The 110,613-nt window shown below is 33.9% G+C and overlaps 5 protein-coding genes across 8 annotated transcripts; all 5 read left to right on the top strand.

Moving 5' to 3' along the window:
- Positions 1–9,105: 9,105 nt before the first annotated feature.
- Positions 9,106–62,204, top strand: LOC128163120 (uncharacterized). Of its 4 annotated transcripts, none has more exons than XM_052826626.1 (15): positions 9,106–9,208; positions 26,696–26,773; positions 39,084–39,276; positions 39,683–39,888; positions 40,825–40,893; positions 42,038–42,124; positions 42,989–43,181; positions 43,378–43,580; positions 46,655–46,723; positions 48,879–48,951; positions 56,357–56,421; positions 56,615–58,437; positions 58,686–58,783; positions 58,956–59,216; positions 59,643–62,204. In XM_052826626.1, exons 2-12 carry the CDS (start codon positions 26,719–26,721, stop codon positions 56,698–56,700), a joined length of 1,299 nt encoding a protein of 432 aa, XP_052682586.1. In that variant the 5' UTR covers positions 9,106–9,208; positions 26,696–26,718; the 3' UTR covers positions 56,701–58,437; positions 58,686–58,783; positions 58,956–59,216; positions 59,643–62,204. The 4 variants fall into 4 exon arrangements, with proteins under 4 accessions (XP_052682586.1, XP_052682584.1, XP_052682588.1 ...); XM_052826624.1 differs by having other exon boundaries at positions 56,342–56,421; XM_052826625.1 differs by lacking the exon at positions 9,106–9,208 and adding an exon at positions 18,081–18,096 and having other exon boundaries at positions 56,342–56,421.
- Positions 62,205–81,310: 19,106 nt separating this feature from the next.
- Positions 81,311–86,748, top strand: LOC128163451 (cation-dependent mannose-6-phosphate receptor-like). The gene is made up of 7 exons (XM_052827057.1): positions 81,311–81,633; positions 81,979–82,066; positions 82,356–82,483; positions 84,876–84,960; positions 85,616–85,782; positions 86,024–86,150; positions 86,525–86,748. The coding sequence occupies exons 1-7, from the start codon at positions 81,470–81,472 to the stop codon at positions 86,579–86,581; spliced, it is 816 nt and encodes a 271-aa protein (XP_052683017.1). The 5' UTR covers positions 81,311–81,469; the 3' UTR covers positions 86,582–86,748.
- Positions 86,749–87,847: 1,099 nt separating this feature from the next.
- Positions 87,848–107,872, top strand: LOC128163128 (excitatory amino acid transporter 3-like). The gene is made up of 8 exons (XM_052826637.1): positions 87,848–88,720; positions 102,161–102,203; positions 103,625–103,787; positions 104,857–105,037; positions 105,793–106,026; positions 106,412–106,606; positions 106,709–106,843; positions 107,025–107,872. Exons 1-8 carry the CDS (start codon positions 88,263–88,265, stop codon positions 107,203–107,205), a joined length of 1,590 nt encoding a protein of 529 aa, XP_052682597.1. The 5' UTR covers positions 87,848–88,262; the 3' UTR covers positions 107,206–107,872.
- LOC128163129 (histone-lysine N-methyltransferase SETMAR-like) lies at positions 93,929–96,856 on the top strand. The gene is made up of 2 exons (XM_052826638.1): positions 93,929–94,875; positions 95,090–96,856. Exons 1-2 carry the CDS (start codon positions 94,594–94,596, stop codon positions 95,468–95,470), a joined length of 663 nt encoding a protein of 220 aa, XP_052682598.1. The 5' UTR covers positions 93,929–94,593; the 3' UTR covers positions 95,471–96,856.
- LOC128163130 (uncharacterized) lies at positions 96,864–99,596 on the top strand. Its single transcript, XM_052826639.1, has 3 exons — positions 96,864–97,422; positions 98,303–98,450; positions 98,752–99,596. Exons 1-3 carry the CDS (start codon positions 97,143–97,145, stop codon positions 98,900–98,902), a joined length of 579 nt encoding a protein of 192 aa, XP_052682599.1. The 5' UTR covers positions 96,864–97,142; the 3' UTR covers positions 98,903–99,596.
- Positions 107,873–110,613: the final 2,741 nt, after the last annotated feature.

The following is a 110,613-nucleotide window of genomic DNA, read 5'->3' as shown; positions in this document are numbered from 1 at the left end:
AAACTTATTAAGAGGTTCGTGTTTGCTCTGCTCTCGTTTTGTATTTTTCCTTTGGACTTTTGATTTTGAACATTGTTTGTTATCACCACATACCATGATTTAAACAATAAAATGCCTTTTTTGGTGATTTGTGCGGGATATGAAAGTAGAGACATTGTAGAAAAAAATATACGTAAATTTTACTGCAAGCATTACATTGTTGATTATTACATTTTCTTGCAAGATACTACTATATAGCATCCGACCTTTATAGCTCAGATTAAGCATCAAATCCGGTCGAGTGAATCACAAAATGCATCTTTCATTGACGTTTGGTGAAGATAAAACCATTAACACTTAGATCTAGCCATCAGAATACACTTGCACTTAAAACTTAAACGTGCTCTTAATCTTTAACTTCCTCCAGCATTCGATACCTAAGGCTCAGATTCGGCATTCAAGCCGTTAGGCGTATACATGTAAGTTCAGTGTACATTCACTGAAAAACCGAGCTGTGAGCAGACTAATATATAAGATCTAATTTCTTCATAATTTTCAACCCGTTTCCAACAGTTCTCAACGACTTGGTCTTTAAAAATGACTATAAATGTAAAAGTATGTGAAGCTGAAGGTTTGTGTTTATACCGATTGAAAGATATTGAATAGAGCTATTTAAGAGAATCATTATGAAGGAAATTGTGCAAAATGTTATCGCGTTCAATGTGCTACAATACAAATTACATATCGAAAAACCCTCTTATACATCAGTGTTTAACTGAGAGTAATTGAAAGTAATTTGATAATACATGTCACGCCTTTTGTTGAAAATAATTACTATCACATGTAATAAAAAATCAAGCAAATACACATTTCTTTCATTTGCTTAAAAAACACCCAATAATTACTACGAACTACCATTACCAATGCTCAGGCATTGTCACGAAACTTTCCTGAAATATGACCAAAGTGTGTACTTAAAGCTGACATGAATTCATAAAAGCATTTGGTCGCCATATTAGTTTCGATCGCTCCTCTACTGCCACTGGGGTATATATACCGGTCGAGAAAGTTACGGTCCGTTGCTTTCCGATCGAGACATTCACGTTGCACGGACTTCTAAATGCATGAACTACACATTGTAGTAAAATGTAGTAATAAAGAATAAAGAAATGTAGTACTAAAGAATAAAGAAAACAACAATCAATGAAATACAAAAAATATTTATTATTTGAAAGGATGTCCAAGGTATCCGTATTATTTTGCACATACAGTGCTGCCTTACTTCGCATGCACATCGAACACGTGTGTCGTTAATACAGAGTGCATAACGTCTGCATCCTCTTGAAAACCCAGGCGACACTACATCCAACGTAGTAGCTAAATGATAGTAAATCCAAGAAAGTAACAACTTTTCCATCCGTTCCTACAAAAACGTCACGTTTCTAAAATCCATGCAATAATTGACATTGCTCGATCTGCCACAATGTGTGGTTTGCGCATGTGCGATACATACACAGGAAAACGGTCTACAATTATCGAGGAATTTTGGAAGTGTCTGCGCCTGGATTTCAGTCTGTCTTGTTTCGTCGTTTATTGAATATATCTTGCCAGTGCAGTGGTTGTGATATTATTTTTGTTCAAAACGCGTTATTACAAGTCTTTTCGTCCAAGGTAACGTGTTCGGGTGTATGGAATTCCTGAATGCGGTGAAGCATGAATAGTGCTTTCGGCCTTATATAGGGGGTGTGTAGCGATGAGCAGAACAATAGAAATCGACAACTAATATGGCGGTAGTCGGAGATAAAAGGGAAATAATGCGTATTTATGAATTCATGTCAGCTTTAAGATATGACTTAGGAAAAAAGTTACAAACATCCTAAGACCAACTTAGGACACATCTTAAGATAACCTACTAAAATCATATTTAGTTTTCACATCTAAACAACAAAAGTGCATTCTTTGAGAATAAATTAACATTTGATACTTTTGTCATTCAAGTAATTCATAAGCACGCGGTTTTAATAGAATTAACGCTACAAACACAACTAACCTGTAATCTTCAATATATAGAATAAATGTACAGATTAAATAAGAATTAGTACTGGTTGTAATCTATCTCGAAAAAACCATAAATACATATTAATCAATATTGCGAACTTTAATAAGGGGGATGTGAACAAGAACAGGACAATGCCTTTTTAATCACCCAGAACAGCCGTCGAACTGCGCAGGTAAAAACTTATTTTTAAAATTTAAAAATCTGAAAAACTATGAAGGGGGTTCATTGGTGTCCTCTCTACAACCATTTGTTAAGAAAAATGTCTAAGCTTGATTATTTAACTTATAACTTTCTCTCAAAGTAAGGCACCCTATTCTTAAATGGATCTAAAAATCCACAAGACATTATTGTGTCCATGGAGGTACATTGCATGTGTATTCTTTTTCAATTTACGACAATAACTTTTTTGGATCCCTATCCCTACTTTGTAAAAGAATATACTTTATTTTATACTCAGAGAACTAAAACAATCCCCATAAAACAAACATGAGACAGGTAAAGAGATGTATATCAAATTCAAAACGGGTTGTTTTGAATTGACATTTATTATTTTTATTATCAAAATATAACGCCAATGTGTTTCCATAGACACAGGAGTTTTATGTATAGACTGGATTTTTCTTGTTCAAAAAATAGATCTCATGCCGACTGATTAAAATAGCGTACCCTAATTTGAGGCAAAGTTACAACTTAAATGAGCAATATTCCAACTTTTTCTCAACTTATTGTTGAAGAGAGAACCCCAAATAACCTCCTTTATATTTTTGCATTTTTTTTAATCTTCAAAATAAGACTGTAGCTGCGCAGTGCGACAGCTGTTCTGAGTGATTAAAACGGTATTGTCTTATTCTTGTGTGCAAAATCTGTTAGTACAGATTAAAAAAAAAACTGCAAAAATTTAAAGCAGATAATCTGTAAATACTGTCACATGTTAAATAATGCTATCCATATAAGGTAGTGTACCCGACCTGTTAAAGGCACTACTTCGTTGTCCTACCGATTCTAAAAATAGTTAGAGGGATACACCAATAGTCCTTAGATAGCTTCGTGAACATGCCTGCAGGTCCCTGGTACGTGCATATAGGGATTATTCTATACTGTACATGTAATGCACGTATTTACAAAAACACAAAACAAACAATTTTGATAATGCTTTTAGTTTACAAGTAACTAAATAATATCACACGTATTCATCAGCTCGTTAAACTTTTTAACATTGAATATTGAAACCCGACAAATTTTCTATTTTTTGCAAAGTATACAATTTGAAAGGTTCATTTAATGGAAATAATCATCAATTATATTACAATCCTACATTGTACATTGTCTTAGATGTTGGTCAATATAAATTCATCTACATGGACCTATTTCAATTGGAAATTTGGGCATTTATAGGTACTTAGTTTTGTATATGCGGGTATTTTCAATTGAGTTCTTAGACAAAATAAGCAAAACAGAAATTATTTTAAAACTTATTCTTGTCATCTTTTCACAGTTCAAAGAAGATCTTGCCTGTATCAACAGATTAATCTATTACTCGGTTGCGATAAAATGTTAAATTTGATATAAGATTAAAGTGACAAAGCTTTTACAAACGAACAGAAAATGCACGTTTAAATAACTACAGGATAAAAATTTGGAATCTGTGACAACGTACTTTATCTGATCGCAATGAGTTCTAACTGAGCACTCAGATGTAATAAATGCGAAGGGTTTACATACCCTTGTGCTTATTTGGAAGATAGGAAAAATCGAATGGCCTATGCTTTTTTACAAATCGTGTTCAGCTTTAAAAATTTGACCCCTAACTCTAATAGCACCAACTCGAACAGCATCATTATATTCACAGGAGGATATATTACATGATTAATACATACAAAACGCATGTCGTATATGGAAAGCGATCGTGACAAGGTGTAAAAGTCGAAAGCTTATGTATATAAATAAAAATAATAAACATTTTTTACAAATGAGCTTGTTAATTTATGTATTTAAATCAGCTATAAACAGGGATACGTATTGTTTTAAAGTACGCTAGTATACGTCCAACCATAATCGAAAATTAAACATTTTTCATATTCAGAAAACCATACTTTTTTCGTATGATCTTGCCAGAACTCAAACAGAAGAAAAACTGCGATGCTTCTCTCGCTAGTAACCTTGATAAAAAAAAAAGAAAGTTGATTTTTCCGTGAAAACACTATCTATCTTTCGAGACCATAAAATATATTTGATCATTAATTGAAAATGTTTTGAAATTTAATGAAACATATCACTCTGTGAACATCTTATTCGATTATGTATACGACATAGAACTTGGGAATTCTTTCAAAGATGACCTTGACAACTGATATCTCTATACACTATCACATAAATTTATTAACATTTAAACACCAACACAATAGTTTTGACGAAACTTTCATTTAAAAGGAAAATGATTACAGAAAAAAATGCTTTGATTTTTCATACACAGTGATTTATATATGATGCAAAAAGTTTCACGATGAAGATCGAATGAGTTCACGATTTGTTTTACGATCGGACTCTAATAGATAGATTCACGTTCCATTGACCATATAGTCGTCAGTTTTATTTTTCAAGTTCTAGGGACACAATGATAAAACTTGCAAAAATCTCATATAAAAGGAATCGATATAATTTCTTTGCAATGGCATTAATGTGTCACCTTACGCCGAATGTGTTGCTATTAATTGTGAGTCTCTAACAACGTCTCAGCAAGAACAGCCAAATACACTGATCAAATTTGAAATGTTGGTTTCCATTCATGATGAGCAAAATTAAACCATTTAGATAAATATGCTAAACACTCCAGAGCATATGACTATCTACAGAAATTTTAACATGCTTAAACTCTCATTCTGAAAAAGAAGAGGTATACATTTATGTCTACTTTCATGAACATACCGTTAATTTTAAAATCACTCCATGATGAGTCTATTAAAAGGATGACAAGAGAGGAACTTCAAAACAATGTGTCATCCTTAAAGAGGAAGAGTTACAAACATACAATGTAAACTCTCAATCGCAAATGACCAGGCCTCAGGACCATAAAACATGTTAAAATTGCAATCATTCATAACAATTTAATATATCATTAACAACGCTTAAAATTTGTAGCGTTTGATATAATATAGAGACACGGTTTTTTAAAGCATTTCATTTTTTTGTGCTTTCAGTCACAAGACAATAAGACAGTATACAACTTTTTGACTTTAGTTTAAGACTGTTTGATGACTCTGGTGCCTGGAGAACAGCCAGATAATTCTGTACATGTAGCTAGTTGCAACCTTGGCCTAAGAGAAGTTAAAGAGATTGGTAAATTCTCTTGTCTTTTTGATACTCACTTAAAGCTTAAATGTGCAACAACATCACGAACTATTTAAGCCACACCTTTTTGATGATGATCTGCTGAGGATAAAAACTATAAGCTATTGAGAGTGGAAAGTCACCAGATTCAACTTATCTCTTAAGCACTACAACGGAAAGTGTCCCTGAGACACCTTGCAACAGGTGATACATATTGTAGGGTCAAACCTATATGGTCAAACATTGTTGCTGAAGTGTGTTACAAAAAGCGCTTAGTTTACACTTGACCCATAAAACATGGAAAGCTTTTGAGACTTGGTACGATTTAGGCGTACAGTTGAAACAGAAATTGGTCATTTGCATTCTTCAAAAAGTTTTGGTCGTGGATACAAAATACGAAAATATTAGGAATCTACAAGAACTTGGCAATTAGTATTGAATTTCCAATACCATTCCTTGCTTTGGATGGTACAGATTACTAGTTTATCTGAATAGGGATTAATGGAAAAGAACAGGACATATGCTCAGATATTTGAATACTCAGAGCATTTAAACTCCTGGAAGAGAGAGTCATATGACTTTACTCACCCTCTCTTTTGATCGCAGACTCCGATAACCACTTATAAGGCTATACTATCTTTATTCTGAGAGAAGACGTTTTGCACCCATGAATGTCTCATACAGCCAAACAGCAGAAGCATATTTATCACAGTGCAATAGGTGGTCGATAGGGACTTTAACCATAATGCCATCCTTGGGGCATGGAGAGATCAAGTGCACTTGCCATATGAGAAACATCCTAAAGCACCTCACAACTCGGCTGCATTAGATGAAAAGAGTTAAAGGAAACTCTATAAAGCTTTAAGACTCCATATTGAATTAGCGTTCGAGGCAAACGTTTCTCTTCATAAGTTATTTGAGTCAGGCCTTCTACAATTGGACAGCGTTACTAACCATGACACATCGCAATGAAACGCAACTCGGTATTTATCCTGATCAAGATTCATTCGATTACACGATTTGATATATTTCATTTGGTAACGATGTAATACTATTTGATGCAATGAAATTCAACTATAGCAGGCCGTTTTAGAGTCCCAATAAAGTTAATGCAAATGGATGACTTATTCGACTTATCCTGATGCAAGTATAATTATAAGAATTTTATTCAAATTACAATGCACAGATTATTGTTAAAAAAAGAAAACGTGCATAAAAAATAAAAAGGGTAACGCTATGTGATTTTCTAATTGAATTGTAATTGTTACCATTTAAAAGAAAATTTGTCAATGTTTGAACTCAATGTGGAAATGAAGAAGCACTGCAGAAACTTTAGAAAAATGAAAATGGGATGTGGATTTTTTTTTAAAAGTAGATTTGAATACACATGTACTTTTGACTCTATACCTGTTTATTCAAACGCCGAGAAGGGTCAGTGAAAGATAGTCATGCGATATCCTCGAGAATAAGGGGGGATCAGAGCAATATTTGAATATGACAACTTTGATCGTTGTAAAACTCAATTTTGCATATCACAAATTATAAAAACAGAAACATATGTGGCAATGGTGCAAAAAGTAAGTTTATTGACATATTTCCAGCATAGTTGCCGAACACAGATATTTTTCAAGTTACCTTTCATACCACTTTTGTCGCAATAATTGTATAATAATCGTGATAATTTCCAGCATAGTTGCCGAACACAGATATTTTTCAAGTTACCTTTCATACCACTTTTGTCGCAATAATTGTATAATAATCGTGATAATTTCCAGCATAGTTGCCGAACACAGATATTTTTCAAGTTACCTTTCATACCACTTTTGTCGCAATAATTGTATAATAATCGTGATAATTTCCAGCATAGTTGCCGAACACAGATATTTTTCAAGTTACCTTTCATACCACTTTTGTCGCAATAATTGTATAATAATCGTGATAATTTCCAGCATAGTTGCCGAACACAGATATTTTTCAAGTTACCTTTCATACCACTTTTGTCGCAATAATTGTATAATAATCGTGATAATTTCCAGCATAGTTGCCGAACACAGATATTTTTCAAGTTACCTTTCATACCACTTTTGTCGCAATAATTGTATAATAATCGTGATAATTTCCAGCATAGTTGCCGAACACAGATATTTTTCAAGTTACCTTTCATACCACTTTTGTCGCAATAATTGTATAATAATCGTGATAATTTCCAGCATAGTTGCCGAACACAGATATTTTTCAAGTTACCTTTCATACCACTTTTGTCGCAATAATTGTATTGAGCTTTTTTCTAAAAGAGCTACTTCACCCTTCATATATCAGGTATCAAGCAGTGTATGAGCCCTTTAGTGAAGTTGTAAGCTGTCTCAACTCATATTCGTTCGTGTAATTATAGACATTTAGCAGACAATATGAATACATGGTTAGGGTAAGCGAGGACGCCTCTATGAAATTGTATAATTCATGACCCTTGCGTAAGGGATTTTAGAGTGGCTTTATTTATAATGTGGCTGCAATGAAAATCTTTTACAATTTGTGTCAAGTTTACACATAACTTTTAAAAAAGTAAAACACTAAAGGAATATATATATATATATATATATATATATATATATATATATATATATATATATATATATATAGACTCGTGTCTATTAATCATTTGTAGTTTAAAATGTTCGTCTTTGATATGAATGAAAAACCATTATTGATTTTTTGAATAATCACATTGTCCTTATAAATATTTTACAGATTTGGATGTAATGTTCATCTTTTCCTTTTAAATATAGAATAATTATTTTTTTTTTCATATAGCATAACAATATTTAATTTTGACATTTGGTTTAAAAAAATTGCCCTTTAAATGATGGACCACCTGTTATCAAGAGCTTTGCAACGTTATTTTATAATGTTAATAATAATTAATCCTAATGGCTTACAATGTACAACCCCTAATATGTTTTATAATGTAATTCATTACAAATTAGTAATGAAATTGATGATAATGATTTTATTGTAATATTTCTATATTGAATGGTCATTTGGGTGCACTGGGATCGCTACTTAGGTATATCGACGCTCCCATGCAGTAGGTTTAATATGTTATCGGGATCGGGGGTGAATCAATCGTACATACCACACAGGTGTGGTGCAAAACACAGTTTTCTATATAACGCTACTGGTACGTTATCAGATGATCAAGGGACAAGATAACAGACCCCAATAAAAAGTTGTAAAAACTTGTTACATATATATCATTTGTTACATTTATCAATAAATAATAGTGTATCAGACAATTGAAAAAATGGGGTAAATGTGGGCGATTATACCCCAAATTGCCCAACATCAATGCATTTATAGCTCCCATTATTAGCAAATTGCAGAAAAATCGACCAAATATGCCATTTCAAGTTCTTTACATTTAACAGATCAAGTCTTAAGGTCTTGTTTTAGGTAATTTATTGGTATATTCGCCAGTGTTTAGAGGGATGCATTTCCTGCTACTCAAGTCATGAAATTATGTACATGTAAATCCGGATATTTATACAATTACCTCGTCTATATCAGTGACCACAATATTAAATCAAAAACATTTCTGCATATTTTTTTCAAGTATTCTAAAGATAAGACTATAGTATATGCAGTAAAAATTAAAAAAAAAAAAAGAAATTAATTTTATGTATACTGCATTAAAAAACCGGGAAAATTCCATCCCATCATGCTTCCTTTTCTTTTTTTCTACAGGGAAACCCCCCTGGATTTTTTACAAAACTGTAAAGCTACCACTAACAAGGATCTTATATTAGACTCCTCTCCTCCTAGTTTGTTTGGTGACGGTCAAAAGAGGTTCGTATACAGTAAACATTGTTAAGTTTTGCTGAATCACGTCTAACGACATCGGGCGTCGTCGGAAAAGTCTACAATCTGTAATTGTTTTTTTTCGAGTTGGCTACACTTAGTCACCCGTTCCGGTTGATACATTTTTTTGTCAAAAATAGTTCTTTGACTCGTGTTTTTATACAATAAATATAGTTTCTTTGTTTTCTTAAAGTTTTTAATTATTTCAGATGATTTTCTGATAATCGAGTTTGATAGTACGATTTTTTTTGCCGTTTGCTATGTTCATGCTAAACACGTCCTAGCCATCTTGGATTGTCTTTGAGCAGGACGGAAACATGTGACCGGAATTGAACGTACTTTCATTTTGAAAATAAATTTGTAAACAAATCAAGTTGAAGGTCACATTAAATTTGGTTTTATTATCTGCTTAAGTGACTTACTCGTATAATTCATACGAATGTGTCTTTTTATGTGCGTGATTTTTATTGGCTAGAGGTATTTGTGAGACCTAATTTTCAATTACATAAAGCGTAGAGAATGTCGATGAAATTTAAGACTCGATATTTATGCTTGATATCAGTTATTGGGTTTTCATGTCATACATGTTATAGAATAAATTATAGTGCACAATGGTATTCTGCAATGGCTGTCATTATCTATGATGCCAGTGCACAGGAATAGCGCACATTGAAGAGTAAAAAGAGAGCTGCCAAAATAAATGAAGTTACAAGATACTGACGTTTTCACCGACAAAAACCTAGTTTTCACCGAAGAAAACCTAGATGATGAAATTCATTAGTGGGTACATCTGAAAAAATTGTCATTGACAGAGTTGTCAACCTAACTGTGCGTGCATTAAAGGGATATTGTAATTGTGTACCATCAGCCCCATTATCCGTTTCAATTAATGAGCGTCTGAGTAAGCTGGAAACTATCAGTTTTAGCTTGGACAGTAATTGCAGGCAATTGAAGAGGATATGAAATCCTTTAAAGATTCTTTCCTTTCCTTCCCTGAACAGTTTTAGAAGTAAAGCAGGGTGCATCTACACCGGACCTAACAAGTTGTTGAAGAAAGCTATTCTCTCAAATAAAGTGGGCAGCTGAATAGCCGGAAGAAGTATTCCCATAGTCATCATCAGTACACTGATTGCCTGCCTGTAACTCTGGAAAACATGTGTCAATCCATCGGTTTTAGATGCCAGTTCGCAATATATTTTATGCTAATTTATATCCCTTTGTACTATTTACTGGACTGCTGCATACCACAAACAAGAAGTTTGAATGAATGATGGTTCACAGAAATTCCATGATATTCCATTGCACATGCCATAAAAACCTGCATGTGTTTTCAGCTCTAACAGCGGCTATTATTGGAAACACTACTGTATGGCTGATGAATCCCCTAGCTACAGAACAGATCGCCAGGAAGAAGAAAACGGTACGAATATAGATCTAGTTTGATCTCTTCATAAGATGGAGATGCTCCTCAGCCTGACAATACCCGACTAAGTACACATGTGAAACTAAGTCATGAAGGATGTGTGGGCCGGTCGAGAAGCAGAAGGGCAATCTAAATTATTGAACTTGTGCCCAATCCAAATTGTATTTTTGTAGAACAAAAATATGTTAAAATCAGAAGCTGAAGCCCAAACGCACTCGAGATGCTTATTTTCAAAAGATTGATTCGCTAAACCTTATACTTTAATCTGCAAGTTTGAAAAATGCAGAAAAAGCATGCTATAAATATGGAGCATGGATATGGATATAGTTATTAATTAACAAGGCATTAAAATCTGTCAAAACTATTTTTGAAAATGATAGGGTACTCTTTGGTGGATAATATAGTGCTTACCATCACATATTAGTAACATTTCAAGAAGACGCACCCAAGGCAACTGCAGTGGAATCTTCAGATAAATTCCAGACCTATAACTACAAGACAGTCTTACTAAGGCAATTGAATCGATCTCTAAATAATAAGTTTGCTAACTAGATATTATTGAACTGACAGCGGACCTGACAACTAGTCCATATATTAAAGAGATGAACCCAATAAGAGTTTCAGTTGTTACACAAACTGAAATCAGAAGACAGGAATCTTTGCACCCAGCCAACCAGACAGCGATCGTATATATGGTGAACAGAAAACAATGTATGCGCCTCAATATCAGTATCACGAAGCCCATTCTCAGAGTAGGGCATTGTTTCTCACACCTGCGCATCTGCAGAAGAAAGGCACAGCACAGAATGATGATTTAAAAACAAAATGAACAGGTCAACTGGCCTAAATTTGGTCCGTGAAAAGAAAGGTCAATTTTAGAGCTAGGATAAGAAAGTAAAAAGGAAAGAGCCAAGCTGTACCTGGCAAGTTTATTTTAATTTCTTTGAAAGCAATTATAGACACAACAGCAATATCTACACTTGTTATCATAAAAAAGGTTTAGGATTAGAGTGGACGCCATAACAAAGAGGAGCTTATAGGTACAGGAGGGCATAATATACAAGGGTTCATTGCTTCATTGTAGGCAAACATAACGAATTGGCCCTCTTCCTTTTCCATAGGACTGCTGCAATGTTGCCATGAGTTATTTCTTCATAAAAGGAATAGTGTATATTGTTTGACTATAGAAAACGCACATTTAACCACAATCTTAAGTTACCGCTTAAACAGTACGTAGTGTCTTGTTAATTTATTCTATTCCACTATGAGGCCCCAAGAATCATAGTTCATAAAAGGACTATGATTCCTGGGGCCTCATAGTGGAATTGAATACATTAACAAGACACTACGTACTGTAAAAGCGGTAATTTAAGACTGTGGTTAAGTGTGCGTTTTCTATAGTCAAGCAATATGCGTGGATATTACTATTAAATAAGCGAATTCGCAATATCAACATTAAAGTTCAATTTTTTTTTATCAAACACGCGTAGAGTATTTATGTGATTTTTTAACCTAACCAGTAACTCATGTTAATTCCTCCACGCATAAATCGCCACCTCTATAAGAAATGGCAGTCTTTTATCTATAGAACTAAGCAAAGAAAAGGAATCGCATGTTTACCATATCTCCAGAGTCACTTTGCCATCCAGTCAGGTTATTTCTCCAAATAACATTTTAAAGTTACCAGTTATATTGGAACAACGTCTTCTTGGAGATTACATAGTACAGCCTATACAAGTAAATAGTAAACTCTTAGGCTAAAACATGTAAGAAAAGAGGATTCAATCCTTTAAGCACATCATAAATGACTGAAAAAGATGTATACAGTTGGCCAGGTTGAGCAAAATCCGTGAGTGATTAGACCCATCGTTAAATGAAGCTCAGGAGTTTATGTAAATTCAGCTAGTGATTTCACATTGCCAGGATATCTCTTCGATTTTTTCAAAAGGGCGACAAACGATCTTGCCAAAAAAGCAATAGAAACAAAAATGTTGCGTTTAAATATCCAGCATATATTTGCTCAATGTTTCATATCTTAGAATTGCAGCATTAAAATATCACATTGACCCATAGGATGCACAGTAAAGCACAAAATGCGCAATATGGACTTCAACATCAGGAGGGGGAACAAAGCTTGAAGCTGGCATCATATAGCCATCGGGTTCAGGTAGGATGTCAGTATCAATCCTTGCAAAGAAAAAGGATGGAAGTGTTTGGTGATGGATTGATGATCCTGACTAAAGAAGTATAACCGTTGGAGATTCCTTCCCATTGTGTACCAAAGAAATTATCTCGACACAGATAAGAGACACAATTTTCCCAACTAAAGATATAGGCCCTGGCTATTGAGTTGAAATCTATGAAGAGTATCGGAAAACAGACAGATTGTATTACTCGATATGGTCTCTTCGAACATATCGAAATTAAAATTAGACAGTGTATCAATATAACGCCCTTGTCACTTTCCAGGAAGCGATGTAGTGTGTACTTAGGGACCAGGCAAAATTTATCACTATAATAGAACTGGTACAAAAAAAATATTCCTTAAAAAAATGACTTGTCCCATCGCTTTCACATTGAAAAAATATGTGTTCCTTGCCTGTAGGCTTAAAAAACTACTGCCCCATGGATATGCATCTTCATATTCATGAGACTGTAGCAACAAAAGTTACAAAAAGTACAATGTAAACAATTATTTTTATACACTATTAGAACAGTGAATGTACAAGAAAGGGAATAACTCCCTGTTAAATGCATATAGAATGGCCACCACTTGAGTAAACTGGCATAAAAAGTAGGAATTTCCTATCCTGATGACAATTAATAGGCTTAAGTTAATTACTGAGGTAAGAATAAATACTTTGAAATTTTTTTAATCAATTTAATCATCAAAATAGATTGCATCAATTTTGCTGTCTGATTTTATGAATTGACATTAAGCAACCTGACAAATATAACCCAATTTTTTGGAAAAGTATATTCTCTTTCAAATGTAGTTTACAATATGTAGACAAATGCAGTTACAATAATATACAAAATCTCTAAGCATCCAAGTTTATGCCACCTCCTGTCTAAAAGTGATATTTTAGAAGTATTTACATACATATAGTTGGTAAATAACCCCCCCCCTTTCCAATTCTCTTCATTAACACTAGATGTAGGATATATAAATGGTCATTTGACCTTCAAATAACATTTGCTATGATTACTAATTTTGAAATGACCAAGATCCAACATCTTTTTATTGTATGCTAGTATATGCATCAAAAATTAGAAACACATGTAAATTTCTTATGGAATTCTCATCAATTTCCACTCACTACTACCCGGGTGTGTTTAAAATTCATTGTTTATGTTTAATATGGTTTACTGATGCATTTTGAATGATTGGCCAAAATATTGAATGTTAAAGGCAAGTTACAAGCGAGACACAGAGGTAAAATTTGATAGATATGTAAACAAAGCTCGAGTCTTATAGTTGTTTACAAAAATGTAATATGGAGAATAACCATTTTTTTAAAATGACACGTAAAAACAATTAAAACTAATTTAATATCTATACTACTATATTAAAATAATAGACTCGAATTTTTGGTCTTTAATACCGAGAAATCGGGAGAATACTGTCTTTTGTTTTATATATTTTAAACATCATTGGTACTTGAAGATTACCAATTTGTTTTTATTTTTCCTCAGTTGAGCTTCGCTAATTAATAATCAACGAATATTCCTCAAAAATCCCGGAAATCAACTGGATTTTTTTGATTTTACAATCTTGCGCTTGCGCAATACATTCACGCTAACGGGATCTTTAGTTTATGTTTCCACTTATTTATTAAAATTAGAACTTCCATCCGCTCCCTGGTTGATATGTCGCGTGGACATATCGAAAACCGGGGAGCGGATGGAAGTTCTAATTTTAATTAGATTGTGTTTCCACAATATCACATCTGCATGAATAAACTTTGGACTTTTGCTATATATTCTGATCATATATTAAATAAATGCTTTCTTATGAGAGAAAGTATAAAATAACTAATATACATTTCAACTAAGTCCTTACTTTTGTCTTCGTGATGATAAAAAATATTTGATTACATGCAAACAGTTACATTATATCTGTTAGGAGAGTGAAGATAGAAAATGTTTTATTGTAAAAATTAATAATGTCTTACGAACCCAGTTTTACAAAGAAAATACGTGTACGTTGGTGAAAAGGTGTTGAATTCTTCCATTCTATGGATAACAATTTTTAATTGAAAGGTATTTGCAGTCTCAAAAAGTTTTGTTGTGATGAATTTAACTGTATTTTCAAAGCAACTTCATTAACTTTCTCCAAAATCGTTCCGGAGCGATTCTGCAGTTTTCTGCTACATTACGAGTATAAGGGAGGCATTCTAACTGTGGTGAGGGCCTTTCCTGAGACACAGTTAGATTATTAAAACTAAAGAAAGTGTAGTGAAATTAATAGCATTATTGTAGGCTCATAGCTTTGTTATGTAAATGTCAATAATAAGGTGTGTCGATGTACATATTTTGTAAATGTCCGATATGCAATGTCAACCCGTGCACGCACGGGTCAAAGTCTAGTATTCATAAATATTATAATCCCCAAATAATATACATTTGATTGAAACTTACACCAGTACTATACAGATGTAAAAAATGACAATATTCGAGCTTTGTTTACAAAACAAAGAATTATCATCTCTGGATCTTGCCTTTAACTTGATATTTGGCTTTTAAATTTTGACATAGCATTAAAAACTTCTATATTTATCATTAGAAACATTGAAAATGGAAAAATAAATGTTAAAAGTTTTAAGTCAAATCGTGTCTTTCCCTTTTAAGAGAATACTGGTAGATAAAATATTCACTAAATATGATTGTTATCTTCTTTTTTCATGGAAACAACAAACCACATGAAGGACAGCATGTCTATTTGTGATTTAAAAAATGCTAAAAATCATCCAATTTACCAAAAAAGAGTAATTCTTTCAGGCACGTAGCATCGAGGGGGGGGGGGGGGGGGCAGGTGGAGGGGCTTGTTTTCGCAGCAACTGATTTTTTAAAATTTACGTATAAAAATTGAATTATCAAGGAGTTCCCCCCCCCCCCCCCCCCACGTTTTTGGGAACAGAAGTTAGGAGTGAAATTGAAGTTTAAGACTTCATCTCCCCCCCCCCCCCCCCACGGATTAGGATTTTGAAGAATTTAGAAAAGTCAACCCCACCCTCCCAGAAAAGAGCATCCCCTTCCCACTTTCAAAAACTATGTTACGTGCCTGTCTTAGCATTGGCGATAAATATTTCAGATATGTGTGAGGAAATTGCCACAAGATTCAAAATATTAGGTAAAATATTTCAAACTAATGCTTTCTATGAAAATCTGAAGGTAGGGGGAGGGTATACATGTAAGGGTTTTTCTAAGTGAATAAGTTTTTTACCATGATAATATCATGTAGATATATGAAGTACTGTATAAGTTTTTTTTTTATTAAAGGAGGTTGAACAATAATTGATATCATAAAGATGAAGTAAATATGTTTTACTGAAAGAGAGCCCTATGAATCTATGTTAAATATAGAAAAGTGCAGATGGTGAATTCACTTAAATGGCCATATTTTTCTTAAAACTCAATGGAATTAACAATATTCTCTCAGAATCGCATAAGCTTTCTAATTTAAGACAAGACATTGTTTCAGAGAATGTTAGTGTGAGTTAAAGGTAAGATATAGGTAACAAGTGACAATTTCGGATAACAAGGGGAGTAACTCCCTCATGAATAAGTTTTTATCAAGATTTTTTGTCTATAAAAATGAAATATGTTTAAAATAAAAAAAAATTATTAGTTGAGAACTGCAGCTCATTTTAAAAAAGTGTTTGTCCCATGGGTACTTAATGCTAAAAAAGTTTTGTCCCATGCTTTACTTTATGAAAAAAGTCAGTGTCCCATGCCTGTTTGTACCGGTCCCATCATAGTGATAAATTTTGCCTGGTCCCTTAGAAGGGTAATTTGAAATAAAGTGCTAGTTTATATAGATGATGTCATTGTTAATGGCGGGGGGGGGGGGGGGTTCGCAGATAGACAAACTATTTTTAGAACTACACTGCATTGGTTTTGAGATCACTCTCTTCGGCTGATACCACAAATTTGTGAGTCTATTGGGCAGGGATAAACATTTTTGGAAAAGATGTTAGCTCAGCAGGGAATTTATAGCGCCATCTCAAAAGAGAGACAGTTAGGACTGGCATTGGCTTAAAATCGTCCTAGCATTTTTAAGCTTCGTAAATTATTACAGCAAACGCCTTGTGAATTTTGCCTGATGGAGCTCATGTCCGTATAACCTTCTCAAATGAAGGGGGCATCAGAGTGAAAGGAGGTGCATAACAGAGCTGTCTTGCGTGCGAAGACCACTTTAGTTACATCTCCTTGTTTATTATATCCTCGTCCTGAAGGTTTATTTGTGTGAGGCACTGATGCTTCAGACGACGACCCCCTACCAAATCCAGATATTTTCAGTTCTAGGATAAACTCTGATGAGGAGCCGAATGAGCAAGAAACGAAGAATCGACACATTCCCAAAGCATATATGCTCAGGTTTGGTAAACTCACACAAATACTCCCTGCTTATTGGACCTAATGATTGAGCTTGCTGAATTTTTTTTTATCTGTTGGACGAGGTTGATGTCAGCATCAGGAAACCTTGTGATGCCAGTGTGGAAAAACCTGCACCTGCTCAAGTTTATGAACACTAACCGTTCCCTTGTTCAAGCAATACTGTTTATTACAACTTGTTTATCAATTCATTTCATTGTGTGATTTAAGTGTGCATTTTTTTCTCAATTACAAGCTAGGTTTATAACATTAATTCATACATTTAATTTTCTTTCCAAGAGGTAGAGGAGTATAGTACAAGTATCATAGGTATAGCAGGGTCAGGATTGTACTAATTATAACAGTGTATACTTTTATACCTCACAGACATGACTAAGACTCCTCTTCTCTTAATTTGTTCCGTGTTGTCAATAGACAATTATGTACTCATAAGTTTTGTTTCATTTGACTATATTCACCCGTCTCACAATAATACATTGACAAAATAATTTAAAAGTAATGAAGCAAATATTCGATTACAAAAGAAAGTATATGTTTTTATAAGAATACATATTTTTATTCATTTTGTAGAATATGCATCACCTGGATATTTCACATTTATTTATCATAGTCATTCAAAATTTAATATCCTCTATCACATTCCATCATTAAACTATTTGCAGACATTTGCATCTAGTGATCTTCGTGATATTTTACCTTTTTATATAAAAAAAAATTAATAGTTCATTTTTGATAAAAATGCATTAATGATTTTCATTTATAGAAATCTGGTCTATAATTTTAAGTCGGACTCGAAGTCCTTTCTTTCACTTCCGGTAGCAGTAATTTGCAACTGGTAAGATTTGATCACTGAGATCATATTTGACTTTTGATTGGTAATTTCTTCTCATCATAACCTGATTCATGCTTCAAGTGATTCATTGTGTCCTTATTGTCAGTCATGATATTTTATTTCACCCACTGTTAAGACTTTGTTTGAAATCCTCCGATTCCTATGACAAAGTCTCTACCACAATCTTTTATTTACAATTATCGTATTACAGTTTTCGTTTTACAAGTTTCGATTTAATTTCATGGTAAAGAATTTGTATGAACTGCGGATTATAATGAAAATCCACTACGTGCTTTTAAATGTATTGGTGTTGCGATAGTGAAGTTTAAAACATCGGTCTACATTCCTGAACTTTCATGCTCGTATAGTACACGGGAGGTTTGTTTAACAACATCGCAGCAGTTAGATTGAAATCTAGAAATATAATACTGAGATATAGCAATTAAAACCTACAACATTATCGTAAACAATGGCTCTTATATACGTTTGTGGTATATTTTTATTTTTTATGATATATAAGTATTATTCGTTTTTATCTGTATAGTGAATTTGTCATTGTTAAGTATGATCGAAGGAGTATTTATAGCAGCCAATCAGACAATGATCAGTGTACATGTATATTCACCTCTCTATATATGTTCTATACTTTTGCTTTGTTGTTGATTATACTGTTGCGTTTTACTTAACAACTTATATAGATGTTCATTGCTGTAAAGGATTTTAAAACGTTTTATTATATATAACTATTTTGTATATCATCTGATAGCTCTTTTGGCATTTTTTTGCACATTGGACTTATTATAAAAAACCCAAAACAAATGAACTGGTTACTTATACTAGAGAAGATAGAACTTTGCTGTAGCTGTTGTTCAAGCAAAAGTTGAATGCACAACCAAAGACAAGTATTTAATGTCCTTTTAGGATCAGCAAGTGCCTGTTGCATTTTCGTGTTAAATAAATGGGAATATTTTGCGGGACAAGTCTTTGATACTTATAATCAATAAGGTAATTAGTTGCTGAAAATTCTATAAATAAAAGCAATATTGAATCGGTATTTGAATATAATGAGGTAATGTAATACGGTCAAGCCGGATCAAAACTATAATCATAAATCCTCTTGTGTTTTTGTGGGATTGGCTGGAATTCTTCTGTATTGAAAGTTGAAGAATAAATGAATTTAGAAATAAACAACTTTTTTTTTTATCTTTTATTAAAATCATTCTTCATCACAAAACATACATATTTTGATACTCGTATCGTATAAATATATCTTCTGTGTAATAAGCATAGTTTTACATGCATGAAAAAACAACTATTGTTATACATATTAAATCTATTGTACAATAATTATAATAATTAGTATTCATCATAAACATACATCGTATTACTGTATCACATATCATATATCAAAAATATGGTACATATGTACTTCATATACTGTTTTGAAAATATAGAAAGTTTCCAACATTTTTATAAAAATCGTTTTTATTTCTACCAATACTGGTGATAATTACATTCTGGAGAAAAAGAGTATTTTTAAGCTTGTGCCTTAGGTCTTGCTCACACATTCTTTCTTTCTGAATTCTACATTTCATTTTATATTTATATATTGTAAAACTAATGAAAGACAAAAAGTTATTCAAAAAAGAAGTTTTCTCGCTAATTTCATTGTAAAAACCTAGTACAACAATTTTCCATGTGACATCAAATTTTAAGTACATGCTTATTCTCTCCCAGAAATGTTTGACAATTTTGCAATCATACAAAAGGTGTTTTATATCCTCGTTAACATTGCACACTTCACACAATGGAGAGACAGTTTTGTTCCATTTACTGACACATACATTATTGTTCAATATACCATGAAGGAGTTTGTAATTAAATTCTGAGATTCTTTTTTCATATATTTCTTTGATTTTTGCAATATACACATTTTCCCATAGACATAATGTGTCGTTAAAAACTTTTCTCCATCTAATTTCGTATATTGGTTTTTGAAACTTTTTATCAATAAACAATGAATAGTAAAAATTACTTTTAACATTGTTAACTGAATTATCGGTATTGTTTCGAAATAAAAAAGATACACAATGCTTGATTTTGACGTATTTTGAATAGCTGCAGTCAAATGTTTCTTTATAAGCTTTAAATGCTTTTCTAAGCATGATATATTCACATAAGATATTGTTTTTTCTAACCAGTTTTTGTGTAAAGTACATCATATCATAAAACTCTCCATTTTCATCAAAAATATCTTTAACATACAAAATTCCACTTTTTATCCAATTTTCAAAACATAGTGGTTTATTTTCATACTGGAAAAGGTTATTGTTCCATATAAATTGACTCAGGAATTCGTCTCTATTTAGCGTATTCACATTTTTTTGTTTTTTACATCTGTTAAAAGCTGAAAATACATTTCCGTAAAAAAACAGGAAGTTTCAGCATTTTGAAAAATGATGATTCCAAAAAGTTGTATTCTGTTGTTTTTAAAATATCAGAGATAGTAAGTTTATATTGTCTCATAACTGCACTAAGTGCTCTATGTATTACACTGTTTTCATTTAATATTCTACTTATCCATGATGCTTTAGCAGCATGAAATTTGCTTTCAATATCAATAACACCTATTCCACCTTGTTCAATTTTGCCAATTAGAGTATTTCTTTTAATTCGGTCTCGCTTTTTCCAAATAAAGTTATATATAAGTTTAGAAGCAGCTTTAAAAAAGTCACTTTTAGGGTTTTCTAAAATATTGGCATTATATAATATTTTTGATATTGCTAGGGTATTGACTACAGTGCATTTACCAAATATGGTTAAATTTCGTCTTTTCCAGACACTTAGTATTTTTTCTAGTTTTTCTAGTTTACTTATCCAGTTTTTTTCATAGCATACAGTTTTATCATGTCCCAGGTAAATACCGAGCGATTTTATACAGGTCTTTGTTATTTTTATTCCATTATTCCATGTATATGAGAATCGTTGGAATACATATCTATAAATGAACCAGTTAACAGACACTCTGTTTTTTCTAAGTTAAGTTTAGGTCCAGCAACCTTACTAAATTCGGTAATTGTTTCTATTGCTTTTCTCAAAGAGTTTGTATCTTTTAGCATGTTGGTACAGTCGTCCGCATGTTGAACGGTTTTAAAACTTAAATCATTGCAAGTATCATTTTTATTCAGAGTTAAACCCTTTATATCGTTATCATTTTTAATTTTAATTGCTAATATTTCAATTACAAATATAAATAAGAGAGCGGATACAGGACACCCCTGTCGAAATAAACAACTTAATATTCAAAAAGATGGTCTTATTGAGGCAATAAGATATCTTAATGGTAAATTAAATATTACAGATAGATATTGTAGGGCTTACAGAAAACCTGTCAGAATTCGATAAGTAAACTTATTTCATATATTAAAACTTAAGGGAATCCCGGAAAGATTTCCAGACGGTGCACAAAGTCAAAAGCATTTGAATAGTGACCATAACCCAATGCACCCCTTGCACAGCAAACAAGACAGCAGTGTGAAATATGGTGAAACAGTAATCACTGTGTGCGCTTCACTATCAGTAGCGCGAACCCAATCTCAGAGTAGTGCAACGTCGCTTTCACCTGGAAGACGGGCAAGTGCTTAGAATGATGAGTGAAACATCAAAGGGCCAACTAGGTCGACTGTTTTTCTACATGAAAAGTAAAGCAAAGTTGGAAAAGATAGTCAAAAGAAAAAAACCTGTGGTAAATACCAAGTATATTTTAATTGCTTGAATTGAAGGCCTTTATGTCGCAGCATTATTGCTAACACTAGTAACCTGAAAATATATTGAAGACCATTCAGAAGACTGAAGTTGCGAATAATGAAAGTGTATATATTGTAGGAGGATATACTTGACTTGACTTAAACTCTGTTAGCAAACATTACAGATCGGCTCACTTTTTTGTGGGACTGCTTCGCTGTTGCCACGGATGATCACAACAGAATAAGGCTTGACTTCCTAAGACGGTTTACATGGAATTGTAGACCTTAACAACAAGACACTATTTCTAAATGGCAGTCATGTATTTTAGCAAATATAAGGAATCGCATGTAAGCCAGATCTTCAGAGTTTTTTGCCTTCCACTCGAGCTGTTCCTCCAGATATACCATTTCAAAGAATACTATTATATTAGTACAAAGTCTTTTTGAAGATAGCATCGAACAGCCGAGACAAACAAGAAGTGAAAGCAAAAAGGTTCAAACAGATAAGGAAGGGGAAGCAATTCTTTTTGCAATACGCCAATGACTTAAATGCTTGCATGCAGTTACCAGATATTGCACTATCCGAGAGTGAAAGAAACTGGCCTCGACCTAAAACCCAGAATGAAGTATTTTACATTTTAAGCTTCCTTAATAATACTAGCGATCATTTAGGGTATTTTTAACTCGTGTTTGTTAGACCTTGCTCACACGAAAAAGGCTTTCCAGAGGGAGAAAATGCATCAAGAAGCTTTATTGCGTGCGAAGAGCGCTTTAGTTACAGTTCCTTACATATCTCCGTCTTGAAGGTTAACTGTTGTTGGACACTGATGCCCCAAACTACGCCACAGGTACATTATTTTACAAATTCAGGATGGGAAAAGAAATTATAATCAGCTATACAAGTCATTTTTATGAAACCTCAGAGAAAATACTGGACAACAAGAAAAGGGCATATAGCTGTAATGAAATTATGTCATCTTCTTAGACACTATCTCTCAGACGATTCATGATACTAAATAACCATAACAGCCTTGTGTGGCTCATGAGGTTAAGGTTGTTTTTGAATGTCATAATTGCGCATTGGTTGGAAGAACTAAAACAATTAATATGAAAGTATTGCACCGCTCAGCTAACAATCAAAGCAACGCTGACGCCATGAGTAGACTTTCAGTTGATAAACTAGCACGTGACAGATATGTTGCTGGTGCTACCACATAAAGCCTTTCCTGTGGTTGATACTGTTACTGCATTAGAGTCCATAACAAGTGGAGACCATTTATTTAGAATGTTGATGATGTTTAACCCCTATCACCTTTATCCCCAACAGACAAATATCCTACAAAAACATAGGAGATGCCTACAATACCTTTGCAACCAAACTGCAAGATAGTAACAATTTTTCAGTATCCTCGGTTGATGGTATTCTACTTCAGGCATTGCTCGCATGCAGCGGAATGATCTAGACATTGGCATAGACATAAGCCACATGTAGCTTGAGAACAAAGAAGAGCGAAAATATCATTGCTTAACTTGAAAAGCATTGCAGCTAGGGCACTCTGGTTGTTTAGGGAACAACTTGGCATTCATTGATGTTCTGTATTATGAATTGAAAGATAAGTTTGACAGAAGACTTTGCCTCGTTGTGCCTACATGTCTTAAGAAAACAGTTTAAGAGCTTTGTCAGGATTCCAAGTCAGCAGGTCATTTACCAGAGAGTTATGCAGGCTTTCTTCTGACATAATTTGTCACAAGAATTCACAGATCTAGAGTATATAATGTATGCAGTACCTGTGACAAAAATGCCGTATATAAAGCCAGAAGCTTTCCTTAAATCTTATGCTGGTTTTCCCATGGAAATGGTCAATTTAGTAATTTTGTCTCGTTCAGTATATTTACAAGAGACAACTACAGGTACATGTCTATCTTATCAATAGTCGATTAATTTAATAAATAGATCATGAGTGCAGCTTGATCAGATCAGACAGCTTTATCATAAGTTGTAACACATTTTATATTTGTTTATGGCACTCCGTTCGACTGTACACAGACAGACTGGATTGGTGAGGGGGTTTAGAGTCTGAACATTTTTATAACGATTAGGCCTTTTATGACAATTCTGGTGTGATTTCTAACCAGAGTATATCATATAGATCAGATTGACCCCTTATTCTTTCAACTATAGAATGTACTCTTATGGTAAGTTTGGTGAGAGCAAGTTTATTCCGGACTACAATGAGAAAATGACACCATTCCAGAACAGATATAATGAAAAGTAGTCAGCAAACAAGAGGAGCCTATGCTAAATAGACAGCATCTGAAAATAGAATGGAAGAAGCTGCACCTGTTCGCCTTTATGAACATTCATTGTTTATTTTTACTATGTAATTCACCTGGTCTATATATTCATATTTTTTTTCTGCAGCCACATTAACTTCTGACAGGGCCAGCTATTTTTACGTCTTTGAGAAAGACTGATTCTGATAAGACCATCAGGAATATAAATCAATGAAGTTGATTTTAACATTAGCTTTCACAATGGCCGGTCTGGTCAGAAGTTGATGTGGCTGCAGAATAAAAGTTCAGTTTGGAGAGTATTTAAGGAATTTTATCGGAATTTAAGGATTGCGTTTGATGTGAGATTTTAAAAGATTAGTGCAAATGTTTCTCGACTTGTTGCAATACTGCTGTTGTCATAGGCAAAATCCCATCGTGAGCCCTGGACCGGTAAATGTCCGAGTAAAAATAAACTGGCGACTTTGAGAGAATCATGACATATATCTGCGCTATTTTAAGACCCACCAATTTGAAATTCGGCATGAGTGTATCTCAGACATTACGATTCTGAAAAATACATGCATATTGCGAGTGTTTCAAAAATTAATTGATTTATTAGGCTTTTGAAGCGAGCTGGTAGTTTTTTTATCTAGGTCAGAGTTCGCCCCCTTTCTTTATTTATAGTTACATTGAAATTAATGTTAAAACGGGCTTGGCCCCTGTAAAAAAATGGATTAATTTGATGTGATTATATTTTTGATGGAAAGAATTTTCAGGAACGGAGTGCACTGGAACGCGGGTAGACTAATAAACGTCAAGGCGAAAAGTGTAGGGCGAGTTAACCATTGGGCAGATACTTTATATCTGTTAACTTTGGTTTAGATAATGCAGATAGACATGCATACTCTAGCGTTTTTTAATTTCATTCTTTTTATACCATAACAGCTTGGTAGTAAACCCAAAACATTAATTTGTAAACAACAAATGTACGTCGATATCAATTGATGATAATAAATGAAACGGGGAAGTTGAATAGTTGGGAGGGGGGGGGGGGGCACTCCCCAATATTTTTTTCAAAGCAGTCTTTTATTTGAAATTTACCGGTATGTAGTTTTTTTCAGTTTTAAAGAAGGTTGTTAAAAAAGCAACCAACAAAAATTTTAGACACAGAACACATAAAAATAACCAAAACGAAATATATGGTTTAACATATTAAACCATATTCCTGTGTAAACTGGAAATTCCCGCCCTTGCACGGGATACCATCTAGTTATTATAAAAAAACATTCTAGCCGCAACGAATTCTGTGAATGTTCAAAAGAACATGCTTTCTGTTTATGTTAAAATGTCTTTTAATAAACAAAAGATGCTGATTTTTCCTTTCTGTTGTTTTTTCCTTCTCCCTTAAACACCGAAGTTTTGCTACGTCGTTACGTATTAGCTTTAAGTTTAAATACTCTAATTTCTTATAAACAGAAAACAACTTAATTTCGCCGACAAACAAATTTGTGTAATAAAAAATTCATTTAGTGACCATTTTAAAAGTCTACTGTACCCCTGAAAGTAACTAATAGTTACTGGGTCGAGGGATAATGTACTTGCATCTTATCGTCCTCATACTTATACATTGTAAATAGGTATAGATTTACTTTCTCCCGTGTGTCTGTATCAACAAATTGTTCAAATAGATTTTGTAACGCACAGTCCAATACCGACTATTTCAATATTAAGGTAGCTCCATACTCGTAAAATTCTCTGAGGAAAGTTGAAAAACCGAATTGATTACGACTTAATAGACTTAAATGTCATCAATTGTTAGAAAAAAATACATGTCATCACGCTTTTTGAGATGCCAGATAAACATAAACTAAAGCATATTTAAGCATCAGAAAACTGTAATTTTTTTTGGTTAAAAGTAAAATCTTGTAGGCAGAAATTTGTTTTTCTTGTTTAATTTTAATGTCAACTTTATCAGAAAGCTAAAATTACAAAAATATTTTAAAATTAATCGTTGGAATAAGAAAAACTGTAGCATTTAGACATACAACTGAGAGAAAAGTCAGAAAAAGAGTTATTTCCCCTTTGCATAGATAAAATATATAAAAATTTGGAAATTTAGTATAAAATTAAGTGCAAAAATATCTTGAACCTACCAATAATTCTAATTACATCCATGTGATTATATTCACATAAAATAAATAAAACACTATTGCACAACTTTTAAAGAATTCAAAGTTTTACAAAAAAGTGTGACATCACAGAACAATGGATCTACTTTAAATTGAAAATAATGAGTTGATGAAATACGGTCTAGGAGGATCTATAATAATATGCCTCGAGTTTTATTGTACTTGATTACCCCGGCCGTATCTAAACTCAGAGAATGATGCTTTAATTCTTACATAACATCAATTTATGTATCCCGATTGGAGGGTGAATTTCAAGGTTACATATTTTCATCATGTAAGAAATGGACGAAAGTATATGTTAAAAGGGATTAACATATGAATTTGATGAAAATAATTACTCTTAAGAATGAAATTGGGTTTGACAATATAAAATATACAATACTATATTTATAGGTTGATAATAGAAAAGCTCAACCATGGATTGGCAGAAAACATTAGCTAAATTTAATAAAGAAAAAGAATTTGGAGACGGTAAGCAAACTTTGATACCTTTCATGGTGAACGTTGCATTTACACTCTTCCATTGATGATTTATCTGATGTTTTAGCTTCCAAATCATGTGACAGCAAGCAGCAAAGCATGGAAATTTTAAGCTTTCAAAACAAATTTATATTTGGATTTTCATTTATATTTATTTCTTAACAGAATATCTGCTATGATATCTTACTAGCTTGATCTCTGTGGACTAAATAATTGTGTCAATGTCAGTCATAAACAAATGGGGATATTTTCATTGCCTTTCTTAATCAAATTATCACATAATATTTCTACCGTCACTTATAGATTAAGTTCAAAATTCAAACCCTTTAATTAAAAAAAATATTAGGTTGATCAGAAAAAGACGGCATTTGCTTTGATATGAAAAACTGAACATTTTTCAAGTTATTCGGTACAAATAATATTTAAGCATTGTAATAAAGAAGAAACAATATTTTCTACCCATATATTTAGATAACTTAACTTTTTCTTACAGCAATTAAAAAAAGTAAATTAACTCAGTCATTGTACCATAGCTTGGCGTGTTTTCTATTGTTAAAAGTGTGGGTTATCTGTACATACCCAATATTTTTAAAACTTCGCCCACAATGTTAGGAAAAAACAACAACTACCAAACTAAATATTTTTAACCAATCTTCCATCCGTACTAACTGTACTGAAATGAATATAAACAAAACTACATTATAATAAATGGACATTGATATTTGAATACAGTCTTTATTGCAAAATAAAAGTGCAGGAAAAATTCAACTTCAGCTTCTGCTCATGCTCCTTTGCCTCACTTTTAATCTTTTTGTTTGGCGTTTCCTCAAGCTCATCCCCCAACGCCGATGGGATTCCAGCTTCTAAAGCACCTGACACTTCGTTTAGCATTTCCGAGGAGGGTCTTTTGTACTTTCGTATACTCTCTACTGATCTATGTCCAGCCCTTCTCATTATTTCTTGCTCCGGAATTCCGCTTGCTACAGGGATGTAGCGCATGTACGCTTACCTGAATGGTTTGTGAAGAAACCGGGAATGTTAGCTTCTAAGCATATGCTTTTTAAAAAAACACTTCGTTTAGCATTTCCGAGGAGGGTCTTTTGTACTTTCGTATTCTCTCTACTGATCTATGTCCAGCCCTTCTCATTATTTCTTGCTCCGGAATTCCCGCTTGCTACATGGATGTAGCGCATGTACGCGTACCTGAATGGTTTGTGAAGAAACCGGGAATGTTAGCTTCTAAGCATATGCTTTTTAGAAAGCTATATAGTTTGTTTACTACGATTGGTTGGGAACTGAATCGTACACTCCCATTCTCTCCGTTTTCTAGTGGTCGAGAATAAAAACGCTGTGAACATTTTTCTTTGACGCAAAGGATGTAAACATTATAAATCTCATGTAGAGATTCTTTTGCAACGTGGTGTTTGAATTCTTTGGGTTTTAATATCGCTGATTTAAGCATTTACCTTTGTTAAAAACCACAGCTGCAAATCAGGTGGCTAAATAATACAATATGATATCGGACTGTAAATATCAACAAGTGGTCACATAAAGCCTTGTTTGCTTCCTGTTATCTTATTTCTATAATTGCCATATTGTGAACAAACTATGTAGTACTACCTAAATCAGAAAAAAATATCCATTTATTTCCTTATAATATTATTAATAAATTCCCCGATTGATTCAATATAAAACATTTCTGACTGACCACGTGTTAATATTTACTACAAAAAGTAGCAGACCATCATTCAATGTCATTGGTCAGTGCTATTTGATATGCAGAATAGTATTCATTGCATTGGAATCTAACAGCCAATCGATGCGCAGTATTGTAATCGAGGTACAAAGTATGAGCACTCACGGCCAGGCAAACTACACGCTGTTGGTGGAATGAAAGTTTGACAGACCATGTGGAGCTATACATTTGAATACACAATGATTGGTTAATGGCAGTGTATATGCAAAAGAAGTGTAGTAAATATTCCAATTAAAGCATCATTGAATCAGATAATTTCCTCTGTGTTTGGTTATTAGATAAAACGTTACGATGATCCCGAGTCACGTGACGGAAAGCGATTTTTTAGAGGCTATAAAAGGCCGGCGCGCCATTGAACGGAGTTCAGTTGGCGGATTGCTGCAGAAGCGAAAGGAGCTCTACGGGTAAGAATTATAGGTCTCATTTGCGGTGTCTCAAATTAATGCAGACGGACCATTTGAGATTTATATATTCTTCGGTACTGTACTAGTAGTTAATACAAAGCCAAGAGAGTGATTTAAGGCACTAGGTTTCAGACTGCGGTCTGGGAGGCTTTGGTTCAGCACACTTGCTGGAACGTAGAGTTTCAGACAAATAAAGGTTTCAAGCACAGAGGGTTAAAAGGAAAATTTATTATATCATTCAATCATATTTGTGATCAAAGTGAAGTGATTTTCATTTAATTATAATAATCAAACTAAACGTAAAGTAACGTTAAGAAAAATTAATATCATTCGTGGTTAGAACCCACAAAACACCTTACAAATTTTGGTGGCAGCGGTGGGATGATCTAAACATTAGATTTATAATTTTTTTTTCCATAAACATATTGCTTGTAGTTTGAAACATTAAGTTTAGATCTAATTACATGTATGGATGATATTGATAAAGAAATAAGTTTCCTCCAAGAAAAAATAAAGGAACTTTCAGACGAAAGTATACGTTTGAAAGAAAAAGAGAATCACAGAGAATCAACACCACTTACAGCCAGAGATTCTGGCATTGGTGCTTCGGCACAATCAAAGGGTGCAAAAAGTAGTATTGAGTTTGGCGGAGCTCGTCCGAAAGTAAAGTTTGAAGCTCACCCTGAGGATGATGTCGAATACTATAGTCCCAGAGATGTGAGACCTGTACTGGATAATGAAGAGTTCTTCGAAACACCGCACCGCGTTCAGACAAACATCACAACACGGAAGTATAAGGCTGATAGAGCTCGAACGCCAAATGATCCAGTAGAAAAGGATAATTCTAGCAAGCTAAAGCCTGCAACATATGACGGATCAACTTCGTGGTTGGACTATAGGTCACATTTCAATGCATGCGCTTGTCTGAATCACTGGTCTGAAGCAGAGAAAGGAATGTATTTGGCCGTTTCTTTGAGAGGTCAAGCCCAGGGGGTGCTTGGGAATCTTCCCGAATACTTGCAGATGAACTTCAAAGAGCTGAGTAAATCCCTGGAAGAACGCTTTTCTCCTGTCAATCAAACCGAACTGTATAGGGCACAACTTAGAGAAAGACGGCAGAAAGCAACTGAGTCTATACCTCAGCTTGGACAAGACATTAGGCGTTTAACACGCTTAGCATATCCTACGGCTCCAGGGGATGTGTGTGAAACGCTAGCCAAAGAATATTTTATTGATGCATTACCAAGTTTTGACATGCGTCTCAGGATTAAGCAATCCAGACCTGTAAACTTAAACGATGCAATTAGGCATGCGGTGGAGCTACACGCGTTTGTGGGGTCGGAGTGCAAGAGACATGAAGACAGTGGATTATGCCGCGGAGCAGTAAGTGAAAGTTCAATGCCTGATTCAAAAACAGAGAGTTTGGAAGATGCTGTAAAATCGATAAAGGAAGTGCTGCAGTCTCTGCAGGAAGATATAAATAAGATGAAACAGCAACAGAAGGCACAGACAAATTATGGACCACGAAGAAACCAAGAAAGGAATGTTTCGTCACGAAATACATTGAAGTGCTACAAGTGTGGTAATATTGGACACTTTAAAAAAGATTGTAGAGTTAGGCCTAAGCAAGATAAAAAGAAACAAGACGATGAGAAAATGAATAAGAACACAATCGAGCGTTCTGGACAAGTTAAAATGTTTTCTAACGATGAGACTCCACGAGAGGTTCAGAATAAGGGTTGTGTTGGAGTTCAAAGGAAACCAAGCGAAGCTGGCATGTACATACGTGGAACTGTTCATAATGAGCCTGTCATGATACTAGTAGATACTGGTGCTACTGTGACACTCATCTCAAAGAAGAGTTATGATTCTATTAACAGACACAATAGTTTAGAGCTTATTGAAACAAGGCAGGAAATTCTATCCGCTTCAGGTACCCCTCTTCATGTCTATGGTAAGGCATTGGTACAGTTCAAGTTTGGAGAGAAGGTGATTTTTCAGAATGTGATTGTTGCAGACATGAAGGTAGAGGCTGTCCTGGGCTTAGATTGCTTGACGGCTAACAAAGGCGTTATTAGTCTAAGTGATAAAAGTCTAATACTGGGAGGTGAAACACATGCGCTAGAATTCGAAGGCAGAATAGGCTGTTTTAGAATCGTAGCTTCAGACACCATCTCCTTGCCATCAAGATCCGAGATTATTGCGACAGGAAAAGTAATAGTGCCAGACGGTGATCGAATGGATTTTGATGTTGGCATTGTGGAGCCGTCTGAAACATTTCTGAATTCAGATAGAGGTATGGTTGGCCGTATTTTAGTGAAAGGTGGTCAGACCATTCCAATTAGATTGTTGAATCCTTCAGATAAAGATATGATGATTCGAACAGGAACAACAATTGGGCAACTGTCATCAATAGCTGATGTGATTGACGGAGAACTTGGAACCTTGGAAAATACAGCTATGTTGCCGGAACATTTGCAAGTTCTGTTCAAGAAAACCTGTTCCAATTTGAGCAAACAGAAATCGAAAATTGTGAAGTCACTTTTAGGTAGGCATGCAAATTTATTTACCAAGTCTGACGACGATCTTGGACGAACTGGCTTAGCTAAGCATACAATTGACACGGGTGAAAACAAACCAATAAGGGAAGTTCCGAGGAGACTTCCTGAGCATATGAATGCTGAAGTAGAGAAACATGTTAAAGATATGCTAAAGCATGGAGTTATAGAACCGTCCAATAGCCCCTGGTCGTCTAGAGTTGTGTTAGTTAAGAAAAAGGATGGCTCGACGCGATTCTGTGTGGACTACAGGCGTTTAAATGCTATCACAGAAAAGGACGCCTATCCATTGCCACGTATAGACGAGACTTTAGACCAGCTTGCGGGTTGTAAATGGTTCTCAACTCTTGACTTACATTCAGGGTACTGGCAAATTGAAATGGAACAAAATGATAAAGCTAAAACGGCATTTGTAACTCGGAATGGGTTGTATCATTTCAACGTAATGCCATTTGGGCTCTGCAATGCCCCAGCAACGTTTGAAAGGTTAATGGAAACCACGTTGGCGGGACTGCAATGGGATATCTGTCTCATTTACTTGGACGATATAATTGTGTATGCAAAGACATTTGAGGAGATGAACAACAATCTGGCGAAGGTATTTGAAAAGTTGGCTGCTGCAGGGCTAAAGCTGAAGGCCAAAAAGTGCACATTATTTGCACAAACAGTTGAATATCTAGGACATGTTGTTTCGGAACATGGGATCTCTACCGATCCTAAGAAAACCGAAGCAATACGCAAGTGGCCTAAACCCCGCAACATCACAGAGCTCAGGTCCTTTTTAGGGTTCTGTAGTTACTACAGAAAATTTGTTCACAGCTTTGCTGCCATTGCCAAACCACTTCATGCTTTAACTCAGAAAGGCAATAAATTCACATGGCCAGAGGAGTGCCAAAGTGCATTTGAAGTTTTGCGCGATAAACTTGTTAAAGCTCCGATGTTAGCGCATCCAGATTTTACGAAACCTTTTATTCTAGACACGGACGCTAGTGACATGGCAATGGGTGCTGTACTGTCTCAAGTACAGGATGGAGATGAGCGAGTCATCTCTTATGCAAGTCGGTGTTTAACTAAGGCCGAGCGCAAGTATTGTGTAACACGAAAAGAGTTACTAGCTATAGTGCATTTTGTGAAATATTTTAGGCACTATCTGTACGGCAAACCTTTCTTGGTAAGAACCGACCACAGTTCTTTAAGGTGGTTAATGAACAAGAAAGATGCAGAGGGTCAGCTGGCACGATGGATAGAGACACTTTCGACCTACGAGATACAAATCCAACACAGGCCAGGAAGATTACATAAAAACGCAGATGCCCTAAGTAGGATTCCGTGTAGACAATGCGGAAACGACTACTGTTCTAGCAAATCTGAGGAAACCAGAGCGCAGGTACGAGCATTGTTCGAACAGAAAGAGACTGAAGACACAAGCAAAATGTCAATTTTGGAAATGCAAGAACATGATAAAGACATAACACTTGTAAAGTCATGGCTAGAAAGTGAAAGAAGACCCGTTTTTGACGACGTTCGAAGTAAAGGTTATTTTCTTCGATCATTGTGGTGTCAGTGGCATAGACTTACTATAACAGACGAAATACTTTGTAGAAAGTGGACTGTGTTAGAGACAAAAGAAGATATACTGCAGCAAGTGATACCACTATCTGGAAGAAGAAGCATTTTGAGATATTGCCATGATGAGAGAACATCGGGACATTTGGGCGTACATAAAACATTAGCAAGGGTTCGACAAAGATATTATTGGCCTGGTCTACAGCAGGATGTGAGACAGTATGTAACAGGCTGCGATACTTGCACCAAACGTAAAAACCCAAATAAAAAGAAAATTGCACCCATGCAACTAGTACCATCAGGCTTGCCAATGGACCGCATTGCAGCTGATATTCTGGGAGAATTACCTATCACTGCCAAGGGCAATAGATACATCTTAGTAGTTTCAGACTACTTCACGAAATGGACGGAAGCGTTCGCAATGCCAAACATGGAAGCCAAAACAGTGGCAAAAATAATGGTAGAAGAAGTATTTGTTAGGCTAGGAACGCCTAGAATAATACATTCAGATCAGGGGAGGCAGTTTGAAAGCGAATTGTTTAGGGAAGTATGTCGACTGTTTCATATCCAGAAAACACGAACCACCGCCTACCATCCTCAGTCGGATGGTATGGTTGAAAGGTTCAACCGGACATTGACTTCTATGCTCAGTGCATTTGTACAGGAAAATCAGACAGACTGGGATGAACACATTCCTTATGTCATGATGGCCTACCGGTCTGCAGAACATAAGTCTACTCAATTCACACCGAATATGCTTATGTTAGGAAGGGAAACTACATTACCTTTAGACTTGCAGTATGAGATGCCTGAACACATGAAAGAAGAAACTCCGAATGAGTGGGTCTGGATCTTACGGGAGAGACTTGAGCGTGCACACAATGTCGTCCGTCAGCATATAGAAGATGCCATGAATCGGCAAAAGAAATATCATGACATGAAAATGTCGTGGGAAAAGTTCAAGAAAGGAGATAAAGTATTTGTGTACTTTCCTCAGAGAAAAGTTGGTTGCTCTCCAAAACTCACCTCGTTTTGGCGAGGACCATTTGAGGTGCTTGAACAGTGGTCGGATGTACTTTATGCGGTAGCTTGTGGCAGAAAAGGAGACAAACAAATTATTCACTGTGATAGGATGCGAAAGAAAAGAGAGCAAGTTCTGAATTTTGAGTGTGATACGCCCGAGGCAAGAGATGAATCTATCTTAAAAGCTGAAGAGACAGACACGTTCGAACTGGGTGAAACAAACGAGTTAGATACTGTTCAAGAGTTAGTAAAAGGGACTGAGCAAAAGCGAATTCGTCGACCGCCTAAATGGTTGGAAGACTATGAGTTATAAAACTTGTTTTGTTTATTGTTTGAAAAAAAAAAATGATTTGCAGTCTAGCTAGACAAAACAAATAACATGTTTCTATTTATATATTTTCAGAAAATGCCAAACACTAAAATTACCAAAGCAAAGTCGAGGGACAAGTGTCCATTGTGTGAACAAGGAGTTCAGGACAATAAGTGGCGGGAGCACTTGCTGATGTGTAATGGAGGGAAGTTTCCATGCAAGATATGTGGTAAACTTTTTAAGAAGAGTTCCTACCTTCAGCGTCATGAGAAGAAGTTCCACCCAGCGGAGGTTCTGGAGAAGAAGACCGAGGATGATAAAGAGTGGTTAGAGCAAGACCCAGGAGAACTAATTGGGGAAGTATCCAATGAAAGCGATTCAAGCTCCAGTAGTATTGATTCTAGTGAAGAGGAAGACGTGGTTGAAGAAAGTAAGGTGGATGAGCCTGGGAAAGATAATGAGCGTCAGGTACCACAAGAGATCAAGAAGGTAGAAGAGAAGGGTGGTGAAGAAAATACATGTAGCAGTTCCTTAGAGAAAGGAAGGATAATAAGGAAGCCGACAATACCGGTTCCGGTATTTGCTCCTCAGAGAAGGGTACCTCTGAACTTACCCGATAAGAACGTTTCCCTTAAACGATTCCACTTCTCCTCAAAATGCTCAACCAGCACACAAACAGAAGATGTTTGCCATGCTGCTCAAACCAGAATCAAAAAGAGAAAACTTCACAAGACCACCTTTAGCTATGTTAAAGATGACAAGAACGTGGAAGAGATCATAGAGGAAGAAGAGTTTGAATATGAAAATTAACTAATCATCTTAGTTGCCAGTGTAAGATAACACTCGGTTAAAACACATGTTTGTAAATTATAAGAGTAAACTTAACTTTTGGAAAATATGTATGTAGTTTGTATAAAGCACGTCAGTTCAATCAAAATGCGGGACGCATAAGTTTCGGAGGCGTGGGTATTGTAGTAAATATTCCAATTAAAGCATCATTGAATCAGATAATTTCCTCTGTGTTTGGTTATTAGATAAAACGTTACGATGATCCCGAGTCACGTGACGGAAAGCGATTTTTTAGAGGCTATAAAAGGCCGGCGCGCCATTGAACGGAGTTCAGTTGGCGGATTGCTGCAGAAGCGAAAGGAGCTCTACGGGTAAGAATTATAGGTCTCATTTGCGGTGTCTCAAATTAATGCAGACGGACCATTTGAGATTTATATATTCTTCGGTACTGTACTAGTAGTTAATACAAAGCCAAGAGAGTGATTTAAGGCACTAGGTTTCAGACTGCGGTCTGGGAGGCTTTGGTTCAGCACACTTGCTGGAACGTAGAGTTTCAGACAAATAAAGGTTTCAAGCACAGAGGGTTAAAAGGAAAATTTATTATATCATTCAATCATATTTGTGATCAAAGTGAAGTGATTTTCATTTAATTATAATAATCAAACTAAACGTAAAGTAACGTTAAGAAAAATTAATATCATTCGTGGTTAGAACCCACAAAACACATTACAGAAGTATACATTTCATGAAAGCAAATAAAAAGTAATATAATCAAACTAACTGTAATAAGACTTCCATACCACGCTTGAATACCTAAATGAAGAACACGTGCTTGCTTCCTACAGAAATTAGAGAGCATGCTTTTCGCACATAAGTGGGCCTACCTTTCTAAGATTCCTTTGACTGGGTATATTAAACATTTCAAAATAAAACCAAATTAACAAAGATATTTTGGGTAAATATATAGCCAATCGGGTTAATTAAAACGCATTTTACAAAACAGGGCCTGTTTTGCTCAATTAATACCACAAGTACAAATTTGCCTAATTGCGTTAATAAGAGAGAGAGAGAGAGAGAGAGAGAGAGAGAGAGAGAGAGAGAAAACTATTACCAATTATATGTCTTGTTGGCCCTCCCGCAAAAGTTCATAAACTTTTCCTCCTGGTCAGTCCCAGCTCGAACTAATCCACCGAGAGTTGCCTGTTTTCTTCCACCACACGCTGTCCAAATAACATACAATTATAGAAGAACACGGTGTTAACTATAGCCTTTGCTGTCTGGATGCGTAGGAGACCCAACTCCCACAACTTGTTTTCCGTTTCAATGCTAATTGGCTCTGCCTATTTTACATTAGCTGCAGAACTGTAGCTCTCCGGGAAAAAAAGTATCAGTAGTAAATTGCATGAAGAATTTAATGGTACTAATTGTTTTCACAGAATTTGCGTATACATAAGATAAATCAGTCGAAAACTAGCGCACGTTTTTCTGCGCAATAAATATACAATTTTTTCAATGGGTGGCCCTGTAGCTCTCCGGTTTTCCCGGAGAGCTACAGTTCTGCAGCTAGTTTTACATGTGATCCAACACCATCGGTCGTCAGTTGTGCCATTTAGGCACTCAATTGTTTACAAAATTCGTAGAAGCCGTAGTTTTTCTTGTCCAAAAAATTGCGAAAGTTTCCATTTTCACGCATGAAACGGAGTAGGCCAACAGTAATCATGTATAAAGAACGAGGGGGTAGGGTGTTCCATCCTTCCATCCATGCTTTAATTACAAATTTACCCAGTAATGAGTTGATGTTTTTGGCACTAAAAAGTGCGAGTTTAGGAATGGCTGTTCCTCTGGTCGCCATTCTCGCTTTTCTCCACTCCATAAACAGGGAAAAGGCCCATTTGGTGTTTTTTCTCGTATTCTTGCTCTCTGTAGAGGTAATAAGATTTGATACGTCAGGGTCCTTTACGAAAGCAAACCTGGCTGTTTCCTCTTGTTCGCATTGGAAGTTGTCCTCTAGCGAGTCCATCATGATGTCTACTGTGAGCGATTCCCCCAGATCAAAATGGCCAATATCAAACACAGACAAATGACTAAGAATGAATTTCAAATAAATACACGCACTCAATCTCGCTATTGGCTTGGGACAAGGTAAATTCGTCAATGGTTTTGTCCCAAAGACTTTCAGTTTCCATATTCTCACTCATGTGTCCGAATAAATTAAGAAACACGTGTACTGTGGTTTCATTAATATTCAAGGGTATCAATTTTCGTGGATATAGTAAAAATCACAGTTTCAAGGATACGTGGCCAATGACCCTATCAATACAAAATATTAATAGAAATTGCACTTCAATGAACATTTAATTTCGTGGAGCAACTTAACAACGAAATCCACGAAAATTGGTATTCAACGAATATTGATGAAACCACAGTAAGTAGAAAAACGGATATCATATATAAAGTTCTTTATTATAAAAAAAATCACGTGATAATAACACGTTGGAATGATAAACTTGTTTTGTGGACAGGGTGAATAGCGTCAGCCAATCGGATAAATCGTGTGTCATTTATTGTTTCGTGCCACATATTTCCAGAAATATTTTTGTTCGCTTATGTTTCATTGATTGTCGTAAATATAGAAATATATTGTATTGTATATTAAACGTTTTTACAACCAAATAAAAAGAAGAAATTTTATTATAGAAATAATTACAAGTAACTCTCTGGAAAGAGGCATTGCACAGATACATGTATGAGTTCTTAACTAATAAAATGCATTTATGTAGATTTTTTGAAGCAAATACCGGTACTCGAAGTCAGAAAATGATTAAATGTGAAATAAAAAATATAGCAACGAATCGCCCAAATATTTATATGATTTTTTGAATAATTGTTTAAGAAAAAATACCGTTTATCTTTTAATGTGGATAGAAAGTCGTTCAATGGTAATACATGAAGTGCACAGTGCATTGTAAAGACACCAATATTGGTACCAATCTGCATAAAGGCTAGTGTGCACTAAATACATGTGACTACACTCAGCTCATGGTTTACAATATATAATGCTGTTAGTAAACAATGGTACAAGTAACTTACCTTATATAATATTGTTGATTATGTTCAGATACACAATGGGCGTGGTCATAACGACACTCAGGAGCTACGCTTCTTCGTGTCATTATGACCACACCCATCAGATATCTGCACATAACCAACAATATTATATGGGGTAACTACTACTTATTCAGTGCTGTTCAGTTAAAATCATTTATAAAAATTCTTTCAACGTCTTGTATTGTTAGAGATAGGAATATGTTAACTTTATATATTTTGGTATATTGACAAAATGTTGTAATATTATTGGTGTTCTTTTTACCTCTAAGTGGCTGACTTTTTTTGGATCTATAATTTTTTTTCTATTTTAGGACATTTATCTTTTATTACCAAAATATCTAACTTGAAAAACATTCTTAAAGATTTTCGCCAAAAGTAATCTATCTAAACTGCATTTTTCTCTATTATAATTACACAATTACCATCGTTTGTAAACAAAAAGAATCATCTATGCTACTCTAAAACCGTCATCAATTGATACCTAATTAATTCTTGAATGTTTCTTGACCAATCAGAGACTCCTTTGCATACCAAATATACTCATTCACTTTGATTGTAGCACTCCTAACAATTAATAAAGACATAGTTAAGCGATATTCCGCTTATTTATCTAATTTACGGATTGTATAGAAAAGTATTTCGTTGCTGTACAGTATACTTAAAGTAAAATAACCTCTATGATTTTAGAATAATTTGTCTGTTTTGATTATTCCCTTCAGCTGACGCGATGGAGAAAGGGATTTCAACGAGTTTGGATGACAGTAGTATAATCAAGTTTCTTTTACAGACATTAAAGGTGATGGAAACTGCTTTTACCGTTGTCTGGCAGAAATCCTTTATGGAAGTCAAGAGAGGCATAAGCGGATACGGCAAGAAATAATTCAGTACATGTCAGATGACGAGTGGATGACCAAAGAAGAAAAAATTAATAGATATAGAAAATTTATGACTAAAAATGACTGTTATGATGACTATTTAACGTAAGTATGCCATAAGGAGTAACAATAACATTTTTGAAACCAGTCTGATTTGAATATGATACTTTATGGATCAAAGGAAATTCCTTTTTTTAAACGAATACTGTAATTTGATCTGTAATATCTATTTTATGCTACATATTCAATTTAGTCTGTCATAATTTTGACGATAGAGCTTTTTATTATGGAGTTATATAAAACAACTATCGTACCTGGTTTAATATTCAGGTTAATCAAATCTTATTATTCAAATGGCGTCCGTATTAATTCTCGTCTTTTTAGACCTTAAAAAGATAAAATAGGATGTCACTCTTATCAGAAAAAAATACTTCATTTGACTTTTTTTTATATACTTTTTTAAAAATAAGGCAATAATTGTATTCAAAAATCTTTGGCATATTTTTTTCAGACTTCATAGTAACATTGGAAAATGGGCGGAAGACGTTATAATACAGGCAAGTGCAGATAAATACTGCCTGCATATTTTTGTATCATTCTACACAAATCACAATGAAGTCATACGTACAGTAGCCAAACCTGTACAAGCAGAAAGGGAAAATTACAAGAGAATTTTTTTGAAATTGGAAAATGGCCATTACACTATAATTTCAAAAGGTAAGAAGTACTTTTTTGTATATATAAATTGTATTTTTCTGTCAATGCTTCTTTGCATTAAAATCTTAAAAGTTTAGGTAACCTGAGTAACTCAGTTGATCTATTGTCATTGGTCTTCGTTTGTTGTCGTCCATCTTCCGATACCTCTATCAAAATTGTGTGTATTGTCTCTGGGATAGTTTATGCCCTTAAGTTAGGCCAATATTGCCAAATAGTAAAACTGTATATATTAAAAATAATTGGTTTGTGCTTCTACAGCAATGAGAGTTAAACTAAACGCATGACTATAATTCACATGGAACCCTGTACCAAAAAATGTGATATTCGTGATTCGAGGATCAAACGTTTATGGCCAATTAATTTAAGAATTATTGTTTGCACACATCAAATTAAATAAAAGTCAAAGGAGTCTCTGATTAGGATTAAGACTCCTAAAATAAGAGCTTAAAAGCTCAATATGTTAAAGTGGAGGCTGCTATAATTGTATAACAATTTTGACATTTGCTATATAGTAAGGGGAAAAGAATGTTTGGGCTTGATAAGTATTTGAAATAAGAATGTTAAACAAACATTCTCAAGCTTGTTTTGTTTATGATCGATGCGTAGTATTTAGATTCAATAAATCCGATCGATCGAGGAACGGAACCAGCTGTTTCCTTTTCTAAATATATCCAAGCTCTGGATATTTTGTGTTACCATACAGAAAATCATTCCATTTACTTTGAATACTCATGTCTTTGAAGAAAGATAAATATATTGTTGATATATCATTTGATACTGTAATGACTAAAAATGGGCCAAATCAAATTTGATATAATCTGAAATAAGACGCATGTCAGGCACATAAAACAAATTACCTATAATTTAGAAATAAGAGTTCATTATTATCTGGACATATAAAAACTTTGTTTGAAAATCATGTTTATCTCCTTACAGATCTAAAGGTATCGCCTGAAGAACCTTGGTTTGATTTATTAGGTCCGCCAGCAGATGGACCAGAACAATGTAAGTGCAAGAACGGGAAGCATACCAAACACTTGTACAAGAAACTATATAATTATAGAATAACAATGTTATATAGTTTAACAACTCGACTTACAAGACATAGTGTGCCTTACCTTGATCCATCCTTAGAAGGGACATGGGCAATGCCTGCAGTATAATCCATGAATGTTCTTGATATTAAAGTATTTTAAGTTGAAATCAATATCGTGTATTACAGTGTGGAATCTGACCAACTGACCAAGGCAAACCTATTCAGATATACACACATCAATCTCTTTCTCATTACCTCCAAAAACAGACTCAAGATATTCCCTGAAATCTTACATCCCTTCTCTCTTTCTTTCTCTGTTTCTCTCTATCTCTTTCTCTGTTTCTCTCTCTTTAAATGGCGAAACATCAGGTACTTTATTGATCTTTTCAAGATATGAGGTAAATCGATTACAACTATTCGATTATGAATACCACATGTCCCAATTCTAAGGGAAACTATTCCCGTTTAAAGACATTATCTTAATTGTCTTCTGCTTATAATATTGTTGAATTTTCAATATTGTTGTAAATTAAAAATACAATTTATCAACATATCTACAGTCATTTCATGCATATCTTTTACAGTTTAATGCTATGCTATGGTATGCGATTTTAATGATATGCTATGAGATTTGTATGCTATGCTATGAGATTTGTATCCTATGCTATGAGAAATTGAAATGAAGTGCTTAATGATATGGTATGCTATGCTATGCTATGGTATGCTATGAGATTTGAACAAAAACGCCTCCATACACAGAAGAGTTCCACAGATTTCGAAGTGAAATAATAAGAAGCCAAAGTTTACCACAAATCTATCATGTAAACATTTATTTTTTCAAATAAAAACATTTGAAACCGAGTTAAAATAATGTTGTATGCTATGCTATGGTATGCTATGGTATGATATGACGAATGTGATTCTATGAGATTGTATGCTATGGTATGAGATTCCAATGCTATGCTATGAGATTTCAATGCTATGCTATGAGATTTCAATGCTATGCTATGCTATGGTGTATGTTGTAAAAGATATGCTTGAACTGACTGTAACCAGCACATATATTAATAAAAGGACTATTTAATATATTAATAAAAGGACTATTTATTGTAGATGAATATAGCAGTTTGGCCTTGGATTATAACAAGTGTTTTACCAAACAAGGAAAATTTGAACAAATTTATAATTTGAAATATATTGGTAAGTGTTTTAAAATAAAATCAGGAGGAACTAAAAAGAACAATTTGATAAAGCATATTGATTTTAAACTTATATTTACTTATGTCATTTAATCTTTTTTTTTCAAATTTTATTGTCATTTAATCTTAGATACGTTTCTAAACTGCTTGTATTTCATTACTATCTGATAATAAGAAAAAAGAAAAATTCCTAGAGTAAATACTTATCTTTATGAAATGTTGTATTATACAACCATTCTCTCTGATCTATCGTGAAAAAACGTATTGTAGTCTTTCTGCTTGAATTTATTGGTTTTTTTGCGTTATTTGGTTTTAACTCTATTGGTAGTTTTGTATACATCTATAATATTTTACTAAGGGTTATTTTTAACCTGAATAAGGGACCAATCGTCCGGACAGTTTGATATTTTCTATTATCATGTCGTTTGTAATTTTGTTGCTTTCGATGTAAAACATTTCAACTATATTTTTTTTCTGAAACGAAACCTATGAATATTGAGTGTTGTTTGTATTATAGTTCGATCCATTTATGTTTTCAATCTTTTGAATTTATATTACAACGTGACTTTAATCTAAAACCAACAAATTCTTTAATTTACCAAGATTTTTGTTCAAGAGATAGCAGTAATTGAGTTTGGATTAAAATAAGATATGTTAAAATGGCTTTTAAGTTTTATTTGAAAATCATAAAAGCATTAATCTAACAATGTTTTGTAATATCATTGTTTTACTCATTAAAATACTTAATGGTCAAATATACCTTTAATCTAAATAAAAAAAAATATACACTTGTTTTTATATTATGTTTTGTTTTTAGAGGGGGTTATAGATCGGATAACTTGTATTTAAAAATTTTCTTTTACAGGTATTTTAAGAGATGAAAACTCCTTTCTTAGATGTTTATCATATTTGCTGAATGGAGATCAAGACAAGCACGACCAAATTAGAATGAAAATAATTAAATTTATGTCTAATGATAAATTACTGTCCAAAGCAGACAAATTAAAAAGATATGGAAAACTTATGGATGAAAATGATGACTATAACTCGTATTTAGAGTAAGTTACTTAAGATTTTACAATAAATTTTAGGAAGTCAATCTAATATAAATGTTCTTTAAAATTAATTCAACACTTTTAAGAAAGATAAAACATAGTTTTTTTTGGAACGGTTTTATATTAATCAATTGTTTTACATGTAAAAAGTGCTATTTGATTATTTGTTTATTTGCTTATCTTAAGCATATTTTTTCAGACTTCATAGTCAAAATAATGAGTTGGCGGATGATCCCATAATGCAAGCGAGTGCAGATAGATACGGTCTGGATATATATGTGTATTTTTACCGAAATTCCAATTGTATCCAACGTATGAGAGCCAAATCACTACAACCCAGAACAGAGGATAACATGAAAATATTTCTAAAATTTGAAGATTATTATTTTTCCTTTGCAGAAGGTAGTCTTTCCTTTTCTGAGAACACAATTTTTTCCTTACCTTCTTTGAATTAAAAATGATTATTTTTTAGTAATAAAAAACATTCTTTTTTAAGATCATCTTGCAAAAAAGCTAAAACTTCTGTAAAAGCATATTACTCAGGTGCAGTAGATTCAAGTTTATTAAAAATTATTATCCTTGGGGTAGGGTAGATCTCAAAGGAAGAATCAAATTTTTATAAAGGAATATAAAGAAAAAATCTTTATAAATCATCTTCTCGAAAACCACTTGTTTACAAAAGCTGTACCTTATGTGAAGACATCCTCAGGTAGTTTAGATTCAATTTTGTTCAAATGATAAATCTTATAGATAAAGTGAAGCGATAATGAGTGGGGGTCGAAGTTTTACATATATTGAATATAGATGATAATTTTCAATATTTTCTCAAAAACCGTTAATCTAGAAACGTGTTACTTGTAGGGAAAAATCCCCAGTTAAGTTAAACTCAAGATTGCTTAAACCAGGATACCTAAGGATGGGGCCAGGCCACAATTTATGGGGGCACCTCCTTGGAATGTATAGAGCAAAAATATTTAAAAACCTTCTGCTCTAAATCCAATTTGTAAGAATAACGGCAACTTGTCTGGAAGCATCATCAGGTAGGGTAATTAAAGATTGTTCAAATTACGATCACAATAGTTACGGAGGGTCACAGTTATGGGGGAAGGTCAAATTTTTACATTAAAATATACAGATCAACATCTTTATAAAGAATTCATTGTCTGGGTTAGGTTGTGGCCACAATGGGGGAGGAGGTAACATTTTTCTTTTGAATAATCAGTTCATAGAAAAATCTTCACTTCAAAAACCAAAATAACTTTAATTAAATTACCCACAGACAGTGTATTTTAAAAAGTGTCAAAATTGTAATCATCAGGGGTAAGGTTTGGGCACATCAGGTAGATTTATTTACATAGAAAAAATCGTTCAACTACATGTATAATTAAATAACCAATGTTATGATATATGATATTACTTATAAGTAGAAATTTTGACATATTGTTGATTCTCAATTGTTTCCATTGTTGCCCCTATACTATTTTTTGCCCCCACATGTGATTCAAAGTTTGATGTTCATTATTTTCTTGAGAATTACCATTATTTTGTTATGACTCCACAAGAATTTTGGCAATACATTGTTTCTTATGTAAAGGATATGACCCATATGTCTTTTGTGAATATATCAGTATTTAAAATTGGGGTTTCTAGCTTTACAAATTAAATTATTTGATATTCACTATCATGATTGGTAACGCATTAAAACTTTTATAATTTCTGGTTAATATAATTGATGATAACATATGTATTAGAAAACAAACAAAACAAGAGGCCCATGGGCCACATTGCTTACCTGATCAACAATAGGTATGCTAAAATCAGCTTAATTTAGTCAAATTACAAACTATCTGGACAATGTAGTTCAATACATGTAGATCCTACATAAATAAAAGTTCATTTTTTATCCTAGATAATTTTATGCATATACATGTAATCAAGTCTCTTTTCTAACAGGATGATTCTATAGTCATATCACATGTTGGGCATTGCAATTCTCAAAAAATTCCTAAACAATTGCTTATATATGGGATATGAACCTACATACAACTCTGAACCTCTTGTGTGGCCCAAGAATTGTTTAAGGGCAAAAGTCTAAAGAATTTGAAAGAATCAGCAATATGTCTAAAATATTTTGCATTTCAGTAAAACCATATATCATAACATCTCATATTTTATGAATAATTATAATATTTTCCTTTGTCAAATTGGAATCCCAATATGGCCCCGTGCACATTTTGATTGGAAGAATTTAAATCTACATTATCTGAGGTTACTTTCAGTAAAGTTACAGCTTTTCTAGGAATTTTTAGAAAAAGATATTTTAAAATTTTTCTGATGTAAATTTTTAACCCTTCACCCCACGTTGTGACCCCCTCCTACCTCCAGAGATCATGATTTAAACAAACTTGAATTTTCGGTACCACACGTTTGTATCTACACTACATAAGAATGTTTCCACACAAATTTCAGGTTTCAGGGAAGAAGGTTTTTAAAGATTTACTCTATATATTCTATGTAAGAATTCGCCCCCCCCCCCCCCCATTGTGGCCCTACCTTACCCCCAGGGACCATGATTTGAACAAACTTTAATTTAATTTACAATATCTGCGGATGCTTCAAAACAAGTTTCAGCTTTCCTGGCTGATTGGTTTCTGAGAAAAAGATTTTTAAAGATTTACTTTGTATATTCTATTTAAAACTTTGACCCCCAATGTGGCCCCACCTTACCCACGGGGAACATGATTTGAACAAACTTTAATTTACAATATCTGAGGATGCTTTCACACAAGTTTCAGCTTTCCTGGCTGATAAGTTGTTGAGATGAAGTTTTTAAAAGATTTACACTATCTATTCCTATGTAAAAGTATAACCCCCTATTGTGGCCCCACCCTACCCCAGGGGGTCATGATTTTCACAACTTTAAAGTACACTACATAAAAATGCTTCCACACAAGTGTCAGCTTTCTTGACTGATTGGTTTCTGAGAAGGAGATTTTTAAAGATTTACTCTATATATTCTATGTAAAATTTGACCCCCATTGTGGCCCCACCTTTCCCCCGGGGACCATGATTTGAACAAACTTTAATCTACACTATCTGAGAATGCTATCACAAAAGTTTCAGCTTTTCGGGCCAAATTTTATTAGAAGATTTTTGAAACATATCAACAAAATTTAATGGTTCCTTATAATCTCCCCTTGAAAGAGAGTGTGGCCCTTCATTTTTACAAACTTAAATCCCCTTTCCCAAAGGATGATTTGTGCCAAGTTTAATTGAAATTGGCCTATTGGTTCTGGAGAAGAAGTCGAAAAAGTAAAAAGTTTACAAACAGACGGACGGACGGACAGACGGACGCTGGACAAAAAATGATCAGAAAAGCTCACTTGAGTTCACAATTTTAAGAACATGTACATGTATGTGTTCATTATCCGTGTATGTAACTACTGTGATATGGATTCATATAAATCTCATTACAGATCAATATGAGTTACCGGACGAAGACTGGTTTGACTTATTATTTTCATTGGAAGATGGAACAGAAAAATGTAAGTGCGATAAAGTGTAATATTAAGACTTTGAAATAAAATAAAACTATGAATACCACATAGTTCCTCGGTCAAATAAAGGTAATCGACTGAAAAACGAAAAAACATATCTGGTGTTGTATAGTAAATCTTTCCTTGGACGACTGATTTTATAATGAACTTCACCCAAGGAATTCACTTACTTGTATGTAGCCTGTCTTCTATTAAAAGGGAAGGCTCTCACCATAGAGCAAGTCATCTTTTCAGCCTTACGTACAGTACCAATCAGACCCAACCTAACAGAATGTAAACCCCAACAAAACCCTGGGTTTACTTTCTGGGTTTACTTTGGGTTTACTGTAAACCCAAAGTAAACCCCAAGTAAACCCAGAGTTGACACAGAGAGTAAACCCCAATTAGAATATACCCTGAAAACAGACGCTACATGTGTATTCGGAATAAACAAGGGGCAGGAATCACAGGCAGTAGGATGATAAGATAAAATACAGATCTGCTTCACACTTCAGTGCGTATAGTTGACTCCAAAAGCAATTCTCGAGTAAACACAAAGTAAACACCGAGTAAACCCAAAGTAAACCCAGAGTGGACCCAAATCTTCAAAAAGTAAACCCAAAGTAAACCCAGAAAGTAAACCCAGGGTTTAGTTGGGGTTTACTCTGGTGTTAGGTTGGGTCTGATCGGTACTGTATTGTATTATTGAGTTCATTATAACAGAATTAGTTTAGGGTCCTTGTTTTGATGTTTTATTACAGTAATTCGCAACACAATAATTTCAGCCCAGTTTAAAGCTGCAACATACAATGCCTATCTCTGTGGGCAATTGTTTTAGGTTAGATCGGGCGACATATAAGTGTCGAATATTGCAGACATATTTGTTATGGCTCACCTAAGATGAAAGCTCTAGTTAGCTTTTTTGATTACTTTTTGTTTGGCGTGTCTTTTTTCTGTCTGTCTATCTGTCCTTAAACCTCTTAAATCTTTGACTTCTTCTCTTGGTACAAAAACTTGGCACAAAGCATCACTGGGTAAAGGAAATTTAAGTTTGTTAAATGAAGGTCAAGTCATTTTTCAGAGGAAGATAAATATTGATATCTTTTTAAAAAACTCTTCCTATCAAAAACACATGATATCCGGGAGAATATAGGGTATTTTATGGTACTGCTAATTGTTTCTTTAGTAACTGTATACTGAAGAAATAACTTGGGTATTAAGCTATATCTACTTCCTACATATAATGGCGAAACTACGTGTATCACGTGCAACACTTCCAGTAAAATATGGTTAATATTCTTCATTTTTCGCCATTTGTATTACGCCAAGTTAAACAGATCACAAACTATAGCTAAATAATAATCTTAAAAGGTCATGGTCACCATTTTGGTCAAATTTTTTTTTTCGATTTCGATGTTTACAATGCTACAGTAAGGCATTTTAAATAGGCAACCAAAATTTGAGTGTCTTTTGTTGAGTTACAGATCTTTCAGTTCTTTGCTATGTAAACAAAGCATTTGTTTACATTTTGAATTTTGAAGTGAAAATTCCAGTTTTAGACCTAAAGTGAATGTGTTAATCGTTAGGAACTGTTTATTTATGCTTGAAATGAATAGGAAGATAGACAAATCAGCTTGAAAAAAGTTGTTCAGTGGTATATTGAACCTTTGTAAACATAAACAGGGCATGAGCCTTGTTTACATGACGAAGAATTGTGAGCCCTATATCTTGCTTAAAACTGGCACCCAAATTTCCTTTGATCGTTAGAAATGAATTTCTAAGGCATTGTAAATAATAAAAACAGAAAAATAAAATTTGACCAAAATCATGACCATGCCCCTTTAAGGTTTTATTTCATTTTTACCATTGCTGAAGCTGAAAGAGTGGCGAGTAAGCTCTAATTTTAATACTTATTGTTTGGGCTCTAATGCAAAACTTTTTTTGAAGGTGTAAAGGACATCTACTTGTTTTCAATGTTAGAATTGAAAGTTCTTACACTAATATTTCAAATAAAGTTGATGTTTAGAGGACTTCCTATCATCTTTTATTTTTCTGATCATGAAACACTTTGATTTTCTGTAATGTTATTTACAATATTATCTTTTTGTTACAAAATAATACACATAAATCATAATTTAAAAAAAAAACAACTTTTTTTTTGTAGTTGACGAATGTGAAAGTTTGGATTTGGACAATTGGAAGAATATTATTTTATATGGAGACAGAAGAAGCAACAGGTAACGATTCTAACATTTTATGGTATAATACATATTTATACTTGAAGTGATATTTTTTTATAATTCACCTGAACCGAAGGGTCAAGTAAGCTTTTCTGATCACCTGTTGTCCGCCGTCCGTCCGTCTGTCTGTCTGCTTGTTTGTACACTTTTCACATTTTTTACTTCTTCTCTAAAACCAATGGACCAAATTTAACAAGACTCGGTACAAAGCATTCTTACAGGAAGGAAAATAAAGGGCGCCTATTTGAAAATGGAGATAATTGCAAAACAATGAGTATAGGGTGTCTGTCTTTAAAAATCTTATTCTCGAGAACAACTGCACCAGAAATGCAAATATTTCACAAAAACTTGGTTATTAAATTAAATCAAGTTTAACAACGAAGTATGTAGAAAAAAGGTTTAAAAATCTTCAACTCAAGAACCACAGCAACAGAAATGCGATAATCACATCAAACCATGTTTCTTTGATGAAAATGTTAAATGGTAAAAATCGTGACCATCGGGCAAAAACTGTGGCCCCAGGCGGGGTTTAAAGTCATAGAAATACGTAGGACAAACGTTTAAAAATCTTTCTCTTAAGAACCACTGTACCAGAAATGCCAAAATTCACACAAAAGCTAATTTCTATAGTGAAAACTTTAAATTGTAAAAATCGTGACCCTCAGACTAAAACTAAGGCCCCAGGTGAGGTTCAGATCTTAACATAGAAATGCGTAGGAAAAAGGTTTAAACTCTTTTTCTCAAGAACCACTGCACAAGAAATGTCAATATTAATACAAAAGCTTTTTTATGTAGAAACAATTTTAAATTGTAAAAATCATAACCCTTGGACCAAAACTGGTACCCAATGTGCGGTTCAAATCTTTTTTCTTTTTTTTTGATATTTATTATTCAGTTTTTATACAGATAACAATAATTCATAAACAATACAGGAATAAGTTAGGAAGACATAAATCTAGATTTGACGATTAATACATAAATATCTTGTATATTAAGTCGAATATATTTTGTTTTCAAACAATGAATATACATAAATTGGATAAATTGTATTTTAACAAACAATTGCATTGTATAAGTATATGTAAAATATAGAAGTACTCTGATACTATTGGACAATTATGGTCCACCAGGGTCCTTACAACACAAAAAGTCCAAACACTCCCCAGTGGACGATGCTACATGAGACTGTTCTCTCAAAGTAGCTAAATACTTTATAGAATTACAAATTAAAAACATGTAAGTACACGTATATATCACAATGTATCAGCAAAATTTGAGAAAATACGTTGTTTGTCACATTTCATAAGACGTAACATAGAAGAATATTGAATAAGAGCATTTTTTACACTTTTACACACATTTATTTCAGTTTCTTGCAGAGATTCAATTCTACAGTACATTTTGTATTTATATATTTTATAAGCAATGAAAGAAATTAATAAATTCAACGACTCAATCTTGTCGTTTTGTTCTAAATAAAAGCCTAGAATAATATGTTTCCATTTTATATCGATTAATAAAAAGGAACCTAGTTTTCTCCAAATATGTTCAACATTTTTACATTCAAATAATAAATGTTTAGTGTTTTCAATTGTTTTGCATATATTACAGTTATCCCCCTTGTCCCTTAACCATTTACTTAAATATGCATTGTTGCAGAGAATATTATGGAGCATTTTGTAATTAAATTCAGCTATTTTATTGTCATTTATATCTTTGACTTTTCTCGTGTATATATTTTTCCATAGATCTGAATCCTTTAACGGTATTGCAAACTCTTGAGAAAATTTAGTTTGATAACACGGTTTAACAAATTTCTTGTGTATTAAGTTTTTATAAGAGAATTGACATTTTTTTTATTGAAGCATGACACCCCTGTTGCAAAATGAAATTTCATTACATTTTTAATGTTCAAATATTTAACATTTGTAAAATTATATTTTTTACACAATGGTTTTATAACTGATAATAAAGTTTTATATTCACAAAGCCAGTTAGACTTTCTCTTAATAATAGTGGAAAGCACTTGTAGTGTTTTTATATTCCCGTTATCATCTATTAAGTCCTTTAAGTAGAGTTTATTACTGTTAACCCAGTTTTTAAAAAATAATGTTTCTCCTTTTTTATTGATGTTGTTATTATTCCAAATGGGTTGTTTTAAAATATCGTTAGGTGATATGTTATCGAAGTTACATCTTTGTTTACATTCGTTAAATGAACTTAAAATTTGTTTGTAGAAAAGTGGAAGTTTCCCTATTCTATCCAGTGCATTTAAATTAGTTTCAGAAAACTGTAAGACGTAATGAAGATTTAAATTAGCTTTTTCCAAAAAAACTCCCAAGGATTTCAAATAGAGTGCCCTTAGAAGATAACAATCGTGGTATCCACGCTGCTTTTAGAGCCTTGAACTTACTTTCAATATCTATAATTGATAAACCTCCATCTGTTATATCACCTATCAAGGTATTTCGTTTGATCCTTTCAGATTTGTCCCATATGAAATTAAATAAGAGTCTTTGGACCTTACAGATATATTCTTTATCTGGTATACACAATATAGATGCAATATAAACTAGTTTTGAAGTTGCTAATGTTTTGATTATACATAATTTACCAAACACCGTTAGTTTTCTACGTTTCCATGATTCAAATAACTTTACCATGTCGTGATATATTTTCATCCAATTTTTATTGTAATATTCTTCTTTATCATGTCCTATATAAATACCTAAATACCTGACAGCTTTATGTGTTGCTTTAATGCCATTGATTTCATCATACATATCTTTAAGCCCCCCTAAAAGAATACATTCGGTCTTGTTTATGTTTATTTTTGATCCGGCATGATTGCAAAACTCGTTTATAATTTTCAAACTTAAATCTAAAGAATTCTTGTCTTTAAGAGCAAGTGTTAAGTCATCCGCATGTTGTATATTAATGATTTCTTTATCATTATCACCCTATTGTCATACTACATGTTTTAGATAACCATCCATTATTTTTCATTTTAAATTTAGGGTTTTTATATAATATCTCTACCCATTTAAGAAATTGATTGCCAATATTAAATTTTTTCAGTGTTTCAAAAAGAAAGTTCCATTCTACAGAGTCAAAAGCCTTTTCAAAGTCAAGAAATAATAATATGCCATTTTTGTTCTCCGAATCGCAATATTCAAATATATCTAATATTAGTCGAGCATTTTCACCTAATAGTATGTATCTGCCTTTAACATAAGCCGTTTGATTTCTATTAATTGTGTTTGCTAATATTTTTTGTAATCTTTTAGCTAAAACACAAGCTATAATTTTATAATCTGTATTTGTTAAGCTAATTGGTCTATAATTTTTTAACAATTGTTTTTCGCCTTTCTTGTATATTAGTGATATCACAGAGAGCCTTTGAGATTCAGACATCTCTTTTTGTTTAAAAACTTCTTTAAGTGCGGCGTAGAAAATTGGTCCAATAATGTTCCAAAAACATTGGTAGAATTCACAGGTATACCATCTAAGCCAGGAGATTTTTCTCCTTTCATATCAAGTACAGCGTTTTTGCATTCTTCGAAAGTTGGGAATTCATCTAGCATCAATTTGTCTCTTTCGTTCAACATTGGTACCTCTATATTGTCTAGATAAGTCAAAATCTTGTCGGTTGGAATATTTGTGGTTTTAAACAGATTCGTATAGTAATTAATCATTTCTCCGATTATTGAATTTGTGGTATATATCATATCTCCCTTTGATGTTTTTAGTTCTTTGATTATATTAGATGTTTGATTTTGTTTTTCAAGATTAAGGAAATATTTTGTGGTTTTTTTCGCCACTTTCTATCCATTTTGCTTTTGATCGTATTTGTGCCCCCTTAATTTTTTTGTCATAAAGCTCATTCAAAGTGGTATAAAGTGCTTTCAGTTTACCATAATCAATATTGTTATACCGGCTATTTTCAATCGTTTCTATTTCTCTTTCAATTAAGATGATTTTTTGTCTCATATTGTTCCGTTTATTTTTTGCATAGAGTATGGAAAATTCCTTAACTTTACGTTTAAAAAGTTCCCATTTATCTATTGGATTTTGCACTTGATCTACTTCATCAACTAATTTTGCAATATAATCTTTGTATTCCTTTTTTCTAGATATGAAATATCTAATTTCCAATAATTCGGACCTCTGGAATTTTCAGAGATATTAAAATACATTTTTAAATATCTATGATCACTCATTCTTGTGCCGCGGGAATGAGTACCCGGTAATTTCCTCACTATAATATTACCTACTTGAAAACAAAAATTGTTCCTCATAAAGATATAGTCAATTCTACTAAAAGGAATATCTTGGGCATTACACCATGTGTCACCTTTCAGTTCATGATGCTCTCTATCCCAAACATCCACCAAATCAAGCTGTTTTAACAAGTTTATCAAATAATTCTTACTTTTATCTTGTTTATCATTGACACGACAGTTAAAATCACCACACAAGATTATGTTTTCATTTAAACAATTTTTCGTAATAAAGGTATGCTCTCTTTTTAAAAAATCAACCCTTTTGTTTATATCATTAGGTGCGTATATATTGACAATTGTAAATATTTCATTATCAAATTCAACATTCAATAATATTTTCCTACCATCAATTGACTTTTTAACATTTAATATTTCGACACTTAAATTCTTTCGAAAAAGTATGGAAACACCTTTACTGTGTGACGAATCGCTAAATGAGTGAAAAATTTTCCCCTGCCATCCGGCATTATATTTAAGTTCATGTTTATCAATAAAATGGGTCTCATGTAATACGATAACATCACATTGAGATAATTTAAGCCATTCATATAATTTTTGACGTTTTTCATCAGAGTTAAGCCCTCTTACATTAACTGAAAGGATTTGTAATTTTTCCATAATATCTATATTCTAGGTACATAGAATACAATATAATAAGTGGAATTCAAGTATTAACATACCCAACGTAATCATGAGTTTCAAAAGAGTCAGTCACTGAGAGCATCTATGTTTCCTCGTCATCTCCATCCGTCTCGGATGAGAGGTCTCGTCCGGATGCGGAATCGGAATCGTGCTGACGGGCGCGTATTGCACTGAGCATAACCGCTATGTCGCGCTACTTGCTGCTCTGTTTTGAATTATGCTTCTGTTGTGGACTGCTCCATTGGTCACTCTTTTTGCGCTTCCGTACCTTTTTTGCGATTTTGCTTAGGATATGCCCTTAGAGGTTTTTACCTGGCCATGCTTGCTGCTTGGTAATTTCCGTTCCTGTTTTGTTGAGCCCGGTCCCCCAGGTGTCATTGTAAGTAGATTCAGCTAGCACCACGTTTCGTTTGACCGATCTTAGTTTTTCCCGGAACTGCTGAACTTGGACGCATTTATTTTCAATCACTTCGGTCATGACGGCTTCACAGGTAGTGGACCACTGATCGTTGATCCTGACCTTGTCACCGAGTCGTTTGGCAGATAGAGCATCTTTAGCTGTTTGGATGGTTTTGGCTGCATCGAGGTCGCCACACCGCATTGCCTTAGCATATTGAAAAGCATGCTCTGCAGTTTTGTGACAAACCCCATAGAGATTGATCTCGCACGGAAAGAAGTTGGACAGTACATTATCTTCTCCGTTGAATGCAATCACATGTTGCTGGGGCTCGTAAGATTTGCATTTCGGGTCGCCAGGAGAATGGTCTTGCTCCAAACACACCTTGCATTTAGGATTCTTTTTTCAGTTGTTCCTGGTGTGATCTGTGTCCCAGCAGTTGGTGCACAAAAATTTCTTTTCATGCTTAGGCTGCCCATAGTGAAAAATGAGGCATCTTAGCCCAGCGCAGTGATGAACTCTATCAAGAGATGTTCCCGGAGAAAGAGGTGCTACATAAACGAAGCGGTTACCATTCAAAACACTCGTCATTCTTTTGGTGACTGGGTGTCTGATTTTTTCATACAATATTTTGCTTTTCAAATCTAATTTTAGATTCTCTAAAAGTTCGAGCACAGAAATGTCGGACACCGAAAGCGGTAATCCACAGATTCGGATTTTTAGTGTTTTTTCATTTGGGTTATGGTTTCCCGAAGAATACGGGTTAGTTTCAAAAAAGGACAGGGAGATGTTGTTTATCTCGCAACCGTCAGAGAGAAGTTTGTCCCTGCTTTCTTTGTCTTTCAGGTAAAAACGCCACAGGTTTCTATCCTGATGTAGGCAATGTAAGGAATTGCCCACTACGGCCGTAACACTTTCCATAAGATCAAAGTCTGTGATCCGACCTTTGTCTTTGCATTGAATATCTGAATCCTTTAGATATAACGGTTTTATCGTCGGCTCTGAGAGCTGCTCAGCCATGACGGTACTCATAATCATACAGGTATATAACACAGGTAATACAGGTGAGTAGATATCCACACGAGATCACGATTGTAAACAATCAAGCAAAAAGTCTATCAAAAATCCAAAATCAAAAAAGCAAGAGAAAAAAACATATATACAAAACCAGGAAGGATTCCTGACAAATATCAAATGAAAATGAACGATCAGATATGCGAAAATTGTCAGAAGACTCGGGAGCCCGGTACAACGCGTCTACCTTTTCCCGTGTCAAATGACGAAAAACACGGTTCAAATCTTAACATAGAAATAGATATCAAAAACGTTTAAAAATTTTCTTCTCAAGAACCACTGCACCAGAAATGCAATATTTATAAATAAATAAAGTTTGTTTATACAGTGAATATTCAAAATTGTAAAATTTGTGACCTTTGGACCAAAACTGAAGCCAAAGGCGGGGCTCAAATTTTAACATAAAAATACATTAGAAAAATGTTTAAGGATTTTCTTCTCAAGAACCACTGCAACAGAAATGCCAATACTAACACAAAATCTTGTTTGTATAGTGAAAACTTTCGGGCCTGAGGTGGGGTTCAAAGTTTAACATAAAAAGAAAAAATGTTTAAAAATCTTCTTATCGAGAACTAAAACACTTCAATTTGTGAGATTACTATGCAAACATCGTTACATAATGTAATCAATAATGGCGTGACCACCGAACTTATACCGGCCCCTGAATTAGGGTTCAAAGTTTATACATATGCATGTGTATAATGAAAATTGTTTAAAAATTTTCTGTACAAGAACTACAAAGCTACAGTTTGTTAGATTACTAAGCAAGCATTATAAGATGGTGTATATTGTAAATTGTTTAAGCTCACCAAAAACCACGGGACAATACTGGGGCCTCTGAGTGGATTCAAAGTTTAAAATAGAAATAGCCTAAGCTACGAAACAGAATGTTACAAGGAACTGTTGTTCAGGTGAGCGATGTGGCCAATGGGCCTCTGGTTTGATTCATGTGGATGAATTAGAAAAAATGTCTACATGATGCTTTCTTTAGTTTATATTTCGATAGAATTAAAGAATTTGAAAGAGAAAAAATAATTACCAAAGAACTCAAGAAGAAGTGGAATTTTAAAGGTATGTTTTGATTGTAAAAATATGAATTATTCAATATTTTTAAAATGGTAATAAGGTGTTTAACAAAGAGTTAAATGAGCTTCTCTAAAATAGCTTTGGAATTATTTTATATGCATATCCATTCTTTTATAATCACTCAACTAATCAAACTTAACAAAAAGATTCCTTATTTAATGTACGCGATTCATTTTAGTTTTTGAAGAACCCACTTGGGATGTTAACTACATTGCTAACCATATTGCTGATGAAAACCTCCCTGGAAAAAATGGATCGGCTTAAATTGTTTGGAAAAGATGGAAACGCAACAAGGAGACCAAACATAAACTATCCAGAAAACTATCAGCAAATGAATGTGGTGTTTCTTTCTGAATAAAATTGATTTTTTTTAACATTTACGGATGTTTTTACATTGAATATTTTGAGTTCTTATATGTACAAATAATGTTGCTCTACAAAAGTATTTAAATCAACACTACATCTACAAAATGTACATCTTTAGTTCTGCTCTTTAAAAAAAACAAACGAAAACATGTTTCAATCGAATATAAGTTGTAATTTTATAACCTGTCAGTCTTTTCATAGCGACCAATTACTTCAAATTCTTCCTCATTAAAACCGTATCATCTTCAATGATTTTTAAAGTGACATGCACATGGTCACAATTTAAGTCAATTTTTTTATATTATTGTTTATAATGTTTCAGTAAAACATTCGTGATAACTGACCAAAATTGTAGAGTTACAAATGTACCTAAATGTAGTTTGGAGATTCATAACTCACAATTCTTTGTTATGTGCAATGTTTTTGTTAAAATTGGTTCAATTTACAGTGAAAAAGGTTCTTTTTGTAGCTCTTTTTTTATATCTGCTAATAAGTTTTGGACATAGATCCTAGCGTTTGTCACATTCATTTCAGGTAAAAACGAAAAAAATGAAAATGTAAACAAAAACAAAACCTGAGCTCTGTTTACGTAACCAATAGTTGTGAGCTCTGTATCTCACTTATAACTCGACGACTGACGTTCAAACTCTTGATGAATACTAGACATGCCTTATTCAATCATTTTAGATATTTAAAACGGAAAAAAATTAACCAAAATTGTGACCATGTCCCTTTAAACCGCGCTCTACTAGAGAGGGGGGTATAATGTTTTACACAATTTTTGCATTGATTTAATTGAGATAAATCTCTAAAAATCCTCTTAAATACCCTAAAACACTTTGCCAGAAAAACTGTAACATGCTTATGTGTGGAATCATACTCAGGTAGGATCATGATCCCAGAACATAGGATTACATAGAAAATAAAACTCTATAATTAAATGCCTTGACTGTAACTTTAGCGAAAGCATTTTCAGATAGTTTGGATTTATTTTTGTCAAAAAGATAGGGTGGGGTCCTTTTTTAGGTTCAATAGCACATTTTCGGGTTGTTGCCGGAACACCGTTTTTATTCTAAATGTATACATCGGGGTCACGTGACTTCGCGATTTTGTTAATCATTGATACTTTCGGTGATGGCTGAAACTGGCGAAAGAGGAAAAGCGCGGTTTTTTGTGCAGCCGAGGGGTGTCATACAAACACTTTAAAAAAAGGAAGGTATGGTTACATGCACGATGTTGAATTTTTCGCATTCCCAACACAAAAGAAGGACCCCAAAGGCAGGCGAACATGGATTAATTTGTTACGACGAAAAGATCATGATCCGCCAAGACATCACCGGGTACGATTTATTTGTAATATCTCAAAATTACAAGGACTTTCATCTTATCTTTTAAGAGTTAGCGTTACCTTTTTTTAATCTATAACTTTACTATCCAAATAGGTGTGTTCCCGTCATTTTGAGGATGGTAGGCCTACAACAGAAAAATCCATACCCTACGTTGTTTTCATACAACAATTACAAAGAACCCCTGAATAGCAGAAGTGGGGCAGCAATCAACAAACGAGCATGTATTATACACAACCGACAAGAAGATGAGGAAAGCCAGAGTGTGACAGACTTTGGAACCAGTGGTGTACGTTTCTAATGGTGTTTTTTAATGAACACTTTGAATAAAAAGTTGGTTAGAATATGCTGTGTGAATTTCTTGTATCTAACTATGTGTCATTATTTTTTTTATTTCTCAACGAAGAGGATATATACTTATTATTATTATTATTAGCATCAAGTGTTGTCTTGTTAATCAGATCAATCATTCACATGTCATGCATGCTTGAAAAATCATTTTGCAATTTCTTTATATATCAAAAAAAATTTTTGCAGAGATGTGAAATTGTTAGTTAACATGGATTCAACAAGCCATGGAAACCCCCTTGTAGTGTCAGAAGACATTGTTACTACTGCTGAGTCAGATATCACAGGTTTATTCGGTTATCCATATGTAACTGTGCCATGCAGATGAGTAAATATATGTACATGTAATATTGCTGCAATTCCAGATGTCTGCAGAAAGTAGAATGACACAAAAAAGAAAAAAATATTTATATAGTAGTTAAAGAACTGTGGGTTATTTTACAGTCGCGTGTGTTTTAGGTGTGTCACAGTGCCCACCTGATCATGAATATGCATTGACCTCCTCACACGACAACAGAACTCCTCTAGAGACTGTGGAAATAGGAATACAGACAGACGTTGGGATGGCTGAAATGACTGAACTCCTCAACATCAAGGAGAAATCACAGAACCCTGATGCAGTTTTAGGGGAGTTATTTACAAACAAAGTTACAGCAAATGACAAGAGTGTGAAGAAATACACAGGACTGCCATCATAGTCTATGCTAGATGGTCTCTATGGTAAAGTTGTTTTTGTCATAACATTATAACTTCACAAAGTTCTAAGTAATTTTAACTTTGTAATTATTCACCTGTAGAGTTTTGATGATGCAAATTGATTTACTGTTTAATTTCATGTTAAATATTGTTGCTTTTTTTTGTTACATATACACATTTATACAATATAAGCATACTGCATTTATTTAAATTCCTGGCATTGGTTGACTCTCCTGAGAAAAGAAATGTATTGATTTCAATTCAAACAGTTTGAGTCTTATTTTATTGATAAATATCTGTACATGTAGTTAAACCTCACAACAATACACTTCTGCATTGATGTATTTAGTGGTATATTTAAGATTTGAATGTTGTTGGTTCTATAACACTGTGCTGACAAATTATCATATCTCGCATTGTAACATTACATTTTCTTTGAATTATTTGTAGATGTCCTGGCCAAGGCCTCCCCATGTTTAGTGGTCAAGGCAGTGCTCAGGAATCCAACTATCAGCAGAACCAAAAGAAGAAGAAGACAGGACCTTCTAGAAAGCTTTCAAAATATGTAGAATTTATTATGACATTGATCCGTCTCCGTCTTGCTGTGTTTACCTTTTTTTTAGCAGATATATTTAGCATAATGTCATCTGGTGCAATTATTTTTATTGCAAATTGATGGGGTGGCAATACATCAGACAGATATATAACAATGCATAGTGGTTTTCTTGACAATGTAAGGCCAGGTCATGAAATCATGGCAGATAGAGGGTTTTTGATTAGAGATCTGTTGTTAGAGAGGCGAGCTAAACTTGTTATACCTCCTTTTACAAAGAAATGTAACTGGGACAAAGGAAAGAGGTTGTTACAAAATGACTTTGTAAAAACAAAATGTATCGCTCGTCTAAGAATTCATGTGGAACGTGCCATAGAAATGTTAAAAATGTTTCATGTTTTAAGCAATACAATGCCTTTGACATTAAAGCCACTGTCAAACCAGATACTTAAAGTTTGTGCATTTCTCTGTAACTTACAGACACCTTTGGTAAAGAAGTAGATCATTTGAATGTTTTAAAATATTTATTTCTTGTTCAAAAGTGCATTAACAATGTATTTTTCATAGATTGTTTTGGATGTATTGACAATTTTTTCATAAAGTTGACTGTCAAAATGTATTCTGTCAACAGCTATATTCCCTTTTTAGCTCACCGAGACGAAGTCAAGGAGAGCTTATGCTATACCCTCGGCGTCGGCGGTGGCGTCGGCGTCGGCGTCCGGACCTGGTTAAAGTTTTGTTTGTTGCAGGTCCTGTATCTAAGCTATTACTTGTCCTATCTTCACCAAACTTGCATGGATGATGCATCTGGACCTACTTATGGACTTGAAAGATTTGGATGCTGAATCTGGGTCCTAAATTTCAGATGCTGGAGGAGGTTAAGGTTGTTGGACCAGGTTAAAGTTTTTGTTGCAGGTGCCCTTTGATAGCAGTAGTTACTGCTGGTCTGTACTTCACCAAACTTGCATGGATGGTGTGCCTTATGATACTGATGCACCAGACAGGCTTTAGTGCTGAATCTGAGCTATAGGTTTCGGATGCTGGAGGAGGTTAAGGTTTTTGGAGCAGGTTAAAGTTTTTGTTGCGGGTGCCCATTGATAGCAATATCTAAGTTACTACTGGTCCTAACTTCACCAAACTTGTATGGATGATGCGTCTTATGATACTGATGCACCTGACAAGCTTGAATGCTGAATCTGAGCAATAGGTTTCGGATGCTGGAAGAGGTTAAGGTTTTTAGAGCTGGTTAAAGTTTTTGTTGCAGGTGTCCTCTGATGATTAATCTTAGTTACTACTGGTCCTAACTTCACCAAACTTGTATGGATGGTGCGTCTTATGATACTGATGCACCTGACAAGCTTGAATGCTGAATCTGAGCAATAGGTTTCGGATGCTGGAAGAGGTTAATGTTTTTAGAGCTGGTTAAGTTTTTATTGCAGGTGCCCTCTGATGATTAATCTTAGTTACTACTGGTCCTAACTTTACCAAACTTGTATGGATGGTGCGTCTTATGATACTGATGCACCTGACAAGCTTGAATGCTGAATCTGAGCAATAGGTTTCGGATGCTGGAGGAGGTTAAGGTTTTAAGAGCTGGTTAGATAAAGTTTTTGAAACAGGTGCCCTCTGATGATGATATCTTAGTTATTACCTGTCCTTACTTCACCAGACTTCCATGGATGGTGTGTCTTATAATACTGATGCACCTGACAGGCTTGAATGCATAGTCTGGTTTCGGATGCTGGATAAAGTTAGGTTTTAGGAACAGGTCACATGTTTAATAGATGATAGTACTATTTCAAACTTGCATAGTTGATTTAACTGTAATATGAATGAATCGCAGAGGTAGCTTCAGATGCAGAGCTTGATCTCCATTATCAAGGATGCTAAAAAATAAATCTTAGTTATTACTGGTCCTAACTTCACCAAACTTGAATGGATGGTGTGTCTTAAGATACAGATGCACCTGACAGGCATGGATGCTGAATCTGAGCCATAGGTTGCGGATGCTGGAGGAAGTTAAGGTTTTAATTGCTAGTGCCCTCTGATGATGATATCTTAGTTATTACTGGTCCAAACTTCACCAAAATTGCATGGATGATGCGTCTTATGATACAAATGCACCTGATGGGCTTGAATGCTGAATCTGAGCCATAGGTTTCGGATGCTGGATGAGGTTTAGTTTTTTGGAACAGGTCACATGTTTTATAGATGATAGCTTGCATAGTTGATTTAACTTTATTATAAATTAAATGCAGAGGTTGCTTCAGAAGCAGAGCCTGATCTCCATTATCAAGGATGCTAAAGAAATCTCCTACCTCACTCAAACCAGCTCGATAGATAGATGTGTTTGTTGATAAATGATATAACATGATTCCTATGATAAAATATTGTATGATATGAAACAATATTGTTTGATATGAAACAATATGATATCATATGTTATATTATAAAAAGTTATACGATACGATATGATATTGTATCAATTTTTTTTATATTTTATGATATGATTATGTACATCATGATATTGTTATGTATAGTATTGTATATCATGATACAATATTGTATAATATTATATTGTATTTTTAATTTATTATTTTATCACATGATACAATTACATAAGATATTGCAAAATATTATATTGTATCCTATGATACTATATTGTATATTCTATAATATTGTATCATACAATATTGTATAATATGATATTGGTTTCAGTAATATAGAATTATATCACATGAAATTGTATTATATGATATTGTAATATTATATAATATTGTATCATACGATATTGTATGATATGATATTGGTTTATATGATATATTATCATATCACATGAAATTGTATTATATGATATTGTAATATATTTTATTGTGTCATATGATGCAATATGTATAATATAATAATGTATTTTATAATATTTTACCATATCACATAATATTGTATCATTTGATAAGATACAATGTTGGATTCAAATTATATTGTATTATATGATATAATATCATATAATGTATCAAATATGTTTCAGTGTCATTCAATACAATATCATTCTATATTATACAATATAATATCATGTTTCAGTGTTATGATGTATTATGTAATATGATATTGTAATATGATACTATATTGTATTTTATTTTATGATATTGTATTATGTGATCAAATACTATAAGGTATAACACAATACAATGTCATATCATACGTTACAATATCAAATCTCATTATTGTTTATTACGGTATTTTATTTATTATATGATATATATTATATTAGAAATATGACATGATGCAATATTTAATTTTATATCATTGTATTGATTAACATATTAACATATGATTATCATAAAAAAATTTATCAGATGATATACGATATTTTGTCAAAACAGAATCCATGAATATCCAAGATCATAAAGTATGATTTTCATATAAAATGATAAAGGTGGTCTTATGAAGGTGATGTCTCATAAGGGTGATGCTCCGTCTCGGTGAGCTTAGTAATCTATGATTACCTATGGTTTGTATATAAAACGAAGTCACACCATTGTTTTTTGCAAACATCCACTTGACCTTGAATTTGGATGCACCATAAGGAACTTTCTTTTAATCTGACAGAATTATTTTTTTCTAAGTAGACATATTAATGATGATCTAGACATGCTTCATGGGGGGGGGTGTTTTGATACATATAGGTACATTTTATTTCAATCAAGCCTTTACCACAACATTTACAGCCAATCAGACCATCAGAAGAGGCTCCTAAAAATGGATAAATCTCATCCACAAGTAAACCGCTTGGGTCAAGATTAGCTTTCTCATGACACATTTTATAATTTACAAAATATAATTGACATGCCACATTTTCATTCTCCTTTCCGAATTTTACAGAAGGAACATCAATAACTGAAAAACTACCCATGACTCTTTTTGATATGTAATTTTCGTCATTTTCTGTAAATCTAAAGCTTAATATGGATGAAAAAGTTGAGGCTGTAACTCTACCTTTCCGATGATTGTACCACTCAGGATTTTCACTTTGATCTTCCTGATTAGTTATTGTTTCAATCTTGCGTATCGTTTCTTTATCAAATACACTTCTAAAAGCATCAAAGATATTATCAGCGTTAGAATTTGCTAGATCCAAAACAGTTGGAACATCAACAATTTTATCTTCAATGGCATCACCATCTTCATATAATGTTTGAAGAAGCAATGCGTTTGAACCCTTACAAATTTGTGAGTTGGGGTGACCTTTTTAGGTGTCCGTGTATCATTTCTGAGTTCTTGGTTTGTCCCACACACACACTCAATATCTGTACCTACTTCAGTCCCTCTATCTTAATGACGAGAACAGAAGTCATTGACACCAAACAAAAGGGCAACGCAGTGTTTGCAGCTTCCGTTGTCTCTATAATAGAATATTTAGTGAACAAAACTTTTCTTGTGGTTAATATTGATGTTAAATCTGAAAAAAATTATAATGGTACTTCATGAAATTTGAAATGGTAATAAATACGCATGTACTAGTATATAAATAATTTGTGTATTTTATATATGTTTATATCTGTTCATGTCTTTAATGATATAATGTCATTTATAAACATTTAATTCATATTATTGCGAAATATCAATACATTATTATGTATTTAGAACATCTTGATTTTATTTTTTTTTATTTCTTTGATGAATCAGATGTTACGGTAATATACATGGAACCTTCTAGTGATAAGTTGAGCTGGTGATTCATGACATGATGACAAAAAGTTCCTTGTAACATTTCGTAGCATATGCTATTTCTTTTTTAAACTTTGAACCCCTTTCTGGGGCCACAGTATTGGTCTGAGGTTTATAGTTGGCTTTAACAATTTAGAATTTACCCTATTTGAGGATCTTTGCATAGTAATCTCACAAACTGTAGCATTATAGTTCTCGAGAAAACTATTTCCATATTTATTTCTATATTAAACTTTGTACACCTCTTGGGGTCCCAGTATTAGTCCAGTACCAAAGCTTTATTAATTTGGAATCTACATTATTTAAGGATGCTTGCATAGTAATCTCACAAGCTGAAGCATTGTAGTTCTCTAGAAAAAAGATTTTTAAACATTTTCCTTCTATATTTCTATGTTTAACTTTATACATCTCTTGGGGCCCCAGTATTAGATCGAAGATCACGGCTTTTATAATTTCGAATCTACACCATTTAAAGTTGCTTACGTAATTATGTGACAAAGTAAAGCATTGTAGTTTTCGAGATGAAGATTTTTTTTTACATTTTCTAGATATACTTCTATATTAGACTTTTAACCCATCTTGGGTCCTCAGTATTAGTCCAGGGGTCAATATCTTAAAACTATTGAATCTACATTTACTAAGGTTATATGCATAGTAATCTCACAAATCGTAGAATTGTAGTTCTCGAAGATTTTTTAACATTTTACCTATATATTTTTATATTAAACTTTAGACCCTATTGGGGTCCCAGTATTAGTCCGGGGTCACGATTTTTCCAATGAAAAAATAAACATAGGCCAGGGATGCATGCATAGTAATTCCACAATCTGTAACATTGTAGTTCTCGAGAAGAACATTTTTAAAAGTGTCCTATAAATATTTTAAAATGTTAAATTTTGAACTCCTCTTGGTGGCCAAATGTCCGGGATTCACAATTTTTACAAATAAGAATCTACATTATTTAAGTATGTATGCATGGTAATATCACAAACTGTTGCACTATACATGTAGTTCTTGAGAAGAAGATTTTAAACATTTTCTGATGTATGCTAAACTTTGAACCCCTCCTTAAGCCCAACTATATATACAACCTTTTGTGTAAATATTGGCATTTCTGGTGCAATGAGTCTTGAGAAAAAGGGTTTTAAACATTTCCCTATGTATTTCTATGTTACACTTTGAAACCCGCCTGGGGCTTTAGTTTTGATTTGAGGGTCACGATCTTTACAATATAGAATCTTCTCTATACATATCAAAGACTAGAATTGCCACAAAGGCGTCGAGTTGACATTTTCTTTAATATAGATACCATTGATTTAAATTTTTGTACCAATAGTCGTATATCAATTAATATCAGAATAAAAATGTTTTGTGTAACTAAATTCGTACATAAGCAACTGTATTTGTATATGCAATTTCAACATTAACATAAGGTTGTATACTCAATACATTTCCTTATAAAATACATAGTTATGCCTTTGTAATACAATGAATAACTCATTATGGTTACAAAAATCGAAAAAAATTCAAAGTTAAAAAAAAATTATCTTCTTTCTGCTTTAAACAGTCTTTGAACAAATTTCACGGGTTCATCATTTGTATACGAGAGTAAAACATTAACAGTGTTTCCCAAATTATGATTTAACATACTTTTATTTTTTTTTCAATTCCCGTATGAAACAAAATAATCTATGGTATGGTTGTTTACAAATAAATCCACACAACGTGCGTTGATCTGCCGTACCTATTATGCTCAACCAAACTAGCTGCAATAATTTCTTGATTAAACAAGCTTATAGACTTATGCTATGAGTTGTCAATAATCAGGGAGACACAGATGGGTTTTTTGGTGCACAATTTAGTTGAATAAATGGACCAAAAATCTTGTAAACATTTTTCCTATGTATTTCTATATTAAACTTTGAACCACTCTTTGGGTCCCAGTTTTGGTCCAAGGGTCATGATTTTTTAAATTTTAAAATCTTCTCTATATATACAAGCTTTTATGTAAATATTGGCATTCCTGGTGCTGTGTTCTTGAGAAGGCGATTTTTAAAGATTTTTTCTTCGTATTTCTATGCTAAACTTTGAACCCCGCCTGGGGCCCCACTTTTGGTCCGAGGGTCGCGATTTTTACAATTTAGAACTATTTTTTCTTGGTATTTCTATGCTAAACTTTAAAACCCGCCTGGGGCCCCACTTTTGGTCCGAGGGTCACGATTTTTACAATTTAGAATCATACAAGCTTTTATGTAAATATTGACATATCTGGCGTAGTGGTTCTTGAGAAGAAGATTTCCAAACATTTTTCGTTGGTATTTCTATGTTAAACTTTGAACCCCGCCTGGGGCCCCAGTTTTGGTCTGAGGCTCACGATTTTTACAATGTAGAATTTTCACTATAAACACAAGCTTTTGTGTAAATATTGGCATTTCTGGTGTAGTGATTTTGAGATGAAGATTTGTAAAGACACGCACCCTCTACCCACTGTTTCGCAATTAATTCCCTTTTAAAAAGGCATATGCCCTTTATTTTAAAGATTTATGGTCCCTTTTGCAAACGGATACTTTGTACTAAATTTGGTTAAATTTGGCCCAGTGGTTTTACAGAAGAAGTCAAAAAAGTGAAAAGTTTACAAACGGACAGACGGACGGACGGCGGACAACGGGTGATCAGAAAAGCTTTATATAAAGTCTTCATAATACATAAAAATCAGATATATTTATACCCGCACTTTCTAAAGAAAGTTCGGGTATATTGTTGTTACCCTGTTCCGTCCGTCCGTCCGTCCGTCCGTCACGTTTTACTTTCTCAAACTGCTCTTACATCTTATAAACCAGCAACTGAACTCTTGGAGTTTGATTTGGGGTATCATGTTGTTTTGTCAAAAGGTTTCAAAAATTCTCTGTTAGTCCTGGGGGTCAAATAATTGGTAAAAAATGACGTTTTTTCACAAAAAACCTTCTTCCTCGAACTCCTCCTACATTTTCAACAGTAGACAAATCATCTTTTGGAATATGTTTTAGGGTATCCTATAGATGCGCAATAAGGTTTCGGAATTTTTAATTTTGTCCTGGGGGTCATTTAATGGCTAAAAAATGACGTGTTTTTTTTTTTTTTTACAAAAAAAAACTGGTTTCAAAAACGTCATTTTTTTTTTGGCAGTAGCCAAATGATCTTCTAGAATATGAATGGGGGTGTCATATTGAGGTGTGATCAGGTTCCAGTTTTTTTTTATTAAGGGGATCAGTGGGCAACAAAAAATGACGGTTGTTTTTTGCAAAAAAAGTATGGTTCCCAGAACTCCTCTTACAACTTTTGGAGTAGCTGCGTCATCTCTTGGGATATAACTGGGGCTGTCCAATAGATGTGCAATAAGGTTTTAAAAATTTAAATTTCATCCAGGGAGTCAAATAGTAGCAGAAAATTGACGTTTATCATTAAAAAAAAACCATAGATCCAAGAGCTCCTCTTATGATTAAATGGATAGACACATCATATCTTGGGATATGATAGGGACTGTTCTATAGATGTGCAGTAAGGTTTTAATAATTTAAATTTCATCCAGGGAGACAAAAAGTAGCAGAAAATTTACGTTTATCACTTCAAAAAACATAGATCCTAGAACTCCTTTTATGATTTAATGGATAGACACATCATATCTTGGGATATGATAGGAACTGTTCCATAGATGTGTATTACGGTTTTGAAAAATTAAATTTAACCCTGGGGCCCATTACCTACATAACTTTTGATGCCCTTTAAGGATCAAGAATATATATGGTTAAGGGGTGGGGATCTCAACCGTTTTTTAGATATTCGTGCACTTCCTGTTCGAGGGGGGTCATGACCACCTCCGGGGCGCATGACCTACATACCGTTTGATGCCCCTTGACACAAGGAACAAGAATATATTATGATGGTTTAAGGGTGGGGATCTCAACTGTTTTTTAAGATATTAAGGGACTTGCTGTTTGAGGGGGTCAGGACCACCCACAGGGCCCATGACCTACATAACATCTGATGCCCCTTGACATCAGAAACATGAATATACATGGTTTATGGGTCATGATTATAACAGTTTCTGAGATAAATGGTAATTTCAAATTCCTGGGGGGTGGGGATGACCCCAGGGATCAGATCTAATAAACCCTATATATTACCAGTAACAGTCAATACATGATTATGAAAATCCTATATTATTATCTTTGTCCGTTTTCAAGTTACCTTTTACAATAGAGTCTACGATTCTACCTACAAGGTACAAGGTTCAATGTTAGACCCCCCCCCCCCCCCCGAAAAGTGGTTGTCTAACCCAAAATGAGAAAAATCAAACCGGGGTGCACAACTAGATATGCAGGCCTATCATATCCTAGAGTTTTGTACAATTCTGTTCAGCCATCTCTGAGAAACAAGTTCAGAGCGGGAAAGAAGAAAAAGAAGAAGACAAAGAATAATAATACATGTATTAAGAACCGTACAAAAATAATAAGTCTCCAAATTTCATTTGGGAGACTTAGTAATAAAGATTAAATAGAGATAGGATCATCAAACATCAATAATTTAAAGATAATTGACAATTTCTGATTCTATGGGGGTCAGGATGACCCCTTAGGGTCATGACTTACATGCCATAATGATCTGATGCGCCATGACCTAAGAAGGAATAATATCTTTGGATTAAGGTGGGGATCTCAATGGTTTTTATGATATTTGATAATTTCAGGAAGAGCACTTGGGATCATGACCTACATACCATCTGAAATGCCTTGAACAAAGAAACAATAATATAATATGTACATGATATATGATTCAATTTAAGAACCCAGATATACATGTAGATCAATCATATATGTTTTGTTATACTTCCTATGTATATATATGTGTATTAGTTTGTGTTTTGTTCTATACTATTCATGTTCATGACTGTAGTATGGCTTAGTCTTATTTTAGATTACATTCAAAAATTGTCAAATATATGACCCCCACCCCCAAACAAACTCAAATATAAAGTGTTCTCCCCCCCCCCCCCTCCTTGTCGAACGATCTATTAAAATCAAAATATAATTTGGGTGTCTAAAAACTTTTATAAACTGGTAAAAAATGTTATTCTTAAAAAAATTACATTTATAACACCTTGCATATTTGACAAATGATCTATTGAGATATGATCAGAGGTCATATTTCTACCTTGGGATCAATAACTAGTATTCATTAACAAGTTAAAGTTAATAACAATAAATGATTCAAATGATAAATGTTTATACTCCACATTCACCCCCCCCCCCCCCCAATCTAACCTGGTTCTAAAGATTCAGTCTTCTTAATACATTCTTACATGTGTACAGTAGCACATTTTAAATCATTTCTTGATTGCTTTTTCTCTCCTGATGCACAATAACATTTTGGAAATTGCTTAATTCAATTTTTCGTGGGGTCAGAACAGTCCCATAAGGTCATGACCTACATTGTATTTGATGCATTATAATACATTAAGAAAGAAATACTCCTTCCTTCCTATTATAAGTCATATAAAAATGATAAGTGTCTACACTTACTTACATGTAATACACAAATTGAATAACAAATTGTTTATACGGGGTCAATATGGGTCAACTCAATAGTGCAAGTCTGACAAATGAAAAAATAACCTTTGCAACTAAAATGACAGAAACTTTACGAATGCGATAGGATAGGTAACGATAATAAGCTTATTTAAATATTAAAAGATGATGATACAGTATGCTGTCAGAGGGAGATCACATTTAGAAAGTGAAAGTAAAACTTATGTATGCTGGCATCTCATTACATTGTGCTACTGCTACTACATGTATTATGCTTACCTATATTGGTCAACATCATAATGATAATCCAATTAAAACACAATAATGAATTCCTTTAGCTGATCTGAACTACCGTAATCCTTTTCTGCATATGGAAAACACAGACATGTATGTATACACGTGAACCCATCTAATCGAAGAGCTGGGTAAAACTAGTACTATCTAATGAGACCTGCAGACCTGTGTTGTGTACGTAACTTCAGACAAAGATCATTTATTTGTGAGATGCATGTATTTTTATGACCTATTCTTCAAATCCACTTGCACTATTTTATTAGGTAAATAACAGCTTTAAGGTGGTGCAGGACACCTGCATATTGCGATGTATACTTCCTATTGAGATAAACGATAAAGTATATTAAATATTAATTAAATATTTACCCCCCAATTAATGTTACCTTACATTGAAGCGCAATGGGTTAGAGCGTTTACATGTCTGTAAGAGCATTGGGGTCCAAGGTGTATTTTTGGTCATTTTACAATTGATATAAATGAATTTTCATTGGGGGGGGGGGGGGGGGGGGTCTGGACCCCTCACTTCCAACCCTTCTCTAAATCTGTGCACACGATTATGTACATGTAGGCACACAGAAGCAAATCTAAAACCGGCAACCGCAACGGGGAGGGGGCATAATTTAATTTTTAATTTTGGTTTGAAATAATTATATAGACCATTATACTTTCTATGACATGAAATGTTAAGATTATTGATTAACTGAAAATTCACTGCAAACAGTTCCACCCCAAATTGCACATAAAGTGCTGCTCATGTGTATTATCAAATGGGAAGGGGTCTCATCCTTCAGTTATGAAAATTATAATTTTTAAATGTATTACCGGAGCTTGCAGGTGGCCTTCATTTTTAATTAAACTGGTACAGAACAGTGTTATTTAGGGGCAAACACTTGGTGCGGGTATTACTGTCTAATGACAGCATCTATTTTATTATTGGAAGCATAAAAAAATAATCAAAATTTCTTCAAAATTAAAAAAATTAGAGGAAATGCGGGCTAAGCAATATCGATTTTAGTATAAATATTTATTCCAATTTAGCAGTATAAGCTGATAAACATTCTGATGTTCTATCATTTCATGGAAGAATAGAATCTTCAAAATTTAAACAAATGTCTACATAACTACAAAGAGCTACACTTTTTTTTATAATCCTTTATGTTGAGGAAAAAGATAGTGACCTTGACCTGACCTTTATGCTAAAACAAAAAGGTCAAATTTGATTAAACTGATAGAGTCATTTGGCCATAAGATCCGTTTGACTGTGTCAAAATTTCATGAATTTCTTATTATAAGAAGTATGTTTGATAACGAGAAGACTCTTTCCTTAAGTAAGCCCTTAACTAAGAAGTAAACTTCACACCCAGCCACAGACTGGAAGGATGATGCCCAAAGAAATTTAAATCCATATTGCATGGGAAAAATTTCTGATATGCGTTGAGGCCTGTTCGGTATGCCTTAATATGTGTGTTTTCAGCGAGTTGCATTTAGTAGTCTATCTATTTCATGCTGCAGATGAGTTTGCTGGAAGAGGCTGGGAACCGGCAATAGTTTGATCTGTGCGTGAGGTGCAGCCTGCTTGAAATGTTGCCACTGTTTACAAGAGATTGAATCACAATTATATTAAGTTTTGTAGTTTTGTGAACTGTCCTAAAACAAATATTGCTTAACATACAATTGATTATGAAAGAACGTAGCAAACACATGATAACTGTCTGAGATTTAGGGGTTTGCTTGTTGAGATTAGTAACAAATGCTTGGTCACATTGTATCAATGTGAAATAATACGATTTTACATGCTACCTTAGAACCCAAACGACACGCACATAGTCATATAAAGCAAAAGGGACTAAATCTACGGTTTTAAAGTTATGGTCTAAACAAAATTTGTTTTCTAAATTTGACATTGAGATAAGGAAATAAATGAAGCAATTATAATAAAAAAAAGCAGTTTTGAAATATTATTAAAGAATTGAATAACCGTTGGAGTTAACATAAGTTATCGTTCTCATCTATACTCTGTCCCGAGTGTTTGCTTCCACCACTTTTCGCTTGATATTTCAATAATCATAAATACCTTTGTGCTCAAACTACGTACATTTACTAATATGAAAAATGTCCAGATTTTCTGCCACCTCTACCGCTTCAGGTTTCAATTCACAACCCAAAATAGAAAATCTACAGGAATTTTGCATTGCATCAGCCATGAAATAGCCCGGATAATAACGTTGAAAAATTCTGATCGGTATTCCGAATGAGTTCCGAATAGTGAAAGGACATAAACATTTTCCGTTTTAAATCTCCGTAAGAAATTTGTTTTCGTTCTAGTGAACTTTTATGAGTGAAAAATGATAATGTGTCAGTGAAGATATCTTGGACAGTTTCCCGTTTATCAGTTTCAACTGTATTTCTTTCACGGGTATGTGTATTTTAATTAAAAATCATCAAAAGGTGATGGAAGCAATAGCTTGGGACTGACTAAAAACGTTAAATCATAAGCTCCATTTTCAATTTTGCACCAAGGTTACAGCAGTTTCTTTTTGTTGGATGTGTTGCAGTATTGTGTAGAAACTTAAACAATTAAAGTGTTTGGTAGCTTTATGTGTGTAGTTCCCGGTTGAGTAAATTCGGATTGACGACTAGATCATGCTTAGATAATCATTTTATTAATGAGTAAAAACAAGTTGCTGTCATTTAAAAAAGGACTACAATACGTGGACCATTTGCATGTGTTTCCAACGAATACGTGAAAGATTTAAGATTATCAGAGATTCCACCGACTCTAGCCCCCTGCTATTAAGGTGGCATGGGACATCCGTCGATATTAATGTGGATTAAAGTACATTATAATTGAAATACTTTCAGCGGTTTAGAATTTTCAAATTTCACAATATCTAACCAAACAATAGCTTTTAAAAATATTTTAAAAGGTAAAAACTGTAAAACCCACAGTGGGATTCGAACTCATGACTTACACATTCGTAGTAAACCCTCTAACTCACTGCGCTACGCTGTTAGATGACAATATTGGGAAAGAAACTACTTATATAACTGCGCTTAATTTTATTGTTTATTTCGATAAACAATACGTCACAACATGGAAGTGTCCCATACCACCTTAACCACTAAATTTGTACGTTGTATTACGTATACAAGTATGTATAGCCCTGACTTTTTATCTCAGAATTTAAAGGATTCATACTTCTAAAATAATTATGATCTGTCTATGAACGAAGTTTGCATGTGTAGCAGGTCAGTGCCGTATAGGTTTTTTATCAGTACTTCGCGTTGTGTTTATTTTTGTTTTGTGACTGAATTTGACCTCTACATTAAGAATTAAACTTTACTAAATTATAAATAAGGTATGAAAACGACTTTACTCTTAATATAGATAAACCAGATATAATAAACCAAACTCAAAGTAAATGAAAACCAAGATTAACAACCCTTTATAAATTTATTATAACAAAATAAGAACACAAGTCAATAGCACATACTTAAAATCTCCCAACCCTAAAACCTAACTTTAACAGGGACCTCAAATAGACAGACGAGACGGGTCGGGACTCAGGAGAAAAGTAGCTAGCGAAACCAGCTGTCTCCCTCCCTCTCTCTCTCTCTCTCTCTCTCAGGAGAAAAGTAGCTAGCGAAACCAGCCGTCTCCTTCCCCCTCTCTGCTTCAGGAGAAAAGTAGCTAGCGAAACCAGCCGTCCCCTTCGTCAAATAAGGACTTACACGGGTTTATATATGGGACAGAACAAAGACAACTGTCATTAAAGTTATTGGCTTTCGTATAAAGTGGGCGTTACCAAAGTAATAGAATAAAATCACATCGGGATCGGAATACTAATAATAACAAATATAAAACGAAATCCCGATCTACCACATTTGTATAGTATCAGGCACTCGGTGAATTCTACTATTTGCGCACACATTACGATTCGCACTACTTAGTTAACTATGCAGTGACAGCTTTGTGTAAATTAAAAATTTCATATTTTGATGCATTTTTCTTGAGATATAAACTTTTATACAGTGACATAATTATTCAATTATACTTAAATGCTTAAAAAAAATTAATCAGGAAGTTCTCTAGCCTCGCCTACTATAAAAGTAAAGTTAAGTTACATGTGTATTCAGAAAACAACAAAGCATTGCAAATTATGCTAGTTGATGCATGTTGTAGTTTCGGCATGACATTAACTTATTTCATAATACTGATAGTTCATATCACATGCCAATGATTTCTTTAAAAGGAATACTTTGTTTCTGCACTGTTTACCGACAACTTTACAATTACAACGCCTTTGAACTTATGTGTGGATATGGCATGGAATCCCGATCCCGATTCAGATAAACGTGTGCTAGCCTGGTTCCCTGAGATACCCAGTACGCACTAGTCTCGTTCAACCAGCTGCTCGTCGGAGTTTTACGGAGACAGCCGAGCGTCTGGTTGAACGAGACTAATTACGCACAGGAACCAGGCTAGCTCATGCGCAGGCTGAATTTGCCCCATAGCATCCGGTTTAACCTCGCTTATATATTTTCTGCGTGGACCTCAGGGTCCACGCAATTAGGTATTTTTTGCTCCGTGTTTAATTTTACGTTTTAACGGTAGTTGGGATGGGGGTATTTTTCTGTACAAAAAAGTTGTGTTTGCATGCCGTTAGGATAACTTGAGCTCGGAGCTTGGTCAAACTTCGTACGTTGATGTTGAGTACATGCAATTATCAGTCAACAAGATGTATGCCATGTGTCCCTGTCAGATCGTACAGTTATCTAATGGATTTCTTGAACGAAGCGCAACTGTCGTGTACCTTTTCAGATCTCGCACGGCAACCATGGTAATTGTTGTGCAGCTTCAACACGAGGACCGTTTATTCTTCCAAATTTAAAAGATGATAATTAAGGTCTTCCGTTTCCAACGGAAGACCTTATTGTTATTGCTTTGTTTCTTTTTCACTATTATTTTTATTGTTTTTTTTTTTCTGTCACGTTTTCTCAAAAATGCTTCAGCCAATTTTCATGAAATTTTCAGATCTTATTCATGACAAAATTTGTAAGAAAAGTACACGGGCTTTTTTTGATCGTCACTTCCGGTACCGAGATATTAAAGATTTTACGTTTTTGCTTGTTCACGATTTTTCTCAAAAAGTATTTACGATAGAAACTTCAAATTTTCAGAGAAGGTAGAGAGTGAACGGCCGCAGTGCCCTTTGCATATCCGAACGTCCGCCGTCACTTCCGGTCGTCACCGGAAGGAAATGAAAAACCTTAATTTTTCAAATTTTTAGATTTGAATTTTATTTATGTTTTTATTCGATAGAGACGCTTAAAACACTTCAGAATATGAAATTCGTGTTAAAATCGATCCAGGCATTCCCGAGATTTTGAGTTCAAAAGTTCTGAAGCGAGAGTCCGCGTAGAGTGTTGGACTTGTGCCCAGGCGACCCGGGTTCCATCCCCGAGTGCCGATTATTTGTTCTTCCCTAATTTTCTTTTGTTTAACGATTTTACCTTTAAAATGATGGGTTTTTTTGTTTTCCGTTTTATTTTTATCATAAATAAAAATAATAACAGCTTTTTTAGTACAAATATAGAGCTCGTTTTTGTCAGCAGTTCGCATCGCCGCCATCAAAGACATGCCGCCGAAGCGCCCCTGCAGTACGACCGCATTAGAGTTCACTGGGTCGCTTTGCCGGCATCAAAGAAATGCCGCCATCTCAATGACTGTATGCACACAACATTTAGCAATGCACCAACGTTATTCTACATGACCTTAAAAGGACGACTGATTAGTATTTGTTCACATATATAGATACACGCTTGCATGTATGCATGCGTTTATTGACATTCGTTGCTGATATACTGATTCCCTAAACACTATAAAAAACTAGAAAATCTCTCTCTCTCTCTCTCTCTCTCTCTCTCTCTCTCTCTCTCTCTCTCTCTCTCTCTAAAGTACTTGTACAGGTAACATGCAGTAAATTGGACAGAGGCTAAATGTACATTGGCGTCCAAAAAGTATACATGTATTTATTTCAAGTTACGGGATAATGTCTATGGATTCAAATAATTTGAAATTCATTGCTTAATGATTGTATTCATACTGATTGGAAGTCAACGCTAAAATTAAAGATGGTGGACTTTTTCCTTTTTTTGTGCATGTCTATATACTGATACAAATCTGTTGCCTGTCTGGGATTAAGAAAAACCTCAAAAGTTTATACACGTAACTATACAAACGAACGGGTGACTGCGACAAGGTTTGAAAACTGACCAGCCGTTTATGAGTGTTTGAGCCTAAGATAAACAGATGTTAAAAAATCAATAGTTACATCTTTCAAACAACGCTTATACATTGTTCTAACATATGTATATTGTTTAGAAATTGTGTAATTTGTGATATTTAGAATTTAATAGTCTACGTTTAATATAGAAGTCACCGACCGACCCCCCCCCCCCCCATTCATAAAATCATTTAGTTTTTCTGGCCCGATTTTCCTTGATCTTTGATCTTGGGCCTTTAACTTTAACTAATTACCATTCTAGATTACTGTACTAATTACCAGACCAATTCGTTCATTATTAACAGAGTTATGAAGTTTTTGGCATTTGAGTTTCAATTGTCGTGATTGACATGTACTGTAAAAAAAATCATAACTCCCAAGCCCTTCACTCAATCCTAATGAAAATTCGTGAAAATGAACCTCGGACACCATTCTTATTGTCTGCCAAATATGCAGCGGATTGAACAATCAAGTCGAAATTCCTGAGATTAAACGGCGCTTATTGCCTATACCGGAAAATTAAATTTACACAGTACACGCACCGACCCCCCCCCCCCCCCGTTTACTATAAAATCATTTAGTTTTTCTGGCCTGAATTTACGGGATCTTTCATCTTGAACCTTTATTTTCAACCTAGTTCAATTATAGATTACTGTACTACATGTAATGACCGAATCCGAGATCCACACCTCAAAATTCTATTTTCGATTTATTTACGACGAAAATCAAGCTCAGGTTTTTTCACCCCCCCCCCCTTTTCAGTTTCGCAGTAAAAATCGTACCTCGTGTATAAAGTTTATTTCACAGTACATGTATCTAGGTTCTTAATATAGGTAGTCAAATATAAAATCTAGAGGTTTATTGATTTTAAACTTTATCTTCATTAATTGGTGAATAAAATGTGTTCTAGAAATAAATGTGACTATACAAAAATTAGTTTTTGTTTGCTGTTGCAACAACTAACATGTTTAAAAGAGATCCCTCCTGAGGATTAATTTTTGATCCGCGCCTGACCTAGTAATAACATCAATAGTGAAACAGACTATACCATTTTATGCAGAATGTTCCTTGAAAATGGCTCGATATACTAAGTTTTAATGCAAAACAGACACCCACTATTTTTTTTTAAAACATGGTATTGTACACCACAAGCATCAAACATGGCTATGATTTTATTAAGCAACCCAATGGTTATATTTTCAACCACTCTACACGTGTTTGAACACGAACGATAACTCTGTTCTGAATATTATCGTTTAATATAAATAACTGCTAGATGGTAAAATAAGACATACATCTTGAAAGCTTTTCCTGTTTTAACATAAATCATAGTAGGATGTGATATGAAAAACGACCAGTACTTACGTATTTTGAGAATATTATCCGAACACTTATACTTCCGCTCGAAATTTCACAGGAAGTGAACAAATATCGGTGAAGTCTCGTGAAGTTTCATTCGAGCACCTCTGGATTTATTACTTACTTAGCAACGATAAAGAAAACATTCCGAACACATTCGCAGGGGTGCAGACACAAACACGCATAAATATTTCAAATGACCTCGCACTGTTACCAAACCTGAATAGTCAGACATCTTACACGTTGTTTTTCATCTCATACAAAATCTCAGCTCTTCTCCCCGGCGGAAACGCCCCAAATTCAAAGACAAATTCGGGAATTATTTCGCGTCAGCCATGTTTTGAGACATCTGCAAAGGCTGTGTGTTCTAATCTCGCCGGAGCCAAGATTTGTTCTTTCTCTCTATTTCTTTCTCTCCCTTTTATTTAATTTCTAACTAAAATATTCAACATAAAAGGGTTGTTGGACTAAAGTTCAAGTTGAAAAACACTCTTCAATTAAGATTCAGACAAAAACAGTCTTTTATTATTAGGGTCTTCCGTCTTCAGCGGAAGACCCTTCTATTCTTATTGTTATTAGGGTCTTCCGTTTACAAAGGAAGACCCTCTTTTTTTTCTTCGGTTTCTTTTTATTACAGGTTATTAGACGTGTTATTAGGTCAAACGACCTCTTATTTAATATGAAATATATGGGGCTGGTCCTTCAAATTAGGGATCCAACGGGGTGTATAATCCTTCATCCATCGCTCTTTAAGATCACATCTGCATTTCCTGATATGTTTCGTTGATGAAGATAAAAGTCAAGGTCATTTCCTCTTCTAAAAATCGGACGGAAGACCTCCTCGTTGCTCGCAACGAGATCGTGTCTAGTTATTATATTCTAGTTTGTCTTTTTCCCCCCATTAAAATCAGACATATAGTAGAAGCACGTACGAATAGTTTCGATTGAAGCATAAATTACCACTCCTTAAAACTAACAAATTTTCCTAGAGATTTTTGAATTTAAATAAAAAATGATTTAAATAACACCCGAATATTTGCTAGCAAGGTTGATTGCATGTAAAATGGAATGCCATGGCAAACTTTATTTCAGGAATCGTTGGTAATTTTTGAAACATTATTTGTTTATTGCTAAGGTCAAGATCTAGTAAATGAAAGGTGCCTACAGGTTTATGAAATTCAAGATATAAATTCTTTTAATGATGCTTCATAACAATTTCTGTGTTTGATAGGGTGTACCGGGGTTTAAATTTTTGGTAAACACAATGAAAAATCATGTTTTAAACAAATATTTTTCTATGAAATATGAAGGACAAAAATAACAAATCTCGGAGTTTTGTCCATTTCTGACTAATGAAATATATCTAGATTGCCTACAGATTCTCCAAAAACGGCATTAAACAAGCTCTTGTCCTCCTCTTTAAAATGACGTCAAATTGAATATGGGTATACCGGGATTACTTTTTACGTGATTAAATATAGAATGTCAAAATATTGTTTTATTTCCACATAATTCCACATAAGTTGTAAAATACGGGAAAAGATTCATCAAATCAATTATGATGTCACAATGGTTCTAGCACAGAAATAACACTCTGGAGTCATTTACTAGATCTTGACCTTAACTGTTTATCATATGTTGTGGGGAATTTTTAAACCTTTAGACTAAACCTGTGACGTGTTTTGTCCTGGGTTCTCAGGGATAATACCGGTATCTTAACGAGGCCGAGTACAGTTCAAGTGCGCATGGCTTTTCGCACTTTTTATTTTCATGCAGACGTTGCAAAGTTATAATTTTCTTCTGAATTATTTTTTAATACAAAATTAAATTATATTTAACGTTTAATAGCTGAGAAATTGTGATAATTGTGAATTTGATAGGTTAAAATGCTAAAATGGTGCTCACTGTTTCCTCCTCAGTAGTATTTTAGACTACACATGTATGTATAAAGCTAAAGAAAACAGTATGATTAGGTCATTTTTCGAGAGGCTATGCATGGATTTTACAAATAAGAATTTATTGACAGAGAAAGAAAAACGCATTGACATTTAAAAAGTGTTATTTCGTCAAAAGATATTTTTATAAGCCATTATAAGTCAATTTATATCACAATATTCTAATATTTGGAAGAAAAAGTCACACTCGCTTTGATATCAACCCTATACAAACCATGAGGTAAACTTTTTTTTATTTTAACAATTTGGCGATTGTTTACAATAGTTTTCATATATTTGAAAGAAAAAGGAATTTCATAGATATATATTCATACATACAATACAGAAAATATGGGAACAACGTGCAACACCCCTTTTTCAACAAGTTCCAATGGGGTCTAATCGTAAAAAATGTTAACTTTCGAGACGACCCCTAAGAAATTGGTGTGGTTTCAAAATTACCTTTTGATCTTGATATAACTGATAAAGTATTAAAATTACATGTAAAAAAATTCTTTAAAATATCTACCGTAGAAATATTTAGACTCTGCCTGGTTATATGCCTCAATTAATTTTCCTCTAACTCTAACCGATTAAATAATGATTGTTTTCATATTTTTTCTCTAAATTCACGGTTATGTTTTAATCACACACAATGTATAATCAATGGGGAAAACTTACGAGGTGGGCTTTCTGCACAGTGTTTCTATACCCGGTTCCTATTGAGAAAGATAGATTGAAGGTCTCAATCTTCTTCAAATTTACTACACCAAACACCTCACCCGATTCCTTGAAGTTCATAACTGTACAATGTACCTCTTATCGATAATTCTCCTTTTCAACATTCTTTCTATTTTTGGCTTTCTAATTCAATCTAACCTCACCGCTGTTCGCTTCCCCAAATACCACAGAACTCAGGTTGTTCAGGTTGTTATGATTTTAATTCATTAAAACATTTATTTCGATGGGACATAATCAAATCTTTAAAAGAAATGTGTCGTATTACGAATATGTATATATATATATATATTAGGCAACCACATCTTTAAACAGAAAACAAAATTATAGTGAATGGGTAGGACTGAACGTTTACCCACTCCTTTCTCCAAAACAAATATATATCAAAATAATAAACATTAGAGCAAAAGTCCCCCCCCCCAAAAAAAAAAATAAATAAATAAGTAATAAATAAAGCAGCATACTTATAGCTATTATAACATCTAAATATAAATGATGTTTAAACTTCATTATCTGTCTGTCTTGAAAATTACCTATAGATACGCTAGATGCATGTTTAACGGTGTATTTACACAACAATTGATGACGATTTAATCAAACGATTCATGGTCATTTGATATCACACCAAGATAACGATAGATGCGTACATACCGATTAATATCGCGAAACTGTACATATCCGGGTGTGTAAATGCACGTGATCCCACCCTCATGATTGACCTCGCGATGTTTACCTGACAAATTGAAATTAATTACCAAGCTTAATTAATTACGGATCGACAAAGCGGCAGATACCCTGGATACATCGGCTGATATATAACATGATGGGGGTCAGAGAACTGCCGTTGGTGTTTGTGATTTTTCTGTCGACGTTTGTGACCGCGGTGTTCGGACAATGCACGTACAGGGACCAATGCTCGTGTTCTCTGTCCGACGGGAGTATTATTGACCTGTCTACTCTAGGTAACCAGGACCAGACTCCGGCGTAAGTTACTTGCTTAATTTACTCAGGGTTACAGAAATACATGTAGAAGGAAGTGTATGCTTTTCTATAGTGTGATTTTTTTTAAAAATAATTTTCATATTCAACCATTTATCTCTGTATTTTTTCATATTACATATCTTGTCAAGTTCTCTATATCTGACTTCTATACATGTTATCCCTCCCCTATCAGTCTGTTTGTTTGTCCGTCCTTCTGTCTTCTCTCTCTCTGTCTCTCTCTCTCTGTCTGTCTGTCTGTCTGTCTGTCTCTCTCTCTCTCTCTCTCTCTCTCTCTCTCTCTCTCTCTCTCTCTCTCTCTCTCTCTCTCACGTAGTTTTATGGCATTAGTTTTCCAGACTCCTTTGCGACTGATGGTTACTTCTACTCTTATAATCCATGCTACTCCTTTATAGAAGGATCCTGTATGAACGCTGCGGTAAACCACCTTACAATAATTTTGTCTATTTTGATGATATACCAAAAAGTAGCCATAAAAAAATAAATGAAAAAATTATTAACAAAAAAATAATTAACGAAAAAAAGTTGACAGCAAAAAATTCACATGTACAATTCTTTTCATACATATATTCTTCAACCACAAAAATATTAATAATAAATGAATAAAAATATGTGGGATTAAAACTTAATTGTAATATTGCATTTAAAGAATAATTTGTATTAACCGACAAAATTAGTCTTCAACTGACGTATTTAAATGTTTGAAGGCCTGCCAAATTAGCGGTGACCAGTCGATTCAGTACCAGATCGGGGACGCCACCAGCGTGTCCTACAGCTATGACGGAACTAACGTCCATGCTCTGTATTCTTCCACGGACTCACAGGGTCTCACGAGGTACAGAAAAGGCCAAAGATCAAAGGTCAAGGTCATGTCTCAATTCTTGATTACAAGCAAGATTCGGTTTTGCTTCCAGATTAATTTTGAATATCGAATAGTTATGAAGGGAAACGTATTGTATCACTTTATAAATTCATAGGACCTCTCAAGGTATACAGAGTAAAGGTCAGAGGTCAAAGTCAGGTATTAATTCTGATAACAAATGAAGATTTGATCTTGCTCTCAGAATAGTGACAAGTTGGAAAGGAAAACTTCTTGTATTCCTTTATAGATTTTACAGGGCCTCACGAGGTGCATGCAGGTAGAATAACGGTAAAGGACCAAGGACTAGGTTACGTTTCGAGTATTGATAAAAAGAGTTTTTGATATTTCCTAAAGATCAATAGTTTATGATCAATAAAAAAATTATAAAAATTGTTACACATCTCATTAAGAATACATCACATGTATAGCTTAGAAACATTGCATAGTAATTTTTTTTATGGTTTGACACTGCATCTTTACAAGTGTTAATATCATTTACCTAGTAGTGTTTCTGCCCTGATGCACGTGTTTTGGACTAGCAACCAAAAGCTAGGGCTGTATGGCACTCTGGGCTGATATTTCTCCGTCGTCAAGGTGTATTGCCCTCCAATTTAAAATCGCTAATTCCCAGATTTGATTAAAATCAGTTTGAGAAATAACGATAGAATAATAAGTAAATTATATAAAGCATCACCTTAAACGTCTGAATATTTTAATCTATTGCTGAAATTTGAAAAAAGAAATATATCAAAATTAGCGCCAAAGAGCGATATGTATCTAAGTAAGGGGAGGTAACCCACACATGTACACTACGGTTGTGTATTTAGAACAATAGCACGATTTTTCTAGCAACGCAAATAATCTCTAAACAAGTTGGGATAACTCTAACAATCTTAAATCTTTCATTCATTGCTCTTAAATTCAAAGTCGCCAAGCATCGATCATAAGGAGTTTTCAACGATTTGGATTTGTCTTATGACAATCGGATGCATGTCTGTTTTAATATTAAATTAAATAAGACTAATAATTGGAGCTATTATTTGTGAATTTAATTTAATCCATACAGTTACACCATACTTTCATTTTATAAAATTTTATTTATTTGTTACAATGTTTTTATATCAAGAATTGTGTGTTAATATATTTACATGTATTTCATGTCTGAGTAAATACATAAAAATCACAGATCCAGAATTTGTTTTCGAGGAGAGGGAAGGGGAAGGTCCGAGGGATGGTGTGTTTGCCGGGGAGGGGGTCTGAGGAATAATTTTACGATGTGAATTTAATATATTTTAATTTTTCGGGGGGAGGGGGGGTCCGGACCCATCCGACCCAACCCACCCCCTCTAGATCCGCGCAGCATGGTATCATTCAGTTTAATTCTAAGTATGTACCAGGTTAATGACCGTTTTTTGGACGAATTTTTACCAGAATTCACTTGCCTGTCAAAGCAGCACATTTGAAATTGATAAAAAAAAGGGACAATCTTCAAGAGTTCTTCATTGAAACGTTATGTCGTTTTACAAAAAAATTAATAAGAAACAAATATCTTACTGAGATAAATAATGGGAAATATTGACGTATTTATAAATAAAACATTTGAAAGTCACCAGGAATACCTTCTACCAATTTGTCAACGTTATTATTCGGGTCCTTCCATGTATTTTGCAATGCAAAAATTTCCGTAGCCGTTATATTTTTATCGTTTTAAATTTTATTGAAAACTGACAAGATCAAGCAAAAAATATTTTGGGATTTTTTCAAATACTATTTGAACCCTGAAGTATTTATAGGTATCGAGTATTAAAACAAAATATTCTGCATTGGACAAAGTATAGAATTATTTTGAAGATGTTTTAGTTTAATGTCATACTTAAAATTTGATTTATCATTTTAGATTCTGAATTATTGTTTTACTAGCAGATGTCCGTACTACCCCCCCCCCCCCCCCCCCCCGGAACAATTTCTGGATTCGTTGTTTTATCAATTCTTTTATGTGTGTCAATATTAAAAGAGAGGAGTATTTCAATATATAATCATATAAAGTTAGACCTACATTCTTAAATGAGGTTTTAGTATTGTCATTTTTCCCTCAAAGGATCCGATACAGGAGATTGATGAAATAACAAAACTATAAAATGTATATAAACGAGAATGAATTCTGTGATTTTTATGTCGACCCCGGTAACATACATGTATTTGTAAGTGACCAGAAAATAAAAACATTAATGTATGGGTGCTACGCTATCAGAGGGAGTACGTAGTTCGGAATTATTTTTGAGGAGGGGGGGGGGATGAGGTCCGTCTTTGTTGTTTTGTTTAATATGTAAAGGAGGTTTACGGAGTAAATTTTATTTTTGGATAGGAACGTGGATGTGACACTGGTGTGTGACCAGTCCGGACAGCCGCCATACTTCTCGCCCCAGGGGGAGGTCAGCAGCTTAAGCTACGTAAGTAATGACAGCAGGCAAAAGTCATATTCTTTAATGGTCTCTTTGACTCGGGTAAATCAACGTACATCATGTATTCGCAACCGAATTATTATAATAGCATTTTGCTTATAACAATATATGTGGCGGTATCTTATACATGTTGTTTTCTTGTCTTCTCTAATCTCAATCCCGGAAAACTGGCATAATTATATAATTACTTTATTTATATTTACATACTATACTTTACTACTTTGTATAACAAAATGAAAACAAAATGATATATATGCACATACCTACAATTAGTTATTATAGCCTTTGTAGTACATGCACATTTCCATGCAACCCCATATTCTTACCGCCCGCACGCGTCATTTTGAAGTTTGTATATTTATAAGATAACGTTAGCTAGGGAGTCGAAATACTTTTCCGTTCATTTACATGTTTAATTAATTTTTACATTGAATATAAGTAACAAAATTGCAAAAGTGATGAGGCAGCTATGACAGGAAAAATGCAACTTTGAGAAAACAGTTTAAAAATCATTTTACATGGGTTTACTTTTTGCCAATTTCTATTATTGAAGAATATGTGACTGAATTTAATAAATTATTAAATAATTGATTAATCAATGACAGTATCTTTTATATTTAGGAAATATTTCGTTTTTTCGTAGGCTTTTAGTCTAACCACCAAATGCGCATGCCCAAACGGATGTGGGGCGGGGCCTCCCCCTACAAATCCCCCTACAAATCCAACAAATCCCCCTGGGCCACCGGGCCCATCAGGCCCGTCGGAATCTGACGATTCGGGCATCAGCACGGGCACTATATTGTGTATAGCGTGAGTATATGTGAACTGAAATCCGGAACTTTTAAAGCAGGTTCCTAAATTATTTTTCCCTAAATTAAATATGCTGGCAAATATAAAGTAAAGATTTCCCAAATATTTTTGAAACGAAGAAAACAGCCTTTATACAGCCTTTGCACAGCATTGGTAACAAAGATAACAAGTATTGTGAAATAAGCAATAATTATATAACAGGTTTTAATCATTTTTCCCCATTATTATTCATATCACACAGAGTCCTAGCTATTGCGGTGGTGTACTTAGTCGCGGGAACGGTGTTCACTATGGGAGTACGCAAGAGCAAGGGCAAAGAAGCCATTCCTAATGTCAGCTTCTGGACGTCACTTCCGGGATTAATCAAGGTTCGCTCCCTTCTTTCTATCTTTCACCTTTTATTTCTCTTCTCTTCCTTACTCTCATGTAATCGAATCGATGTTTTCTGTATCTATCTGTCTTTCTCTTCATCCATCTATTTAAAAATTACATTTGATTGTTCCTATCTTTCTCCCTAGCCTTTTGAACTCTCTCTCTCTCTCTCTCTCTCTCTCTCTCTCTCTCTCTCTCTCTCTCTCTCTCTCTCTCTCTCTCTCTCTCTCTCTCTCTCTCTCCTTACCAGACGTTGTTTAGTCCTTCTCAAAGTGTTAAATCTCTTTCATTAATTTGCTTTCTGCATCGCTAGCACTGAATTGCGTTTGCAACATTTCACATTGTGATTGACTTTTTTTCCCTTCTTCAGGACGGATTTAAATTTACCTTTAGAAAAATTCGACCGGGATATTCTAGTGTGAAGTAATGACATGGATACATTATTCTTGTAAAAGCTAACTCAACTGATTGGTCAGCCGCGATGATAAGAATTTTTTGCCGGAGAGGACATCCAAATTTTGGGATAAAAAAATCCGGAGAGTTGTAATTGTTCGAAAGACACGAGATTTTTTAAAAAATAAATCTTACAATTTATATCTGTCTTTTATTATTATTTTTTCCATGAAAACTTTGATAAATTTTAAAATTGGTTATACATATACTTTATTATTATTTTTTTCTCTGTGCGAGTCAATGATCGACAATGTGTATCTTAAGAGGTCACGGTTCGATAGTCTGACCTTTGTAGGGTCATAGATACATCTACATAACCGAATAATAAAACGGTTAATTGATAGATATTTGACCCAGATACAGATCATTAAACAGCCTTCTCACGGATCACTGATGGACACTTTGGCCTTGACAAGAGTCATTGCTCGACATTGTGATCTTGAGACGGGTCATAAATCGACACTTTTACATTACCACGGATCATTGACGACGATCTGACCTTGACATGGATCATTGCTCAACACTCTGACACGGATCACTGCTCGACACTCTGTCCTTGACATGGATCATTGATTGACACTCTGACCTTGACGTGGATCATTGATTGACACTGAACTTGACACGGATCATTGATCGACATTTCACATTGACACGTGGTAATGATCGACGCTCTGACCTTGCCATTTTTTTTTCGATCTTAATGTTAACGATGCTTCAGTAAGATATTTTTAAAAGGCCACCAAAATTTGAGTGTCATTTGTTGAGTTATAAGTTAGTCACAGAGCTTACAATTCTTAACTTTGTTAACTTTGTTCACTAAGCTTTTTTTACATTTTGAATGTTGAATGAAAATTCCAGTTTAAACCTAAAATGAATGTTTTAAACGCAAGGAACTGTTTATTCGTGCTTAAAATGAATAAGAAGATCGACATACCAGATTTGAAAAAAGATTTCTACTGGTATAATGAACCTGTGTAAACAAAAACAGAGGGCGCGAACCTTGTACAAAGTATTGGAGCCCTATATCTTGCCTTTGACTCTACGACTGACTTTCAAATTTCATTAATCATTAGAAATGCATTCCTAAAGCATTGTAAATAATAGTAAAGAAATAAAAATAAAATCGTGACCACGCCCCTTTAAAATGTGCCTGTGATTGATGTTAATAAAACATCCTTAATTAACATGGCTTACTGGTTGTCAACACTCTTGACATCTAGGCGGTTCATTGATTGTCTACCAAACAGGGGTTAAATAATAGGTCATTGAAGGAAAGAATGCCTTAATTTGTAGACATGAAAAAGGGCCAGGTGGACTAATAACACACGTGTGCACGATGTCGGATTCTCAATATAACACAGAGTGATAAAGCAATTATATATAATGGGAAATAAGTTTGTTTTTTACAGAAAAATTGAGAAGAGTAAATACTGCCGTTATGGATACGAGCTAATCCGACGGAACATCATGCATTCTTCTAAAGAATTCTGTTCGCACATGCACAACTCGTTATTTAAAATTTCGTTAAATGAAAAGAGCTGTGCAGCCAACCATTGCATTCCAGACTTGTTTTGCCAGAAATCATAGTTTTGAATTGGAAGGTGAAGCATACAACGAGAGAGAAAGAGAGAGGGTTATTTTCCGCACAAGTCAAAATGGCAGACGATAAAACTGACCAAGTTTCTCCAAAATGGGTAGAAACATTGAAGAAAATCGTCATGGACAACTTACTGGTCATTTTCATGATAATCGCTGTTATCATCGGGGTCGCAATGGGTCTGGGACTTCGGGACCATATCTCAACAGACGACAAGAGGACTATATTCTTCCTCCAGTTCCCCGGGGACCTGCTCCTGAACATGCTGAAGATGCTGATTCTCCCCCTGATTGTGTCCAGTCTCATCAGCGCCATGTCCGGCTTGAAGGCCCAGGCTTCGGGTAAAATGGGATTGCGGACCGTCCTGTATTATCTGATTACCACCTTCTGTGCCGTGGTTCTTGGAATCATTTTGGTGGTGGCCATTCAGCCAGGGTACAAGAGGGAGGCTTCTATCGAGAGGAGCGGAAAGACGAAGTCTGCAGAAGGCTTGACTTCGCTTCTAGACTTGATCAGGTAAAAGCAGACACTTAACTTATAAATACATGTAAGCCTTTGTCTTAAATTTTTAAGTCTTGAATCTTGATTGCTTAATGACCCAAAAACAATGAAAACCTATAGATTCAAGTAGTTGTTGATACTGTTTTATCCGAAATCAACTGATGTTGTCGTTTTGATTTATTGCGGTGCACGTTGAAACGAGCGAGTACCGGTTGAACCGTGAAATAACGTGACGTCATCTTTATGTCTTGTTGTCTGCATCTACTGTGTACATTGCGGCACTGACGCCGTAGACTTATAAATTCTGTTTCCAACTATCTCAGAAAGATCTATAAAGTTCAATGTTAAATATTAAAAAAACGAAGAAATTTATGTCACAAAAGGTTGCCATGTATTTTTGATATATCGACGTTGTTATTTTGAAATGTTTTGCAATAACGAAAAAAAAATGAAAAAAATAACATATATACTTTTTTGTTAAAATAAGAGGTATTGTATCTGTATCATTTTACCTTTCAAAAACTATGATCATCAGTCAAACACTTCCTTGATCATTCGCCCTTTTGTACTGATGCAGGTTAGTCGACTGTAACTTTCATGTTCATCATGTTATTCAGCGCTGAACCAATTGCGCTTTAATATTACATTTAAAACTTTACTTACAATGCTAATGGTTTAGATAAAATCTTAGGATTACGCTTTTAGCTTTAGATGTAAACTGAATTATGTGATACCATCTTTTTTTCATTTAATTTCGTCTACAAAATTTTAGGATGCTTGCGTAGTAATCTCACAAATTATAGTTTTGTAGCTCTTGAGAATATTTTAAAACATTTTTTCTATATATATTTCAATGTTAAATTTTGAACCCTTATTTTGTCCCATCATTGGTCCGGGGGTCACGATTTTAAGAAATGAATTTAGAATCTTCCTGATAAATACAAGCTCTGGTCTCTCTTATTGTTTGTGCTCAGACGATATTTGTGAGAAACATATGTTCGCCATCTCTATGCATAACATTTCATATCTCCCTGACCCAAATATATAAGTTAAAGAAAAGAAAAAAAAAGAAGTCTGGGATCAAATTACGAAGGTAAGTTCTATAAAGAGCATTGACTCGAATTTTTTAGTTTGTTTACATTGTATACAATTTAAAATCCAAGTGTTGAGGCCCAGGCCCTGAAATTATGTAAGGTTGTTCAGGCCCACTCGCTGACGGTACAAAAAACGTCCAAGATTATTGCCAATGATAAACGAAATTTAATACAACAGGTTGTATGAGAGTTTATTGAGTTTCAAGAATTTTGAAATAATACAATTTTTATTTTTGGTTAAATATGTTAAATTTATTCATTGCTAAAAAGCGAAGTCTTTAATCATTTCTTAGTTCAAATCTCATAAAACAAATAACTAAACAACAGTATAAGGAGAAACCCATCTCTCGTTTTGATAACATTGACGACCTCTTGATCTAAAACGAATGCATTTAAATTTGTAATTTTACTTTGGCAGTACGTCATGCAGAAATATGGTAATGAAGAAGTTTTTACCTTTAGAAAATCACTTTCCTTCGTACGCATTTTAGACGAAGAGGTTATATTTGTATTTAATTAATATGTTCTTCGACGATGTGACAAATTAAATATTAGAATGACGCCCCCCCCCCCCCTTCTTTCTGTAGTAAAGGGATTATCATTAGGCTAACCATGCATGAGCCATGCAATATCTCTTTTATCGGAAGAAATCAACAGCAGTGATCGTGCCGGCCACGATAAAGCAGGGGGTGTCTGTCCCGTATAAAAACTAATTCTGACCCCCCCCCCCTCCCCTTCTACTTTTTTATGGGATGCACATTGCGCACATAGCAAGCATGGCAGGCATAAAAGCAAACCACATCCCCTTTCATATAACTTTTATTGGAAAAACATCCATATACTTTCTTTGACTGATATCAATAGTTAATTCAAAGGAGAAAATAACGCATAAAGGTTAAAAGACATTTTTAAAAGAACATTTGTTGTCATTTTAATTTATCAACACAACACTGGCTTCGGTCTTTGAACCACTGAGATCTCTTAAAGAATCAATGTTAAAAAGTATGTGTTGTCATGTTGTAAATTTTGTATTCACTGCCTACCAGTCAATTCAAAATTTACAACATGTTCAAAAATCCAAAGTATGAACTGTTCAGCCATCAAAATGCATGAAATGTTCAAGAATCCAAATATATTAACCAAATGTATTAAGAAATGAAGATAATAATTTTTCTATTGATCGACGTATCAAAGAAAAAATTGACCGGAAAACTTCATCAATGCGCGTAGCGCATTGATGAAAAAGTTTTCCGGTCAATTTTTTCTTTGATACGTCGATCAATAGAAAAATTATTATCTTCATTTCTTATCATTTAATATAACATTTTCAAATCAAAAAATGTGAAGTGTCATTGATCAAAAATGTAAATAATGTAAATAAAGTGGCGCGTATGAATACAAAACAACAACAGCAACAATATTCAAAATGGATGCGCCTTCAGCTGATGCAGAGCTATTGTACTGAATTTGATGGATTAAACACAAATAGTGAGTTAAAATCTGAACCGACTGAATTGAAAACGAAAGGAAAATACATGCGATAGCTTGTGATATTATTCAATGTGCAGAAAAATTCGTAATAACACTAGTTTTCATGTGAGATCGCTGGAAAATGCAACTGGACATAACCATCCAAGGAGAAGCGATCGTGGACGAAAATAGTTGATATGTCGACAAAGAATAGTATGTATAAGCGACTTTTGTAAACGTTGTGGTAACTATATAGCCAGTGATGTACTTAAATGGTATACTAGTATCTGCCGCTTGGAATGCGCCTCGCAGTAATGTTGATTGATCTCAAGCAGACGAAATCGTGAGAAGACGCTTAATTTTCTATTTCGTGAATAAGATATTGTGTTTTGTTTATTTTTGAAGGTTAGACTTTCAAGTTTTTATGTTTATAAAGTTGTATTTTGTTTGCTGACAATAAAACAGACACAACATTACACTTTGTTGACAGTGTTTATTTTGGAAATTCCCCTTCTATAAATAGTGTTTGATCAGAACAGTTGAGAAAAGTAGATCCGGCAAAAATTTTATTGATGCAGGTATCAAAGAATTTTTTCGACCAATCAGAAGCGCCGATATCTCATCAAACAAATAAATATTAAATGATTTAACTTTTCATCAATCCAGTGTATCAACTGTTTAGCAATTCAATCTGTGAATTGTTCAACAATCCAAATTGATGAACTGTTCAACTATCTAAATACATGAACTGTTCAACGATCCAAATGTATGAACTGTTCAACAAACCAAATGCGTGAAGTGTTCACCGATCCATATACGTGAACTGTTCAACAATTGAAATGCATGAACTGTTTTACAATTAAAATGTATGAACTGTTCATTAATTGAAATGCTTGAACTGTTCAACAATTCAAATCTATGAACTGTTCAATAATATAGGTAAGTGAGCTGTTCGAAAATTCAAAAGTATGAACTGTTCAACAATCCGCATACATGTATATATTTGCATTTCCATTGTTCTTTCCCACTGTAAGCCCATACGGAGGAGCTACAATTATTTCTCTATAATCGCAATTGCTCTGTCAGTATACTATGACGTCATAAAGGTGTAACGTTATATATACTTTTCCATGACGTTATAGATTTAAACCACTATACCATACATCATGTGTTTTTCTCCAACTCCATTAAAATTGACGTATTTACATGTAATATTAAAACATGTTTTTTATAACATTTTAAAGGAATTACTGTTATAACATATCATTGATTCTGTTAACAAATCTATGTGAATTAAAAAGATACATTACAGTCTGAATGTTTACTTTTGATGTAATAGCTAAATGTCAAGGTCTAGGCTAATACAGGGTATTTGCGAGTGGTAAAATGCAAATATAAGTAATATACAACGATTATTTAGTGAACATGGCGTTATGAATAGCAATTGCTCTGCTGGCATATTTTCCATGATGCGCTAGCGCGCATCATGGAATATGCCAACAGAGCAATTGCTATTCATAACGCCATGTTCACTAAATAACGTTGTTTATTTCTTATATAACTGAATGTATGAAGTATTCAACAACTAAATGTGTTGCACTGTTCAACAATACAAATTTACGAACTGTTCATTGTTCAATGATTTAACTGTTTGAAAAAACTAGGTAATGTATTTGACATACGAGGGCTGTCCAAAAAGTTCGTGGACAATGGCGTTTTTGTCATTTTAAACGGGTTTATTGCGTGGACCCTGAGGTCCACGCAGAAAATATATAAGCGAGGTTAAACCGGATGCTATGGGGAAAATTCAGCCTGCGCATGAGCTAGACTGGTTCTTGTGCGTAATGGGTAGCTCAGGGAACCAGGTTAGAACACGTTTATCTGAATCGGGATCGGGATTCCGTGCCATATACACACATAAGTTCAAAGGCGCTGTAATTGTAAAGTTGTCGGTAAACAGTACAGAAACAAAGTATTCCTTTTAAAAGAAACGATTGGCATGTGATATGAACTATCAGTTTTATGAAATAAGTTAATGTTATGCCGAAACTACAACATGCATCAACTAGCATAATTTTTTTGTTGTTTTCCGACTACACATGTAACTTAACTTTATATTTATAGTAGGCGAGGCTAGAGAACTTCCCGATTAAATTTGTTTAAGCATTTAAGTATGATTGAATAATTACTGTATAAAACTTTAAATCTCAAGAAAAAAGCATCAAAATATGAAATTTTTAATTTACACAAAGCTGTCACTGCATAGTTAACAAAGTAGCGCGAATCGTAATGTGTGCGCAAATAGTAGAATTCACCGAATGCCTGATACTATACATGCAAACTTCATTCATAGATAGAACATAATTATTTTAGAAGTATGAATCCTTTAAATTCTGAGATAAAAAGTCAGGGCTATACATACATGTATACATACGTAATACAACGTACAAATTTAGTGGTTAAAAGCAGAGGGCTAGAGTCGGTGGAATCTTTGATAATCTTAAGGCTTTCACGTTTTCCTTGGAAACACGTGCAAATGGTCCACGTATTGTAGTCCTTTTTTAAAGGACAGCAACTTGTATATGCATATTGTATACCAAAATATTTGTCATAAAATTCCAAATCAGATTAAAGTGGTTTAAAATGTTTTCAATAAAATTAAACTTAAATTATACTGTATTAAAATGTCGCGAAAAGCACGAACGGCCCATTGTCAAAATTGTCCAAACTTCGAGATTGAGTTTTAAGATATGAATATTAACAGTATTTTTAATACAGGTAAAAACGTCAAAATATTCAACTGTGACGTAGTCAGAATTATGAACGTCATTTTCATACGTCATTGAAAGCCGTTTTTAATTGAGCAGAGGATATTTCAAGGAGTTTACGGCAAGAACATGTCTTTGAAAACGCCAGAAAAAGCGGCGGATCGCATGGAACAGCGCGCCATCATTAAAATCTGCGTAGACTCGGGGAATACACCTATCGAAATTAACGAAACAAATGATGGAGAACACAAAAAGGCATCGACACATATCAAGATCACTAGTCTACACGTGGCACAAACGATTTTCGGATGGAGTTTGCGATTTAAAAGACGCTGAAAGAAGTGAAAGGCCTTTGCTTTGTGACGATATAACGAAATCCCGCATTCATGACATTGTCATGAAGGACAGACGTCTGACGTTAAGAGAAGTCGCGTCAATAAGTGATGTTATATAGCAAATCTTCGGTTTTTAATATCCTCACTGAAGACTTCTGTATGAGTCGTGTTTGCGCAAGATGGGTGCCCAGACTTTTATCTGATGAGCACAAAAAAGACGAATGCAGACAAGTAAGGCTTTCATACAGAATTTCAAAAGAGGAGGAGAGAAGTGGCTTGACAGAATCATTACTACGGACGAGACTTGGCTGCATCATTTTGATCCAGAAACAAAAACAGAATCCAGCATTTGGAAACACCGGGATTCACAAGCACCGAAAAAGGCAAAGGTTGCGAAATCCATGGGTAAACAAATGTACATATTCTTTGCTGATCGGCACGGAATGATTTTGGTCCACGCTGTACCCTCCGGTCAGACGGTGAATGCTGCATACTACTCCAAGGTAGAGAACTACCCATTTCATCACATTTAAATTGTAATTACAGATTTAAAAACGTCCATTTCGCTACATTTAGCATATCGTAATTCATAAATTTAATACCCGGACATTCTAATCTTAATTTTGATTTATTCAATTACTATATATATGAATAAATTCACATATTCTAAAGCCACATACAGTGTACCAAACGAAACATTGGTTTTATTTATTACAGGTGTTACGCCGCGACCTAGTTAAGGCAATTAAGAAAAAACGCCCTGCCATGGCTGTGGACCTTGGAAATATCATCCTACACCAAGATAATGCACCAGCACATACAGCAACTTCCACGTGTCTGGAAATCGAACTCCTAGGATACGATCTTCTTGAACACCCGCCATACAGTCCGGATCTTGCTCCGATGGATTTTGCAATTTTTCCTTTCATCAAATCACAGCTAAGAGGAGTAAGATTTGAGGATTCTGATGAACCTAAATATGCTACTCGGACCATTGTATCTAAAATCGACAGTAAATGGTATTCGGATGTGTTCGATTCATGGCTAAGAAGGTGTGAGAAGTGTTTGCAGTGCAAAGGTGACTACGTTGAAAAGTAACAGAAACCAACGCGCTACGTACAACGTTATAAAAACGTCGTGTAACCGTCAGACTCGTAGTTCGTCTGCACTAGATAAAAGCAGAGGTGTCGTGACATATTAACAAAAGAAACTTATTTTTAACAATGTGTAATTGATCGTCTATTCCAGTGGAATGGGACAATGCATTTCTGTGCAACTTAAATATGGCAGGCAGTCAGGCCTGAAAAGCTCTTATTTATCTATCTACCCAGTGTTCCTTAATGTTGAGAATGTAATTGTTGTAGTCCAAATGTCTAACCGAAATTACTGTAATCAACCTCAGGGAAAGGCACATTTTGAAGTCGAGTAGTTTATAGCTGAACCCAATAGAATTTTAAACTTGAAATTTTGAAAATAGATTAGCACTACATGCAAGAAAAAATACAACATATGCATATATGCCATTTTAAAGTTCTTTAAGAATTTTTATAAAAACAGTTGTTCGCAAAATTGCACGAAACGGTATCGCCCATTTTTTTTATGCAGCATGCACCCATAATCAAACAGAGTTCTAGTGACCTGCTCTTCATAATGGAAATTTAGCAAATAATCTCTTATCTTCCGTAACTAATAGTCTCTCAGAAAATCTTCGTCTCTGCTTTTATATATTATGTACATTTTAGCTTTTCGCATACCGATGGATAACAAATCCTGTTTCTTAAACTTATTGAAAAAGAAGGCTTTTAAACTTCAAGGTTCTTCATGACTCAAATAAATAGAATAGCGAACCATGTGCAGAAAGTAGTGGAGACGTACTCTTTATATCTACATTGCATATATAATATCTGTATTTGCACCTGAAACATTAACATGGTGATTTTGAAAACATTTAAATAATTTCAGTTAGGAGCATTGACGTGCTAGATAAAACATCCCACTGCATTGCATTGTCGAAGCAAATTTAATATCAAGATGTATTCCATATTCACATAATAGCCGTTTCCTTAATATCATAAATACCAAAAGAGTTCTGATGAATATGCGTTCATGTTATTTAAAATGTCAAGACACTGTTTAATTTATAAGTCATTTTGTGAAGCTGTGTCCGTATTTTAACTGTTCGCGATGACCGTATATACAACTATAAATTTTCGGGCCTTTCCGACAAGCGGAAAAAATCGAGCTCTGTCGAAAAAGGCCAATAAGTTGTGATTGTATCAAATACAATCACAACTTATTGGCCTTTTTCGACTGGTGAATAAGAACATAAGATTCTTATGTTCTTATTCACCAGTTCAAACGAACATAAATTATTTATAAATTAAAAACTCAAACACATATGTAGGAACTGCTTCGCCTGCGTCTGTGCAACATACTTAATTATAATTTAAAATTTTTACAGCAAGTATAATTATTCATTTAATCTTCTGGGCCGGGATTCATAAAGATTCTAAGATTTTTCTTAAAAAATGCACTTAAGTGTTAAATAAATTCTTAGTTAAGAAAAAAACTTAAGAACAAATTCATAAAAATACTAAACATAATTCTTAACTGAGTATAAACTTAAGAAATTCATGTACTTAAGTCAAAGCTCCATGACAACACTTACAAATTCCCGGAATTTTCCTTGCCTACAAACGCGCTCTTTTGTGAAAGAGGTAAAAAAGTTAAGACTGTGACGTGAATTAGCAGACGGGGAAAAGTCAAAACAATGGATTCGCAGACGAAAAGAAAACCCAATTGGAATGCCGATGAAACGCTAGCACTAACAAACCTAGTCGATGAAAATAAGCAGATATTGAGGGGGAAATTAGGACCATCGCTGACTTCAGAAATGAAAAGCCGGATGTGGCGAAACATTGCAGTTTCATTGACTGCCATGGGTGTTGGGCCCGGTAGAACCGCTGCAGAGGTTGAGAAGAAATGGCACAACATTTTCTCTAAATCTAAATCAGAGATATCTGATCACAGAAGAGCTACGACTGGAACAGGTTTGTTATTACGCACAAAATTGAGCTTGTTTTCAAAATTTAAGTTCGCATACAAATTGCATGATACAATGATACATATTTATTTCGTTTCAGTAATGACAATTGAAGGATACAATGTAGGCCTATACTTATATATAATTTGATTCACTGTATAATAAAAAAGACTAATCAATTTAATATTTCCTGTACAATACAAAATTTGCCGCGAAAGGATTTGTAGAAACTCCGATCGAATTCATTTGCTATAACCGAGGAAATGTGGATCGCCAAATTTGAACAATTCACATTTTCGGTGTGTTATTCATTATCATGTTCAGCTAAACCACAAATGAGAAGTTGTATGAGGCCTTGTGTTAAACAATGTTGGTTTTTTAATGCAAAAGCAATGGAAATTAAATTGTAAACAATTAACTTTGAGTTATTTCCCTTTCACTGAAAAAAATACATGCACCGACCTAAGGGGGGGGGGGGTCATTGGCGTTTTGACCCCCAACCCCGGGAAATTTATTTAAAATCAAGTTGTAACTATACCTTGGATCCCCTCACAATGTCAAACCTTGGAAAACCCTCCTTCCATGGAAAACTATGGACATTAGGAATTTAATAAAATTAATATGAATTTTCTGCCGGGGGGGGGGGGGGGGGGGGGGGGGGCTTCCACAGACCCTATTTAGATCTGCGGATGCACACATGAAAATATAATACTTGGATTTCAATTATGATTATAAATACCACATGTATAAATGTAATAAAGAAATTATGATCACAATTAGATGGAATCGCAATATATTTTGAATTTTTGTATAATCTTTTACTGTTATTTTGCATATCAAATTATGTTGCTATGTACTATTCTCAATTGATTAATTGATGATTGAAGGTGGTGGTCCTCCCCAAAAGACACTCAGCACAATCGCCATGGCTGTTTCAAATGTGGTGGGGGAAAACAACACTTGCCTGTCTGGTATTCCCGGAGGTTTGGACACCTCTATCATTCAGTTGGGCGGACTTATTGGAGAAGAGCCAGTGTAAGAATATATACACTAGTATGCGTGTGTGACTAAACAATCTCATTTAAAATTACTGGTATCAAGAATTCATAGAAAAAGGTATATATAAAGAAAAATAAGTAACTTGAGCTGTATGAACAAAACTGATGAAATTTATTGAGATAGGCATATTTCATGACTTTTCATTGATATCAATCATTCCAAGTATGAAATAAAATATTTATAAAAAAATGTTTTTGCAAAGATCATAAAATCATAAAACTCCAAATATGGTAACATCTACAGACAAACAAAATTTTAATCTTCACATTTTTTGCAGTGGGATCAATATTATTGAGGGACCACCAGATACAGTTCCCCACATTCTGGACCCAGAATCACCTCCGCCGCCATCTCCATCTTCATGGATGCTGCCATTAAGCAGAGGTCGCACCAACTGCTCTTACCTAAAAGGAAAATTGAGGAACTGACTTTGAAGAAGCTAGAATTAGAAGTTCAGTATCTAGAGTTGAAAATCAAAAAGCTGAAGAAAGAGGAATGAAAAAAAACTATGTCCATTCAATCCATTAGTAAAACAGAAATTAATTTATATAAATAATGAAGTAAAATGTCAATAGAAATGTAAAGTTAAACTTAAAAGAAATAGTATTTATGACAAATTTTAGAGATTCAGTAGTTAAATCAATGAATTTAGTAAGAAAGACTTGAAATATGTGCACCTATGATGATCATCTACATGTACAACTAGTGATTTTTATGTGATATTTTATGAAATTTATTTTAATACAAATGTTGTTGTTGTTGTTGCTGTTAATGTTATTTAAAAAAAAACCTGAATATTTTAAAACATGTATGTTTGTTTTCACTCAAATGCCTACCAGTCAAAAGTGAGTTTCAGCGAACAGCTGTCTGTAACGAATTCCATCATTCTGTTGACCATTCTGTACATTCAGCCCATCATTCTGCTGATTGTCATCCAGGTCACCATCCAGGGGGCATGGTATCTGTCTGTCTTTGCAGATATTGTGTAAGATGCAACAAGCAACAATTACTTGGCAAGTCTTGTCTGGGGATAATCTAACCTCTCCATGCAGAACGTGGAATCTTCTCTTAAGCTGTCCTATGCCTCTCTCCACAATACTTCTTGTCTTTTTATGAGCCCTATAAAATACCCTTAGTAAATCAATTCTTTCACATATCTTTGAAATTTAAAATAAAAAACTATGCATATTTTTTAATCATAAAAATTATCAAATTCCATAGATAAGAACACTAATTAACAGATCCCTATTAAGCAGCTCAATGATACTACTTGGCAGATAAATGCCTAAGAATTACTGTAAGCTTCTTTCTGCTTACTTCTATACACATGTCCAGTAAAAGCTATAGCATCAGCAGCAAGGTGCATTTTAAATTCAGAACATGTTGATGCACTTTATTTCTGATAAATCTCAGCATATAAAAGATTTGGAATTATATAATTAATATGAACCCTTGACAGATGAAGTGAATGGTCTCACACAGATTAAATGATTCTTTTCTGAAATTGTCAAATTTAAAATAATACTTCTGTAAAATATTCCCCCGCAAAGATTATAATTACCATGTACATATGTTGCTTTTCAATTTATAATTATGATATAAGTATATGACTACTTATATAGGCATATAATTACATGTATATGTGTGGATATTTTTAGATATTGAAATGATATACTAGGGAAAATAATTCTTAATGGTTCAAAAATCAAATTAACCAAATGATATTACCCCCCCCCCCCCCCCAATTAAAAAAAATATAAATGGGAAATTTCCTAAATTGATAGAGAGAGATAGTTTAAACAGTAATGTAGAACTAGCAGCAAAATGCCATATCATCCCGTTATATTCTGTACAGTGACAGTTTTTAATGAAATAAAATTTTGGTGGAATGAAATTCATTGATCCGCCCCATGTTATGTATATATTTAGCACTGCTGTCTCCAGAGGGCGCTTATCAGGAAAACGAAAGTAGAACGGTCATGGCCATTTTTTCGCTGCTTTTTTCGTGTTGGTTGTATCATGTATGGACAGGGTGGATGTATATATTAGACATTACTTAGCTTTTACCTGACAGAGAATTATGTGAAATGGGAAACGTACCTGTTATAGTTTGTTTGACAACCTTGGTTTGGTCGCAAAAATGGAGTTAGGAGCCATCTCTTTGAAGGATACCCGCTGTCTCCTAGCAAATGCGTATGCACAGGGATTTTGTTTTGGTCAAACAATGACTTGAGTCCACTCTCATTCAAGATCCTAGCGTCATGTGTTGAGCCTGGCCATTTCGCTACGACATCAATTATCTTGTGGAATGGATCAAAGACGACCTGTGTGTTGATGCTGTGGTAATGATGTCTGTTGACATATTCGTTTTCGTATTGAGAAGGAGCGATAATTTGTACATGTGTGCCATCGATGGCCCCAACAATTCCAGGAAACCCAGCGATTTTGAAAAACTCTTCTTGGTTTTTGCGAATTTCCTGAAGATTTAGTGGAAATTTAATAAACTGAGCACAAATTCGTGGAGAAGAGAGACATCTTAGAGTTGCAGTAATTGACCTAGAAACAGTAGGCTGCGAGACACCCATGTCGTCTCCATTGCACAACTGCATTTTACCGGTAGCTAAAAATCTAAGTGTTAATAAAATTTTCTGCAGTGGAGAAAGTGCACAGTTTCTGCGTGAACCACTCATAAGTTCGTTACCAATCAACCCCTCTAGAAAACGGATACCGGCGGAATCAAATCTGTACCTCTCAACAAGTTCAGCATCACTGTACTCTACCAAACAGTCTTTTCTTTTGCGAAAACATCTTCTGTGTGCTCCGATGGCAGCCATTTTGATTTTGAACTTAAGTTTTTCTTAGAACTTTAAGACACCTCAAGAGGACTCTTAGATTTAAGTATTGCTTAAGATTTTTCTTAGGCATAAGTTGTTTTATGAATAAAACTTAAGTTTAAAACAAATTCTTAGCGTGACTTAAGTATTTTTTATGAGTTTAAGTATTTTCTTACACTTAAGTGCTGTTTAAGTATCTTTATGAATCCCAGCCCAGGTTCATAATAAACATTCTTCAATATAAAAAATAAAACATTAGATACATGTACACGGTACATGTAAACGTAAAGGGAGGGGGTGGGGCTGTTGCACGTAAATCAGCGAAACCTCGAATGACTTTTAATTCCTTAATACCTGGACACAGGTAAACTACTTGTTCCGCAAGAGTTCACTTAACCCCGTATACTCGTCAATAGACCAATCGAAATCTTTATACTATAAATAACACCGGAAACAATAACAACACGTGTTTCCGTTACCATTTATAAAAATAAATACATGCAGTGTTTGTTTTTCCGAGCTCCACCGGAAAGGTCCAAGAAGTTGCGATTAATGCAGTAAATGTATTCCGTCGTATTCATTACAATCGCATATTTTCGGGCCTCTCCGAAAGCAAAAAAACGCGATTTCCTCGATCTGCACGGAAAAGCACGAGGAGTTTCGAATTAAACTCCTTTGTAAACAGGGATCATACTTTGAATTCTTAAAGTGCTTGGTAGATTTACACATAGCATTTAACACAAATATATGGAGACACAATTACATCTTTTTCAATAGGTGTGTAAAAATGCAAAAATATTGTAAGAATATATTGATATTTGCTTAAAAATTCATTACATTTTTTTCTTTCAGAAACTGTTTTCCAGATAACTTGATAACGGCATGTTTTCAAAAAGTAAGTGCTGTTGTCAGTTTATTTTCCAAAAAGAGGAAAGTAAATATGACATTTCAACTATATATATATTAAGAATTTTAAATATATAAAATGAAACACAATATCAAGTTTCGATCCTAAGAGAAAATAACTCTATCTTTGATCACCGTCATACAATCTAAACCTCAATTGATATGACTCATATAATTAAATAATATCAATTGAAGCATAGTTTTCTGTATGTCCAGTTTATAGTTTTCTTTTTAAAAAAGTATGGTATCTATAAAGTCGAAAAGTATGATTCATCAAACGTAGTTTATACTATAAGTCAGTCCTATTTGCAGGCTATGAGGACGATTATTTTCTGTATGTATATTTTATAGTTTTCTTTTTAAAATGTTTGGTATCTATAAAGTAGAAAAGCATGATTCATCAAACGCAGTTTATAAAATAAGTCCTATTTACTGGCTGTGAGGACGATTAATGTTCATTAAGACAGCAAATATTTCATGAGGCGAAGCTGGGGGGGGGATGGTTGCTTTCGAGGGAAGACTTTGAACTTGCTTTTTTTTTTTCAAATAGTCTGTAAATATGTATTTTATTATACCAAAGAAAATTTTAATTGTCTGCGATGCAGAATGATTAACAAATTAGAGTTACCGGAATTTCAATTTGATGTGGCGACTCGGATTACGTCAGAGGTGTTCCGAGTTTAAAAAGGATGGAAATCAATCGCCTCCGGTAAATGACTATTCACTAAGGGCAGTAAGCACGGAAACTAAATAATAATAAATAATAATTAATAGCATTTTAAACTTTATTCGTTGTAATTTTACAAAAGAAATATTCACAGAGGTATAATAAATACGTTTATATCTCAGGACAGCAGGTCGGTTCAGGCAGTAAATTAAAAAAACTCCTGGTATTTGTACCTTTTCCTCTTCATAAAGTCATTTTTAGGAGGCGGAGTGGTCATCAAATTCCCCATGAGATCTGCCTTAAACTTTTAAAGTAACTGTGTGCTATATTTGACCATACACTAGAACTGAGTCTAACATTTACTAAAAAAAATCGAAATGTGTTCGCTTTGAAATTTGATACACATAGTATATCATTTCTTCTATATGCAGAACCCTTCTTTTGAAGGTTTATATAAATACATGTACATACATATATTTATAGCATTAAACTCGTCCCGGCCATACAAGAAAATTATTAACTGAAAAGTAAGAAAAAAGTAAAAAAAAAAAGTTTGGTTTGACTGAGAATGTCTGCTGTCGTTTTAATTATCTGTGATGTTAAAATTTCATTAAAAGTAATTATCGGGTAGATCATTTAACGTGGTTATTCGTTAAAAGTAACTATATGCATGTGATAATTACTGTTTCTGATAATGTACATGTGATGCAGGCTGAACTGATATATTCGTACTTCATTTAAAGAAAGAAACGACGATGGTGTATGAGAAAGTCACCCTAACCACCCCAGCACCCAGCCCCACCACTGATGATATGACTACAGCAGCCATCAACATGACAGAAAATATGACCACCGAAGCCATGACAACAGTCGAAGCCATGACAACAGTTGCACCCAAGGTCATAGGTGAGCAGGGTTTTATCCAATCAAATTGGATCGTTAAACTTAATCCTGATTGGGTGTTTGTAAACACAAAGGACTGCGAACGATAGCATTGTCTAGCCGCCTAACTGAAAGTCATTTTTTAAAAGTTGTCTAATCAAAGTTATTTTTTTATTATAATGAAAACATTTATGTATATTTTCATTAAATATATATGATTTGGTCAAACAAAGAGAGATAACTTTGTATTTTGGGTTAAAATAGCTCATTTCATAATAGAAAATAACGGAAAACGGAAATGTTTTTTATAACATCTCCCCCCCCCCCCCCCCCCCCCCCCCCCCCCGTGAAACAAAAATTCCTTTTGAGGGGATTTAATTATAATTTGTTATTTAGCATATTTTTACCAAGGGGTTTCACGGGGGGAAACATATGTCTACAGACCGAAATGCATTCCAAACAAAGAATTTTGCTTTGTAAATTTTCGAAAAATAATTAACAGATATGAATTAAAATGAAATTTTACTTTAATATTTATCGTAAATATGTTATAATTAGATTCTTAGGCACATATTGGCCGCTAAAAAATATCTTCCTCACTCATAGAGACCGATTTCAATGAAATTTTTTTAAGACCCCGCGTTAGCAAAACTTTTGTTTAAAGATAATTAATTTGATTACAAATTTTATTTTGATATGAATTGATTAGGATTTGATTATACTTTTTAGTAGAAAACTTAGTTTTTAAAATTCTGACAGAAATTCCGAAATATTCGGATGTAAAATGTAGGCGGGAAACGGGCGTTAGCGTTCGCAGTTCTTTGATTGGTTAACACTACGACTGAAAAGTACAGTTATATTAAGGGTGATTTTTGAACACTTCGTATTTTCATTAATTTGAAACCATGAATTAATAATGCAAGTTAACGTTTAATAAACTGTGATGAATGTATACGTAGTGCTATTTATAGATCGGTAATACATCCCATTTACCTTTCAGTTTGGTTCTAATTGTGTTCCCTTTACGTCAATTTCGGTTCTCTGGTTTCACACTCTTTGCTCTATCCTTCCTCATTCCTTTATTATCTTTTAGATGGAAAACTTGAATCAATAGGCCTATCTACTCAGGGAGGAATGAACGTGCTTGGGTTGGTAGTGTTCTCGCTGTTTTTTGGCGGAGTTCTCGCGAGAATTGGCGAGAAAGGAAGGCCTTTGATTGACGTTTTTGACTGTCTGCATCACGTGACCATGAAACTAATCACCTTGGTGATTTGGTACATTGTTTTCTAAATTTTTCCTCATAACTGTGTATAATATCATATTTTTGTTTTACCGATTCTAAGCTTGGTTGATTGAATCATCGCTCAATCAACAAACCATATTTTTTTGTTTCGAGAAAGGCATTTACATTTTTAATAATGAAATTAATTCTAAGAATACACATTGTTGCCAAAATAGACCAATCCACACTTTACAAAAGCTATGTCCCTTGGCCGCCATCTTTGGGAGAAAACCCATATATTTCTCACAGTAGCCTTTGTAGGTTAGAGGGTTGTAACTTCGTCATTTGACATTAGAAATCCGTTTCCTCTGTGAATTTTGATTGCCCCAAGTTGGGACAACCAACACATCGAAGGAATGAATTAAATTCCAAGACGTTTCTTCACAGGACGCTCAAATATTTGGTTGCATAAAGAAGGAAAAAATTGTTTTTTCCTTTTTGACCTTTGGGTTGACCCTGCAAAGGGGAACAACTTTTGCAAAGTGTGGATTGGACTATACTGTAAACTTCAAAAAAAAAAAAAATTAAACGATTCAACCCATATTAAATTTTAATTTCGTTCAACCCTTATAAATTATCAAAGTGTCCAATAAAACTTAAAAAATATCACCAAATTCTGTAACTAAAGAATATTTTTGTGTATCAGAGGGCTTGTTTTTCCATAATTGTCATTATCAAAATAAAGCTACACTTTTTTGTCATAATATCCTATCATAGTCATTGTACGTTTTTTTTTGTTCACACCAGGTATTCTCCCATTGGAATAGCCTTTCTTATCGCCGCTAAACTGGTTGCCATGGAAAACCCCGGGGAGATGTTCACCCAGCTGGGCTACTACATGCTGACCGTGTTGGTGGGGCTGGCTGTACACGCCTTCATCGTCCTTCCCTTGGTGTATTTTGTGATTGTCAGGAAAAACCCCTATCGGTTCATGTATGGGATCCTCCAAGCGTTGCTTACTGCTTGGGGAACCGCATCAAGGTACTGAGAGATCGCATGGTAGTAGATGTATAGTGGTGGTGCATATCTTTACAATAGTTATAAGTTCTGATCCCACCGTCAACAAAATGTTTCAAATCAACTCAACCCTAAACTCAAACCCTTCAAAAAGATGTGCATAAATTTAAGGTCAAAACCTAAGACTGATTTTTAACTGGAGAAAGTTGTGACGGCAGGATGTACATGTATTTGAGTGTTTTAAGCTTGATTACAATTTACCGATGTGTTGCAACGATTTGATGTTTTAGATTGTACAATTTCTTGATTTCTTAAAATATGCAAGCACATAATATGTGCTTTATCTTACTGACGCATTGGGGAAATAAATGAATTTCATATGACTGTTATATACTCTTAAAATTTACAGTTCAGCCACATTGCCAGTTACTATGAGCTGTTTGGAGGAACGAAACAACGTGGACCCCCGTGTGACTATGTTTGTGACCCCCATTGGAGCCACGGTTAACATGGACGGGACCGCTTTGTATGAAGCTGTGGCGGCCATTTTTATTGCGCAATACTTAGACGTGCCTTTGGATTTTGGAAAAATCGTTATCATTAGGTAGTGTATTTCTAAAATTAGATTGAATTGAATTTTTAGGGGGAAAATCTGTAGAGAAAATTAAGAAGTAAATGTTTCAAACTATTTACTTGTATTTCATAGTCTGACCGCAACCGCTGCAGCCATTGGAGCGGCCGGGGTTCCGTCTGCTGGTCTGGTTACCATGGCAATTGTGTTGTCAGCTGTTGGACTTCCGGTAGAAGAAGTGAGACTCATCCTCGCCATTGATTGGTTCTTGTAAGCGTTTTGTAGCATTCAATTTGATTTCTTTCAGCACCATATAACCCCACCCCCTAACTTTTTCTCTTCGCTTAAATTAGTTTAATATGTAAAAAATATTATGTTTAAAAGATTTAGGAATCTCTGATGGGTGAGCCACCTTAAGTCAACTCGCCTAGCGTTTTTGTTTTTATTTCAGAGATCGTTTCCGGACCGCTGTTAATGTACTGGGGGATTCCTTCGGGGCGGGCATTGTTGAACATTTATCTCAGAAAGAACTGCAAGAAATGGACCTTCACCTTCACAAATACCTGGAGGATGAACAGAACGGCGTGGTCAACACATTCGACGTCAAGACCGCCATTGACACCAAAATGTAATCTGATCCGCAAAGACTCTTTATCGGCACATTAATGTGGATTTGAAAGAAACACATTTGAGAGACAAAGAATTGCTCATTTGAAAATTTGCAACTTCTCGGGTCTTTCCGATTATCGTAAAATAATCCTCCACTGTATTACTTTGGTGTTCCAGACTGATCACTTTTTTGTTATGAGGCATTTTTTCATCTGTTGAAATTTTAATTCGTAATATTAAATAGTAAACCATGAAATACACCACAAAGGAGACATTTTAACGAAGTCTACATAATACTAAAGCACATGGGAAGCGACTCCATTTTGTAAAAAGAAAATTTACATCCGGTAATGTTAATACATCTGAGGTGTTATTTCCGAGCTCTGCTGGAAAGACACGAGAAGTTGCGATTGATGTGAAAATACGAAAAACTCGTGCATAGTATCTTGTACTTTATCTGCAATCATACATATATGTATATGTACCCATGGAAAATCGTGAAGTATTAAATCAAAACACTATTTTTTATTTGATGAACCACAATTTGAAAATGGAAGACAATGGACTCTTAAAATCGTTCATTTCGGTTCCGATTATAATACATCTATCCGGTTGTTCCTGTTTTTTAATAAATAAGAACTGTGTTTGTGTTGTTTATATATACATGTACCTCATATATATATATATATATATATATATATATATATATATATATATATATATATATATATATATATATATATATATATATATATATATATATATCTTTTAAATCTTTTTATAGATTCTATTTTTTATATACGTTCTTTTTTCATATCTAGCAAAATATTTGCTCACGTTATTATGTTCTGTTTCAAAAATTTACATATTATTAACCAATAAATGTAGTTTGTTATTTAGTAGAATATAACACAATTCGCAATATGTACAATAAACATGTAATATAATAAAATAGAAAATTGATGCACTTATTTTTTATTATTTAGGGAAAATATAAATTTAACAGTATAAGCTGGCAAGTACAATAAATCGAGAAAAGGTTGACATGTGGGGAAAAAAGGGGTGTTTAAGAGTGCTCGATGGCCGGGGCCATTTTTAGACTATATTATTCTCCTTATTAAAAGGAGCTATATAGAATGTAGCCTTTTTCTTTGGTCTACCTACAGTTGGGGAGCATTATGTGTAGTCAAAATTAGACTATATAATTTTATAAACTTAAGATACAGAAAAACATTCAAATTTTAAAGCTTAAATATTTGGAAATTTTTCATAACTAACTGACGGTTAATAGCTAAAAATATGTTAAAAAATTATAGACATAAATAGATAGTTTGTTAGCCATCGAGCCTCCGTAAATTGTAGATGCGTGAATTTGCTTTTAAACTTTGATTTGACGGTAAAATAAAATTACACTAAGGCTTGCATTTGTTTTACCTGTTATTTATAACAAGCGAGCATATTCCTTTGATTCATATTTTGTTTCAAACACAAACACATTTTCACCTTGTTTTAGTTTATCCTTGCAAAGTACTATAATTGATAATTAATGGCATGTAATCGAACAAATATGATTGTATAAACTGAGACCTGTAATTAACTATTCCACAGGATATGACATACGGCATGATGAGACTGACAGCTCGTCAGCCCTTCCGTCAGTAATCTTATTGCAGAATTCTGCTGTACCGACGATAATGTACAACTAAAAAAATTAAAATATCTTTGTCAGAGAACAATTTTTTTTTTACTAAGAGTTCATCTCTTGATTAGAGTTACCCCTCTTGATAGAGAGCCAAGTTACCTCTCTTGATTTAGTTTTTAATCGCCATTAAGGTATTTGCCAATTAATAACTATTCCTAAATCAAATTGAATGTACTAATTGGGTATACATATTCTTAAACATGATAATATTTCAAAAATATATAAAACTGATTCTTAAAATGTCATTCTTACACCAATTAAACAATATAAAACACCCTTGATTTCTTGGTATATTTTTTTTTAATTTATGCAACTCAAAAGTAATAAGTTTTGTGTAAAATTCTTAAATGAACAAAATGTAAATCAAATCCAGTTTCGATGTTTTAATCGAAAAATTAAAATTGATATATTTATTTGATAAGCAATACTGATTTAGGTGTATAGGTTATCCATTTTTTAAATAACTTGATTTAGCAAGTTTTTTCTCATTATTAATAAATACATGTAAATAAATTCTATTTACTACTTAGATATTAATTAAGTTTATTCGCTTGAGATAATTCCTCATCTTGACATATAACAGTTTTACGAGTGAACCTACATCAATTATAATCATAAATTACGAAATCAATCAATTATAAAACAACAAGTTATTTGACAGTTTCACTTAATTGGTGCTTTCTTAACCGCCCAATTTAAATTACCTATTGAGTAAAACGTTAATATAATTAACTCACCATGAGTAATCTATTTTCTCACGACTATACATATTTGCTCGGTTTTATAACTGTTTTGAAAACTTTTTTTTTTTTTTTATAATTTATTTATTTTTTGAAATACAAGCATACACATAATTACACCCTCAAAAACCACACACAAACACACCAACTCACACACTCGCCATCATATTTTAAATAATAAATTTTTTTAATTGCGCTAAGCAGTGGTTACTTGCTTGAAAAAAAAAAGTAATAACAAATAACAACAAAAAACAAAAAAGTCAGGAAAAGAAAAAAACTGTTGTAAAGTTCATAATACACAAGAAAGAAAAAACAAAACATAATACAAATAATATATAGTAAGAGACAAAGAGAAAAGTTATTAGTCAAATATTTCTTTCCAACTATCCCACTGTTTTTCAAATTTATGCACTTTAGAACTTTGAATTGCAGCATATCTTTCAACATTATATTTTATCTTTAAATGACCAAGAAAACCAATTAGTGTTGGCACCTTGTTCAACATCAGACAAGAAAATAAGTATTGTTTTATAGATAGAATAATATAATTAATAACTTTGTTATGACATGTTAATGGAGCTTCACCGAACATGATATTTAATACATTAAACCCAATCCTTTCAGAAGTCTTTCTGTAAATATGAAGACTCAGTTCACTCCACAGAGTATGTATAATATCACAAGAAAAAAAAACATGGACTATGGTTTCTACATTTTTCTTACAAAATCCACAGCTGTCTAAAGACTTGATATTAATTTTTTTAAGGTAATACCCAACTGGAAGAATTCTGTGTAAAATTCTAAACTGTAACCACTGAACAGAAGAATCATGAGTTGTTTTAAAACAAATCTTAAAAACATCATTTACTGAAATATCATCAACACCATATGGAGTTAGTTCTGTCCTCCATTTATTTATAGCAGTTGGTACATCATTTTTCTCATTCAAATAGTTGTAAATAATTTTGGTACATTTTTCTGATATTAAA

Source organism: Crassostrea angulata, chromosome 9 (genome assembly GCF_025612915.1).
Source record: "Crassostrea angulata isolate pt1a10 chromosome 9, ASM2561291v2, whole genome shotgun sequence".
In the NCBI taxonomy this organism is placed as follows: Eukaryota; Metazoa; Mollusca; class Bivalvia; order Ostreida; family Ostreidae; genus Magallana; species Magallana angulata.
The sequence above is the reverse complement of the archived record's forward strand: the minus strand, read 5'-3'. Positions and strand labels throughout refer to the sequence as shown.

Bases quoted from the DNA above. Each gene is read 5' to 3' on its own strand.
- LOC128163451 (XM_052827057.1), top strand. From the start codon at position 81,470: ATGATGGGGGTCAGAGAACTGCCGTTGGTGTTTGTGATTTTTCTGTCG. The intron at 82,484-84,875 runs GTACAGAAAAGG...ATTTTTGGATAG, and splicing joins GACTCACAGGGTCTCACGAG to GAACGTGGATGTGACACTGG. The intron at 85,783-86,023 runs GTGAGTATATGT...CATATCACACAG, and splicing joins GGCACTATATTGTGTATAGC to AGTCCTAGCTATTGCGGTGG.
- LOC128163130 (XM_052826639.1), top strand. From the start codon at position 97,143: ATGGATTCGCAGACGAAAAGAAAACCCAATTGGAATGCCGATGAAACG. The intron at 97,423-98,302 runs GTTTGTTATTAC...TGATGATTGAAG, and splicing joins AAGAGCTACGACTGGAACAG to GTGGTGGTCCTCCCCAAAAG. The intron at 98,451-98,751 runs GTAAGAATATAT...CATTTTTTGCAG, and splicing joins CTTATTGGAGAAGAGCCAGT to TGGGATCAATATTATTGAGG.
- LOC128163120 (XM_052826624.1), top strand. From the start codon at position 26,719: ATGGATTGGCAGAAAACATTAGCTAAATTTAATAAAGAAAAAGAATTT. The intron at 46,724-48,878 runs GTAAGTGCGATA...TTTTTTTTGTAG, and splicing joins GGAAGATGGAACAGAAAAAT to TTGACGAATGTGAAAGTTTG. The intron at 56,422-56,614 runs GTATGTTTTGAT...GATTCATTTTAG, and splicing joins GAAGAAGTGGAATTTTAAAG to TTTTTGAAGAACCCACTTGG.
- LOC128163129 (XM_052826638.1), top strand. From the start codon at position 94,594: ATGCAGACAAGTAAGGCTTTCATACAGAATTTCAAAAGAGGAGGAGAG. The intron at 94,876-95,089 runs GTAGAGAACTAC...TATTTATTACAG, and splicing joins ATGCTGCATACTACTCCAAG to GTGTTACGCCGCGACCTAGT.
- LOC128163128 (XM_052826637.1), top strand. From the start codon at position 88,263: ATGGCAGACGATAAAACTGACCAAGTTTCTCCAAAATGGGTAGAAACA. The intron at 106,027-106,411 runs GTACTGAGAGAT...TAAAATTTACAG, and splicing joins GCTTGGGGAACCGCATCAAG to TTCAGCCACATTGCCAGTTA. The intron at 106,607-106,708 runs GTAGTGTATTTC...TGTATTTCATAG, and splicing joins GGAAAAATCGTTATCATTAG to TCTGACCGCAACCGCTGCAG.